The following is a 144179-nucleotide window of genomic DNA, read 5'->3' on the forward strand; positions in this document are numbered from 1 at the left end:
CCAACACCTCTACAACCCTCCGGTCTTCCAGCCCCACGCTTGGGACAACCCTCCATTCCTACCTGCTCACAGGTGTGCCTGCTACATCTCAGGGGCTGCCATGCCCTCCTCTGGCTCCCACTGGGCCCCTGCGGTGTGGCAGGAGGAGCTTCTGACTACCCCACGGGTGAATTTTCCCTTTAGGTTCACTAGGCACACACTCAGCAGGCTTCTGGGGCCCATGCTAAACTTTGCTTCTTTATTTGGTATTTTTTGAGCCGGATGTTTCTGGTTAGTGGTTTCATTTCTTTTTTTTTTTTTTTTTTTGTTTCCGTTAGAGTGCAGAGCGCTATAGCCCCCAACTATTACTGAGAAATAGACTTCATTTTGGAAGTTTCTCACTTCCTCCTGCCTGTTGGTACCTGGTGTTCCTCATTATGCCCCGTGAGGATGGGAACTGAGGGTTTACCGTTTTCCAGGTACGACTCTTTTAGAAGAAGACTACAGCCCAAGAAACAGAAGCCACAGTTGCTTGCGAGCCTTGGGTGCGCACTGGAGGACGCCTTGGGAGCAGGCACTGGAGGACGCCTTGGGAGCACTGGAAACATGCCATGTTCACGCCTGACCTGCTTGGTCCAGGATGAGCCTTTGCATTGGAACTGGGTGATGTTCGTCTGCCTGATGCATCTATGAGAGTTTACGGGAAAGTTCAGACTCTTGGTTCCATCTGGATCTGCTGAACCCACATCTTTGGGGCTGAGGCTCAGGGGTGTGTACTTTGAGGAAGCGCCACAGAGAAATGCCTATGTACACAACAATGTATAGCTAACACGTCACGGCGTGGGACAGAAAGGGAAAGGGTTTATTGGAGGCAGGATCTCATTTGTAAGCCTACAGGAGAGTTTCTCAAAGCGTGACGCTAGAGACACAGCACCCATGACTGAGAACATAAGAGAGAGGCCCGTTCTCAACTCTACCACCACACACACATCAAATCCTGGGAGGAGCCTAGTTACCTCTGTTAGATATGCAGGTCCAAACCAATCCCTGACATACACTGGACTTCAGCTGGTCCTGACCATCTATCTACCTGTCTGACTTGAGACTATCACATGACTCAGGGGTCCAAGGCATGGGGGATCTGCTTACTGTTGTGTCAGGGAAATGTTAGTGATCCCCGAAAACACACAAGGAGCCAATCTGATGCAACTCACAGCAGGGTCTTTATTCTATTAGAGCTAACTCAGCCCGCCCCCCAACCCACCACCATCACGCAGGATGGTTTTGGTGGTGTGGGAGTCCTGAATGTTTATCGGGCAAGGCTTTATAGTAAGCAGCAAGCAGGGAATACCTGTGCAAGCATCTAATTGGAAAGCTCCTGAGGTCTTTAACATAATTGGCTGGTGCTGGGAGTCCTATCATAAACTTAACTTCTGCTCCCCTCTGCATTGGTGGTCATTAGGCAGGGGGTGGGCTTGTAACCTGGGGTACAGGTTTGTTGGGGGAATACCAGCCTGGGAGTCTACCTAAGTTCAAACTTAGGTCAGGTTCTCTAAAATGGAGTCTGAATTTAAAAGCTGTGGCATGTCATTACCACTGAGCCACACCCTGCAGCAGGAATCTGTAAGGGCAGAATGGCTATGGAGTTATTGCACATAAGTTGATGATGACTTTGTGGTTGCTTGGTGTGGACTGTTCTGCAGGTTGTTCCCTGAACACACACATATGAGTTAGAAGGAAGATCTGGGCAGTAAGTTCTGGAGGTGAGATTGGATGGGGCTGGGCTGTTGGAAAGTCTTGTGTGTGCGTATGTGTGTATGTATTTGTTATGTGTAAAACAGAATTCAAATTCTATCCAGGACAGGTAAATGATGCTGTCAAAGGCAAGGGGGTGGAGATACGTGTCAGCCGGTAATGATGCAGAGCTACCACATGGCATCAACAGGCTAGTGTGAGGAATGAAAGAGACAAACAACAAGCACAGTGTCTGCCCTGAGACATTTTTTTTTTCCTGAGAGAGTTGAATTAATCACATGTCTCAGCCTTGGGTAAACCAGCTTCACTGTCCATGCAAGGGCTTTCTCATGAGTGAATGAAAGCACGGATATTTTTTATACCATATTCTGTTCCATACATCCCATGATTTAATATGCTGTTTTGTTTGTACATGTGCTTACAAAATGGTAACATATATATATATATATATATATATAGTAATATATGGTAATATATTTATTTTACCATTTTGTAAGCACACACACACACATGATTTATAGAGTTTGACATTTTCCGTGGTATAAACCTTTCACTAGGGCTGCTTTCCAGTGACCAGGATGATGTCATTGGATGGCTTGCTGAAGGACCTCTCACCTGCAAAGCTACTCTCGGGTCTTGGTGAAGCAGGCTCCAGCTGTCTACTTCTTAACTGAACTGCTAGACTTGACAGTCCGCGTTGAGATCTCTCACGGACATCGTATATTTTCATAGCCATTTTCACCCCATCTGTTTCCACCTTGCTTGGAATGCTGGGCCGACCCAGCTTGCTTTATAGGTGACGCTAGTGAAGTACTCAGAACAGCTGAAGGATTTTATTAGTGGTCAGTAATCAAAATGGCACAGGCATGGAAGGGTTCCTACTCTTAATAAAATCAGATTATAAAACATTTGGTGGAAATACACAAGGACCCATTCTTTAACGGTTAGATGTCATCACATCGTGGTTGAGGGGCAGCTGAGTAAGCTTTGAGCATAAACAGCCTTTGGGTGAAATTCCTGAATGCTTGATCCTTGGAGAGCCATAATTTCCATGGTCATTAAAACACAGCCTGGGACCTTCTTGGCCTCAAGGTGTGATCACAAACTCAGAGGTGGCTCTGCAGTGTGAGTCATTTCCTTCTCCTATGGGGAGGGCTTTTCTGCTCGGAGAAGTGCTCTGTGTTCCTGGGAAAGTCATAAGGGGTGGAGTAGGATCTGGAGGAGGAATATATGCGTCAGGGCTCTTGGATTGCTGGTAAAAACTGGCAGGGATCTCTGGTATGCCGAGAAATAAAAAATATCAACGTGGAAACTAGCTTTTTTTTTTTTAAATGGATTTCAGTAAAGTGTAGCTCTACCTTTCTTCCTTAAATATGAATTTATAGTCTGTCTTCTTGCTGTCGCCTATCCCTCAACCATATATGCATGTATATTTTTATGTGTGTGTGTGTGTGTGTGTGTGTGTGTGTTGGGGGTACACGTGGAGGCCAGACATCGAAGTCGGCTCTGTCTTTACTATTTTGCATGGAATTAGGAGCCCACCAATTCTGCAAGTCTAGTTGGACTGCCAGCTTCAGGAGTCTGCCTGCCTCGTCCCACAGTTAGGATTGCAGGGGCCATGCCTATAGCTCTTTATGTGTGCCTGGGAGTCTGAGCTCAGGTCCTCGAATTTGTGTAGCAAGCACTTTACTGACGGAGCCGTAACCCCAGACCCGAGTCCCTGGTTAGCTCAGCACCTCATCACACTGAACTGGAAGCCTGTGTTGAGGTCTCAGTGTTGTTAGAAGAGGTTCCTGCTCCTCTGGAGAAGGGCTGGAATGCTGGGCCAAGTGGCTTTCTATGAAGGATGCCTGCACCTCAGGAGCACAGAGGGCGACACGCCCAGAGTAACTAACAAATGGCTGGCCATTCAGGAAGGGCTGGGTTAGTAATCTTGGTACGCAAGGCTGAAAGACTGTCTGCTGAGAGGTAACGGGAGTTTAATCTGTACTAGCACCAGGGGAAGCAACGCACATGGCTATAGCTGTATAACTCTCCACAAGAAAACCGACATTTTTCCTGATCACGCTTACGCCCATTTTCTCTTTCCAGACACATGCTTGGGTGAAAACCTCCCAGTGCACTCTACTTGAGTGTGTAGGAAAGCCCTGTTTTAAGAAAACCCAGATACCAACTTGCAAATTTCAAGTTTAATGACAGTACTGATTTTAAAGATTACATAAGCAAAGACATTTGTTGACACTATGATTGGATGTTGGAAAAGATCAGTTCATACCATATGATATTTCTGGAAGTATTTCTACTGTGCAAAGAAGGTACACTGGCATTTTCAGTGATTCAGGTCAGGTGTCCAGTCCCAAGTCTGGAGAGCATCTCCTCCCATGTCTAAGGATAAACTCCCACAGGACACTAGCATTTTCCTCTCTCCTCCGAGAGCCTTTCCCTAAGTATCTCAAGCCAGGATAATCACTTGCTGGCCATGGTGAGTTGATTAGTTTACAGGAGATGGAAAAGAATGTTTCTGAGGTAGAAGGACTCTGGAGTCCCTCCTTGTCGTAAAGAAATCTTTGGCAATAAAAAAAACCCAGGCTAGATGGGGGTGGGGTTAGGGGGAGGACTGGCCTGAGAGAGTTGGAACTCATTAGTGGCAGAGCAGGGTAGGGACCAGGCCCTCTTGCCTTGCAGGCTAACGAGCATTTCCTGGCATCATGCTCTGTCCCACTGAATAATCGAAAGGGGTGGCTAGCAAGTCGTTCCCTCCCCTCCAAAAAAAGAGAGAGTTCCCAAAGAGTCATCAGTGGGTATTTAGTCTAAACTAGCATGACTTTGATGAGTTCTGCACATCTTAGTGAGGGTCCCAACCAGAAAGAAGGGAGGTTCCGTGACCTTAGCTTTAGCTTAGGTGCAGACCATGTACCCGGACAGAGGCTGCATTGACATGGCGTGCTTTAGAAAGGGCACCTTAGGAGACGTCGTAGGCCTGGTACTTAGTTATCGTTGATGCCCTTCTGTTTTTTTCCTGGGACAGGAAGTAGATGCGGTTGGCCTCTGGGTAGGTGACTTTGCTGAGAGGCAGCTTATAGATGGCAGGGTTGTTCGTTGTCAGGAGGAGGAAGGTGAGTGCCGAGAGGCAGAAGGGCCAGGTGCAGGGTGGTAATCCAAACTGGAGGGAGAGGAGAAAAGAGACATTTATGTTTCATGCGCTGTGAACGCTTGTTTAACTAGCCCTTATTTGTTACATATAGCCCAGGTTACAGGAAGAGCTGATTGATTGGTGAAGGGAAATAGTTAATTGATAGCCAACATAAATGAAATCAGGTCTTTAGTTTATCCTGTGACAGATAAACACACACCTTCCAAAATGGGGCTATTGGACCCTTCATAGTTGATCATGTCTTTTTACGTACAAGACTTGTTTTGTCTTGGGGAGCCTGGCCAGCCTATACTTCCAGTTCCAGGAACTGTGGGCGTTCCATGCCTTCTTCAATCAGCCTCCTTTGAAGGAATGCATTTGGCAGCCATTTTTTTAGCTACATGACTGTAGTTGATTGGACCAAAGAGAGGCACCTGATTCAAACAGGCTCCTGGCATGAGGCCGTAGAATGCCTCTTTCTTTAGAGAAAGTGAACTGAAGGGCACAGAGACTGTATCTGTAGGGCTCTAGATCTGCAAGGACTAGGGGACCAAGTAGTGATGGATGGCACTCAGAAACCGTGGAGCAGAAACCTTTTATGGCAACACAGGCAATGAGCAGACGTGGAGAGAAGCGGAGGAGTGGTGGGCTTGTCCTTGCAGAGGGAGGGGAAAGTTAGCTACCCATCTTCTCAAGAGTTCTCCCACCTCCACACTCATGCCTCACCACATTGACCTGCCTTGCATTCCCTGAGGCACTCTGCAACATCTAATACTTCCCCCCATCCTCCCCCCACCCCCAGATAGATGAGTGAATGGTTTGCCAAGAGCCTACAAATTCAGTTATGAGGCAGATCACATGATCCTTCCACTCTCCAACATTCTAGCACAATCAATAGAAGCCTCAGGTGGTGCCTGGGGGTAACACTCCTTATCAGGTGGTGCCATGTTCTTGTCACGTGACAGTCCAAAGAACACACTGCTAGCAGGACTTGGAACCACCAGAATAGTACCAGAATCGAGGCTATAAGGGAGATCTATGAGTGATGGACTCCACTCAACAAGTCTTCCCAAAGCTCTAATAAGAAAGATGCAATAAAGTGTTTTGGGAAGCATCCATTGAAGCCCCACTGCAGACAAATCTCAGCTCTGATTACCTTATCATAGTTTTTTTTTTTTTTTTAATCTTCCTGAGACATTTTCCCTCAACAGTGTGCTGCTACCTTCTCAGAGAGCTGTTGCTTAGCAAGTGCCAAGTACCCAGTAAATGGTCCTCCGGGCACAGTTATTATTATCAAGCAGATAGCAGCATTGTTAGGGGCCAGGACTTGCATGCTCATATGCTGGTTAGAAAGGCAAAGGATAATGGCTCGTAGGGCTTTTCTGAGGAGTCACTGAATGGTTTTATAAATGTACTTCAATGCTTTTATATTATGCTCCTCAGTGAAGTTGGAGATTTCTTCTGGGTAAGTTGATGGCCATTAAGAAATTTTCTTTCAGTGTCCTTGCCAATCATCAGCATAACAAGTCAACTCTCTTTTGTTTGGAAGAATGCCTATGTGGAATGGCACAGTCCTTAACCTCTCAGAGCTGAGAGGAGGGGGCATACAGCACTGTGCACCTCTAGCTCTGGGTACTGAAGCATCCTGCATCTCCCCTAGGGCATCATCGGAGGCAGACAGCACATGGTATGTTTATTGAATGATGGATCAGGAGAATTGTTGGTGCCAGAATTGATGGTGAAAGCCTAAGGTGGATGGATGCCTGAGAGGTCACAGTCTACCCTCTTGTCTCCATGCAGTGCTTCTGAGGGCCCCTCACCTCTATTCTAGCATCCTCTGGTGTGGGTGCTCACTCCCTCAGGGCTTCATTCCCTCATTATCTCTTCCTTCTCTTTTCTCCTCCTATTGTAAAACTCTAAGATTAGGAGACAAATATGCAGGGTCCCTGTTCTGGTGTAGCGCATGGGATAAAAAGCTGAAAGAGGACCGGTGAGTGCCAAAGTGGTTGTAATGCTGCGTGTCAAGTTGTAGTGAAGGCACACACAACGTGACAGGAAGCATCAGCAGGACTCAGTCCACTGGAAGAGATGGGATGGTATCAGGAGAGGCTAATTTGGCTCCCGGTGCTAAGCCTCACCCTCTCTTTCACTAGAGGTGAAGGATGAATCTATACAGGTGTTTTAGGAAATATCCACACTGTCTCCAGATGTTGAATCTGTGATGTGTTCTGCTTGTGTAACCAGCCTGGTAAAACTGAATATATTTAAAAAGACACTGTGCCTCCCAATATGTTGAGATAGTGAAAGAATAGACCTCAAGAAATAGAAAATTCCCCAAGAATCTCACTATAGACAAGATGCCAGGCTGGGTACGGGGGGTGGTGGGGTGGTGTCTTGTTTCCAGGAGAGAGAGTTACAACTTGCTAGACTACCATATGGGATGAGGCTAAAGCCCAGGCAATAATGGGCCAGTGTTTGGGAGGACCACACCTTGCTCAGAACTGCTTAGAAATTTATACTACTGACCCTCTTACTTCAGGACCCCCCAGAAGGTGGGCTTAAGAGAGGGCCACTGGATCTTTCCCCCCTTCTTCCCAGTGAAGCCACATTGAACACATCTCTATTCCTACTCTTTTACTATTTGGCTGTGTTAAACTCACTTCTCAAGGATGGGTGACTGCACTTGACCTCTTGGGGTATAGATAGAGATCTCGACCCCAAGGTGAATAACCCTTGTCCATGTGAAGTTCCACATCTACTTTTGTCGTAGGTGGAACAGGATAGATTGATTTCCTAGGTGAGCCCTGAACACTGTGTGCTGGGCTCCTACTTTGCACACTACCGTAAACTGGGTCCAAGGCAAAGAAGAGTTTCTGGGACTATATGTGCTCAAAATCCAGAGCTTAGGATTCTCTTTGGATGATGCCCTCACAGCTCTCTGTTCCCAGAAGTCATTGCCAACGGCCCTCTCCATGAGCCATGCTAGCTGCTACGGGATAAAGACACACACCGTCCACAAGCCAGGCAAGAGGATAATTTATGTATGTGCACAAGTTAAATAATAAAGATTTAAACTTAGTTCTATAGGACGGTAGATTATAATGGAGTTATATTTGAAAGGTTCACTCTTCAAAGTGACCCCTTGGCCACTTGGGATAGATTTGATCCGCCCAAAGTTGATGTTGAGACCCATTTCCTTCCTGGCAGAATTAAGGTGGCTAGCAGGATGTGAGCCAAAGGACAGAGGAGTTTGATGGCAGCATTTAGGAGGTGGAGGGGGACATGTGGCTTGTAGCCCATGTGACTTACCACAGACAGCATGTTGGCCAGGGCGGCACCCAGGTAGGCTGCAAACAGGGCTAGAAAAAGAGACAACCGCAAACAGCTCAGTAAAGATTCAATGGCAACCGGGCTTACTCTCCATTACCCTCTGCATTAATGCTATCCCTCACATGGTATCTCTGACCCGAACTGAGTTTCATTCCCAGTGCCTTAAAGCTTTAAAAGTGTAAAATTCCACGAAAATGCCAGCACAGCTAAGATAGCAGATGAACTTTGTTAAAGAAAAAAAAAAAATCCGGGGTGGGGGAGGGGCATAATTTAACTGTGACAGTTCTCTTGGGTCCCCCCACCATGCTTTCCAGCAAAGGAACATTTAACGGCATAAACCATAAATGAAAATTTTACAATAAAGCAAAGGCAAGCGAGTCTCAGAATTCCCTGTTGTGTTATTCCATCAGGAGCTGTTAGCATAATGAGGGTTTCCAGGGAGAAACGTCATCCTGTATGTTTCGGGGAGACCAGACCTGCCTACTGCTTTGTGTTTTAGGCTGGGCAGAAAGGGCCACGAAGAAGTTGACTCCTGGGAAGAACCAAGCACCAGGAGAAAATGGAAGGCAGTAAAATGGGCCAACATAATTGGGTTTTCCAGTCTCACAAGAGACTGTCCCAGTTGCCCCTAAGATATTAAGGAGAGCTAACCTTTATTAGAGGTACTGTATGCTCAGCCAGTGGTAACACCAGTCATATTTTTTAGTATTCCCTCTAGGCAAGCAGTGGTTTTACACACACACACACACACACACACACACACACACACTCTTTCACACATACTCACACACATCCACACACTCATACACACATCCACACACTCACAGACACACACACACACACACACACACACACACACCAGGTCCAGACAGAGTAAGTAATAAGTTCTACACGGCTGGGAGTTGAATCCCGTTGTTGCTTCAGAACTAGAGATTTGAGTTTGCAGAGCAGAAAGGTGGAGGAATAGGTTGTGTAATGCAGAGTTTGAAGCAGGGAGCAGCTTCCCATGTCTCTTCCACCTGGCCACCCCCTTCTGCTAGAGGACTTGGAGTCCCTGACACCCTTTCCTTGATAACAGAGAACCAGGAGTAAACCTTCCTAGATATCAGTTCTGCTCTCCAATCAGTCATCCATCCAATGCCATCGTGCCAACGGTCGCACGGGGGGGCACGGTTTGCATCAGACACAGATTTGAGGTGACTTCCTAGGACTGTGTGTCTGGCACTGGCAGAGTCCTGACTATCTGGTTCTTGGGGAGGGGGAGGGGAGGGCTCTAACCATGGCAGCTTCTCAATGTTATGAGGTTATAAAGATAAGAGAAGAGGGGGCATCATCTCAAGTACCACAGACACCCCGAAGTGTAGGGGAGATGTGAGATCCACAGGGCAGCTCCAGGCTTGGCCTGTGAAGAGGCTTCAGAGAGTGCCCCTTTCTGAGCCCAACCCTACGTGACTCCTCTGTCATCCCCAGAGTCTATGTAATCCCCAGGGTCTACGTAATCCCCAGGGTAGATTTACTCTTATGTTATCCTGGCTCTACTCTTATTTTATTTTTAGTCAAACTTGATCTGTTATATCAAGATCTCTGAAAGGCCTTGTGTGTGGTCATGGGGTGGAAGAACAGGGAGGATGGTGAATATGTGAAAGAAGGGATCAGAGAGCATAGCCTGTCAGGATTGTGGGGAGGGGGAATCATCCATCCTGGGTGTGTGTGTGTGGAATGGACTGTGGTGGAATGAATCTTCCAACTAGCCCATCTAACCCACCACAGGTGTATAATTGTGACAAGGGCTTTTCTTCTCTGAGCCTTTCATCTCAAGGGGGAGAAGGGACTGTGGGAAAGATTGGACACTTCATAGAGAGCACACCTTTTACAGGTCTGGCTGGAGAGTCGCCTCTTTCCTGTTAGCTTTAGTGTTCCATCTGTGAAATGGGCACAGGGAGGGTATCCACACTGAGGGTGGGAGTGGGGGAGCAAAGGAGAAACCATGCACCATGCTCGCTGCTCTGGCGCCAAGGACAAGCTGCTGTGGGTCTGGTCTGTGCTGTGCATTATGGGATATTCAACCCGATCACAGATGACATGCCAAGAACACTCCCTCCTTCCCCTAGGTGTGGCAAATAAAAATGTCATCAGACACTGCTAAATGTCCCTGGCTGAGGACCACTGAGTCTCACATGACACAGAGCTACTTAATCTCTTTGGCAAATTGGCACTGGGCACAGTGAGGAAAGTGCCTGGGACTTGTTGGTCCTTACCTGTATGACCCTGGCCTTGGGCACGTTCAAGCTGCCTCACCTCTGTCACCCTGTCCTAGCCCTGCTTGTTGGCATGTCCCTTGCCAAGCAGAATTGTAACAGACTTTGGGGGATAGAATGAGATAGTGTTGACGTTGTCCTTTATGTGAGAACTTTGTGAATGGCTGCCTTAATTTGGTTGGTATGATAATTACAATTTCTTGAGTAGCTATACTATGCCAGCCCTGTATTGATATTTTTGGTGCAGCAGAAAAAGACTCTTAAGAAGACAGAAAAACTTCAGCTTTCCCAGTCACATCTCGATTAGAATACATTTTCCCATCTCTTCGGCAGTGGTCATAAAATGAAAAGGGAAGTGTCATTGCAAACTGTTTTAAAGAAACGAATGTATGAATATATGGGTCAGAAATCTTCTCTCTATTAGAAAAATATTCTGGAACTTTTTATTGGAAACTAATATATTTTTTAGAAAAAAAAAAAACAAAAACCAAAAAATCTCAATTGGTAACATTTCAGCACCCATGGCTGTACTGAAATAGAAACTCTGTTTCAAATATTTTGGTCAGAAAGAGTTTTAGTTTGTTTCCACTCATAAGACCAGGAAAACAAAAGATGTTCAAGGTTGAGACTATATAAACCTGCCAAGTTACTACAGTCATCCTAACTTCCTGTGATGCTGAGGGCTCATCCCCAGGATGTAGGTCACTGTGCACGCTGTGTGTTGCCCAATTCTACCTGTTAGGGCTAACACTGGAGAGCTGCTTTTCCAGCCCCATGACCAGCCAGGAGAGCCGCAATCCCAGGAGACAGCCTCTGAGCAACAATGAAACAGTATCATCTAAAAATACCTGTCTCCCAGTGGCCAAACAGCTTTTGTGCAACTGAAGTAGTTGGAGCCGTAAAGGACAGCACCAACCGAACGTTTTTACAAGGAGACAATCGCCTGTTATCTTTGGGGGGATAGCAAGTAGCAGGACTCTCACAAGTGGGTTTCTTTTTTCTTTTTAAAGATTTATTTATAAGTACCCTGTAGCTGTCTTCAGACACTTCAGAAGAGGGAGTCAGATCTCATTATGGATGGTTGTGAGCCACCATGTGGTTGCTGGGATTTGAACTCAGGACCTCTGGAAGAGCAGTCCGTGCTCTTACCGGCTGAGCCATCTCTCCAACCCCCACACGTGGGTTCTTTGCAGGGAACTACACAGGTCTTCTCTGTGGCCGGAAGGGGATTCTATGAGTGGTACCTACCGCAGGCAATGGCGAGCAGGTGGGTCTGCCAGGTGATGACGTAGAACATGCCGCCAATGGCGATGCAGGCCAGGGTGCTATTGAAGCCACACAGGCCGAAGTAGATGGAGTCAAACGGTGTGGCAATGCTGAGCGCTGAGGAGAAGAAAGCATAGGTCTTACCGGGCTCATCTGCCTTCCTGAAACACACCCCGCCCTCAAGCCAGACTCAGATACCCTCACAGGCAGGTATGCATAAAAAGGAATTTCAATGTTATTCAATGACAATTCATCTAAAGGAAATAAATGCACAGGACCATAGGAATGGTAATGGCTAATGATCATGATGAGTTGAAAAGACTCTTGGATAAGGGTCTGATTTAAACAGTACAGAGAATGTCTTTTCTTTGCTGTACACCTAAAAACCCTCCACACAAAACCTTGGCTGTGAACAGAGCCTCCTCTTTCATCCTTAAATATTCTTGAGCAAACCTCTCTCAGACGTTATATTTATACTTCAGGTTAAATGTCTCACACTGCAGTCTTTCTTGAGGATGGCTTTTGCTTAGAGGAATAGAAGGACCCTAGGTCCAAAAATTCAGAATGTGGGCATGAAGGGAAGAAGGAGCTTCTAGGGAGCAGGTGCGATGCTGAGTGAGGGAACCCCGTCACAGAAGAACACACATGGTATGCACTCACTGACAAGTGGATATTAGCCCAAAAGCTTGGAATACCCAAGATACAATTCATAGACTACATGAAGCTCAAGAAGAAGGAAGACCAAAGTGTGGATGCTTTGGTCCTTCTTAGAAGGGGGGATAAAATACCCATGGAAGGAGATACAGAGACAGAGTGGAGCAGAGACTGAAGGAAGGACTGTCCAGAGACTGACCCACCTGGGGATCCATCCCATATACAGTCACCAAACCCAGACCCTATTGTGGATGCCAACAAGTGCTTGCTGACAGGAGCCTGACAAATACAGAGGCAGATGCTCCCAGCCAACCATTGGACTGAGCATGGGGTCCCCAATGGAGGAGCTAGAGAAAGGTCTGAAGGAGCTGAAGGGGTTTTAAGCTCCATAGGAGGAACAATAATATCAACCAACCAACCCCTCCCCCTAACCCCGAGGTCCTGGGGACTAAACCACCAACCAAAGTGTACACATGGAGGGACCCATGGCTCCAGCCACATATGTAGCAGAGGCTGGCCTTGTTGAATATCAATGAGAGGTGAGGCCCTTGGTCCTTTGAAGGCTCGATGCCCCAGTATAGGGGGATGCCAGGTCAGTGAAGCAGGAGTGGGTGGGTGGTGGAGGAGCACCCTCATAGAAGCAGGGGGAGGGAGGATGGGATAGGGGTTTTTCAGAGGGGAAACCAAGAAAGGGGATAACACTTGAAATGTAAATAAAGAAAATATCTAATTAATAATTATAATAAAAAATGACCTTCACTGTTTTCTTTTGAAGCCACCCCAGGCACGAACACCCCTATAGATCATTAAAATGTGCATCATTAGAAGAGATGACACAGACCTGCTAACATCCCTATGGTGGATCCAATGGCAGCATGCAAGCAAATGAGAGGCGAAGAGATGAACAGAGCGACCAGGAAGATGCCTCCAGTCCAGGGGTTGTCACACCCGTACACTTGGCCGATTCCAACCGGGATGGCTCTCAGAAGCTGTAAAACGAGTCACATGCTTGTTACCGAAACAGATGGTGCTCACCTCTGCACCGAAGCCCCACACTAACGCTTTTTGGACAGGGGTATATACACAGGGAATGACAGCGATTCAGCCATGCCTAGCTGTACCCTCTGGGGAGTCTCCTCAGTGATCACTCAATATGGTTGGGACCTCTAGACCCTCTTTCTGACATCCATCACTCGCTTTCTTGAAAGGCAAAGTACACGTTTTAATTGGAAGACTCAACACACAAGTCCTTATTATAGTCCAAGGAGTTATTTCTTTAAGAACAACTACCAAACATCAATTATTTTTCTGAATCTTTGCAGGAGGAGTCCGGGTGGTCTAAGCTTACTCGTATAGGATTATTAAAAACATTTCAGTTCTTTAAGAGTTTGAAAAAAAAAAAGAGTTTGAGATAGTTTTGATTGAGAATATAATGAGACACAGCTCACGAGTTCTAACATCTTTTCATAGCATTTTGAGTAGAGCAACTTTGCCTACAAACGTTAGTGACTGGATAAACACCATCAGTGGGAAAGTGAATCACCAACAGAGCTCCTTTTCTTGCCTCTGGCTCAGGAAAGTCCTCACATAAACACAATGGCCAAGGCTAGGGCTGACAGAAGAGTTCTCTTTTCTGAGTAATTCTCAGTGTATTCGCAGTCTGTCAACAACACCTTGGAATGCCCAGAGCACCCCGTATCCTTATTTCTGCAAGTTCCTTTAACAAGCCCAAATGGCTTTGTGGTGACTGATCGCCAATAATGACAAGCTACGGATTGGAACGGGAAAATCCTTTAATGTAATGGAAAGTAGGAACTCTTAGCGGGGAGAAACGCGTTCCTAGTTTGATAAGAAGCCTCGTGGCTATGTTTTCCCATCCACTTTAAGACTTTTAATGCTGCTGCTTATTCACCCTCTTGGCAAGCTTCCAGAGTTCAGCATTATCCATAAAATACTTTAAAAAGATAAGAATCTCTGCTGCCTATGTTTCTTAATGGGGGAAGACTTGTGCTTCAAAGCACAAGCAAGGCTCATGGAGAGACGGAATAAGCTCCAGTGACTTAAGTCAGTGGGGGGAGGCGCGGTGTGTATCGTTTAATGATTCAGTGTGATAAATGAAAGAAGATAGGCAGGGTAATAATTATCTTAAAGTGGGGCTTATGCGTCAAAAAGGCTTTCAGACAAAGGAAAGCTGGTAAGAGCTCAGGCCACATAACCAGGAGTCAGAGTTCTAGGCTTGACTTCGCCATCCACTAATTGACTGTGGAACCTTGGATGGGTCTTTTAACTTGCTTTTGGTTGTTTCCTCTGTGTGATCACAGGGAGGGACCAGAAACAGAACTGTTAGCTCAGAGGAGACTAGGAGAGTATCTCCCCGGCTACGTCTGTAGAGCGCCTTGTGCCGTGTAGTTGTGAATAATCACTGTTTGCTGATGTGTCTGCTGTGAGCACAACGTACAAACACTGTCCTTCCTTCTTTTGTGACACCTACCAAAGACACTTGGATATCTGACCAGGTGATGTTGGGTGTAGTGGTTGCAGGCTGCAGCAGCGTCGTGGGGAAGAAGAGATTGTGGTGGCCCGTGGCTGCCAGGTACAGGGTCACGGCGATGTTGAAGGGCAGTGTGAAGACTGGGAGGTCCCACTTGCTGAAGATGGTGCTCAGGGCACTGGAAAGGATGGGGCTGATGGAGAAAACACAAGAACTGCCCGTCAGATACTCCTTGCTGGGCAGCACAGCAGCAGACAAGCCTACTTTCTCTAGAGAAAAGCAGCTTGCTGGCTGCCTCTCCTTGGGTCTCTTTCTTGAGCAGGGCACAGACACTGGGGAAGGTTTACACTACACTCAACCTCAGAAGGATGGTTTTAGGAGAGCCTTGGGTTTTCTCAAAGAGTCATAGAACTCCATCCCCTGGGCAGGAGGAGTGAGGAAAGGTTTGGGAGAAGAATGGGAGGGAGCTAAAGTCATTACTATATTTCGAGTGTCTAAGTATTCTGACCTCATGGCCAGACTACCCTTCACTTTCTGGGAATGAGGGAGAAGCCTGGTACTTTGAGGTTTCTGCCTCATGGCTGGCCTTCAGTCTACCTTGAGCGGTTGTCTCGGTCTGAGCATTGGCCAAAGGGATAAACTTGCTGGAGCAGGAGGGATGAGATTTCCAGACACTGGCAGGACTCTGCACAGCTTTTGGCTTATGAGGCCAGCAGTTTCTTGCTTTGAACTCTGGTGGGGCAAGACTAGAAACCCTTTAAGATCTGGATGGTAGCTGATGAGATACTACACACAAGTGACCTGGCACGATGCCCTCAGTTCCTTAGTCACTGCCTCTAGTCCATATTTCTGACATTCAAGCCAAACAAATACTTGAAAATGGAAGTTAAAAACAATCATAGGGTTGGGTTAAGAAGGATGCTACTTGGGGTAAGAGGATGGCTCAGTGGGTAAAGTGCTTGCCATGCAAACATTAGGACCTGAGTTTGTATTCCCAGAATGTGCATACGCGCGCGCCCATACACACACACACACACACACACACACACACACACACACACACACACACACACAGGTAAACTTACCAAGTCATGGACATGACAATGACAGGAAGCAGCAGCCACCAGTAGTAATTGCCCTTGTCCGAGAACACGGCCATCAGGAGCCCCACAAGCACTCCATTGTAGCCATGGAGTCCTGCTGCAATGGCTGACCTGGGGGCACAAGGATATGCTGGTGGGGTTAGAGCCTCCCTGTGGTTTTAACTGTTTTTCAGAGTGGTAGTTTTGTAACTTGGGGCCATCTCCAATCAGGATACCCTTTTGGGGAGATAACCTGCTGTGATGGTTTATATATGCTTGGCTCCTTGGAGGTGTGGTCTTGTTGGAGTAGGTGTCTCACTGTGGGCGTGGGCTTTAAGACCCTCATCCTAGCTGCCTGCAAGACAGTATTCTGCTAGCTGCCTTCAGATGAAGATGTAGAACTCTCAGCTCCTCCTGTACCATGCTTGCCTGGATGCTGCTGTGTTCCTGTCTTGATGATAATGGACTGAACCTCTGAACCTGTAAGCCAGCCCCAATGAAACATTGTCCTTGTAAGACTTACATTGGTCATGGTGTCTGTTCACAGCAGTAAAACCCTGGCTAAGACACCTGTCTATCCTTCACTCTTCAAAGAGGAGCTAATTACTAGCACCATTGGTTTGATGAGTTTGAGGCTAGAGGGTAGGGAGGAGACAAGGATCCTTCTACGGAGGGGCCTCTTGGCCTTATACTAGAACACTGGCCCTTGGGGACTTACTTGTCCTGGCTCAGGATGAGGGCAGTCAGTGTGGACATGACAGTGCCCAAGCAACCCGAGATGGCCCACCAGGGATTCTGCACGAAGAGGCCAAGGACGATGAGGATGCCGCTGAGAGGGTTGTTTACAAACATCACCTGAGACACGCCCCGGAGCACCCAGTCAAGAAACTGGAACACTGGAGATTTATCTGAAATGATAATTGCAAACTCAGCAAATGCCCAGAGCGGGTTGGGTCTGGCCCAGGTCCCTGGTGGCAGTGGGAGTGAGGGTCCTCAGGGGATCGGTGTGAAATTTCACCTGTCAGAGAGGAGGCTAAACAAAGAGCCAGGGTGCATTTGAATGTCCAGAGCTCTGGCCAGCCATTGCTAGTCAGACGCAGCCTCTATTAGTCTCTCAGGCTGTTTCCCCATGGTGGGGATTAGGTACCTAGCATGAGTTTAATTCTGCTTCCTATGAGAGTGGCACACAATTTCCAGAAAGTTCTCTTGCTGCCCATGGGGTATGAAACCCATGAGCCAAGCAATGCGGAGATTCCCAGACAGAACCCCCTGACTGGGTAGACATAGCTCCTCTAAGCCACCCGGCACCTATTTGTCTAGAATGCTGGATTCAAAATCCCAGCGCTGGTCTGCAATCTTCAGATGGTATGCTTGGGTCAGCAGAACTTTTCTGTTGAGAACTAACTTTTCTGTCCCAACTATCCATCCTTACAGTACAGTCACAAATACTGGCGTTTATATCCCAGGACGCTCTGCTTTACTAGCACATGTAGCTTGTCTGAGATGTCCCAGAAAGAGCCTTCAGGCTGGTCTGCAGAGAATCCCGCAGTATGTTTCCAGCAGGGTGAGGGAAGCGACAGGGGGCTGAAGTCACCGAATGTACCTTTAAGTCCCTCGCCACATTCCTTCATCTCTCCTGTGATGTAGCTGAGGGCTTTGCTGACTCTCTTCCCCGCAGCGGCCATGGAGCTCTGAATCCAGGAGGTCCTGGCTGTGTTGGCTTCCACCTTTATCTCAGCGCTCTCCTCCATGGTGTCCAGGTCCTGCCAGGGGCCAGAGATAGGTAAGACTCTTTCATATTTTATGATGGTCACACCAGGTAACATCTGGAGTCTCTTGGCAGCCAGGGGTAGGGGCGGACCAAGCTGAGATTTACAGTTGAGATTTTGTTAAACTATGTAACTATCTCCTGTCTCTTTAGGTTGTTCGTTTTTACACGCCATCTTATTTACTATAGTCAACCCCAGTAGAATGAGATGCTAGCTTCGCCCTTGTTCTGTGGATAAGGACGCAGGCAGGCAGAGATTCTCGTCTGCAAGAAGGGTCAAAGTCAAATGGTAGAATGAAGATTTAGCTACCGATGTCTAGATTTTCTTAAAAAAAACTAATGTCTTACATTCTTTCTGAAAGAAATTATTTTCCCCTAGCAAAAGAAATTATTTTCCCCTAGCATGCTAAGTTTTTGAATTTTAAATAGAGGTATGAGATCAAATTACAAAGGTTTTCTTACAAAACAAAACAAAAGGCACAATCTTATTTCCTAAATGCAAATTGATGACAGATAATCCAAATGAAAAGGTATGACTTTTAACAGAGCAAACGGAGGAAAACAGACATTTCAATCCACGGAACTGCAGTTCTGAAAACAGGAACTCGAGAGATGTTTCTCTAAGTCAGAGCCTCCTTGATGGGCTGCAAGCCCCCAGCCTGCTGTGGGCTCTGGGCTGTGAGGTGCTGTCTCTGGTCTAGGATCTCCATACTCACAAAGAGCTCCACTGTGGGCTTCCGATACGGGCAGGGCAGTGGCTCTTTGGTTTGCCTCTCTTGGTGTTCGCCTTTTCCAAACACTGGAGTTGGAAGGAAAGAGAGAATCGTCACCTCAGACACCTGCCCTTTGGCACCCTGGCCTAACCAAAGTCTTTTGAGAAATTATTGCCCTGTTTACATGAAGACATACATTTTCTCTGAATAGAGGAAGGAGTTTTACTGTAGGTTTCTGTTACAGGTAGGGAAGTGGCTCTTTCCCTGAATAGAGGCCTCCAAAAGGGCCTGAACAATAAAGAAAAGAAGGGCTCTTAGCCATTAGAGTCCATGGTTTTATGCTTCTTATAGAGATCCAGCCACTCTGCCTCTCTAGTGCAGGGATTAAAGGTGAGTGCTACCATGCCCAGCTATGATGATATTTATTTTTAACCTAATGGTGGCCACACATACTTTGTGGCCTAACCAACAAATTCCTGTTCCTCTAGTCAATAAGCTCCCACCATGCTCGGGCTAGAAACGCTAATTAAACTCAGAAAATAAGGAAAAATCTTTAATAAATTTTCTTTGAATTAATTTTGAATTAATAGTTGGGCCAGGATAGATTATAGCCATGTAGTCACTTGAGATAGGTCCTGAGATGTCCTTCTGCCCTTGTAATTCTATAGAACTCAAGCAGCGTGACTCTAAACATCTGCCTTAATCATCAGGCTGCTCATCTTTAAGGATGATCCTTTGGAGTCCTCTTGGAAAAGAGCAGGCCTTAGACGCTTTGGTACTCTGGTGCCCTCCTGTGGTCAAGTCCGAGAATAGCAGGCTGGGCTCGCCTTCCTCTTTGCTATTACTCAACCCACCTTGGCATTTTCATGTGTTTAGAGTGTTTAAGCACTAGAAGGAACATACCAAAGGCATCCTGCTCCCACTTGTAAAGAATAGGGGATACAAACACTGGTGTGGTTTGGAAGTCCTTCAGTGTTTTTCAATCTGTGTGTCGAGACCCATTTTGGGGTTGAAAGACCCTTTCACAGAGGTTGCCTAAGGCCATTGGCAAAAACAAATTATGATTCATGACAGTAGCAAAATTACAGCTATGAAGTAGCAATGAAAATGGTTTTATGGTTGGGGGGGTCATCACAACATAAGGAGATGTATTAAAGAGTCGCAGAATCAGGAAGATGGAGGACGACTGACTTAGGGAAATGAATACAATCTGGAAGCTTTAGAAGGAGGGAACAGAGAGGCTGCCTCTGAACTTGAGGCTTGTACGTGTGGCCTCCCTTCTGAGCCACCCTCTGACCCTCTGCTTCTGTCTGGTGCAGGCTGCCAGGCTTTAGCCTTCCCCAGGGACTTCTCTATCCCAGACCCTTTTGCATAGGCTGCACTCCCCACCCCCCCAGCCCCTCTACCCACCCCTGACCTCTCTCAAAGACCTGCACTGCCTTCTTTACCTGCAAGTTTCCCCCATAACCGCTCTAGGCCCTTGCACTATTGGCTAACTTTGGGTATGAATGAATGAGACTGGAAAAACTGAAGCAAGATGAATAGGCACCAAGGCAGTTTCCTTGTGTGTGATCTCTCATAGTGCTCTGCACTATGAGTCAGCTGTGTGGCTGTGCCATTTCTGCTTCCACTCTGGGGGCTGTGGTGGAAGCATGCGCTGTCCTATCTGATTAGAGGCTTCTCCATCCCTCAGCTGGCTGGGACTATCTCTCCAGGATCCTTGATATTGGCTAGAATCTGACCCTGGTTTCTAAGTTCAAGTGTCTGGTATCCTCCTCTGCTAAGCCTTGGCTGGCTTCTTGGATCCCCTTCTCTCTCCACCATTCCCTTCTGCTTTGGCCCTCTGGCCACTGTCATTGTCACAGTGAGAAATTTTCATCAGCCTTCTGAACAGGTGGATTTTGATAGTTTGTTTTAGGAGGGATTCCTTCTGGCTGTCCCCCTGCCTCAGCCTCCTGAATACAGAGATTAGAGGCAGTCACACCACATGTGCCATGACCAGTGTTTTATAAACTGGTGGCAAATTTGAATCTCATGAAGAGCTCTAAAAGATCTGGCTGCTGGCCCAGGCTGTATTCCTGATAGGTTAAATTTGAATCTTTGTGAATGGGTTGCAGGTAATCCCAGAGCCAAGCCGAGACCTCTCAGTGGCTCCACAGAAGCCTGTCACTTGTTCTGGATTACTTCCCCAACAGCTGGGTGTGTCCAGATACAGGAGACCCGTGGCTTTGGCCAGTGGTCATGTGTTTAAAGGACCGCTGTGTAGTGGGTGCTGCCATTGCATAGTAGGTACCTCTGCTGTCTGCTGGGGCCTGAGTGGGGGGAGGAAGAGGATGTACGGACCTTTGCTCCTCCTCCGGATGGATGACCACTCGATGTGGAACACACTCCTACGCCTGGGGAGCACGGTCTCAGAGCTCTCTTCTGCCTTCCACTGGCCTGCTCCGTGTGACTGCTCTCCACTGCCACCTACCCAGGGCCAAGAAGAGACAAGTCAGTATGCCACCTGGTTCCCATCTGCAAGCAGCAAGCTTTGGAGCCAAGAAGAAGCAACACCCAGAAGCAGAAGAGGAGGGGGAGCGGCAGCTCCATGCTGGAGGGGTAACTGCGTTAGTCTTTGCATGAAATGCCCAGTGGCCCTGTTTTTCCCTTCACAATCCACTTCCTTCCACAAAGAAACCCAAGTTATATCTGGCTCAAGAGATGGATAAAGCAGGCTTAGACCCATTTCTCCACAGTCAAGGGGACAAGGCAGCCTCTGGGCTGACTGGCCAGTCACTGTGGTTCAGTGGTTCTGTGATTGAGTTCCAAAGCTGGCTGCATATTACACAAATGTCTGAGGCCTCCTCATCCCAGACCAGTTAAAAAGGTTAAAGAAAAAACTTGAGAATAATTCATGATATAGATTCTTTTAGAAATTCATAATTTCAGGTGGACCTGGAGTCCGAATTTCAACAGGGCCTCCTGCTTGAGTTACCTGTGTATTAAAGATTTGCAAGACCCATTATAGGAGAGGGGCCAAATGTCTGGAAGGCATTACTGGCTACAAGAGAACATTTCCTGTACCACAGCATCTTCAGTTGCCATGTTATGGGGAGAATATTCTTGCATTAGGAACAAGACTTCTCATGGTGTAGCTTAAGAACAGACAGGATTGAATCACCTGGGCTGTTTATGAAAGCACAGGTCCCTAGGCCCACCCAAGGTCTGTTGGTAGGAGGCTTTGGTAGCCTTAGGGCACACTGATTAGGCATGCTCTGTTTGGGTTCTGGGGCAGCCAGAGTGGGGTTGGTACACTGGCTGACTGTAAAAATGGAATGTCCACACTATAACATCAGTATACTTCATCCTATTTAGAATTATCTCAAAATGAAAAGGGTGAGCATTGTTACCACAAAAAGCTGGAAATCAAGGCTTATGGCGAATCCTGTAGCATCTTACAAAGTGAACTACCGGCCTTTTGGCTTCCAAACCTTTACTCTGTCTTTTCTACTTACTATGTGGTGTGTGGACCTGTTTCACGGATTCCACAAGAGAGCTTGGTAGAAACCCAGAACTTCAGGTGTCATCTCAAAACTTCTAGCTTAAAAAAAAATCTGCATTTAAACACGTTCCTCTGTTAATTCCCATGAACTTAAAACTTTGAATATACAGATTTAGACTATACCACTGCTCACGCAGAGGCAAAGTTATCAAAGCTCAGATGGGAACAGGAGCCGTGGGGCGTGTGCGAGCAAGGAAGAACATTGTGTCTATGCCCTCACATCAAAAGGGAATGTACAGCTCAGATGGAGGAGCAGCCAGTGAGCTAGTGTCCATGGCACAGCATGGCTGATCCCTAACTCTCAAGGTTGAGAAGTGCCCATTAGTTCTGCTCTACAGAGATTCCTGGTATGTTAGCTTGCCCCAGGACATCTCTGAAGACACACGGTATGAGACCAGAGGGGTACATCTTTTCACATCTTGACAAAGCAAGGTGTATCTATCCACAGTGCACATTTATCCAGCCAGAAGAGCACCCACTGCTGTCAGAGCTGCTCCTCCTTCCTCTTAGAGCAGAGCTGGTAACACAGCCCTTCCCTTGGCCAAGGTTTATATGGACCTTGGCATCATAAACTCACAACTGGATGAGAGAGTCAAGGTCATGCCATCTCTCTTGTCTAAAGGGATCAACTCACCAAGACTGCCCATGAACCACAGGGGTCATACTACGCTTCATGACTCCTAACTCACTGTCTCCCTCTCCCCACCACATTGCACTGTATTGAATAGCACAAGACTACTTGGTACAAGAAAAGGGCCTTCCCTTTAGCTTGGCCCTCCTCCTGGACATCAGAGCTCACAATAAATGCCATGAACTAGCCTGTGCTATTTTTTTGTATGCACAAAGATAAGCCAAAGGAACATTTGTCTGGAACAAGAAATATGAACAGGAATGTTTTTGTTAAGATGCTCGGGTTTTTTTTTTTTTTTTTTTTTGTGGATAAACAGCCAGAAGAACGGAGGAAGACATTGATACAGGTTTTAGGTCAAGTAGCTGAGGGATACCTGATAAGAATGGGGTCTTTCATCAGGCAGAGCCCACGATGACCTGGCTTCCTTGTATTTAGTAACAGATTCTGCACTGGCTCAGAGACAGGAGAGTGAGTGGGTCAGGTTACTGCGTGTGATAGAGTTGATTGATGGCCTGATCACAACAAAGCAAGAGTAACAAGTCCCTCTCACACAGGCTACCGAAGGACCACCCTGTGGTCCACAGCCCTTAGCTGAGGCAGCCAAGACTTGAGAGGTGCAAAGAGTTGCTACAAAGTAACAAGTACCTTTCACATAGGACCACCCTGTGGTCCACAGCTCCTGGCTGTGACAGCCAAGAGATGAGAGGTGGAAAGAGATGCTTACGACAAAGACTGAACAGGAAGCAACCAACTCCCAAAGGCTTGAAAACAGAGCAAAAGTGAGAGCCAACTACTCCTGGAGCCCAGGCAGCATTTTCAGAATCCTCTGAGCAGATGGAGGGAGCACCAAGAAGAGCACGCACGTCATTATTGTAGAAACGAGACATAACATCCGAGTAGCAGAAAAGAAGGAGCAGAAGCGCCCTCTGCAATATAGAGGCCGTTACTTCCTGCTTGGCATTTTTGCGGATCATGTACCCTCATTGACACTTTCCTTAATGGCAGGATGTAATTCTTCCAGAAAGGAATCTACAGCCCCTGGAGGGCTGCCCTTCTCAACCTGACCTGTAAATGATGACAGATTCCTCGGGTCTATCTCCTACTTCTTTGCGATACTGTAACAAAACCAGATAGCGCTTATGAAACACACTGGAAGAAATTGCAGCTGTTCACACAGCAGACATATCCGCAGGGAGGACACTTCTTTCTAATGGCACAGGGCTCTTCTGCTCCAGGCAGGAGACTTTCTTCTCCTTGGGGAACAGCCGCGGTTTTACACCTACCTACACAGACTCTTGCCTAGCTGTGCCTTAATCACATGTTCTTGACTGGTGAGCTACTTGATTTCCTCCAGCGCCTGCAGCATCTACCACACATCTGATAGATCGATGGCAGGCACTCAGAATGCTGTTAAATGAGTTAACGAGGGATGCTTATCCTATGCATTTTAATTTCTGAATGACATAAAGAAACAATGGCTATACCAGGGTTATGTAGTATTTGTGTGTGTGTGTTTGTTTATGTGTAGGTACTCATGTATATGTGCACGTGTGTGTGTGTGTGTGTGTGTGTGTGTGTGTGTGCGCGCGTGTGTGTGTGCATGCATGTGTGTGACTGTGTGCATGTGTGCCTGTGTGCCTGCACATGCATCTGTGTGTAGAGACCAGGGGTTGACATTGAATTTCTTCCTCCTTACTCTTCACCACAGTTTTTGAGACAGGGTATCTTTTTGAACCTGTAGCTTGCCAATTTGACTGGACTGACTGATCAGAGAGTCTAAGAGATTCTCGGTCCATAGCCCCTGCAATCCCCCAGTGCTGGAATTTTTGTAGTCTGCCATTATATCTGCTTCCTTTAACATGAGTGCTGAGGGTCAAGCTCAGGTCCTTCAGCTGGCACGACAAGCATTGTCCTGAGCCAGGTCATCTCCACAGCCCATAAATAACTTAAAAAATGTTGTGTCTTCTGTTGAATGTTAAATGTTTTATAAATATTGACCTAGAAGTGCAGGTTTTTATTGACTGACAAAGGTTATAGCTGGGCCGTGTGAGGTTTGGATATTACAGGGTATAGGCGATCATTTCCATAGTTATCTGGGTCACACAGTGGTTTACAGATGGTTCCATCACTGTTTGGCCTTTGCTGATCAACCTGCTAGGAATCCAGAAGTCCTACAGAAGTGGCTGAAGAACTCAATTAATAAGAAAAAGAAAAGAGGCTGCTGAAGGCGGACCTCTGACAGGATGTGATTGGACCATTAGGTGTGATGATCTAGATCAATGCTATTTGATCACGAAGCCCAGGTTGCTCGGAGATGAGACCTCACCTGCTATAACGTAACAGTGGACTGTTATTCAGTAAGTGTCTCCACCCCTGTCCTCCTGGCCACCCCTTCCTCCCCCCTAACATCACGGTGTAGTAAACAGATACTGAGCCCAGGGACTCAGACAACAACGTCCATTTGTGTAAAGGCACACTGGCATTGCCCCATCTGCCCCGCTTCAAATGTTATGTACACGTACCGGGAAGCTCTGTCCTTGGTAAACCCATGTGTCACGGCCAACAGGCCAGTAACTCCTGGGTATGCAGCCTGGGCTAAGAACTGCTGCTTCCTCCTCCACTAACCGGCTTTATTAAACATTCCAAAGCACACATGTTCATTCAAGGGTCATTTAGGACCATTCCGGGGACACGGTCCATACCCTCAAGGATAGCTACTGACTATTTCAGGTTTTAGAAGGTAAAACTTTAGTGCCACCTTCTTCCTGGTGTTGTAGAAGGAAACCAGTGTGGAGCTCTCATTATTTGTCCAGAAGCAGTCTTTCTGGGGCAGCAGTGACCTTAGAGTTCTCATGCCTCTAAAGACATCAAACGGGCGGCAGTAACAAAGATTTCGTAGACGAGCTTGGTTGGGAAGTAAAACTTTTAGCTTATCGCAATTTCTTTGAGGGATCCAAAACCCCTCTTAAAAACAAACAAACAAACAAACAAACAAACAACTCAAGCTAAATTTGATATTTTTTTTTTCAAAGAGGAAAAACTCATCTAGCGGGTCTTTTAAAAAGTCAGCTCACAATGGCTCATGCCTGTAAAATCAGCCTGGAATGGCCTTGCCTATGTCTCTCCACAAGCTGCCCTCCTCAGCTTTGAGCCCGCTTTCCTTTCTCCTGGAGGTGGATCGATGCTGCCTATTGATACCCACGATGTCTGTTGCGTGGAGCATCTGAACCCGCCAACACGAACCGCTTGTCATTCCCCCCAGCTCCCTGGCTCTCACGCTCTTATGACATGCCCAATGCATTATGGGCAGTTCTCTAGACAGAATGCCAGAATGGCTGTGTCTGTGGTACTATATCACCAACGGTGTGTGTTTGTTTATTTACTACTGGTTACGGTTTGGTTATAATTTGGATAGATGTTTTGTGTTGGGCTTTGCAGTATGATGTTTCGTTGCTAGACATAATTTTCTTTTCTTTTTAAAAAAGATTTATTTATTATTATAATTAAGTACACTGTAGCTGTCTTCAGACACACCAGCAGAGGGTGTCAGATCTCATTATAGGTGGTTATGAGCCACCATGTGGTTGCTGGGATTTGAACTCTGAACCATCGGTAGAGCAGTCAGTGCTCTTACCTGCTGAGCCATCTCGCCAGTCCCTAGACATCATTTTCTTTCTCTGTCTCTCTCTGTGTCTCTGTCTCTCTCTATCTCTCTGTGGTGGGCAGGGGAGGCTTCTGAGTGCTAAGTCAGATGATTTTTTTTTCTTTTCTTTTTAAAATTATTTCTTTGTATAGCAGATGCTTGCTACCTTTGTGTCTGTGTGCCGTGGAGGTCAGGAGAGGGCGGTAGATAACCTAGAGCTGGAGTTATGGGCAGCTGAGGACCACCTCACATGAGCTCAGGGAACCAAACTCAGGTCCTCTGGGAGAGCAGAAGCACGCTTGTTGTTGACCCATCTTAGCTTTAAACATTGTATCACACATGGTCACACGAGGTCATTTTCATGCATAGAACATGCTTTGAATGTATTTTCTTCCCCATACCCCATGACCCTTTCCCTTCCTGTCTCAACCTCCCAAAACTCATTTGGGTTTTCTACATGGCTTCATTTTTATTTTCATGTCTTCTGTACATATATTTTTGTGGATCTATAAAGTCTAGGAACAAATGAGAGAGTGTGTAATATTTGTCTTTCTGAAACTGATGTAATTTTCTTAGTATGATTATATGTCGTTGCGTCTATTCTCCTGTAAGCAACATTACTTTATGCTTCATTGTGACAAAATGTATACACATACACATATACATACACATATCTATGCATATATATGATACAATGTATAGAATATAAGTGTGTGTATATGAGAATACATATCACATTTTCTGTATTCATTCCTCTGTTGATAGATGCTTGCAGTATATCTATTTCGAGCAGTGCTGTAACAAAGGTGTACCCACATTTTTATGATATGGTGACTTATAGTCACTGGGTGAATACCCAGATATGGTAGAGCAAAGCTGTGTAAATGGGTGTTCATGTTTTCAAAGACTATTCTATATATCTCAAGGCCTTGCATGTTAGAACTGGAAAAGAAAGAAATAGAATTTTGAGACTCTCTCATCTGCCCCCCCTTCTACAATTTGGGAGCTGCAGCTTGCAGGAATGGAGCACCTTGTCTGTGGCCACACTGTTAGCAGAGCCACCAGTAGACAGTGTCTCTGTCCTGTGTTTGGCACTTGAGACTTGTCTTCTCACCCTGCATCCTGTAAGTGTTTGATTTTTGCTCTGTCAGTTCCAGTGTGCTTCAGAACGTGATGGCCCATGTTAGGTATTCTAAAGTCCATTTCTCTTATTCTAAAGTCCGTTCCTTCCATTTTCTCAAGAACACACCTTCCTAAATCTCCCTGATATTTCTGGACTGGGCAGTGGACTGAGAGACAGACTGAATCAAGAGGGTTTGTTCCATGAGAGTGCTTTATTATAGGGGGCTCCAGCTTTTTAATACATCAACCAATGGCCCATCCTTTAAGAATGTGGGGTTCTTTGTAACCGCAAGATAAGTGAGCCTCTCATTAATAGCTGGTACTTTGGGCGCGATCTCTCTTTTTCCGTTCGTACAGCTCATTAGTTAGCCAATGGACTCACCTAAATTTTGATTTCTTTTGATCCTTTTGTCTCATGCCATGAGGAAGATATTAGTAAGTATGGATGGGCTAATATCTCATTTAAACTCATGAAATCTTACGACAATCTTGTAAATGAGATTAGCGAGTCAAAGGCCAGCTATAACTTAGGCAATGCTTGACTCATTTTCCTTCAGAATGACATTGTACTGTCTTCCCATCCACTCTACTGAACTGTGTGTCAGCACTGCCAGTCTTCCCGAGTTCCATCTGCCTTTTCTCATCCCCTTCTCTATTCCAACTGTAAAACTAGATTCTAATTTTCACCTAATACTTAATAATCTGCCTAGCTCCACAGTGCCCCAGCTCCTCTGCCTTGCTTCCTAGATATTCTATAATAGAGCAAGTGTCGTTATCCAGCCTCATATTTTTTTCTTTAATGTGCCCTCTCTGCCACCGCACTAACTTGTCACTGCTTCACCCCCATGTCTAATGTCTGTCCACCCCACACTGTCTGGCTTGTACTCTACACCATCTGTGACACTCATCTTGGCTTATTTGGTCACATGAATCCATCCATTCTCTGGATCTTTATTGCATGTTCACAAGGTATTTTGATGTACAGTTCTTGGAGTTTAAGTTTTTGACAGGGTTTTTAATGTAGCTCAGGCTGGCCCTGAATTCACAGTCCTTCTGCCTTAGCCTTCTGTGCCTTGAGATCATATGCACCCATCACCCCAGTTCACAGTAGAAGAGAAGTAGTTGTCATAGTCGCAACACACGTGAAATATATATGATAAATATTTCCTAACTCAATTAAACTCCTTGGAGTGATCAATTCTTCCATAACCAAGTGACCTTTGACTCTAGGCATTGGCAGAAAGAAACTGAGGCCCAGAGAGAAGGGTCTTACCTGGGCCACACCGGGGTCAGTTATGAAGCCAGGCATTGACTGCCATCTTGTTTTGACTTTTATTCCTGGAGTATAGGCGTTTTATACTTTTCATATGAAATCAATGGGTGTGTGACTTTTAAGTCAAAGCATAAATTATTTCATCTATCAAAAAGAATAACAAAAGGTTACAAAGATAGATATCCCCATTGGAAGCAAATTTTCCTGAGTCACTGTTGTAGGCCTTTCCCTTACGGCAGTATTTCCATACTGCCTTTCCACAACCCTATTTCATACTTTCCCCGATTATCTATGACACAGATAGCTAATTGATTGTAGACGTCTACCAATAAGTTTAGATACAGCCTCAGGACCCTTAACATGACGACCCAAACATCTAATACCAATCAGCCAGACTTGGCCCTTGAGGGCAAAATTATTTTTCTTCCTACCATTATGGAAGGATGTGTGTTTTGTACACATTTGAGAGAAAGGGTATGAGGCAGAGGCCATGAGTAGATTGCTATAGCTAAGCCTTGAAGGATGTCTTTTCCCCAGGGTAGAGATTAAAAAGTCCCCCGAAAAGAGCAGAAAAAAAATCCCAAGTTCCTCCACTGTCAAATAAGATCTAGCCACCTGCAGCCAGACCCGGTGGACTTGTGATATTTTACATAAACACTTAGAACCTATCTCCTAACAATTGTTGGAGCTCCTTCATCAATGGCCAGTCTCAGGAAGGACAAATGAGATTATAAAATTTACTACCGAACAAGATAATGAGCTTCCCACCTCTTATCTACTCAGATCTGACTCAGGAGACAAATGACCCACGAGGAAAGGCCAAATCACTTCTCTTAACTGCTATTAAAGTGCCCCGCTGTCCCTTAGGGGAACGGTTCTGTCTCTTGGAGTTTGTCTGCTGTGCTCCTGTCTACACTGTGTGTTCTTTGTTAAAACTTTTCTGTCAGTTTGGTGTGGTGAACACTTTTGCCCTGGGCTTCCCTTTCCTGTGTGGATACTTTGGTGGCTCAGCCAGGAAGCTCTTCCCTCATCTCCTTAGGCTTCTCTTCACTTGGGGGTTTAAGGTGGTTGGCAGAGTGCCCCATGCATGGTACCTGGAAATCTCTGGGGCTGTTCTTCAGTGAGATCCAAAGGTTTCTGCGCTGAGACTTTACACGGCTGCCACCCATTAAGGCATGAGCTAAGAGTTCATTTTAGTCAGTCTTCAAGGGTGAAGGGTTGCTTGTCTTCCTTTTGGGATTCCCCTCACCTTCAACATGTGATATGGAGACAGTGGCAACTTGTTTGGCATGAGTTTACACGTTTGGTGAGGACACCTTCATTCCTGTCTCCTGTCACTCCTCTGTCTTGTGTCTGTCACTCACCACCACAGAGCCGGAGGGAGCAGCCATGTGTGGCCGATGATGGTGTTCACACCTGCGGTTTTCCTTCCACGCCAGACTTCCTGTTCTGAGAGGCCAGTGGGCAGCCAATGTTTCTTACTAGCTAGCTCAACCGCTGGCTCGCCGCTGCCTACAGCCACAGCTCTGCTCAATAGCTGCTTCTGATGTCTCCTCTGACCTTTCCGCCTCATTCTGGTCCCTTTCCTTTCCACCCACGGCTTTCTCTAGTAGCACCACACTCCCTTTGCACAGGGAACATAACACAGGGAATTCAGAGAGCATTTAAAGGCAAGTTCTTCCCTAAGGAGAACATCCTTCTCCATGGGGTGGCTGATGGGAACTCTGGCACCTCTGAGTACATACTTCCTTCTCCATGTCTGACTTTTCCCAGATACAACCCAAGCTAGGATCTTTTAGCCTGGATCCAAAAGACTTACTGTGACCTTTGTCAAACCTGGCAGTTATCTGCATTGTCCTGACTGCATGATGCATGCACGAATAAGGAAAGGTCCTGTGTCTTGTCTCTAGCAAGCATCTGAGCAGCTAAGGTTCATACTTGTAAACAAATCCAGTCTGGTTGGGCTCTGTTACTGTGCCTGACACAGAGTCCCACTGGTCTTATTGGGCCACTGGTGTAAGGAATGAAAGAGAAGGACTGAATGAAACCTATAATTGTTTATCTATTGAAAAAGAGGAAAAAGACGTGTGTGTGTGTGTGTGTGTGTGTGTGTGTGTGTGTGTTGAGAGAGAGAGAGAGAGAGAGACAGAGAGAGACAGAGAGAGACAGAGAGAAGGAGGGAAGGAGGGAAGGAGATATACATGTGTGTATATCGGTGGGTTTGAATGTGTATCTATGGGTGTGTGTGTGTGTGTGTGTGCCTGTGTGTGTGTATGTATGTGTGTGTGGAGAGAGAAAGAGAGAGACAGAGAGAGATGTATATGGGTGGGTTTGAATGTGTATTGTGAGTATAAGTGTGTGTGTGCCTATGTGTGTGTTGCGGGGATACACATGTGTATGTGTCCCTCTGTCACATTCCAGCTTATTCCCTTGAAACAGGGTCTCTCAGTGAACCTGGAGCTCACCTTTTTTGGGGGGGGGAGTGCAGGTTGGCTGACTAGGGAGCCCTCTTTTTGTTCCTGCCTCCAACAAGTACTGGGTTACTTGCATGCACAACCATACTGCCATTACATAGGCTCTGGGGCTCTGAACTCAGATCCTCATGCGTGCTCAGCACGTTCTCTTACGCCTGAGCCATATAGCCATCCTGGAAAGGACCACGGTTACAACTGTTAACTATGAGCTCTGGGAAATAACAGCACGGGGGCTTCTGAACACCCTGCGCTCTCTCAGTCTATAACGACTGAAACTTGTGTGAAAGCAAACCAGCCTTAATCCCGAGAGTCCAGAGGGCCGAGCTACCCTGGCCATAGCTTTATAAGCTAAGACTCTCCATGTATGAGCGTAAAGCTTCAAACGCTAGAACCAGGGCCTGTAGACTCCATCCACTAGTGATTAGACACACATGGACCTTAAGTTCTTTAATAACTGGGAGAAGACCTTAGACCAAAAGTGTCAAGGTAGAAGAAGAAGGGATAAGAGGCAGGTGCACATGATGGCAATAGGGGTGACAGCCACCACCCTGCCCATCTCGGGGAATCTCAGGGCGCCATCTAGTAGCAACATGACCTAGGCTCAGGTCAAAAGACTCTCTCCTGTTCTTGTTGTGGCTAGCTGGGGCATTTCATCGGACAGCGGCTAAAGCCACCAAGACACAAGTCTCACCCAATCCACAAAGAAGAGGCCTGTTGAATGCAAGATCCTCTCTTCCCTTAATGAGAGATCAAAGCCGAAGAAGGATAAACGCCCCTGACTCTGTTCCTTGACTACGAGGAGCCCAACCTCTCTCAACGCCTCAAAGGGGAGAATCACCCTCCCTTTGAGGAATATTCAGCTCTGAGGCTGTACAAGCTCCTGTCTCCTCTAGGTCTGTGGATGGTCCTTGAATCACCCTCTACGTGGCAGGGAGAAAAAAAATCACATTCCTCTCTGATACTGAGGCTCTGTCTCCCTCAATCCCCCTAATGGAAAAGCTGTAATAATCATCATCAGACTACACATTTGAGGGCTCACTTTTCATCCCTGACCATCTTCTCCAGTTTGACTTTCCAGTCCTCCAACCAGCTTGTTTTTTTTTAAAATCTCCTTTAACCTGTCTGGTAAACAAATATCTTCCACCCAGTATTTATGATCCTCCCTGGTCGCCCCATTCCTTCCCCAGATAGATCTATCATCCACACCTTTGAGGCTCTCCTAAGTTTCTGGGATTGTAGACACAGCCTTTCTACCTGTCCCTGCCCCATGATGGTCCAGAATCATTGGGAGCCTTAAAGGCCATCCCTGCAGTTTCTACTGGAGACCTCTACACCACCCAACAAATTCCTCTTAAAATATATAATACTTTTGTTCCTGCCTAGTGTTTGATGTTGCTCCCACTAACGTTCAATCTTGCCACAGAGTTCTTAAAGACCCCAACCGTTTTTAGGGTCAGAAATCAGAAGGAATATTAAGACAGATTTTCCCTGCTCATACTGTGATACCCACAGCCATGCAGCCATCTACAAAGAAAGAGACATCCTCATTGCTGATAAGACACAGTTAAACTTGCCCCTGAAGTTTTGGGCCTTGCCAAGATCTGCCCCCAAACTCAGATGACTATTATGTATGTATACTATATTATTGCAAGGTCCACCATGAAGACAACATTGACACTTCTCTGGGTAAATTTGAGCTTATTAACAAGCCAAACAGGAGGATCAGCTTCTGCTCAAGCCTGCCTTGGGTCTCAGGATTCTTTCTCCCATTTCAGTATGTCCCCTCAGTAGACTCAACAAACCTTACACTAGGGCTTGATAGCCACTCTAGAGGAATGATAATAGATCCCAGAAAACAAGCTCTGTCTCCCTCAATCCCCCTAATGGAAAATCCTTAACAATCATCATCAAACTACACATTTGAGGGCTAAAGCTCTCCAAACTCTAATGTGGCCTCCTCTCACAGACAGACATTCTTCATGTCGTCTATTTCCGAAGTCTGTCCAACTTGTCAGGGAAATCCCAGAGGAGCCATGAGGCTCCATCTCCTCTTACTGCCTGTCCAGTGTAGGAGGACTATGCTGGGAGACTGGCAAACAGACTTCACTGACATCCTTCCTCCTGCTGGGGACTGAGATATCTACTAGCTCCGGTACACACTTTAACTGAGTGGCTGAAGCACTCCTCACAAAGGTAGAAAGGGCCCCCAAGCTGACCAGCCATCATGGAACGCAGTGAGTTACTCTGCGTTCACTTGGTCCTTGCGGTCTGACCTGACCTTCATTTCCAGTATCACACAGGGAATGAGTGAAGCTCTCAAAATTAAGTATTATTTATGCAGCCTCTTACCCTCCATCTTCTGGGAAGGTTAAAGGGCTACTCTATCATTTATGGCAGGTTCTTCCTCTTGCTCTCAACAGCTCTCATAATAGATCCAGAGGGCCACGACCTCCATCATTGTGTTAACATCACCAAAGACAGACAAGCTGTCTCCAAGACTGGGTCAAGTATTGCCGCACACATATTTTCAGGATCACCTTGTCTCATTAACATAAGACTGGGTCCATCTTCTAACCCTTCTGCAAGATAAAAAGGCCATTTGTATCTGACTGAACCTGACCCTATCGGGTCCTCCTAATGTCTTCAATTGTAACCAAGTTACAAGGCTTGTGGTTGTGGATTCATCCACCTAGCATCAAGGTTGTTCTACCACTCCAAATTCAAGCAACCTACTTCCGTGAGCCACCTGGAGATGGCTCCCTTTCTACCAGGCTCCAGGTGAGACCTACCTTCAGATACCTCTAGAATCTAACTTATTAACTGACCTAGCTCGTGACTTGAATTGTAACTCCTATTACCTCAACATCACTGGGCCCTATACTGGACACAGGGCTCCCAGTGTTCAGAATCACTCTTAAACTTCCCATCTGTCTTCCTCAAATCACTCTAGTCACCTGTAAGCACCAAAGGCTTTGCTATTCTTTTATTTCTGTCCACATCCCCTTTCCTATTGTCTTAATTCTGCTCTTTATCATAGGCCTCCCTTTACTTCACATCCTGGTATAATGGATACCTTCCAGATTATAGGACATTAAGATCTAGATGACTTTGTCTGTGGGATAGCTGTTTACACTGATTCCCACTTGACCTTCAAGTGATGTCCCAGCCTGACCTGCACGTTTGGCTCAAACCTTTGTGTCTTCTGCTCCTACCATTCTGTGGCAGAACAGCAATGCCAACCAAGGCTCCCTGCTGCTCTCTCTCAGCTCCTAGGTAGTTCCAGAAGAAGAGACCTCCATGCCCTTCATCAATAATTTGACCTTGTTGATCTGCCAGGGCAGATCTAGAAACAAAAAAGCAAAAAAATAAGGGTGCCCCAAATAAACCCAAGATGTCTTTACTCTCACAACCGGATTCCAACCGCTTTGAGCTTGACACAGTGGATTGTAAGGTCATACAAAAACAATGACAGCCTAATTCTCACTGACCTCTGGTACCTCACCCCAAATGGACAATCCCTGGGAGGACGAATGGAGGTGTAAAATTTACTATCTACCATGACAGAGTTACCCACTTCCTGTCTACTTAAATATGATCCAACACAAATGGCCCACGGGGCACATCTTAGTCACTTTCTTACCTGATATTAAAGTACTCTGTTCTCGCTCACAGAGGCAATTCTCGTTCTCTGAGAATTTATCCACTATGTTTTAAAACTTTTAGGATTTTATAGTAAAACTTTTATGTTGGATCTGGGAAGCTGGCCCAGTGGATAAAGCACTTACGGCACGAGCACGAAGATTAAGATTTGGATCCATAGACCCACAGAAAAGCCAGGCAGGTGTGGGAGCCCTGTACTTCCAGCACCTGTGGGGGGCAGAGATAGGGGACCAGGGCAAGCTGGCTAGCAGACTGACCAAAACTGATGATGCTGGGGTTTAGTGAGGGACCCAGCTGCAACAAATATAGAATGATGGTCACCCAATGTCAACTTTAGCTCTCCACACACATGCATACACGTGTATATGTCTGCATGTGAGCACCCCCCCCCCGACATGTTTATCTCAGTTCTTGTATGATAAGTACTTTTAACCCTATGCTTTGGTTTGGGGGCAGATCATATATTTTGTAAGGCTGTCCATGGTCTAATCAGATAAATTCTATATGCTGGAATAATGCCCCTTATGGTCTCTGTCATCCAGAAATACCCCTTTCTGCAGCTATATAGAATAAGCATATCCTATTGAAATTGATATATATGAGGGCACCAAGGAAATAGATTGCTGAGGAACTGGGATGTATAGACACACCTGGAGCAGGATGAACCAGTTCTGTTGGCATTGTCTACAGAAGGGAACAGGACACACGGAGATAGGTCAAGCCTGGGGCAGATAATGACATCCTGGAAGGAGGTATTGACTCTATCTCATTAGACAGAAGTTTGAACCCAGAGGTTCATTTCAACACAGTGCTCCCCTGAAGACTCTTGGATACCAGAGCTCTAAGGCTTGAAGATGCGTAGGAAGGATGACAGACCACACAAGGCTCACACAGTCAGGAGAGGTGGGAAAGGGGCTCTGGGGCTGATTTGTTACCCCGGTTCTATCACACAGTGAGCAAGACAGGCCAGCTCAGGTGGTCAATGTGTGCACCTAAACTTCAGCCCCTGCTCATTTATCACGGGGGTAAGTCTCTGGACTAGCTGAGGGTTCTTCATCTATAAGACAAGAGATTTGAACTATAAATATTTAAGAGCCTTTCCAGCTTTAAGCTTCCAGGATCTAGTTTTTTTGTTTTTGTTTTTTGTTTTTGTTTTGTTAGTATTCTTAGTAGGTTTCTCCATCCCATGACTGCCTTCCCCAGATAGAGTTCAATGGAAGACAGAAGAGTTTTCTTTGGAAAGGCCAGATGGTCCTGTAGGTTGGCATCTCCCTGGTTCCCTTCTGCCCCCAGTGACTCTTACCTGGGCTTCTCTTGATTCTCAGATAGGACTGGAGAAATCTAGATCATCAGACTTGAGAAGAAACTTCTTGCCAATGTCTGTGGTCCTCAGCTCCAGGCGCTTTGAAGTCTCCTATGCTCGTATCTCCTCACTGCCCTGCATCTTCCAGCCCTTCCTCTTGACAACTTTCTGTGAATCCACTACGTTTTACCCCTAAACCCATGCCTGCCAAAGGTCTGCCAGTGGAGGAAGAAGAAAGACAAACATCTCTCGGCAGTCAGCCCTCCGGCACACTGACCTTGTTGACTTAAGGTGCTTCCTAAGCCCCTCAGGGGAGATGTATTCTAGCTGTCATGGTCTCTTTACCAGCTGAATCAGGTAACTTCCCTGACCCGGCAGCCCTGCAACTGTCTAGCTGCTTCCTTGTTGTCTCTCAGGTGTTACCCACGTCTCATTAGAATTCTAGCTCCAGTATTTGTCTTTAAGAGATGACCTAAGCATTGTCTCCTTGGGGGACCAATTTGCCTTCCAACCTCAGTAAGTGCACCTGATCTCCCAGCAGTGTCTCAGTGGAAAGTCTGGCACAGCCTAATACTAAATGTGGGATTTCTGTGGAAAACTTCAGACCTTTTCCCCTAACTCTTGTTGACCAGGGTCTCCTGGTAGCTCACCAGGTTCCTCTCAGATTAAGAAGGGTATATGACCTAACCGGTGTGGTCAAAATACACCCTGAGGTCTATATATTAGGGAGGCTGGCCCTCGCAAGTCCCATGATGCCACGGGTCTGGTGGGCTGACTTGTGGGGGAGGGGGCTAACAAAACATGCTTTGCTTGACTTCAAGAGTAAACTGGGTCATCAACCTTACACACACATACTGCTCCCAGCATACACGTAGGGGTGGAGGTGGCATCCTTCCCAGGACCACAATGATACCTCACACCAAGGACATTAGCTCCACCTGAGTAGACAAACTTTCCTGCTGACGTCAAAGGTTCCCTTCCTACACCAGGTGTTTGGGACTCCCAAAGAAGGACCTTGATCAAGGAGGATGAAATGCAAACAAGAGGGGTGGGTGGCACTCAGGGGCTCCCACATTCCAGGGACAGGCTGAGAGCTGGTTGAGAGAAGACTAATTCCACACTTAGGCCCTTCCAGGGTCCATGACAGACTGCTCCTCGTACCCAAGTCTCCCGCTTTTGTTTCCCCTGGCTGTCTAGGCTCTCAGCTCTGTCTCAGATACCCTTCGCCCTCTCGCTCTGACTCCTCTAGGACTCTTGAGCTTTTCATGATGAGCTCGGTCCTGCTTCTCAAGCATCCATCCTGGTTCGCTCAGACATAGCATGGAGATGCTGCATATGAGCAAGAATATGCCACCGAGCCAGAAAGAGAAGAGTCACCCGTGAAGTCACCATAAAGAAGTCATCCAGGAATGTCACACTGGGCTCATGAGCTAACTAGAACTATGGTGTAATAGGCACCTCTTGGCCACACGCTATACACATGGTTTATCTGGGAAGAGGCAGCCAGCTGCCTTAGAAAGCAGGACACGGTGGAGTCTTGTGCCTATCAGGTCCCAGCACATGCTGGAGCACACTTCCAAGGGCACCTGGAGGCCTACAGTCTCTTTAGACCTTGAGGGCTTAATCAGAAGTCACGTCAAAAGGAAGCTTCCTTCAGCTCTGCATTTTCATATTTGAAGAAGGAGCATGGTGAATTTAACACGAGGGCCTACGCAGTCACCAGATTCTTTGGGGCAAGGGGCCATACTATTTGTTGAGTAAATTTAAGTTCAAGTCACTTGTGCTCCAAAGTGTGTCTGTCTCCTTGGCTTCCTTTTGTTCCTGAAGCTCTCGTCCCCTCCTAACTGTAAGAACAGGCGGGAGGCTCAGAGTTATCATTCATAGATGGTTGCTTCAAGGGGACTCCCTCCCACCTTATCTTTTAAGGTACCAGAATTTCTAGATCCACTCCAGACAGAACGGGTCCCTATGGATTCCTCTATCTTCTTGGAATGGCTAGAGGCAGGCAAAACACAAGATGCCCCTGGCCTCGCTCCCCCTTGAAAATGTGGGTTCTTTTAAAGGAGTTTTCAAACTGCCACTCCCACTTGGTTTTAGACGAGCATGTCTCAAGTCCCTCACACCTTTTGAGATCTGAGGGAGCAAAGGCTCTGCATCACACAGGACGTACACTGGCATATGGTGGGATACTGGGTGGATAGAGTCACAAATGCAGACTGAGAAGACCAAATAGTGGCTGCATCTTAGAAGGGCTGAAGAGAGGAAGAATAGGTGTTCAGAGGGAATAGGTGTGGGGAGGGGCAGGCTGGGGGAGAGACCACATGAGTGACACTCTCAAGTAACCAGGACAAGAATCTTGCTGAGCTGACTAGATGACTGGTTAAACTCTGTAAAAATCTGCAAAGCATAGAACATGTTGTTCTGATGTTCTGCCACACTAGCGGGATGCTGCAGTGGTCACCTGGTCTAACCCTCTGCCCAGTAAACAAAGTGCCCCAACATGTCTCCAGTTGCTTCAGCATTGCCCGAGTGGGAAACTGAGTCTAAGCAGCTCCCATTGCTTGGACAACTGTTACAAAGACATGGTTCACAGACTCATCCCACTGTCACCTATGCTGTGCTTCCAAGCCATCCACTGCAGATAGCTAAGGCTCCATCCATTTTTCTTCACAAGGCATATAACCACCATTTCTAGCAGGATAAGGATCCTTCAGTCCATTTACCCAGCTTGGCCGCATCTCGGCCCCTTTCCATCACAGACAGGTTCTGAGTATGCTGCATGAGTTTCTCAGTACTCTCCTCCTCTTAGAATCTAACCTATTCTCATAAATGACACCTACCACCTAAGCATGGCGAGTGACCGACCATGCTTACTTCATTACCAACCTAGGGCTGTTTATATTTTAACAGGTTCCAATCCTTAAATTCAAGGGATGGCTGGAAACTTTTGGGTAGTAGCTACGGGAAACTATGGGGACAGGAGGAGGAGAAGAGGCATAGAAATTTTCCTGGAGTCCTTAAAAATCATACCTGAGACAAATCCTGAACAGAAGACCAACCCAACCAGGCAACTGCCTCAATAAGAAAACTGGTGCTGTGAGCTAAACTGCACAGGCTGTCTGGCCAGGCAAATCACCGTAAAATAAATTCCTTGAAGGCAGGGCTGGGTCTGATGCTTTCCTGGTTTATTGTCAAGCCCTGGGTTGAGTAACATATTAATAGTTCCACATAAAGGAATCTTCTGGGTGAATGAACAAATACGGTCAGCGTACAGGCAGAATTCTCGGGCTCTGCGTACTGGCAGATTCTACGTGGTCGCCAACACGAGAGCCCAGATGGGAAGGGATGGGTGAAGTTGGGGGTTACATAGCTTTCAAAGGCAAGAGGAGACAAGCACGAAGGGTTATGCGCAGCCCTACCCCAAAGGTTTTATAGAACCCAAATTACAATTTCTGAACCCCCAAATCCAATGCATCTGCTGAGTTGCAGGAAATAACCCATTAAATACCTCAATGCAACAAAGATCAACGGTGAAAACCGGGAAAGGAAAGGCAAGTAGCTTGGAACAAAGGTAACGGAGGCCTGAGGTGGGTGGAGAGAGGCTCCAGGGTCAGAGGAGGAAAGAGGGGAGAAGGATGCAGGTCACACCAATGTCAGAGCAAAATCTCTGAGGAAAGACTTGGATTTATGTGTTGGAAGGCAGGCCAATGAGAACGGGCACTAGGCTCAACTTTAGAAACAATGTGGATATCTACAGAGGAAGGTTGCTTATAAAAGAAAAAAGAATCATGTTTCTCATTTGAAATAGAGCTAGGGAATGAAGAGACAGCATCTATGGCCACGTGGGCACCCCCTGACCAGAGAAGATGCCATTCATGGGTTGGGGACAAGACTCTGTGGCCATGCAAAGAGTTGGAAAACATCACCAGCAGTCTTACTCAAAGCAGATCCTTGGGGAAGAGTTCTAAAGGAGCCACACAGAGATAAGCATGGAGCTCGAAAGACGGGACGAAAAGAGGAGCAAAGGGTGGCCAGAGGTCAGTGCTCGGTGCTAACCTCAGATGGACAGATGTGGTGACAGGGCATGGCATGAGGTGGGGCTGAGTATGGATTCTTGCAGAAGGAAGAGATATGTTAGTAAGGATAATAAACAGCTCCAAACCTAGGCTAAGGAAGCACCCAGAGTTTAGAAGTGCACGTTGCGGAGGGGTTGCGGAGGGGAAGCAGGGATGGCTATAAAGGCTTTAGTGTCTCAGTGGAAGAGATGGAGTATGCTATGATTAGCTACTAGGCACTTGTTTTTCCATAACAGAGAAATGGGTTGTTATACCGAGTGCTGGGAAAAGCCATTTAGCTGCTCCTGGAAGGGGGAGCTCAAAGGTTCTAGATTCTTTATTAGAATCTCCAGGGTTCCAGTTTCTCACACTTCTGCTTTCCATCACTGCTAAAGCCCTCTTCTGTGGGAATCTCCTTGTGCCCACCACATCCTAGCTCTAAACCAGGGTGCATTTCCTTCTTACTACATATCCTCATGTGTCTCTACTCCAGGTCTGCCTAGGAGCCACTCAGCCTGGTCCCTGCTACAGCATCCTTTATCTAGATGTGTCACTTATCATCTCTTAACCCCTTTCTCAAAAGACTAAGGAACAGTTTTGTTTCACAACAACAACAGGTAAATCAGACTCCTCACTTCCAATTCCAGCTAGGGCACACCAGCTTCCTTTAATGCTACAATGCGCAGTTATAAAGATCTGGGCAGAGGGGACGAATCAGCCTCAGGATTAGGGAGGACCAGGTGGGTTTGATTTGATACAAGTGCAAGGAAAGTGTGTGCTTGGGTGGATTGGCCCAGAGTGGAGGCCACACGGATGCAGGCAAGGAGAGCATTTCTGCTTGGTGCTGAGCTAGTCACCATTGGGGGACTTCTCCTCTTCAGTGTGTCTCACTGTCAGGAAGTAGATGCGGTTGGCCTCCGGGTAGGTGACTTTGCTGAGTGGGAGCTTGTAGATGCCAGGGTTGTTGCTTGTGAGGAGGAGGAAGGTGAGGGTGGAGAGACAGAAGGCCCAGGTGCCTGAGGGCACGCCAACCTGAAAATTGAAACCAGAAATGGAAGGATGTTGCTAGGCTCCTGTCTTGGACTAGAAACCTGGGGAGAAGGATATGATAGAGATTGAGAATGGAGAGCCCTGCCTTCTCCCAGGTGAAGGTATTAGTAGGCCTAGATTCAGAGTTAGAAGAAATCAAGGTGTTGCTCTCTTTGGGTACACTCAGAATCTTTTAATGCTAGGCCTGAATGGTTTTTATACCCAGACCTAGAGGGCCATCTGTCTATCCCTGTTCTCCACGGCTGTCTTTCAACCCATGTGCACATGCACATACCCACACACCCTAGAATTCCATGCTCAAAATTCTTCTTTGGATAAGTCATGGATAAATCTTGACATGCACATTGGGTAAAGGACAGGATTGTATTACCCTTCCACCCTTCCTCAGTCTTCTATAAGACCTCAGGTGCCTGGAAGCTCTGCTAGCGGAGGAAGACCTTAGGTTAGTGTTCAAACAGTCTGGACTTACCACTGCCATTGTATTGGAGAGGGCCGCTCCCATGTATGCACAGAACAGGGCTGTGGAGGAACAAGACCAGTAGAGTCAGCATCCCAGAGCTTGCCTTCTTCAGCTACTGTCCTAGCAAAACAGGCGTCCCAACCCAGAGCTGGCTTTTTGACAGCCTTAGCATTGGACGCCAGCCTTAACCTGATGTGGTCCCTTCCTTTTCAGGTATCCTCCCACCACCATGCACTCGCTGAAGGCAGAGGATAAAGGTTACACATCCTTTTATCCACTTGCATACTCATCACAGATTCTCATTGGGTCAGGAGTCTTCACTTTGAGAGTGGGGTATCCTCATCTTATCCCCACCAGTTTTGATAATGAATTAGTTCAGACATAGAAAGTCAAGCCAGAGGGGCTTAGTTGTCATTTTCTTAAAAAACTTACCACAGACAAGTGCCAGCAGGTGTGTCTGCCAGGTGAGTGCGTAGAACATGCCGCCAATGGCAACACAGGAGAGGACACAGTTGTAGCTCCAAAGGCCCAGGTAGATCGTCTCAAAGGGAGTGGCCACAGTCAATGCTACAAGAGAAGGTGTGGTGTTTCTGGGTGATTTTGGACCACAGAAGAAAGGCCTTCCCATGGCTGCTGCCAGGCCTCAAGGTGGCCTCTGTCCCCTCATTCACCATATCCCTCCAGCTCTGCTTATCAGAGGGGCCTCTGTAAATATCACAAGATCACAGGAAACCAGATGGTGAGAAAGTCCTGGGTTTACATAGTGGTATGTACGTGTGTGAGCGCGTGAGTGTGTGTGCGTGTGTGTGTGTGTGTGTGTGTATGTGTGCACACGTGTGATGATGTCTGGGTTAAGGAGCAGCCTAGGAAGGGAGGTCTGTTCCCTCCTCCTTCACAAGCAGCTGTGCTGTCAACCGTTACAATTCTGTTTCAGAGGCTTGGCAAAAAAATATACCCAAACATATAGACTAGACTGTCAGAGCCTCAGGGGCAGGTGTAAACAGTAGGTAAATATGGGTGAAGAATCAGCGCCCTTGCATTATTGTTGGGAGGTTTTGATAAATTCAAAATTATTTCCAGTTACTTTTTCTTTTTTTGGAAAGTTCTGTTTCTAAAAGTCTTTGCAAAACATTAAGATTAATTCAAATATAGTCTTGTACCGCCAGGGTCCCCTACCCTATTTTCTGACTCTATTATGGGAAAGAGCATATCCATATATAAATGTGTGTACATATATACACATATGTGTGGGGATATGGAATTACACTTGGGAAATGCCAAACCAATTTTAGGAAACCTTCCCTTTTAGCTTGTTTAACACTTCTAAGTGCTGGACCACGTGTACTCAGCTTGGGCCATCGCTGCTTCGGCCCAAGCTCCCTCCACTGCTGGGCTCCATGGTAAGGACCCTTGCTTTCCTCCACATGTCCTCTTACTTCAATCTGCTTTCTTTGGAGGAGGCTCAAGGAAGGGGAAATTTTTTTTCTCCCCCTGACGATGTTTGAAACTAGTGAAGATGAATCTGAAATGGTTTCCATATACCGAGGAGAAATGGGATGAGAAAAATGTTGCTAAAGATTTCTGCTTCCCCCTGCCTCCCACCCTGCCCCAAGCTGGGATTCTGTCTCACCTGCTAGCAGCCCCACGATTGACCCTATGGCTGCGTGTAAGCAGATGAGTGGGGAGGAGATAAACAGAGCCACCAGGATCACGCCACCTGTCCAGGGATTGTCACAGCCGTAGACCTGGCCGACCCCAACAGGGATGGTTTGTAACAGCTGCAAAGTCAACAGAATGGAGGTCACTAGGCAGATAACACAAAATCCAGGCAGCAGGGTCAACACCAGGCCAGTGGGTAATGAAGGGGAACAGGAGGATGACTATGCCCTCCACCGTGAGAGAGAAGAGGGGGAGGCACAGGCTGGAACAAATAGTTCCTCACTCCACCACCTACCAGGTATCCAGCATTTATCATGCAGTCAGGTGCAGCCCCTAACACAGCACTGGGCTCGAGTGCTTCTGGGGAACACATGGCTTTTACTTTGAGAGGAGAAACTTTGAGAAGGCCAGAATGTACCTCCTTTCTAGATTCCCACTGGAGTATAAGGTACTAAGATATTTCCTAAAGACTTTCCAAAACCCTAGAAATATTCTAGGAATACTGTAAATATTTTAGGCTGTTTTCTTGGATGATTTGATGGGTGACAGTGTAGAGTTACTGGAAGAGACTCCTAGTCTAAAAGTCTTTGCTACCCTTTCTCTCTTTGCACCCAGATACTGTTGACTTGCCCTCATTGAGGGAGCTTGGCCTAGCTCAGGACCTTCTACCTTTAAAATTCTATAATCCAAATTGGGCAACAGAAATTGGACTTGTGTCTCTTTTTCTTCTTCTTGGGGAGGGGGATTTGAGATCACAATCAGGACATGGACCTGCAGAAACTGGGAAGTGAATGTGATCAGGGTGCATGATGGGAAATTCCCAAATAATCAGTACATATATTATATTGGAAAAAATTTGTATATTCCTAAGGTGCTGGAGAGATGGCTCAACAGTTAAGAGCATTTGTTGGTCTTACAGAGGATCTGGGTTTGGTTTCCAATATCTAGAGGGTCACTCACTGCCATTTGTAACTCTGGTTCCATGGGAACCAATACTCTCTTCTGAATCCCACAGGCACTAGACACACACATGGTGCATATACATCTAAGAACACATCTAACAAATCTAAACAATTAAAGTAATTCTGTAGTTATAGTGACAGCTAGAACTGTATGGAAACCTAGTAGAGTAGAAGCTTTCTAAAGTATATACATATATGAACTTGGTCTAAATGAAATTGTCAAATAATGGGGGAGAGAGAATCCCAATTGGCCATTTCTTGTCATCAAATGAAGCTTCCAGTATTGGGACTAGGATACATCTAGTTGAACTGTTGGTCAAAAGGGTCCATGGGGATCCCCAAACAACCCAAAGTCAAACTTGGCTGCTGCCAAGACCGCAGGTTCCTCTCTACAAGCTGACAGCAAGATCCCGTTGCAGAAGACAGCACCCACACAACCCACTGTATATGCCAGTTGAGCTGGTGCCTACATAGAGCTTTCATCCTTACATTCCAGTATCTTTGGTACAGAAAGGTACTCTGCACACGACCCAAAGAGAAACATAGACACCTATCCATCCATAAACCCTTTGATCAACAATGCTGTCCTGCCTGCAAGATCTGCTAGTGCCATGGTGGCACACACTTGTGGGACTAAACAACCAATATCTGGTTTGACTTGAAACCTACACCATGAGCTGGAACCTATACCCAACACTGTGTGACCAAGAGCCTGAGATTTGATGGTCCAGGAACTTAGGGTAAAACCAAATACTACTAAAAAAAAAACCCAAAAAACAAACAACAAAACCCCCCAAAAACGTAGCAGTCCATGACTCCTAATGACATTCTGCTATACTCAGAGATCAGTGTCTTGCTCAGCCATCATCAGAGAAGCTTCCTCTGGCAGCAAAGGGGAACAAATAGCGATCCAGACAATGTGTAGGGAGTGAGAGACCTTGCAACTCTAAACCCTAAATGGAATGTCTCCATCAAATCCCTCTCCTCATGGTTCAGGAAACCCTACAGAAGAGGGGGCAGAAAGAGTGTAAGAGCCAGAGGGGATGGAGGACACCAGGAGAACAAGGCCCCTGAATCAACTGATGAAAGCCCATATGAACTCACAGAGCCGGAGGCCCCACACACAGGGCTTGCATGGATCGGTACCAGGTCCTCTGTGCAGACTATGGCCTCCACTTTAGTGTTCTCATGGAACTCCTGAGTGTGTGAACGAGTGGGTCTCTGATTTTTGTGCCTTCTCTTGAGCTCTTTTCCTTCTGTCCCATTCTGATGTATTAGTTTTCGTTTTATCTGATAAGTTATTTATTATTCTCCCCTAGAAGGCTGTTTGCTTTCTAATGAGAGGCAGAAAGGGAGTAGATCCGGATGGGAGGGGTCACGGGAAGGAACTGGGAGGAGTAGATGGAGGGGAAACCATATTCAGGATACACTATGTGAGAAAAAAATTATTTAAAAAAAGAAAAAAGAAAACAAACAAAAATAAATAAAAATTCACAACTTAGAAAAATAATTCTGTAGTTCTTTTCTGTATTAGCAGATCATGTGACTCTAAGAGATGACAGAGCCCTTTGTGGGTGAGCATAAACATGTGTTTAATAACTATATACAGATTGATTAGTGATTCTCAGACTTTCTGTTTACTGGAACCTCTGGGGAAATTTCAACAACAAATCTAGCCTGGCTTCTCCACAGGGAATCCGAAGACAACAGTGTGCTTCCCTGGATGCACGTGAGTATCACCTGTGGCAGTTTGACATCTGTTGTCTGTGCCCTTAACTACTCGCCGCCCAACCCTACCTGCCCTTGGGTGTTGGGGGCACTGGGAGCAGGTGAGAAACGCCATACCAAGCTCTCTGAACACTGCTGCAAGCTCCTTTAATACCCTCCATTCGTGCCCCATTGGTCCCAAGAAATCATCTCCTCTAAACAGCAGTTCCTCATTGGCTGACATTGTCTGCACCTACAATCCTTGGTCTCTCAGGCAGTCCTCAATTAGGTCCTCCTATAGAAATGCTTTTGAGGCTGCATAGCCCCGCCCCCTGCTGTTTCTGCTACAGATGTCTATTGGATTCATAGATCACCCTCTTTGTCCTTTTGAGAACTTTATGGTTATCGATAGAATTCGATTTTAGGATATTTTAGGGAGACTTTAATAACGAACTTTGCTACAAGCTTACGGAAGGAATAGTAGCAGTGGGGCCTGGGTCTGGTCTTATTTTTAAGGACCCAGAAGATGTGGGCTGGAAGTCTCAGCAGGTGTCCAATGACGTGGGGATGTCTGAGGAATGTGGAATTCGGAGTCCAACTTCCACCTCTCCATCTGGGAACACAAGTTGTAAGTCCAAGCAATCAAGAATGAGAGGAATTTGGGGACAGCGTCCTTGGATAGAGCCTGTGTTTAGAATGAAGTGCCTCCACCTGCAGGGATCCATATCTTAGCCTGTGAACTGTGCACTGCTGATGCTCCACGCTGCCCTGCCAGGCTACTGCAGACACCTGAGGTAAAGGGCAGTCAGGTGGACAGTGGAAATTTACAGAGCACCTGCCTCCCTTTCGTAATTCCCAGGTACTCACAGGCTGCTTACACAAAGAAGTGGCCCATCTACCCGGCTATTTCAGGGTAGAGGTGAAAGGGAATTGGTTCTTCCAGACTCAGATTAGGATGGAGTCGGGAGAGAGAATTTGCTGGTTGTCAAGAGTAGTGGAGTTCTGGACAGCTGAGAGGGTGAGCTTGTGCCTCAAGTTACCCAGATTCGTGTCCAACCATTTTTTGTGCACAGACGGGCATCTTTTCTCTGTGACCCACATCACACCAGTCACTACAGCCCTGAGGTATCTGCCCTTGCACATAAGCCGAGATTAATCTTAGATTGTGCCTGTGGGTGACAGTGGACAGGGCCTCTGTCCTTTTTGCCTGTCACATGGCTGACCTTTGACGATGAAGTTTAGCTTTGCTTCCTGTGCCTTTTTGCTATTGGTTTGCCCCTGGAGCCAGGCCTTCCTGTAAAGGCAGGGTTTTGAGTTTTCCAACCTCTTGGGTTTAGGTCTCAACCGTACTTAGCTCTAGAAACTTAAAAAGAGAAAACTTTCCATATTAAGGCAAGAAGAGTCACTTTCTTTCTGGAAAAGTCTTCATGAAGAATGGAGTGCCACCAAGGAAGGCTTGACAGTCAGTCAAGTGTTTATAAACTCAAAATCCCTCGCATTATTTGGCCCAGCGTTTGACACACAGGAAGTGGGAAGAAGTACTTCTTTTTGGATAGGCTCAGGGTTAGAGTGTGGTTGTCCCTGGAAGACCCTGTAGTACGGGAGCCAAGTACCAGCGGAGAGCCACGCTGAGGCTCTGGTATACACAGCAGCTGTAGCTGGGCAGTGGGGACCCAGAAGTCAAACCTGTTTATATCTGAGGACTCGGGTTGTTTTCAGACACTGAAAAGATCATGACAGAGTCAAACCCTAGGTACTCCAGGAAGTAGAGCTAGGATCGTGGGGTAAATGTAGGGGAGGTGGATTGCCAAGGACCATGTAGAGCATGGCTGTGATTAAGGGACCTGGTGATAGTGGACTCTCTTGAAAAGTAGTAAATTTCAGCATACAGTGACTTCATCAAGCTGAGGCACACACCCTGCCTGGGAGAACGAGATGGTGGTTCACAGAATTTTGCAACACTTGCTTGGGTATTAAGCTAGATACTAGCTACATGTGGTCCTTGGAGGAGTGTTTCTGTGCCGTAGTTTCCTCATTTGTAAAGTGGGAGAAATGGCAGTACCCATGAGGTGAAATGAGTTAATATAATAAGGTGTAGGATGGTGTGGTACATAATCAGCTTGCATTTATACAACACTGAAGTATTATACATGATGCTAAAGTGCTAGTTCGTAGCTATTTCTACATTTGTTAACAAGGCTGGGATTTTATAATTCTATATACTTTCAGAATCTTATAGATTTTTATTATACCTCTTAATACTTAATGTCTAGAGATCAAGAGAGTAAATAAACACGCACATTTGTAAGCAGGTTCTAAGGAGAATTCCTCAATTCTGGCTTTATTGGCATCTCAATTATATAATTCTTTGCTAGGGGAAGGGAGTTGTTCTATGCGTTGTAGGACATTTAACAGTATCCCTGGATTCTACTCACTAAACACTAGCACTTTATTTTATTAATATCTCCATGCACACATGTGTGTGCCTGTGTGTGTGCGCGTGCATGTGTGCATGTGTGCATGGTGGGTATGGGTGTGGGCACCCGGGGGCCACGGCACGTGTGGAGGTCAGAGGAAGGCCTTGGGAGTTGGTTAGTTCCACCCAGTGTGCTTTCTGAGGGTTGACCTCAGGTGAATTCAGATTTTCAGATATGCATGGCAAACACTTTTACCTGTTAAGCCACCTCCCTCCCTAGTCCAGTACTTATTCTTAAGCCCTCTCTTCCTTTTTACCCCCTTCCTCCTGTCCTTTCTATCTTTCTTCCTCTGTTTTTAGGCATGTGTCCCCTGCTGGCCTCAAAGTTAGTAATGAGGATTACCTGGTCATATTGTTCCCATCTTTGTGTGTCAGATTAACAGTCATATGCCCCTACACTTGGTGTCTGTGGTGTGGTGATGTAGGACTTCATCTAGTCTAGACATGCACTCGACCAACTGAGTCTTAGCCTTACCACTGGTCATGCTTGACAATAAAACATATTTCCAGACACCAACTCAAGTTTCCAAGGAGTAAAACTACACCCTGCTTGAGAACTACTGATAGAGAGTATATCAGAAAAAGAAATCTATCCCATCTTCTCTAGATAATACCCAATTCAATACTACTTTAAAGTATCGATCAGTCTCTTACTGACTTATCAAATGGTCCATCTCATCTACTCTTTCTATTCAATGGCAGCTACCCTGAATTGCCAACTTCACACTCATTGTTCAGTGTGGGTGGTCTCTGCTCTCATGCAGAACGTGGGTTTCATGATTGGCTTCTTTCAGGTATATTGTTAGTATCTGGAAGTTTCATGAATATGATAGCTATCTAGTAGAGATTTGTTGAATATATGGATGTGGCTTCAAGCCTTTCTAGTCTGTGTGGAGGCCATCATTTGGCCTCTTTCCCTCCCCCTCTTTCTTTTACACTAAGACAGGTTCTTATTATGCAGTCCTGGCGATCCCTATGTAGACCAGGCTGGCCTTGAGCTTATAGAGTTCCACCTGCATATACCTCCTATGAATGCCATCATTAAACACGTACACTGCAATGACCAGCCTCATCTGATTTCTGTTGAAGGATAGAATCTACAAGATGGTAAGTTAAAGGGTCCAGAGTTGAGTCCAGGGTTCTGTACTCATTGCCATTGGGTAACTTACCAAAGGCATTTCAATCTCTGTCCAGGTGATATTGGGAGCTGAAGACGCAGGCTTGACGAGCGTTGTGGGGAAGAAAAGGTTGTAGTGGCCCGTAGCTGCCAGGTACAGTGTTAAGGCGATGTTGAAGGGCAGTGTGAAGACGGGCAGGTCCCACTTGGCGAAGATGGTACTCAAGGCACTAGAAATAATGGGGCTGTACCAAGAAGACACAAAGGATTAATCACAGTGAGTATCCTCAAGCTTTATCTCTGGCCATAGGAATGTCTACCATCCCTGATCTTCTTGCTTCCCTTGGGATTCTAGTGGTTCACTGATCTAGGATTGAGAAACTATCAGTTTGAGAAAGCCAATTAAAAACACAATAATTTTAATGGAATACCTTGTGAAATAGTTTAAATAGTTTTTTTCTCCATTTAGCGGAGAAAACCAAACAGAAAAACGATCCTTATAAAATGTCATTATTGACTTTGGCTCATTCAGATGTATGGCAGCTGTGGCCTGGGGCTGGGACAACATCTGTAGGGTCTGACTTTCTAGACAGATGATACTATCACGTGTACGCAATGAACAAGGTTGGCCTTTCTGGACCCATTCTGGGGACAGCCAGATAAAACAAAACGTTCAGTTGTTTACACACTCTGCCTCCTTGGTTTCTGGTCCATTCCTGGGAAAGAGCATGGATTTTAGACACAAATGGAGCTGAATGCAAATCTAGGCTCTTATAACTTAGAGGCTAAGTGAACAGTGTTCACAAATACATTTCTCCCAGCTACATCTTCTACCGGAAGAGACCAGCCACTCTAGATACCCCATACATCTCTCACCCCATCCTTCTCAAGGGCTTTACTCTTACAATAATCTTTGTAGCATACATCTCTTTTTCTTCCAGGTCATCCTTGCCAGGCCATGAGGCACTTAGTCGTGTCTACGTTCAAATACTTTCTCTGTTTCCCTTGGCACACATGCCTTTCCCGTGTCTGCTGTTTCACAGTGGCCCTCCTCGGAACGGCCGGTGATCTGTTATCCCGGCCGTGCTGCTCCCATTGTTCCTGAATCCCATCCAGTCAGGTATGTGTTCTCAATTATAGCATAGAAATGGCTCTTGTCAAGTTCACCAAGTGACAGCTCACTTGGCTAGTCCACAGTCACTCCCTTCCTCTTAAATGAAAATTGGAATCTGGCACTGTGTGCAAATACTCTCTGTGTGGGCTACCATGACATGGAACTTTCTTGACATGGATTACTCTCTGTGTACTCTGTCTCAAGTTCCTCACCATGGCGTTATCCTTTTTTTTCTGCCAGACATCTAGTTATTGGGAGATTCCTTGGTTCTGACTTGGATCCTATCCCTCTTCAGCCTTCTGCTCTGGGTGATATTCTTTAGTCCCCCTAGATAAAACATCTTCTATATGTTTCTGCCTTTCAGATTTGACTCCACCATTCTTCTAGATCTCTATGCCCAGCTGCTGTCTCAACACCTGTGCATTGACATCTAACATGCACTGTGTAGACAGGGGTTTTGTTTGCTTCGGGTTCCCTGTTTTGCTCATAGACTGCTACATAGCCCACACTTAGGTGAATTTCAGTGGTGTATTGAATACCCCTTCCTTTCTTATCACCAGCTTCTCAGAAAGTCTTGCTGCCTTTGTCTCCCTTAAACAAACCCCAAACTCAGATTCTTCTGGAGACATTCATGGATCTTACCCTAGTCCAAGAGCTCCTGTCTCTGTGGATCTTTTTTAATGAAGCTTAGAATCCTGCACCCACTCTTGCTCCATCTAAACCCGCTCTACACTTTGTAGGCAGTGACGCTTACTTGGTTTTGAGTTTACATCATTGTTCGAACCCAAACCTTGCAACTGTTTTCCACTTTTACCATAGATGTAATAAAACCCAAAATATTTATAGAGTACCTATGGTGCTAGGACCCCATCTACTCTCACTTCCTGCTCCATCTTTGTCAATCTCAGGGTTTCAGCCTCTGGTCCTGCCTCTATTTCTTGGATTCATTCTGTCCTCCATTTAGAGTCTTCTATATTCCTTCACCCTGGCTGTTAGATGTCACATGACTTCCTGTCCTTTATGTAACAACTCAAATTCTTCATCTGCCATGGGTTTCTCCCTGACCATCCATGTTTGGAGCCACTCTCACATTTCCTAAAGCATTAAACACATCTTGAAAGAACTTTTACTTACTAGTTTATAAGTTTACCTCCTATAAACTACTTAATAAAGACCCCACTCCCCATAAACCCAAGAGAACAGCAGTTTCTCCTTAGTCACACTTATCAACAGTCCCTGTGCTCAGTGAGTAGGCTCAGGTAAACAGCAGTATAATCCCCAGCCTAAACAGACTGAGTTTTAAGGGCTCTGTGGATGGATCAATGCGTGCACCAGAGTAGAGGCTGTGCAGAATTCCACCCAGAGCAGGACCCAGTGTTTTCTGCCTTTTAATTTGAGAAACAGGGTTGGAGTTATTGAATTCTAATCTCCCATCCAGTGCCATATGGTGGAGAGACTGTGTGGAGGGATTGAATCTATGTAGTTATAAAACAGTGCATGCAAATGAGGGTAAACTCCGCTTCTCCCTGGGGGGCCTGTGAGGAGCATTAAGGAAACCCCCCACAGAAATGACCATTTTATTTATTTATTTTTTGTCCCGATGCATCAAGGAAGATAGAAACCCCCCAAGAAGAAGAGTAAATTGCTCCGAATGCCTAATGCAGTAATTTATTTGCAGGCACTACGAAAGCTCAATGAAACAGTGCTTAAGCTAAATTGAACTAACTGGTTTTAGGAACTCCAGACTTTGAAACCTAAGAAAGACATTTACTTCTTGGAGATGTTAAGAATAAATCACTATGTCTGATTTATTGCTGAGAACAGGAATAAATCACCATGTCTGAGAGGAGTTGAGAGCACGGTGGTAGAGATGTGTGATGTGAAATGTTGGGGGGACATAGGTTCATAAAATAGCAGGCATACTGTTGGGCATTTGGACACTTTACTGACCTGCTTTAAGTTCAAACAAATTTAAGATCATATGTGTGAATGGCTAAGTGCACTCTGTATTCAACGGATGTTTGTTCCTAACTCTCTTACCTCTTGAGGAAGCTCTCAATTGAAAGCTCTAGTTCAAAGACTGTGCTTTGCATACAAAGCTCCTGATCCAAGAAAGCTTTGTGATTCTATTGTGTGCATTTTCAGGCTAGAAGGCTTAGTTAGGTCAGACAGTGGTAATTCCCACGTAGCCCGGAGTTTAATAATGCAGATTCTAGAATCAGCAAGCTGGCCTCAAAAACTCTGAATGTATGACCTGGAATGTGCCTTCTCTATGCCTTAGTCTTTTATTCTGTAAACTGGGAATACATATAATCACATCTCACTTAGGACTGTGCCTGGTACTTACAAACTATTCAATAAATGTCAGCCTTTATTACTTATGAAGGAAAACTATCAACTCAATAAGACATGTGGGTTGGTTTTTTTTCCTGCTTCAACAGATCTCTGGTAATCCATATCTTCCCTTGCTCCCACTGTATTGCTTGTAAAGTCATGAACTTATGGATTTTCATGGTGCCTTGCTAGACAAACTCATCTGTGCATGTCTCCTCCCAACCCAAGGAACATCTCTGTGAGCAGAAACAGGGCAGTCCCTTACCAGGCCATGGATGTGAAGGTCACAGGAAACAGAAGCCACCAGTAGTAGTCTAACTTCTCCGAGAAGACAGCCATCAGCAGTCCCACCAGCATCCCGTTGTAGCCATGGAGTCCGGAGGCGATGGCTGACCTGGGTTGGGGTTATTTTGCATTAGCCTTTGATAATTGAACATGTTGAACTCTTTCCTCTCTAGAATCTGTATAATTTAGATGATTCCTTTAATAATAGATGAAAAGTGAGACACCCCCCCTCCTCCCCGGCACCCAGGTAAGATGGCAGACTAGAAACCACCTGTATGTGGTCCAGCAAAAGAAAAGTGTCAGGGTGAGTAGATAAGAAAATATAACCCAAGAGAAAGAGAGGAAACGCTTCAGAAATGAAAAGGTATCATGATAGCTGGGGTCAAGTGGTGGGTGGGTCTTTCTGACAGTAACCTCTCAGGCAGGAGAGGCCCAGCAGTAGAGAGGTGAATATTTCCTGCCTCGGGGGCCTGTGCCAGGTGCCATCTTGAGAGGAAACCCATTGTTTACAACAGATTGACCTAGGGGTCTATAGACAGAAACGATCATAAGTCAGAGAGCCAGAACGGAGTCTGTCCTAGCACAGCCCCACGAGACAGTTGAGTAGTGGGAGGAGGTTGACACAAGTCAACAGGATAGACTCTCGGAAGGTACCTTCAACCACACTGTCTGGGAGCATTCTTAGTTGACTGAGAGTCACTCTGTGAGTCTCATGTTGGTAGGTGCCACCTGTCCGCTGTGTGGCTTACTGCCACAGAGCAGCATCCATTACATTCTGCGGTCTCATCTCTTTAGTGAAATGACTACTGCTTAGTGGGTTTTAAAAGTAAAATGATGGATTTGTTTCTATAGATACTAAGGCTGCCGTTACTTCTAACCTTCAAGATACATGGAGACATCCTCCAGCTAGAACATTATGGTTCTACCCCAGTGGTTATGAACTAGAGACTCTCAGAAGGTATGAAGGGCTTGTATAAACCACAGACTACAGACCTAATTTTGCCTATCAGGTACAGAAACAAGGGAAACTTATAAAATAAGGACAGATCCGGCAGACATTAAATAGCATTTGTAGCACATAGGCTCAGCACCAGTATAAATCACAAGGAAGGAACGAGCATGGAAACTCAGGTGGCTCTTCTACCCCCTGCATATATACAGCAGTCTCTAATTTTCAAGAACATAGAAAAAAAAAGTCACCCTGACTCCTCATTTTTAATTTCATTTTCCTTTTTTACTCCTCAGTGTCACTCTACCCTTTACTATACTTTTCATAGAAGTTTTACTTTATCATCTCTAAAAAGTATTATTATTTTAATTTCTAAAGAAACACACCTTATCATATAGCAGCTAGAGGATACTTAGTAGCCTATGGTGCTATGGAGATTCTTAGGTCACAAATTAAGCTGTAAGAAGTATAAGAGTTGAAATAATTTCTTTCATTTTATCAGATCTCAGTAGAATAAAATAATCAACAGAAAGATGCCACAGAAATTACTCACTCGGGGGTGGGGGTGGGGTTTGTAGAGAGAACTCAGTGGTTAAGAGCGCATAGTCTTCTTCTATGGGACCCAAGTTTGAGTTCCAGGACCCACATTGGGTGGCTCACAACTACCTGTAACTCCAGCTCTGTGAGCTCCAGCGAATCAGGTTTTGTGTACTCGCTCATGAAAACACACACACACACTTCATTTTATTAAATAAAATTACTATAAATAAAATAAGTATAAAATTATTATTAAAATAAAATAAGTCTTTTAAAAAGAAGTTTCACAAATACTGGAGACTGAAGTATAATTTCTTGAATGAACAGTGACTCACTGAAGAAACTAGAGAAGAATTAAAAAAACAAACACCCTAGAGTCAAGTGAGAATGAAGGAGGAATTTCTTAGACCTCATGCAGTGCCGAGTGCTGAGGCGGTTTTAAGAAGAAACTCTATGCCTATGATGCTTGCATTAAACTCTATGGCCATGGGTGCTTACAATAAACTCTATGGCTATGGGTACTCACATTAAACTGTATGGTCATGATGCTTACATTAAACTCTATGGCCATGATGCTTACATTAAGAAGCCAGAGAGCTCCTGAGTAAGAAGCCCAACGATGCAGCTCCAGGCTTTGGAACAGCAAGAGCTGGTCAAACCTCCGACCAGAAGATGTCGAGAAGTATTAAAGGTCAGCGCAGAGACTGGTGAAATGGGAATTGAGAACTAAACCATGGACTCAACCCAAGAGCTTGTCCTTGGGAACCCCCAGCCAACCCAACCCAGAGAGGGAGAAGGAAGACACTGTAATATCAGCAGAGATAAAGCTGCTACAGGTGTCAATGCAATCCAGAGAGCGGCTAGGGAATATTAAAGACTTCTATTCAAAACAAAGGTCTGGATAAATTGGAAGGAGTGGATGCATTCCTATACACACAACTCAATAAAAACAGACCAGTGACGAGGGTTGAGATTGGGACAGTAATCAAGAGTCACCTGACCTTAACCCTAACCCTAACCCTAACCCTAACCCTAACCCTAACCCTAACCCTAACCCTAACCCTAACCCTAACCCTAACCCTAGGTTTGGACTTTCTGATTAAGTCTTTACTTAGGAATTAGCATAAACAACGGGATTCCTGTGTGTGACTTTATTTGCATTTGGTGTGCTTTTTTCTTTGGTTCTTCTTCTTCTTTGGTTGTTTGCTTATTCCAATTTATTTGTCTTCCTTCCTTCCTTCCTTCCTCTCCCTCTCCCTCTCCCTCTCCCTCTCCCTCTCCCTCTCCCTCTCCCTCTCCCTCTCCCTCTCCCTCTCCCTCTCCCTCTCCCTCTCCCTCTCCCTCTCCCTCTCCCTCTCCCTCTCCCTCTCCCTCTCTCTCTCTCTCTGTATTGTTTTGCATTGTATTGCATTGCATTGCCCTGTACTGTATTGTATGTATTATTCCTTAGATGCCTGTGGATCTGGATAGGAGGGCAGGAGGGGAGGAACTGGGAGGAGTAGGAGAAGGAGAAACTATAATCAGGATACATTGTATGAAAAAAAAACCATTTTCAATAGATTTAGGAAAAACATTGACAAATGGGCCTCCTGATCGTAAAAGCTCCTGTATAGCTCCGGTATAGTTCCCATATAGCTCCCGTATAGCTCCTGTATAGCTGCTGTATAGCTCCCATATAGCTGCTGTATAGCTCCTGTATAGCTGCTGTATAACTTCTGTATGGCTTCTGTAACAAACAGCCCAGTGAAGAGGAAGCCCGAAGAGTGGAAGAAATTCATTTCCAGCTCTATATCTGATAGAGGATTAATATCTAGACCTAAACCAAAAAAGTCAAGAAAACATTCCAATAAAAAGGGCTTGATGCATTTGCCATGCCTGGGTTACTAGAGCCTTCAGAGAGGTCTTAGGAAACATTATACATACATACATGTGTGTGTATGTCTGTATGTATGTATAAATATATGCATGTACATCTCATATACACATATCATCCTTAATACAAAAATCATACTTTTAACAGTTTTACATTCAAAATATTTTGAAGAAATCATGAATTTTATGCTACCAATTATATAAAAATATCATATAAAGGTATGTATTTAGAATGTGGTTTGTTAGGAAACCTTTATTAAAAATATATATGTATATATATATATAATAAATTTTATAGCTTAATAAAATCTTATGACTATAAAAGAAAGGCGCGCGTGCATGCGTGTGTGTGTGTGTGTGTGTGTGTGTGTGTGTGTCTGTGGTATTTAAATCTAAATAGAGAGTTCTCCAAAAAAGAAATACCAAAGGCTAAGAAATATTTTCTAAAAAGTGTTTGTTCGATATTTTTATCCAGCAGGGAATTGCAATTAAAATGGCTTTGAGATTTCATCTTACTCCACAGGGAGAACTGCTAAGATTAAGAAAACAAATGACAATAAATGGGGGAAGGGAAACCATGCTCACACTTGGTCGGTGCCACAACGGCATAGACACTATGAAAATCAGGATGGAGTTTCCTTAAACAGCTGGATATAGATCTCCCATTTGACCCAGCTCTGCCACTTATGGAAATACGCGCAAAGACTCTGCGCCCTACTCTAGACATACTCGCTCATCCATGCGCGACGCTGCTCTTCTCACAATTGCTAGGAAGTAGTGTCAGCCTGGACGGCCACCGAGCGGTCAGTGGATGAAATGAAAATGCGGCGCATTTACAGAATGGAATATTATTCAGCTGTTAAATAATAAAACTATGAAATTTGCAAGTCAATGGGTGGAATTGGAAAAAGTTATACTGAGCAAGGTAACCGACTCAGAACGATTTGCCACTGAATTATCTATCCAATAAAATGAGCTAATTAACACCTATCTATGCTCCTCAAAATGTTTCATAAAGTGGCAAAGAAAAGAACATTACTAAACTCATTTTATGAAGCCAGAATTGCCCTTATACCAAAACTATATAATGCAACTGCAACAACAACAACAACAACAACAACAACAACACTGACCAATACCCCTGGTGAACATGCATATAAAAACTGCCAATAAAGTACTTGCAAACTGAGTCCAAGACACATTGAAAAGAGCACACACTATGGCTGGTTTGGCTTCATTGCAGCTATGCAAGGATAGTTCAACGTGTGAAAGTAAGTACAGGTAATAAAGAAAGTTAAGGTTAGAAACCACATTATAATTTTCATGGCTACAGGAAAGGACTTTGTTGAAAATCCAACACCTCTTCATGATAAATGCTTTGTAGAGTCTAGGAATATAAAACAACCCCCAGCATAGTAAGCACTGCTTACATCAAAGCTATGACCACATCATACAACACGGGGGAAACGGGAAGCGTGCCTTAAGGATGAGAAATGAGTGGACGTTGTCTGCGTGCTCCAATTTAATTCAATATAGTTCTCTAAGTCTTAGCTAGAGCAATAATATAAGAAAAGCAATAGAAAGCATACAAACAGGAAAGGAAGAAGTACATTTTCTCAGTTAGAAGATGACACAATCCTACACTTAAGACATCGCTCTACAGACTATACCAGGAAACTCCTGGGGCTGATAAATACTTTCAGCCAAGCTAAAGGATCCGAACCCAACACACAAACCTTTTCTACACACCAATGTCAAATTAATGAAGAAAGAAATTGCGGGCTAATCTCATTCACAATAAACTAAAAACTACCTAGTAGGAAAACTAACCAAGGAGGTGATGAATTCTGTAGCAAAAACTTTGAAACAGTGGATTAAGACATTGAAGAGGGAAACAGAAGCTGGAAAAATTCCCCCATATTTATGCATTGGCAGAATTAACACTGTGAAATGACTAAATTACTGAAGGAAACCTACAGATTTGGAGCAAATTCCCATTAAAATTCTAATGACACTCTCCATTGACACACAGAAAAGAAAACCCCTCTAGACGAAATCACAAAAGGCAGAGACCGGCCCAAAGCAGAAAGGCAAAGCAAAAAGGGCAGTGCCGGAGGCATCACAGGACACGATGCTGGAGGAACCACAGGACATCTTCACACTGCAGAGGCACGGCATGAAGCAGCACAAAATGAGCACACAGATTAGTGGAGCAAAGGACTCAGGAACAAACCTTCATGGTTACAAAGGTGCTTAAAATGTTCATTTGGAAAAAAGCTACCTTCTTTAATAAATGGGGTGTGATAAGTAGGCCCAACCAAAATAGATCCACATGTCTTACCCCAAATAAAAACCAACTCCAAGTGCATCATATACCTTAGCAATGAGACCTGCAACTTTGAAATGACTGGAGGAAAACATAGGTAAAATACCTTAAAATATAGGCTCGTATTCTCTGAGAAGGACCCCAATGGCACAGGAACAGCCCTAATAAATGACAGATCAGATAGGATTTCATAAAATTCAAACCTTCTTTTTCATGGCAAAGGAAACCATCACAGGAGTGAAGAGGCAGCCTTCAAAGGGGAAAATGATCTTTCCCAACCATACATCAGACAGATGGATGATGATAGCTGGGATGTATATGTAACAAAAATTTAAATGCTCTGAACCTTGTAGTCTGGGGTGCTCCTAAGAAGACCCTAACCACAAATAAAGTGAATGATTTTGCTCCAAGATCAGCAAGAAGGATGAGCAGTGGTGGGGGAGGGGAGATAACCCAGAGACATTCTGTTGGCAATGTCATTACCTAGTACTCATTGAGCGGCCTTTCCGGCTTTATTTGGATTATTTACAAAATCTTTTCATTTGTTCTCTCTCTCTTTTTTTTCCACTTCAGTCTGCAGACTGCCCCTCACTCTCTTCTGTTGCCCACCTCCTGTCCTGTGTGTGAGCACACACACAGCATGGCACACACGTGGAAGCCAGAGGACAAGTCTTGGGAGTTGCTTACTCTGTCCGCTATGGGTCCTTGGGATCTCAGGTCATCAGACTTGCACGGCAAGTCCTCTGACCCACTGAGCCACGTCATGTCCCCTTCTACTTTCATGTCTGTGTGTCTGTGTGGTATGGACACACACCAAGCCTTTGCTCACTGTGGATAGTGATGGAGCTTTTAGAAGGACAGACACATGCTTATGTGGAGGATCCAAAACCTTGAACCTATAAGGAAGAACTGGACATCCACATGATTCCAAGGAAGCTTGGGTCGTTCTTAGATGGTATGATGGAATATCTTTGAAATAAACTTTCTGCCCTGAAAGACTCATTGTCCATGGAGAGAAGAGTAAGAAATAATAATAAAAAAAGTCAAAGGGTAATCCAGTATAATTTGGTTATGTTCTGCAGTTGTTCAGATGGTAGGTACTAAACATTCTGGAGACTACATAAGGAGGGCATCCTGGAGGAGAAAGCTTTGGAGGAACAGTGGGATTAGACAGAGATATGGGGTATTAGGAGCTGGAGATGCAAAATGGGGACAAGTGTGACGCTTAGCAAGGAGGGTGGCATTAAATAAGGCTTTAGAGGTCAAGTTGAGAGGTTGGGTTTTTGGTTGATGTTTCTTTGTTTGATTCTTAATCATAGTGTTTTGGGGGATGAGGTAGGCCTAGTGTGTGTCTCCTCTGGTGGAAGCAGTATTCTATGAAGTGACTCGTTGAACAGCTTGGTAAGTTTGCTAATACATTATGGTTGAGGGGGAAATGTGGGACTAGGTTTGAGACTTGAGCTCATCTGCTATAAGCCATAGATCTCTACAGGGAAGAGTGGTGGTGTTAGATTGAGCACGCTTGTGTGAGTTTGCATAGTGAGGAAAGCATTGGGCTCAATGACCTCAAGGTCAGTTTCAGTAAATATTGCTAAAGCAGTTTCTTAGGGTTTCTATTGCTGTGATGAAACACCACTACCAAAGAGCAACTTGGATAGGAAAGGGTTTATTCATCTTACACTTCCACATCACAGTTTATCATGAAAGGAAGTCAGGATGGGAACCCAAACAGGACAGGAACCTGGAGGCAGGAGTTGATGCAGAGGCCATGGAAGGGTGCTGCTTACTGGCTTGCTCCACATGCTCAGCCTGCTTCATCATAGAATCCCAAACCCACTAGGCCAGAGATGGCAACACACACAATCAACTGGGCCTTCCCCATCAATCACTACTTAAGAAAATGCCGTATAGACCCGCCTACAATCTGATCTTATGGAGGCATTTTCTCCACAAGGTTCCCTCCTCTCAGACTTTAGCTTGTGTCAAGTTGACATGAAACTAGTCAGTATAAGCAGTAAGGCAGGAGTTCTATGCCAGCCACCCTTACAGTGGCAGGTACATGGGAGAGAGGACAACAGCCTGTTTGTTGAAGCAGGTACCGAATCTTGCTAGGAGTATATTCTCAACTAGCTCACCAGACCTGGACACTCAATAGTACAACTTCTAGTGGCATCCCTGCTTGCTAAGATTGGAGTGGTCCTCCAAGGCCACTTGGAGGTGTGTGTACAGCCTCTCAGAGACAAGCTGACTGATGCATTTGCCTCAGTGAACGATGGAATGTTAGCTGGGCCTAGAGGAAACAGTGCTGTTGTGATGGACACAGGCACATTGGGGGTTTCCTCTGTGAAAGGCATTCATTTCTTGGTCTGCATGTGCCTCGTTAAACTGAACACACCAATGATTCCCATTGTTTGTAAACCCTACTTGGCAGAAAAGAAACCATAAGCATTCAAATAGTAGAGATATATATATAAATGTAATAAAAACAAGCGTATACATTAAGTACTCAATAAAAATCAGCTGCTACAAACTTTCCCTTTCACCAGATCCATAGAATGAAGATATTTAGAGGGGGGAGGGGTAGGGGTGGGAAAACCGAACCGTTCTTCTTCAAGTCACACCCAGGTGGCTCCGAATATCAGGAAAGTTCAGGAATGTTGGAACAGCATACGACAAAGCCTAAAGAGAGTCAGCTTCTACAAAATGCTGTTTGTCAGTGCTACGTGATCTCCCACCCGTCATTCCTGCTTCTGTGCTTCCTTCTGATTGCTTCTGTTTCCTCAAATTCTTGTTGCCCCTCCCACATGAGAAGGAGCTAGGCCAGCTGTCAAGGGAGAAAAGCCATCAACGCTCCTACCTACCTGTAAAGCCACAAACCAATGACCAACCAGGCAGGATGTGTTGCAGTAGTGGTGCAGTCATCCTGGGGTTAACCAAAGCCCCCTAAGGCCCCACTCAATAGGAGGGAGTTCATGCCTGATGCTCAACCAGTTTTTTTTTTGAGAAAACTCCATGTTGATTTCCAGTTTGCCTCTCCAGTAGCAGTGAGTAAAGGTTCAAATATATGACCTCATCTTCTATATCTATCTATCTCTTTCTATCTCTATGTATCTATCTATGTATCTATGTATGTTTGTACATACGTATCTATCTATCTATCTATCTATCTATCTATCTATCTATCTATCTATTATCTATCTATCTATCTATCTATCTATCTATCTATCTATCTATCTATTATCTATCCAGCTATCTATCTATTATCTATCTATCTATCTATCTATCTATCTATCTATCTATCTATCATCTGTCTATCTATCTATCTATCTATCTATCTATCTATCTATCTATCTATCTATTATCTATCTATCCATCTATCTATTATCTATTTATCTATCATCTATCATGTATGTATGTATGTATGTATTTATTTATTTTCAACATTATTCAAGTTAGACTGTCCTGAGAAGAAGGAACCATACTTGAGAAAATGCCTCATGAGATGGGGCTGTAGGCAGGCCCGTAGAGCTTACTCACTGGAGGCATTCTCCAACCCTGGTCCTGGATGATATAAGAAATCAGGCTGATCATGAGAGCAAGCCAGGCATCATTTTCCTCTGTGGCTTCTGCTTTAGCACTTGCCTCCAGGTTCCTGCCCTGACCTCCCCAGATGATAGACTGTAAGTAACCCCCGCACCTCCCTATGTTGCTTTTGGTCACACTGTTTAACCGCAGTGATAGACAGAGCATTTAGGTGGCTGCTAGGATAAGGTTGGCTGAGCACTAAATGAAACACCTCACCTGTCTGCCCCATCATACAAGAGGCCCACAGAGAGTACTTACCTGTCCTGGCTTAAGGCCAGGGCAGCCAGGGTTGAAACCACTGTCCCCAGTGTCCCAGCAATCGTCCACCAGGGGTTCTGGATTAGAAGCCCTATGAAGATGATGAGCCCACTAACGGGGTTGTTGACAAACATCACCTGAGCTGCTCCCCGAAGGACCCAGTCTATGAACTGTAGGACCAGGGGCTTATCTGCAAGACATAGAGAGAGCCATCAGCATGGTACAGCTTGTGTATTAGGCTGCTAGTTGGCATAGTAACTGAGGTGCACAGGGATGCACTCAGCCTGGCCTGGGATGGGAGTGTGAAAGGGTTGGGAGTAGGTGTTGGCACCCAGCCCAAGGCTCTGAGTGGCCTAGCAATTGGTCTACAGTGGGTGGTAGCTTTTGCCATACAGACTGAGGGACCATGCTGAGACTAATTTAAAGCAGTTCCAGCCATTGGCTTGGTTGGCAAGGAGCATTCCATGGGAAATTTATTGGTCCAAGGGAAGAGGCGGGGAGGGAGGTAAACTCTCGCTTTGTGCAGTGCCGTGTGACTCGGTTGAGGGCTGGTATCTGAGCAGCAAAGAAAGTAGCTTCGAGAAAGGATGTTGGGAAAGAAATTGTTAGAGCCCAGCTGTGAAAATCATTATTGAATTGGGGCCCAGAAGAAGCCAGGTGTAGGAGAGAGGGCATGTGTTCTGCCTCCTCTGGTTTGGTTTCCAGGACAACCATGCTAGTGTGTGTGTGGGGGGGCAAGTAGGGACTGATGGGGAGAGTGTGGTGTTTGCTAAAGCATTCAAGTTCAGAAAGAGGTTGAAAGGAAAGAACCCTGGAGCTTGGAGAGGGTGATGCTGATCTTTTCTTGGCCCATAATAGGCATAATAAATGGCCGTGGGACAAATGCAGGAACAGCCACGCGTCTTATTTGGGAAATGGCTGGTATGTTACTAATTTGTTTGCCGTCTATCGATTCCACACAGGGATGAATGATTGGCAAAGGACTAGAAATTAATGAAATGTATTAATTATAAAAGGGAATGACAGGCTAATTGGGTACATGACCACCTGGGGTCAGCTCAGCTTCCCTTTACCGTGTCAACCCTCGCCCCGAGGGGAGAGGAAACAGCCACATTGTCCAAGCTGGAGGAAAGGTTGCCTCTGGCTTGTCCCTTGCTCCTCTCTAGACACTCACCTTTCAGCCAGTTCTTGCATTCCTTCATGTCACCAGTGAGATAGCTCACGGCTTGGAAGAGGCTGAAGCCTCCCCGGCCCGCAGAAGCCCGGCGGGGCACCTCACTTTCTCTCCTTTTATTCCTTTCATTGGGTTTTTCAATCTTCACTATGTGGCTGTCTTCATCCGATGAGCGGAGATCCTTCATGGAAAAGACAGAAAAAAAAATACTAAATTGTATATCTTTTCACCTATTGTTCTTTCTTTGGGACAGGGTCTCCTTTGTAGCCCAGGCTGTTCTTGAACTCTGTATGGTGCAGGTAAGCTGCCCTGTGCTTGCCATCTGCCCTACTCTGTCTTCCATCTGCTGGGATTATACGTACTTGTTATCAGACTTGGCTTCAAATGATATGTCTTCTTGATAGGGACATTTGGGGACAGAGGGCATTGGTCAGGATCTTTGACAGAAATATGGGATCATGAGATCAAAGATGAGACTCCTGTTTGTACCCTATTGTAAACCTGCCCTTCCCAGGACTACTAAAGGTTCTACACAATAGGTTTTCTTCATGATTTGTTACATGGATTCCTTTGGCAGTTTGATTGTATCTATAGATTTCTTTCCATAATAAATATTTGGAAATGTATAAAACAAAGTAAGTAAGTAACAAAGAAAATTATATTGAAATGCAGTGATTATGGTATTGAAACAGCAATTGTTGTCCCTAGGTAAGCATGCATCTAATGGCAATAAGATATAAATAAGTGATGGGCGGTTTTGTGGGACCTCCTCATTCCAACTCAGGACGGTTCTGTAAAGCTCTCTCAGATCCCTAGCCCACCACAAGATCAACCGTGGCTTCCTGGGGCTGTTGAATAGCTCACTCTCTTATTTTGCTGAGTCCTGCTGCCCCTCCTCATCTTTGAGCTGTGCTCCCAGCCAAGCTCAGCCCAGCCAAGTTCTTACTTCCAAATCTTCATGAAAGTCCAAGCCCTGGGCGAGTTGGTTCATGACAGCTTGGATGGAAATCTCAGCTACTACTAACATGGCTGACTCGCTAAATGTATTATTCATAATTGAAGTAAATGTTAGAGTCTGCTGGAAGTTAGCAGACACAGTGATGGATTATTTCCCTCATCCCACTTCATCTGCTCCTCAATTTCATATGTGGACCTCTTGGTCAAGACTTCTTTCTCTAAAGCTGTGCTTTTCAGTATGGTAGCTCAAAAGATAGGCAGCTCTGAACATTTGAAAAGTGGCTGTTTTTTTAAAATAAACTAGAAAAAGATGGAAAATTTCCAAACTTGATAAAGGACATCTACTAAAGACCTATGTTTATTACATGTAACAGTGAAGGGTTAGAAATCTCCCTCTCTAAGATCAAACACAAAACACAGATGTCTGCTCCTGCCATGGCTACTCAACATTGTGTTCTAGCTCAGGCAAATAGGCAAGGCAAGGAAACAGAAGTAATACAATGTAAAGAAAACGGTTAAGCACAGATCGCGTCTCTATTTGCAGATGGCATGCCCTTTTGTATAGAAAATTCTTAAGGCATCTGCAAAGTTTTTTTTTTTTTACTAGAGGTATAAATAAGTTTAGAAAAGTTATAAAAGATCAAATCAAATTTATTTTTATTCCCTGGCATTAAAAAAAACCTAAAATTAAAATTAAGAAAACAATTTTATTCATGATAGCATCAAAAAGTAGAACATATTTGTGGATAAATTTGATAAAAGATGTGTAAATGTTGCTCACGGAAAACAACAAAACATCACTGAGATACAAGTAAAGGCCAAAATACATGGAACGATATCCTAGGTTCATGGGTTGGAAAACGTAGTCTTATTACAATGACAATATTTCCCAAATTTACCTACAGAGCTAATATAATTCCTTTGTCAAAACCCAAGTCATCTTTTCTTTTTTTTTCTGTAGAAATGGAAAATTTGATCTTAAAATACATATAAAGATGTTTCAGCACTTAAAAGGTCTTTCACCACCTTGGCCTCTGCCTCCCCACTTAGAAAGCATCCTAGTGGGGTCAGAGCTCACCTTTTCTTCCGGCATTTCCAGCAGGGGAAGGGCTGGGTGTGTATCCTGGGAGCTTGAAGGCCAGGTAGGGCTGCTTAGCTCTGACTCATACAATTTATATCTGCTGGAAAGAGGCTCTGGCAAGAGAGGGCTGCTGTTGCTGTCAGACATCTCCTTCAGGGGGTGGTGGTCACTCATCTGTCATGTGACTGGTAAGAGAGAATGGGAAAGAACAGGTGAATTAGGGTGTGCACGAGGGACTTGGTTCAAGTTAGACACACGAGGAGGCATGGCACCTGACCTGGAAGGACAAGTAGTGGCATAAATGGTTCTCATGTCACCCAGGCTGGCCTTGAATTTGGCCAAGCATGGCCTTGGACTCTCAGTCTTCCTATTTCTATGCTTTGAGTTCTAAGGTGACAGGGGCATGATCCAGTGTTTTGAGGATGCTAGTGAAATTCTCTGCCAGATGAGATATATCCCCAGACCCCGGTGGGACTTCATATGCCTATAGGCTGTGCTACCAGAGGATCTTGAGGCTAATCCTCCATCCACAACAGTGTTACCTTTAAAGTATCCCCATTCTTCCATGCCAAGAGTAAAGTCCTTTTACGTTGTAAAAATTCTCCTGACCACCTAGGCAGTCTCTTTTCCTTTTAATCATTTATATATTTTTCTCTACCATTCATGTTGTCCATTGTGCTATCTCAGTGTGGTAGTCAGTTGGAAACTTATTTTTACCATGGTAAACGCAAACAGAATCCAGCACCGGTTTCGGGGGGGGGGTCTCTAAAAGAAACTCATTTTCTGTGTTGCTAGGTTGCTAGGGAAATCATGTTGTTTCACTTGGTGTCTAATTCCTACTCTTTTTCCTGTATCCCCTGGGACTGTTCTTTTCTCTTTCCTTTTGTCCTTCCTCAGAGTGGCACAGAGGTCCAAATCCCTGACATGTTCTACTGGAAACTGTGTACAACCAGGATGAGTGTCCTTCCCCTTCCATGTGGGCCTCCTTTCCCCATCAGGGCTAAGGCCAGGGCTTGTGCTGTCTGTCACCTGCTCCAGGAATGTGATTTGCTGGAGGCTCTCAGTTTCTTGTTTCATTCTGATGCCTCTGGTAACACTATGCCCCTCTCTCCTATCCAATTATTCTAGCAATTCATCTTTGGCATCCTCTGCCTTATGTCCATCTTTATTGACTTTCCTGTCTTCTAAGAGTGGCTTTGAACCTACACACAGTCACCTCCAGTATGGTTTAGCCTTTCCCTCATTGCTCTATGTTTCCCCATCTGAGTTCTAGGAGCCTTCCTTAAGACATAAACTGCAGATCCCTAACATGCGTGCTAGCTGCCATTCCTTATGCCCACTATTATAGGTGCTACTCAAGGACTGCACAGGCTTCTATTGGAGGGAATGATGACCTGCCTGTGCCTGCATCAGCACAACTTCCTGTACTTGCATCAGCACCACTTCCCTGGTCATTTCCTTTACTGATCCCACTGAGAGGAATTCTTACCCTCTGCTGTTGCTTCCAGACCACCTCTCCTGGTGGCTACTTGCGTGCACAGTAGCCATCTTCCTTGTGGCTCACACTGACCATTCCCTTTTCTCTAGCTGCTCACTGCTCTTACAGACTTCCTGGTCCCTGCCTCACTAAAGGTGCTCCAACCAGCCATTTTCCTCCCAACACAAATTCAATGCCCACCGTTCCCTCTCTGGCTTCCAATCTCCAGGGTTTCTTTTTCATTTCATCTTTGCAGTCACCAGCTGCCACAGTCAAGGCATGGGTATGAAATCATTCCTGTATGAACTCTCAAAAGTCAGATCTCTCTTCCGGTGCCTACCTCTTATACTTTCAACTCAACCCAAGGGCTCCTCATGACCCAGCTCTTTGACTCCCTTGAGACCTCTGACCCACTGACTCTACAGCCAGCTGTCATTCCTGTCCTTTGTGACCAAGTTAGATATCACGGCTTGTCATTTACTTCTTTGATCCCCTTCTTCCTCCCTCCCTGTTTTATACTTGTATAGTGAAACCCCGGCATTTGCAAAACCTAGTCCCCTTCAAAGGTGCCTTCATCAAAAGGATTCTCGTGTTAGCCCATCCCATCCCACAGGAAAACCTAGGGTCAGACTTATTGCTGCCTTCTCTGTTACCCTGCAGACATAGTAATTCTGTCCTTAAAAGTGTTCTCATGTTCACAGTCATTGTCAGCTTGCTGTCATCGTCTCCTGCCTCTTCTCTGGTCATTACCACCTGGACATACCTGCTTGTCTCTTGATTCTCCAAGCCGTTCTCTGAGGGGAAGCTTCATAAGAATGTTTCAGTCCACCAAAGACAGTCCTATTCTTAACGCCTGTGATAAAGCCAGTAATGGTGATGTATGTACCCTTGCAAGCCCAGCACATGGGAGGCTGAGGCAGGAGGAGCCTTGTGGCTTTGAGCTTGGGTTATATTACCAGGACCAGGCCAGCCAGAGACTGTCTAAAATAACAAAACCTAACCAACCGATCTTATTAACCTCTTCCCTCAAAAAAGCCTCATATAACTTCAGATCAAAACTGACGTCTTTAACACACAAGTTTTGGAAGGTATGCCTGTCCTTTACTGTTTAGTTGGTGGGGCTTGTTTCAACCTTGTCAGAGAAGCCTTCTCAGACCCACCTTGGAGTGTGGCCACTCTCTTCAGCTATGGGAGACTCCTGAGACCCATAAAGATTTGTAAAGTTTTATGTAAAAACAAATGCTGGTGGGGCCCAGTATTTTTCCTTATAGCTGTTATGGGGACTTTGTATAAATCTCCCAGAGCTCAAGATTCTTAAGGACGGTGATTGGTTCTCCTTATTTCAGTGTCTCTTGCTCTTGGCACAGTTCTCAGCACGTAGTAAGTTTTCAATAATTAATGCTAAGTGAAAAGAGGAAAGGAATGAAGGGCTAGAGGGAAGGAAAGAAGAAGGGGAAGAAGAGAGGGATTTTAAGCAAAATTCCACATGACAGCAAAAGTGAGTGCAGTTTCCCAGAAAGCTTCATGAATCCTGGTGGTTCTTGGAAGTCTCTGAATGACTTAAGAAGAGGGTGGCTACCCCCCACACCCCCAGCTCTGCATTTGCATCAGGCAGAGGCCTGACCATGACTGTTCATGTACCTGTTCATGCTCTCAAGATCAGCTCATTAAACTAGAGCTGAGTTTTATGTGGCTCTACAAACATAACATTCAGCCTGTGTAGACAGTACTGTCTGCCTGGAATGGAGTCCTCTCCCTGATCTGACTCCACAGGTGGGTTTCCACCCAGAAGATGATACACTGCTATGGAGAGAGAGGCACACTGGTTTAGGAAGAAAGCAAAAGTTGAGGAGAAAGCACAAGGACAAAGATTATCTGTCCCCAAGTGTTCTTTCCCCCTCTAGTGGCTCAAAGGTGATACAGCATCCTTGGGCCCTTAGTAAAAGTGAAAATTTCAAGGGAAACAATAGCAAGGCAGACAGATGTTCAGATATAAGAGCCATCCCTGCATCTGGACAGACACATATGAAATCTACAAATGCCCTTGCTGAGAATAATAATAGTAAGGTTTTTTTTAAAGCCTTACACTTTATTGACTTTAAGACACTATCAACTATAAGATATGTATTGATTATTTTTCATACCATCAATAAAAGAAGAAAATGCTGCCAATAAAAAAAAATGATAGAAGCCGGGCGTGGTGGCGCACGCCTTTAATCCCAGCACTTGGGAGGCAGAGGCAGGCGGATTTCTGAGTTCGAGGCCAGCCTGGTCTACAAAGTGAGTGCCAGGACAGCCAGGGCTACACAGAGAAACCCTGTCTCGAAAAACCAAAAAAAAAAAAAAAAAAAAAAAAAAAATGATGATATGCATCTCGATTGATGCTTACATAAGGGAAGTACTCTCCAAAAGGTGCTTTCTTCTCTGCCCAAGTTTCTGCTGTGTGCAGACAATGCTCTCCCAGAAAGTCAAGCCACAGAGCACCAGATAACAGTATGTTTGCATGAGACTGCAGTGCTATCTGTATTTGCCAGAGAACCCTCCCCTCTAACTGTGGTATCTATACAAAGCAGAGGCTCACAGCACTGAAGTTTGCTGCGAGGTCAAGAGGAGATCAGGCTCCCAACTTGAGCTCCCCTGTCCCTCTCTCATTGCTTCGTTGGAACCTAGCTGAGGTCTGCAGAGCTGGTTCTGAGCCCCGGGCTTTGTTCCAGGCCCTCAACCCAGCTCTCAATTTCATAAGAGCACATGGCCTCTGCAGGAACGACATGCTTGCATCCCCCCTAGGGAACACGGCGTTCCTCTGCCATGGGAATGTTTATCCTGTTAAAACACGGGGAATTTTGGCTTGAGGGCAGGGGTGTGATGTGTGGCAAACAATAGCCTTGTAAAGAGAAGGTTCGATGCTTGGACCATGCCCTAGCCACTTACACTGTGAGGGCCTCCGTATTACCTCTTTAAAGGGCAACCTAGGATTCCTAGGATAATAAAAGTGCTGACTTAGTTCCTGGCACACAGTAGGCAGTCTGTGTTTTTAATTTTCCTTCAAGCATTCTCAAATTGAATCATTTTCTCTCTTCTTCCATCCTTTCTTCCCTCCCTCTTTTCTTTTACACTTTTAACATACAAAATAATTAGGTTCATTATGACAGTTTCATAATGTGTATCATGATATTTTGCTTGTATTTTCCACACTCCAATATTCTCCTCTACCTCAGCTCCCTTCCAAATAGTTCACCTTCTGCCTTCCTACTTTACACACACACACAAACATAAACACACACACACACACACACACACACACACACACACACAAAGGAAAATGTGATATTTTGTCTTTCTTCCTCCCCCCTCATAGTTCCCCTTCCTACTTTCACGGATATATTTAAATCTAGATTCTGCATCTGTGAGAAAACACGTGATATTTGTGTTTTTGGGTTTCAATGAGTCTTTCAAAAGTTTCCGTAAAGAGTCGCCATTTGGTAGAGCTGACTGTGAATCTCTGCCCCAGCCACGTCCTGACCGAGGGCTTCAGAGTCTGTTCCCAGCCCTGCTTTCAGCCAGTCCATTAAACTGGCTTCCAAGAACACATAATGATCTGTTTGGCATGTTCTCTCTCTCCTTGGCTGGCCCATACCTTCTCTTCTCCCTCAGAAGTACTGACAGAGAGGCTATTTGGATCAGGCCCACGTGCTCTATAATGCCAGGCTTCCCAAACAGACTGGCTTCTCCATTCTCTTTGCAAGAGCCCTTTTTATTGGGTACCTACTGTGATTCATAGCCTTGAGTTGAAAGGTCTCAGGCCTGTCTAAGAAGAGCTGAGTTTGAACGGTGGGAAAGGGGCAATGGGAAATAGGCACTGGGTGGGGGAGTATGAGGGTACAGGGCAAGACTCAGCTTGTCCTTCCCCAGCTAAAGGCACAGTGGTTCAGTGTCCATGTTAGGTCTTGGATTCATGGGTAAGTAAGAGAATCACACTCCAGATCAAATCATATTCCAGAAAAAAAAATCTCTCAATTGTGCCAGGAAATTCCCGGTGGCACATGGGGAGGGTGTCCCCATTAAAGATGAAGAGAGATCCTGGTTCTTTTTCCGGCATTTAGAGAGTGAGATCCCTTCTCTATCGCTCTGAGTGTGAAGTCTTATCTTGGCTTTTTTTCTTTAAAAGATGGCTCTTTCCGCACAGAACTGCAAAAACATACCCCGTGGCCAAAGGGGACAGGCTAGTTTCCATCCAGACTATTCCTGCTGACCTGGGTGAGACTGGGCTTGGCCTTGGAGGGTTAGTGTACAGTCAGTGCTCTCTCCCCATCATGGTCTCTTAGGTTTAAGTGTAGTTGTGGGCTGAGTCTCAGATGCTCCATTTACACTGTTCTGGGGTTGCCCAAGCTTTGAAGGAGGAAGAGCGATTGAGTGGCTTATTCAAAATATGTGTTGAATGGGTCCGTTTGGGGATCCATGCAGGGAAGATTGCCATACAATTTTACAGCCTTAGGATCCAGGGTCAGGGGTGCCTGCTGCCCCTTTCATCTTGAGCACTTCTTCTACTGGCTAAGATTCCACAGGTCCCAGGAGGCTGCTTGATTTTAATTCGAATAGCCCAATTAGTGGAAACCCTTGGATCTCCGAGGCTAACACAGTTCCCCCCATCCCTATACCCCTGCAATACCTTCATCCTTTCTGTCTCAAGTTCTGTCTACCATGCTAACACATAAAACATTTCTACTCAGAGAGAAATTAAGGGCTGATTGATCCTAAGCCTTCCTTTCTCAGGGACAGCCCTCTTGGTTTGCTTTTGGCTCCCTAGACGAGGCCCCAGACCCTGCCAATCTGGTTGGTCACCAGGCAGGTAGATCACCAGGCAGGTAGAGCCAGTGAACAGTTTAATAACTGGGCCAGGGAGAGCTCGACCTCTATCAGCTTGGTTCTGTGTTTATTAGGGATGCTCTGAGCTTTTCTGGGCAGCTCCAGCCCTCCAAGGCTAATCTGGACTGAAAGATTAACTCACTAGCCAGAGATTCAGGCTGGGAGGGACAGGGTCAGATGCAGCATAGCCTTTCTGGGCCGGCTGCCCACTGTCTGGACTTAGAGACAGGGGTGGTCTATGGCCTATCTTTTGGTTTTGCCTGCAGGCCCTGAGCTGGGGTGCTGTAGGTGGCAGGGGAACTTTGGTTGTGACCCCAGGGGAAAGCCATCAAACCCTGCTTGATGCTTCTCTAGGGATACTAATGAGATTGGAAGGTCATCTGCAGGGGGTAGTTGTACCCTTCTCAGCTGACACTTTTAAAGTGGGGTAACCCCTAGAGGTTTTTCTGTGTATTACACCCATGCCTCACTCTACCCCATCAGAGGCAGTTACTAAACCATCAGGTTTTTCCCATGTGTGCCTGCCTGTATTAGCGTATGTTCTCCTTTGGGCCGTGCCATGCCATCCCAGGACCAGCTCAGCTCTACTTTGATGTGAAAGACTTCCCTTTACCACCGGACCTCTACCCTGTGTTCATTACCTCCAACTTCCCTCTCTGACTTCTCATAGGAACTTCCAAATCTCCTCCCGTCTGGGCTCTGCTTAGGGGATATTTGAAAGAATTTCCCTCCCTCCCTCTCTCTTTTCCTTTTCTTTTCTCTCCTTCCCTCGATCCAGTACTCTCAGCTGTGCCCAGATGGCTTTGGGTAGTTAATGTTACTGACTTTAGAAGTTGTATAGAGCCAGACTAGTTGTCACTTGGGAAAGGTCCCCATTTCTTCTCTGCCTCTGTTTGGTCATTTCATCCATGAGTCATAGACAAAACAGTGCCCGTCCCATGGGGCTTTCTCTCTGCCATTGCTGTTTGCATGTCATCTCTTATAGACAGATATGAAGCCACTGAGCACAGTTTCCTTTCGGCACAACGTTGTCTACATAATAAGTATACTGAACGAATGAATGAATGAATGAAATAACCACTAGAGATTGAAAATTGTGACTGTCCAAATCCTGGCCTGTTTTTGGATCCTCACGGGCATCAGATTTTACATCTTCCACAGCAGTTATCTCAAGTCATCTTTACTACAGCTTCCTCACATGGCAGGGGTGGTGGCGGCCGGAGAGAGACAGTGTAGAGAAATGAGAGTGCTTGCTTGAAGTCATATAGGAAGTTGTCCCAGGACTTGAACTGACCTCATGCTCAAACCCAGGCTCTCTCTACAATGACATCATCAATTCCTTTGCTGTGGATCCTGGACCCTTCCCTGAGGATGTTTCTCATACAGTGACTATGGGCAGATGGGTTTTTGATGCTTTCTGAAGCCCAGCTGTGTGTAGTTAAAGTGTGTGACCTTGGATTCCATGTAAGAGCATCTGTCTCCTTCTCATTACATCGAGAAGCTTGCTTTGTGCATGCGCAAAACCCTTTCCTCAGGCAGGGACTCAGTTTTCCTCTACTTGACCCAAGGACTTTGTTCGTTCATTCTGAAGGACTTGCCAGGTGTTTTCCTTCCTATTGAAACACCCCATGGAGGGTCGAGGGTCGGGCCCAAGGGACTTAAGGAAGTCATCAAAAGGTCTTACAGGAACTTGCAGGATGTTGGAGGGCCACTCCCCAGCAGGATAAAGAGTAGCAAGCAATCACTGGGGAGGTGATTCTGAGTGGCTGGGCTGCTGAAAGCAGAGGTGTCTCAGACTGTTGAGCTGCCTGGGTTCTCCAGAGTGCAGCTTTTGTGAGCAGCGTGTGGGAGTGGGCTTCTCAGTGATGAAGTCACTCGGGAGTCATCTCTGCTTGTAAGTCCTCCCTCACACTCTTGCTGGTAACACCAATTAACAAGGAAAACATTGGCTCACTGCCCTGAAGTTCGTCAAAATCATTACTTGGTGTGTCATGGATTTCTTTTTTGCTCTGGGATGAGTAGACTGTGGTGCGCGTGTGTGTGTGTGTGTGTGTGTGTGTGTGTGTGTGTGTGTGTGAGTGTGTATGTGAGTGTGCGTGAGTGTGCGTGTGTGTGTGTGTGTGTGTGTGTTTTGCATCTTCCCTTGGAAAAGTCTGTCACAAAACAGTACCACCTTTACTTTTACTTTAAAACCAACCAACCAGCCAAAAGAAACCAAAAACACAAACACAAAAAACCAAACACCCCAAACCATTGATCCTTTCTTCTGCATAGATGTTTGTATTTTAAAAGCAATGCCTGTGTAGCATGAGAAGAGCGAGCTGACCCTGGGTAGGTGGTGCTTCAGGAAATGCTCATCAGGTCCCTCTCATTCAGAGAACACCCAAGACTTGAATGCTGGAGGTTTTCTTGCAGGAAGCACGCTGGTGCTTATAATGACATTCGTCATGTTTGGTAAGCTAAGGGAAGCAGCCAATGGTTTGGTGTTAAATCTCAGGTTTCCCTTAAGTGCCAGCAGGAGCCCCAGGGCTTGATTAACTTAGCCCAGCATCCAGTGGTTGTGCCTCCTTCTTGCCTTTGTATAGTGTGTCTCATCATGATATGACACCAGCAGGAGTCCACCTAGGTGGTGGATTTCCCCACAAAACCTACAGTTCTTCAAAATTGGCTTCAGGTGGCATTTTCAATGATGATCTTGAATCATCCACTTAGCCTGCCTTGGTGGCAAGCACAGTAGGTGACTAGTAGGAGAGCCTGTGGCTCTGATAACGATCTGAAGGTACCCAGAAGTCCACGGGAGAGAAAATTAGACCTCCAGGGAAAGACACCAACAGTGTGTAGCCTCACCTGGCTAGACTGCAATACAAGGGAGCCATAGAATTATGGAACTTAACAGTCTGCTGTTCCCAAATGTCTTTTCCTGGCCAATCAAAGAGAACGGAAGTTCACCGGCTAGATGTGACTGCTCCTTACTTCAAGCACTCAGAGAAGAAATCCTCAATATTGATCAACGTGACATCTTCAACAAAAGACTATGATCAGGTCCTCTGCTCCAGAGATCCTGACTTCCCACATAGGGCACTGGGGTGGAGTGGGGTTTAAGAGCACTACAGATAATGCTAATGCGCAATCATGTCTGAAGAGTTTGACTAATGTCTTTCTTTCTTCTGGCTGCAAATATTTTTTGTGCCTGCTTACCCCAGGTGGATATCAGCTTCACCGGGGAGGGTAGAAAGGTAGGCCCTCAGCCCTGCCTCAGGAACAAGGTCTATGTGAAGGGGTCAGGTGATTCCGCTCCTGCTCACATGTGTTGAGGTGTAACCTGGGATAGCTGCCACTGAGGCAGAGAGAATCCCAAGCGACAGGAAATGGGATGAAGGGAAAGGCATGGAAGCAATCGTCATAGATTCCAGAATTTATGTTTAGTGGTCAAGTCATTCAGAAAATAAGCAAAACCAGATTTCATTTAGCAACGACAAAACCCAAAACACAACAAAAACATGGCTCCTGACTGTAAAGACTATTTACATTCCCCATCTCCAGATCAAACAAGGTGGCGACACCCCAGCGTTTTGAGGATGCCTCATGGCCCATGGAAGTTAAATTGTGCTTCCCTCACAGCCTTCTCAGGGTCACATCAACAGCAGGCTCCCGAGGATGCTAGCTGTCTGCAGGTGGTATGCAATCTCAGAAATAAAGTGTGTAGCTTATGGAAATGGGACTCCCTCAGTAATTCACATATTCCATTATGGGCCTCCCTTTGCTCTGCAAACCAGATGCAATCAGGGAGAGGAGGCATATGGTTTCTTGATATTCTTAGCCCCAAGGAAGACAGATGTACAGTCCTCTGGACCGAGGTTGAGGGGAATCAAAACCGGTGACTGTCTTAGTGATGTTTCTAGTGTAGAGATAAAACATCGACCTAAAGCAACTTGGTGAAGAAGAAAGGGATTATTTGGCTTACAAGTTACAGTCCATTATGAAGGAAGTCAGGGCAGGAACTCAAGGCTGGAACCTGGAGGGAGGAACTGAGGCGGAGACCATGGAGGAGTGAGGCTTACTGATTTGCTCATATGACGTGCTCAGCCGGTTTGTTTTCTCATTACAACCCAGGACTCCATGCTCAGGGTGTACCATCTATAGTGGGTTGGGCTCTCCTCCCATATAAATCATTAATCAAAGAAAATGTCCTGCTCAAGGCTTTGCCTACAGACCAATCATAGGAAGGTGGTTTTTTTTTCAATCAAAGTGCTTTCTTCTAAGATGACTCCAGTTTGTGTCAAGTTGATAGACATTTAGCCAGTGCAGTGATTTTTATGAAGCATTGTTATAAACTTCAGAGGAGTGCTGAAAACTTGGATGGAGAAACATTAGTTAAGATCATTAGTAGAGAGAGAGAGAGAGAGAGAGAGAGAGAGAGAGAGAGAGAGAGAGAGAGAGAGAGAGAGAGAGAAAGCCTACCTGGAGAGGAATGGGCCATCATGGCCACAGAGAGAAGTATAGTTAGAATTGACACGAAGGAGCGATGGGAGGCTCACAGAAAGAGTCAATAAGGAAGGAGAACAAAGAGACAAGAATTTAAAAAAAGACAGGAGAGAAAAGACAGTGGAGAGGTGCTTCTGAGAATTGGATGTGTTGCTGGAGGGCATCCTGGGAAGGAAGGGAGCTGGATTAAGAAGGATTGCATAGGAGCATGGAGGACTGTCGCCAGGCCTTGCTTACTGCTCTAAGGGGCAGCAGCCTTCAAGATGACACTTCAAGCTGACTTGAAGCAGTCGCCTCTTCTCTTCTGACTCTTTATCTACCAAATGTGTTGACCAGAGCAACAGTCAGTCTTTGCTCCCACTGCCCTGTGGCTCCTGGGAAAACCAGCTCAATGCCAAAATAGACACACCCAGACCAGCTTACCGAAAGGGGAAATCAAAGACTAGGAATGGCACTGAGGACCAAAGAGTTTCAGTTTTATCTAGTTCCTCCTTCTTTACACCTCAACCAGATTTCCAAAGTGGGCTTCCTTCAGCTTTTTGAAGAAGCTGGTTAGAGTTGGGTTGTAGTAGTTATAAATTAAGGGTTGTTTCCATTCTGCAGGTCTCTAAAGGTCTTTACCAATGTGTTTGTCATCTAGCCTCTCAGACAAGACTGATAAATTGTCAAGATTTAAAGTATCAATGGCTATGAAAAGGTGGAGGTAATCTAGACATCATTGAAAATAAATCGAGTGCTAAAAATATTTGAACACAACGTTTTTCTAAAAGCAGGGTGAACTCTGATGAGCAAACCCACTGGGAAAGTCATTAGCAGTGGAATAAAAAGAGCATGGAACCAGGAGTACAGCCAAAGTCAGCTCCTTCGCTTACTAGGGGAGGAGGGCTCAGGTCCCCCTTGGTTTGCAAAGCAGGGATGGTGAAAACTGCCTCATAAGGAAGTATGTGGAAGACCAAGTGTCTACCACCCTCATCTCATCTTTTCCTGGGATTGTTCACCAGCTCTAAAGACTCCAACTACAGAGATTTAATGAGAGGATTTGCTAGAATAAATATTTAGGAAGGCTAATCTTTTTAAAGCACCGATTTCTCCATAATAAATCCTGAGTTGGATACTAGTCAGTCAAAAGTGTTTGCTGAACACCTATTAAATGAGCCAATCAGAAGGAATTAGAAAATGAGCAAGAAGAATCACCTTTGCTGCAATGTTTCCCACAGGTAGACGGAGGAGGGTAGGAGATGAAGGTAGACAGGCATTTTAAGAGATAATCACCAGTATCTATTTGCCCCAACCCAGGGAGGCTAAATATTCTGCAATGTGTAACCTACATCTGTGAAACAAAAGATTGTCACCCTCACAATTCTGAATGAACATGTCATCACTCTTCGTGTTGTAGAAATAAGACACAGGGCAGGAATGATGGAAAGCAGGAAGGGTGTATTTCGCTCACACTTTCCAAGGTTTCAGTGCATCGTGATAGGAAAGGGGAAGTTGACCTCACAGCATGGAAGGCAGAACAGAGTGAGAAGGGCAAGGGAACCTGCGGCTCCTAAGGACGAGTCTCTTGCAATTTACGTCTTCCAACCAGACCCCACTTCCCACAGCTCCATAACCTCCCGATAGACTCTCAGAGTTTGAACCCATCAGTGGGTAATGCCGTTCTTTAGGTTAGAGTCCTCAAGATCTGGTGGTCCATAGACACACCAGAGGTGTGCTTCATTCCTCTCCTAGATGCTTCTGAGTACAATCAACCTGGCAAGATCAGCCATCACCATGCGAAACTGTAAAAAGTATGGACGGGTGAAAAACAGAAGATGTAGTCCGTCAAAAGGTGTTTAATATCCTTACCCTAAGATTAACTTTTAAGAGATCATTTGACTGGATATTAAAGGATATTGTGTCCTATTTATCTATCTCTTTCAGTCCTGATGGGCACCCAGGGTGTTTCCTCTTATGGGTTGACTCTACTGCCAGTTTGGTAATGTTCTTAATTCCTTCACAATCAAGGCTGAGGTGGTTGGCTCTGAACTAAGGAGAGTGGAAATTCCACCGGGAGTTTGGAGGGGAGAACCCAATGATCAATCACTTTCCTCTAAGAGTGCTCCACCTCCAGACAGGAATAAGGATGGGGAATCTCAGAAATGGCAGAGTCCTGCAATCCAATAGGATGGAAACCCACCATCTTTGAGTTTAGACAGACCAGCTGCATACAAAGTATTGCATGCACCATGGATGGCTCATCTATGACATCTCTGCTGACACTTGAGGGTTTAAGACATAGACATTCTAGGAGATATAAACTGAAAGGTGACGGCGAAACCCACCAAGGAGTGACTTTCTCATTCTCCTGTTCCACCTCAGAGGACACAAAGAGAATGAAACTCATTGCTGTCTTATGTATTCAGAATTGGCCACCATGAACACTGGGGAGTTGGTTTTTTTTTTTTTCAGACATCTCTCTGTTCATAGTCCAAGGAGCATGAGAAGTAGACAGATAGGGATAGTTTTCTAGAGAGAGGACCATGTCATACTGTTTTAAAGTAATTTTATTTTGAGACAGTGTTGCCCACCTGCCCTTGAATTTTCTGTACTGGTAGCTAGATACATAGGCATGACATAAAATGTATTTGATGGAAAGTTCCTGTGGTAGAAAGACTCGGGCTTATTCAGCCCTCTTTTTAGGATATATTGTAATACTCTGGGATTGGATCTCTAAAGTTCATTAGATAGCTTGTAAGAAGAAAGTCAGGTTTTGTCAATATAGGTGTGTAATGATTTACTTTAGTGTGTGTGTGTGCACGTGTGTGTATGTGTATGTATGTATGTGTGTGTTTGTGTGACCTAAGAGGTCAGATGAGATCACTGACTCACAGGCATCGGTGCCCACTGATGAGTGTGTGGGGCATGAAATTCCGGGTCCTCTCTGAAGCAAGCACTTTCAGGGCTCAATGTCTCTCCATCCCTGACTCTAGACCCTTAGGCAAAGCTTAGAGAGTGGCAGCAAAGGCTTCTTCCGCGTCTGTCTCCTTTCTTGTGACATTGAAGTCATGGACACATGACATTTCCCTGCATCTCACACACAGTCACTGGCTCTGTGGGGTTGAGAGGAAGAGATTCTGATTTTCCCCTTCTCTAATACATGGGCTGGAACTTAAGTCAAGGAAATCATTGATGGCTTCCCAAAACCCATTTCAAATTTGCTAAGCCCTTAAATACCCAGAATCCATTTCTGCTTATAATACCTACAGTGGCTTCTGGTTTTCTATGTTGAATCCCTACTGAGAGGCTCCAAGAAAGGAACTGGAAGGTGCTTTGTGAAATGAATGGGAGGAAGGGATAATTAGAAAGGTGGGGGTGGGACAACACTTTTTAGGATATGGGAATATAGATTTCAAACATCCCAGACGGACAGATGAGAGTTTCCAAGTGGGAATGACAGAGGAGCCTTTCTCCACACTTGGCGTTTCCTCATATCCAACTGAACAGGCTATGGTTTCTATTAAGACCCAGTCTTGCAATAATAATAAAAACCCAACTGGAATCTCCATTTGTTGTCACTGGGAAGCAAGTTATCTCAATGCTGAGAAGGTGGACTGTCATGGAGCCCCCAGATGGATCCTGCAAAGATCGATGAATCTGGAAAGGCCGTGCCATTTCCTTTCTGAAGCTGTCCTTCATCACCCTGCTGGAGACCACAAGCTGCTGTCCTCGGCACTTCTTGATCACCTACCTCCTTGGGGGATGGCAAACCAGAGGGACCAGGTGTTCTTTGACACAGAAAACCAGAAGAAAAATCACTGCCTGTGGAGTGAGGAGACATGGGATCTATATTTAGCGCTGCTGCCTATTAGCTATTAGCTGGATGACCTTGGGAAAGGTTAATTAATGAACAACTGTACTAATCTTGTGGATCTGCCTGCTTCTCTCCAGTCTAAACGCTGCAACCTTAACACAGACAATGGTCATTTCAGCTGTTGAAACTTCTGCTCTCTGTATGTTCTCCATCATCCACTCTTAGGACATCTGGAGGAATTTTGAGAAAATACATGTCAGTTCATCTAATTTTTCTTTTCAGACCCTTGAATGCGTCCCCAGAGCCCCAGGATGTCAAACCTCCTGAGCAGAGTATGCATTCTGGTTGGCCTCAGTGGTCCTCCCTGCTTTTCTCACAGAAGAGTTATAAACCCAGAGTCAGAGAGTTCATTCCAAGAGGTATATAAGTCGGACTGATGGGGTGTGGGTAGAAACTAGCAGCTTATTCAGCATTATTTTTTAATCTCAAGATTAAGAAATAGATCAAGTCTTACTAGCATTTCATATAAGGTGTCCTGGCTTGGAGCATCTCTGAGATAGCCATCTGTCACATGTGGTTCTGACAAGATGAGTAGTGTAAAGTTAAGAGGATGGTTTGAGCTTATGCTTTCTCTGGAGCTGGACCAGACTGCCTGGATCAATACTTTCTGTTGGTTAATAGCCTTATATTTGTATGATGACCGTTCTGGGGAAGGGTGGGAATATCGTGGAACAGAAGGATTTCCCTAAAGTGGGTAATCCGCAACGTTTTAAGAAGACAAATGTAAGCCCCCCAAAACCGAAAGACATTTGTGGGGTTGTGTATGCAGTTTTGATAATGAGCTCATCACGAGGCAGCTTATGAAGTAAAGCTAGAGTGAAAATTATGGATCTAATACTGTTTTTCTGGTAGAATTACAGAGCAAAGGGTTTGTAGACCACAGACTTAAGTAGAGCCATTGGTCTTGGACCTAGGACTTTTCTCAACATGGCTCCTTTGGTGTAAGACAAAGATATGGGCTCCTTGGTTATTGATGTACCAGGTGCATTTCTATAGATTGCTTCCATGCAGTACCTTTTCTGTGGACGCTAAGGAGACAGACTTAATGATTTAGAGTATTTTGGCTGAAAAATGATTTGGAATATTTAATCTGTATATTGTCAGATATTTACTTAGCACAATAAAAATAGTTAAATGTCATGTGCCATACAAAAGTATGTTGTGGAGAGGGCAGGTTATGGTGACCTGCAGTATAAAGATGGCAAATTTTCTTCTGATGTTAGGACCGGTTGGATCACACATTAGTCTCAGCATGCAGAACCCAGCAAGAAATACCCCTCTGCACAAGTCCCTGTTGAAGTAATCTGTTTTTCCTAGACACCAGAACTCAGTCAATAAACCATAGGGACTGACAGAGTGTCATAGTGTAGGCAACAGAAGAAAATTGGAAAAGTGAATTGTAGGTGGCCAGTGACTGATAATAAATAACCGGCTTATTCCTGTTTTAGAACTGTCTGGGGCCAGTAGAGAAATCTAACCAGTGGTACTGTACAAGAGTGGGCCACTTAATCCCACATAAATAGAGTGACTATTTTCTGCTTCTCTAAGCGATATGGCTTTTCAAATGCCAATCAAAATCACATCTGCCTGTTACTAATCCTCTCCAGATAGTTGTCTGATATATGAAGTTATACCACCAGTGTTTCACTGCCTTGGACTGACAGAACTCTTTCTGGTGTCTATTCTCTTTTGAATTAAAACATTTTAGCTACTCTATCTATCTATCTATCTATCCATCTATCTATCTATATCTATTTATGTTCTATCTATTCATTTATCATCTATCTAACATCTATCCATTTATCATCTATTTAACATCTGTCTATCATCTATCATCTATCTCTTCATCTATCTATCTATCTATCTATCTATCTATCTATCTATCTATCTATCTATCTATTATCTCTCTGTGTTTGAGTGTGAGTATATGCCCTAGCACCTGTCCACAGCCCTCATGTGCGGGTCAGAGGACAGCTTTCTGGAGTCGCTTTTCTGACCATGTGGGTCCCAGGGACTGAACTCAGGTGGTCAGCCTTGGTGTAGTCATTTTCCCCTGCTGAGCTATCTCACTGGTCCTCGATCCCCTTTAAAAGAGGATGATCCTTTAAAGAACACATCAAGCTCATGATAGTTTAATGTAACCACCTAGGACATGATACCCTGGCAATGCTCTGGGCCAGTGTTAGGATCCCGGGAACATGAATTCCCTAAAATGTTCTTCCATGTGCAAAACAGCTATGATTGGAGGCTACCTGTTGTGCATCTCACAAGATTCGAGTTTCTACTGTTATTAAGGATGATTAAGCAGTGGGCATGCTGACAATTATTTTCATTGTAGGCAGGGCCTCATTATGTAGGCCAGATTGGCTTTGAACTCATGATCCCCGCCTCATCCACCCCAGCCTTTGTTTTCTGAGGGTTGAGGTCGGAGAGTGCAGCAGCATCCGGTCTGACCTCACTTCCCTGCAAGCACTTAAAACTGCTCAGTGCTGCCCCTCCTGGCCACTGCCTCTCAGTGCCGCCTCTCCCGCTGATTGTTTCACTGGATTCAGCACAGAAAGGAATCAAAGCTGTTTGACAAAATGTACTTTTCAGATAGAATTTATCAGTCACTTGCTAACTAAATTGAAGAGTTATTTTTATCTTGATTTCGTGTTTTGTTTTCGGGTGGGGGCGGATAACAAGTTATCTACCTCGGAAGACAGGTGTCTAATGGACTTGGCTGGCGGTGCTGATGGGGGTTTGATACCACACCAATTGACTAAGCTGATGGGAATTTGAATGAGTTCAGTCAAAATGCTCAAGGCTCTCAGCAGGGAGTGTCAACAAAGTTTTGCTCTGGAAAGTAAAGGGAGAGCTTCACGGTGAGGAAAAAGTCTTGCTGCAGTGAGGCAGACAGGGACAGGAATGCATTGCAAAGGGAGAGAGAGCTCTTTGGAAAACCTGAGTGAATTTCTTCTATCTTCTGATCATGTACCTCATGGTTCCTTGTTTCAAGTGTCTCAGGGAGAGGGGATTGGCAGATGTGGGGTGAATGTAGGGTTAATGAGGGCGACCGTAGTTTTCACCACTGACTCTACACTAGCCTCATGGTCAGGGTAAGGCAGGGGCTGGCCCATGGATGAGCCCATATGGTAGACAAAGGAGTCTTCAGTTCTCTAGAGTCTTTGCTTCTGACACCTCGCCCTGCCTCTAGTTCTCTTTCCTCTTTCTCCACCTTCTTGATGACATATAGCACCCGCATAATGCTCCACGCCCAGGGCTCACTCTGCTCACCCTTCCCACTTGAAGATCACATTTTTGTTAAAGACTGGCACCAGCCAACCCTCTGTGCTCTTGGCTCTGTGTCGAGCACTGTCTACAGTGTCCCATTTAGCATTTGTGACCTCCGAGTGTCACAAGGCCTTTGATATTTCATGCAATAAGTTTGCTTGACTCACACTTAGAGCTGAAGCTCTGGTGGTCTTTTTGATCCTTTTGACTTGGAGTGGTGAACTGGAATACCCTGAGCAGGCCCTGGGTTCGAAGGAGAAGGAGAAGGAGAAGGAAGAAGAGGAGGAGGAGGAGGAGGAAAAAGAAGAGGAGGGGAGGAAGGGGAGGAGGAAGAGGAGGAGGGAGAGGAGGAAGAGGAGGAGAGGAAGGGGAGGAGGAGGAGGAAGAGGAGGAGGAGACACCTGGATATTTCGAAGAGCTGTATATACCTTTAGGTCATGAGAGCTAAAATAATGGTTGGCATCAAAGGCTCTGACTGCTCAGTTCTTTTGATCAGTCCTGTCAAAGCTTCTTGCATAAAGCTAGTGAAACTGTTCCTTATCCTGCTCAAGGAAGTATTAATCACAGGAAAACCTTACAGATTCAGGGTCACCCCCATTCTGTTGTCCACGGTTAGATAGACCTCACCTCAGGGCCCACTGATGGGCCAATCTGGTCCATTGGTTTGAGAAAAGACCCTGGTTAGGCAGGCTATTCCCAAGTGGCACTTGTATAGCAAGTCTGTTTTGGGAATACAGGGGTTACCTTCTAGGTCACTTATGGAGAACGCTAAGTTGTTAGACAGACAGAGGGAAAAATACCCGTCAGAATCAGGACAATGATGTTGAAGTGGATAACACACAGACATGGAAAATACAGTTCCCAGGCATTGGAGTGGCAACTGGTCCAATCCCTTGCTCTCCTACTGTGTTGCTGACAGGTCACTTGCTTTCCTACTGTATGCTGACAGGTCTTGCTCTTCTACTGTGTGCTGACAGGGAAGCACAGCGTATACACTGTCCTTTTTAGACAACCAGGGCCAGGTCCCCGGCCAGCTTCTTAGAGATTGGTGGGGAGAGACCCGGAAAGATGTCTGATAGGTCTGAGTCCTGGGCAGAGATTTTCAGCTAGACATCAGATGCTTCGCTATAAATGCTCCTTCTAGATCCTGTGAGCTATTTACCCACAGTTCCTCCGTGTGGCAGGTAGAGCTAAAGTTCAGAGGTGTTAAGTGACTTGCCAAAGGTGACCAGCAGTGGCTGGATCAGCGTGATGGTACAGGCTGTCAGGATACGGTCTGGCTTTGGCACAGGGACTTTCAGTATGTCACCCTGAGAGAAGGCTCTGGCGACTCACAGTTGACTGATAATAAGACACTTTCCTCCTATGTCAACCTCATAATCCTGGGCAGATTGCAGAGCCCTGTTTGCCACGTGAAACTGATAAGACAATCGATCTGAGGTCAGCTTTTTCCAGTACGCAGCCAGTGTGACTGCACATGGCCTTATGTGCAAGTCACCACCAACTGAAAACTAGTCCGAATTTCCAATTATTCAGAAAATCTTGAATTTATTATGTAGAACACGAGTCACTGAACCCTCGGTCCTCAGGATCCAGACCAGTGTCTAGTTCTTGTTTCCCATCCAGATGGCCTCTCTCCCTCCATGCAAAAGTGAAAGAGATAAGATAGGACACATGTAACGTGTGGCATCTTAGCCCAGTGTTTGCTCCCTGTGCATCCTCGGGTCTTGTTGTGTATTGTATACCACGAGATAGAAGTGGAAGGCACAGCTTATATCTTCTGTTACCAGATGACTATGGAACATCCATATGGGGTGTCTCGGTTAGGGTTTTATCGCTGTGAACAGACACCATGACCAAGGCAACTTTTATAAGGGCAACATTTAATTGAGGCTGGCTTACAGGTTTAATTCATTATCATTATCATGCGCATGGCAGCATCCAGACAGGTATGGTACAAGCTGAGCTGAGCGTTCCACATCTTTATCTAAAGGCTGCTAGCAGAATACTGGCTTCCAGGCAGCTAGGACTAGGGTGTTAAAATCCAGCCCACAATGGCATACCTACTCCATCAAGGCCACACCTCTAAATAGTGCCACTTCGTAGGTCAAGCATATACATGGTGACAGCAGCAACTCACATCCTGGTAGCCTGGTAGACAGTGGCCTCTTTGCAAATGCACTACTATAGAGTGGAGCCCTGGGAGCCTGTGAGGGGATGGGAAGTGTATCTGTGCTCCAGACATGCAACATTAAGTAGTAAGTAAGATGACTATGACAGGGAGTGAGCAAAGGGAGAAGGGTTGGAAGAGAGACAGACAGACAGACAGACACAGAGAAAGAAAATTATATGCGGGAGAAATATATGTAAAAATTTACATTTTAGCATCTTTAATTACATCTAGTTCTCCTTGAGTTTTCAACAGGTGCCTCACACTTCCACTTCTTGTTGCTCCTCACAAATGCCATGCCTATCCGTGTGTCTACCTCATGAAACGCCTTGGGGATTCGATGAGAAAGTCCTTTGGAATCTCCACACAGGATGTGAGTTGCTGCTCGAGCCAGAGCTGCTTGCCTGTTTCCCTCACTGTACCAAGGGAGGGCTATCCCGCGGTCTACGGAAACACATCCCTTAGTTCATCAAACTGAGGATTATCTGCCATGTTCCTCAGCCGTGCCCAGTTTCTTTCTGCTTCTAGAGGAAAAAAAGCACCGCTACGATGTTCAGAGAAGCTGGGTGAGGCCTGTGTTAGACATGTGACCGAACCCAAAGGTCCCACAGCCGTATCCACTGTGCTGTCTGCTTCATTGCCAGCACGCTTATGAATTCAAGAGCAAGCTTCTGAAATGAACCCTCAACTGGGAGAGGCAGTAATAGCGCCGGTTATTAGTAATTCTTCCTGGATGGGTTAGGGCGTGAGCAATAGAATTAAATGAATTTCCTTTGAAAGATCCGTGGTGCCAAGTAAGAGATATAAATGCTACATTATGTGTTGAAAGTACCTCCAGGGTTTCATTTATAGACTTGTTTATATTTATATATTTATTCGAATGTTTATGACTCTCTGTCATTTTCACGTTGGTATCTCCCCCCGCTCATTATGGCTTTATGGCTGCTGGTTGGAAGCCAGTGGCTGTGCACACCATCCCGTGATTTGATGAGGGGAGAGGATCCAAGAGAGGAAAAAAAGTTTAATTCGATAACTGGGGAAAAGCCTCCCCTTGGAGGGGAAGTTGAAAAATGAAGCCAGGCGGTGGGGGGGGGGGTCTATGTGTTTTAGGGGGATCCTAGAGAGTGCCTGCTAAGAGCGGGGGATGTCAACTCTTGTTGCTCTGTAGAGGGTTGAGACTCAGTGGCTTGGGGTGGAGGTTGTGTAGAGGTCTCAGAACAAATGACTGGAAAGTCAGGACAACATCCCAGGCCTCTGTGCATATAGCCATATGGCTAATCCAGACCCATCCCCTTTCTTTTACTTATATAGGCCCTACTGAGCCCTCAGATGTAGCTAGTGCTCTATCTGGAACCCACAGCACTTCTAGGGGCCCATGAAAATGTTTTACTTTCTTTTTAAAACCAGAAGAAAAATGCACAGAATCTAAATCATTTTATATTTGTCTTGATATCAAGGAAGTCATAAAATACAATTTTTAAATTTTTTTTATGGAGTAAGAGACCAACAAAAGCAAAATGTCTGGGATCCCTCACAAGACATATGTAGGCCTGATGACATAAGCTACCTAAGAGAGTAGTGTGTGTGTGTGTTGTGTGTGTGTGTGTGTGTGTGTGGTAGGGGGTATGGGTGGCCCCTACAGATGGCATTAAGGGTTAGAGTCTCTGAGTTAAGTTAGCATGGGTCAAAAGTCTTTCTCACCAACTCTAAAGAGACCATTTCAAATAGGAAATCAGGGCCTATGGTGCAGCCCATTCAGATGGGTGAGTAAGGAGATATAGATAATCTATATTGGCAAATACATACTCAGTGTAGAGGCTCTGCTGGCCTTGTTCACTTTATTTTTCTTATGATCCTTCCCCCTTTAAGATACAAAATCTTATGCTGGAGAGATGGCTAAGCCATTAAAGGCTAGGCTCACAACCAAAAATATAAGATAAAAAGTCTCACTGGCCTCAAACTCAAATCTTCTTCTCACCCGTCTTCCGAGTGCTGGATTATAGGCATGTGCTGTGGTACCGAGCCCCGATGCACTTCCGAGTGCTGGATTATAGGCATGTGCTGTGGTACCCAGCCCCGATGCACTTCCGAGTGCTGGATTATAGGCGTGTGCTGTGGTACCCAGCCCCGATGCACTTCCGAGTGCTAGATTATAGGCGTGTGCTGTGGTACCCAGCCCCGATGCACTTCCGAGTGCTGGATTATAGGCGTGTGCTGTGGTACCCAGCCCCGATGCACTTTTGATCACAAGACTTGTGAACGATGCTCTGGGTCTCAGTAGCAGACCACAGGGAGTAAGTGAACATGAGGTATATGTGTGTGGGTGACCCATCCACAGAGAGTTCCAGGTAGTCATGGTGTAGGCCACATATCTGACCAGGGTATCTGGATTGGCTTGCATCCAGACTCGCTGGTCTCAGGAAGAGACCCTCCCCTTCTTGGCTGCTTGAGCTTCTTTCTACCATCACTTGCCACACCCAAATGCAACAGCATCTTCTACCATCCTGATCTCCAATGATGTCATCATCTTTCTTATCACCTTTGAGGACGAGTTGCTTCAGACACTGTCCCTTTCTCCCAGATGAAGGAGTGGTCTTTCAACCAGTTCTTTTCATTCTCCGGGAGCCTGCCTTCCCTCTGATGTCCACACAGCAAGGAATCTGGTCCTTTGGATATGTAGCTCAAATCTGTCCCTAGCTTAAAATCCCTCCAGGGATTTCCTATCTACTTAGCTAACAGCATGGTGTAGATTGGAAACTTGAGTTACCAGATTTTATTGCCTGTGTCTTGCTAGTTCTCTGATTGTATACCTCCTGTCTCTTTCTCTGAGATGATCCCTTTATAACTATTGTTTCCTCTGCTTAGAATAGCACCCCCATGGTTAGTTCCGTGGCCTCTCCTTAGAAAGGCTGTCGCTTGCCCTCCTCTACCACATTACATCCCTATCTTTTCCTCCCCAATTCCCAAATCTTTCTACCATTTACTCCTTTAGTGTGTTCACTACTGCCTGACACCCTATCACATGTTACTGGCAAGAAGAAGGCACTGTGTCTCACTCATCATTAGGGGCCTACATCAAGTGCCATGATCAAATAATATTTGCTGAACAAACAGGCAAGACCGTGACTGCCATCCATTAAAATCATCTGAACACTTGTCCTGAACTTCTGGGCCTTTTGCTAGCTCTGTCCCTTGGAGCTCTGTACACATGGCCCTGAAACAACCCAATGTCTGACCTCCCCATCTCATGATCTTGCTGCGTTTGGAAAGCATTCATTTCTAAGGCACACCTGGGTCAGACCCTCCGCTGCTGACACTTGCAGAGGCTCCCATGGCTTCAGGGTGACTCACACACTTTATCCTCCTCAGGGTATCAACTGCTGCCCTGGCCTGCCTCCTATCTTAGCCAGCCTGAACCTTCTTTGCTCCCACAGGCATAACTTGTATATCATAAATTACCACGACACGATTACTGCTGAAACCACTCCTTGAATTGACAGGCAAAGGAAAGGGAAAGACAAAAGCATTCTCTTCAATACATTTCAAACTGCACTATGTGAGGAAGAAGCAAGGGGGAGTTAGAAGAGCTGGGAAGGAAAGGGATGATGGGATAAATTCTCCACAAACGTTCTGTCCTCCATCTCTTCTGGAATCCATGGAACTCCTGCAATCCCGATGGATACAAGGAGGGGACTGGTATGAAGGGCTAAGGAGTGGTGCTCATCTGTTGGAAGGCTGTGCACAGCAGGCATGTTGTCCCCCACAGAGGCTGGGCAGGGGGTCCTGAGCCTGTTCTCAGTGGGAGGAAGGGGTAGGAGTGAAGTTCAGAGTAATATTCAACCTTGGTGCTGAGTTCTGAGCCTGTATGGCCAGTTTCTAAAACCCTAAAAGCACAAGGCAGTTGTGATTTGGGCACTTGGCAAAGGGGTATATGTGGGCTCAGGAAGAACGTGGCTGCAGGCTGCTCTGAAGAGCATAATGGTTTATTTGGAAGTGGGTGGGCAGCCCGTGGAGCGGCCTTGGCGCAGACGTCACTCATCGGATGGGTAGCTTGGCCTTGTGAATTTGGAGGTGAAAAGCCAAAGTGGAGGCTTTGCCTACTGGTCAGCTGAAAAGTGCTAATTAATGGTAAGGTGACATGCTTTCAACTTTTCCTAGAGAGTTATTTGAGGTTTGTATAGGGTCGGCATACAGAGAACACTAGGGCCATTCTATAGGGGACACTGAGAATCCATGGGAGGATTAGCAATGTCCCGGTTCCTTGACTGGTGCTAGCTGGGTGATAATAAAACTTCTGGTGTCAACTTTATGTGTAATATTGGTGGGATGTAGTTCCCCCCAGGACCCTGTTGTGTGATCAACTACTAACTCTCATGTTTCGGTGGGGAAGTATCTCGCTTGTGTAAGGTCCATGATTAGCTAGCTTGAAGAACGGGAAATTACTCATGGTGATGTAAGCCAGACCTGACTGGATCATTGGACAGTGAGGACAGCACTGAAGTCTTCCCGAGAAGAGAAAAATCTGCTTGTGGACAGCAACCCAGCCTGTGCCCAGATGTGCAGCTACCCTCCCTGGTGAGCTGCTAGTGGACTCCAGACTTGCCTAGCCAGCCCCCCACTGCACAAGCCCAGTTCTTCCAGGACACCTCCTAATACAGAGCTTTTCTACTGGTTCTGTGCTTTGGGTTGAACCTTGATTACATAGCAACTGGGACAGGATCCCTGACTGACCAGTTCTTCTGGGTTCATCTAGTCCCATCATTTCTTGTTACTCTTGTTTGGGGAAGCTTGTGGAAGATGAAGCAGCAGGAGGAGTCTGTTTGGGGATGGAGAGGTTTCTGTGTGCTGGAGTAATATGCAAACCTGCGCATTTGATGGGGATTCACTCTTACTTCACAGAGGAACCAGAACCAAACAACCCATATCCAGCTCTCACTTTATAAGCTGTCCATCTCATTCTCTTGTTCAACTCCTGGACAATTCCTTTTGGGGTCAATAACTCCTTGGAAATTCTCATTCTGGCTGTTGTCCCTTCCCTTTAAGTTCTGACCTCTCTCTGCTCCCTATCAAGGGTTCAAAGTAGACCTTCAGTGTGTTCAATGAAGATCCTGCTCATGCCTCCATTAACCCAGATCCAGCTCAGGAGTCCTGGGGGCAAGACAAATGCTGTTCTACGTGGCCGAGCCAAGTTTCACTGCTTCTAATAGTATTCCAAATTTATGGAGAGCACTTGGCAAGACAGACATGTCCACATGGCTCCCCCACATTAATTAGTTTAGCCTTATGCTATAATGGCAAGATGACTGGGCTGCAGTTCAATGGAGGGTCAGGGTGGGTCTTATGTACAGAGAGTGATGGTCCCTACGGGCAGGTATCTCCCTCTAGTCTATCATAGGTACTGTTCTTCTTTTGGATGGCCTCTATACCTTTCAGCAGGAAAGGCTCTAAGAAGCCTGAGTACTGTGCATTCCAAGATTCATTTCTGCGTTGTTTCTTCCTAATGGATTCATGGATTCTGTATGTACGTGCGCTAACACCTTAACAGATAAGCCGGGAGCAGCTGACATGGTCAGCTGTTACTGTATAAGGATGTGCAAGGCTTCAGCGTGTGTGGACAGAAGGGAGGTTGGGAGGGCAGTATAATGGTTAACCTTCATTGTCAACCTGAATGGATTTGGAATCAGAAGTCTGGGTGCATTGGTGAATGCATTTACAGGGAGTTGAGTTACAGAGAGAAGACCATCCCGAATGTGGGTGCATCCTTCCAGGCCCTGGAGTCCTGGATTGAATAGATAGCTACAGAAGTGCATCAGCTTACCCTATGTGCAGCTTTGTGATGTTCCCAGATGTGAGGAGTCCTAGCTGCTCTCAATGCCGTGAACTCTGCTGTGCTTTCCTTGCCAGGATAGATGGGATTTTGTTAAACCACAAGCCCAAAGAAACCCTTCTCTTCTTAAATTGCTTTTGATCATAGCAAAAGCCCTGGTGGAGGGTACTTGGGTTCTCTTTCTTGGGTAATAACTAATTAATTCATTCAGCCTCTGAGTGTTTCAGTTTAGTTAATGGTTAAATGGAAAGCTAGTTTATTGTAGCGGTAAAAGTGTAGAGTTTGAAGCTAGACTGTAGAACTTTCTATGCTTCAACTTAAAAAAGAAAGAGAGGGGAAAAAAGAGAGATTTATGAGACCAAAAAGGGTGTTATACAACTGTAATTTAGCACTTGGGAGCTTGAGGGAGGAGGATTTTGAGTTTCAGGCAGTTTGGGATATATAGCAACCCTGATTTTCTATTATCTATCTATCTATCTATCTATCTATCTATCTATCTATCTATCTATCTATCTATCTTTCCATCCATCCATCCATCTATCTATCATCTATCTATCTATCTATCTATCTATCTATCTATCTATCTATCTATCTATCATCTATCTATCTATCTATCTATCTATCTATCTATCATCTATCTATCTATCTATCTATCATCTATCTATCTATCTATCTATATCATCTATCTATCTATCTATCTATCTATCTTCTATCTATCTATCTATCTATCTATCTATCTATCTATCTATCTCTATCATCTCTCTCTCTATCCATCATCTATCTATCATCTATCTATCTATCTATCTATCTATCTATCTATCTATCTATCTATCTATCATCTATCATCTATCATCTATCTATCTCTATCTATCATCTATCTATCTATCTATCATCTATCTATCTATCTATCTATCTATCTATCTATCTCTCTGTCTATATCTGTATCTAGTGGAGGACACACACACACACACACACACACACACACACACACACACATTTTTTTTGGTCATATGATAGCACAGATTCCAAGGGTCCATTTGGATGTCAGCAGGGTGGAGAGCAAATCTAGTCACTGAAACTCTAAGGAATAGTTTGTGTAGTTACCCACTTGCTCAGTGACCACTCGTATGAGGAATACCACTCACAGAAGTGCACAGAAGACCACAGACGTTGAGCATCCATAGCTCACATATGGGATGCCGAGGCCCCAGTCCAACTGTGCTGGACTTGAACTATCTCTGAGCTAAGCTAGCTCTCATTAGAGCAGAGTGTCTTGCATTCCTCTGACAGATCTGCAGGACAGAGCTGGGCAGGGTGGAGTGCAGCCTCTTGCTTACAGTTGCTTGTTTCCTTTAGCTTTCAGAGCTGGTAGGACTATACTGTGGTATGTTTTGGCTAGGAAGCAAAACCCAGGGGCTTGGAGTTTCACCTTTAAGCCTTAGATCTCTGCCCGCATGCAGAGAAACCAACCCAGCTATATCTTCTCCCTAAGTGCAGTCCTGTAAGGGGATAACCTAAACTGGGTGGAAGCTGTGCTTTTTTATGGCACTTAGCCTCCAACTGGAATAGACCCTGTCTCCATGTACTATCCTGATGCGACACAGGTGTCAACAACATCGGAGTCTTTAGACATTCAGACAATTGGTTATATTTTATTTATTGTGGAGGTCTTTAGGTACTCATAACTCAGGGTAGGAAAAAGGGAGTGAAGATGAAAAATCATCTAAAAATCTTGTTTTACTATCAAATAAATGGCACCAGAGAGGTTAAATGTTTGCACAAGCTGACAAGTGAGAGGATGGAAATGGCATCACCCAGCCAACGCCTGTTGGTCAGCAACTCTTCCTCCAGGATTTAAGAGAGGCCTTTGGTGCTGACTGTTCTTGGCCTCTCAAAGCTGTTTATTAATTACCATCCCTGCCAAGTATGTGTAGATATTGGACTCTTTGTTCCTGTTTCGTCTGCCTATTTTTTTTTGCTGCTGCAAAGATTATAATCAAGGAGACTCTAACATCCTCAAAGATTGTGTATACCATTTTTGTTTTTCCCAGTGCAGTTTAAAAACATAGTAGACCTAGTGGTAGGTGGCAGTCAGGTTAGCCTCAACGATAACTGTGACGTGGGCTGCATAGATTTGATTCTCCCACTTGACTTCTACTCTGCAGACACCCAGGACTTGTGGTACACTGTGTAGGAAGTCACCTGGAGACACTTTGGGCCTGGCCTCTCAAGGTTGTACTATAGCCCAACAGAAGTACCAGGAGCTTGCTAGCAATGTAGAATATCAGGCTCCTCTAGAGATCAAATCTGTATTTCAGCAGGACTTCTAGGAATGCATAGGCTACTCCCACACAACTGGAGAAGCTTTGGCTTATTAGAGGCTTCGGGTATTACTGTGCCCAGGAGGGTTTATGTATCAAAAGGGAAGGAGGGAGTGTAGTACTTAATAGAAAACAAAATAAAACACCTTCAATAGGCATTAGGAATAAAGAGTTAATACTTGGGTGGCTGGTGTCTGACTTGCAGGTCTGTGCATTAAGGGTGGGGGTGAGGACCGTGGTGGGTACCCTAGGAGGTCAGACTCAAGCTCACTGACTGAGTTCAAAGATTGGCTCTGACACTTAATGTCAGCTGTGTGACCTTCAGGCAGCTTGCCTCAGTTTTCATATTTGCAAAAATGGGGCATGAGTATTACAACTTCATAGTGTTTACAGAATGAAATATTTTAATTCATGTCTGGCCTGTAGGACAGAGACAACACGTTGTAAGTACTCAGTGTCAGCCTTTATTCTGATCACACTCCATGAACGAGACCACCCCTGACAGCTGGATCATAGATGGTGTCAATGTAAGGATGTGTGGCATTCCTATTCCAGGGGACACTATATACAGGACAAGTAGGTCATGTCAGTGGGTTTTACACACACACACACACACACACACACACACACACACACACACACTCCCATGTTCTGTGGTAGTTTCCAGAAAGCAAAACCAGTTCCCGCTCTGGGAACTCTTCACACTGTTCTGTTTGAAAATCAACATGTAATAGTTTTATGATATGAATTATGGTTCAATAGGAAACGAGCCCAATTTCTTAAGGAAGGGCTGTTTTATAGCTGGTGCGGTGGGGTACATCTGGGCCGGTGAGTTCATGCAAACACTAATGTCAGCAGCCCTGAGCTGAGGCAAAGTGAAGGCCTCCATCTGGCTTACTCAGGGAAGTGGTGTGTTTTGGGGGGAAGAACCAAATTAGGATCCAGAAGTCCTGGGTTTTCAATTTGCTGGACCTTGGACAGCCTTCCCCCCTTGCCTGCCACCCCCTTGATCCCTTAGCTGTAAAACAAGGGGAAGAAAGGGCGGAGCCTACATGTCTGCCAAGGATTGCTGGAGTCTCCTGGGCTCTGAAGCCAATCGGCTCAGCAGTTGAGTTCCATGCAGCAGGATGCTTACCAACCTGGGCCAGGACTGTGGTGACAACCCTGTTCTCTAGGGAAACGTGGACCCCGATGAAGCTTGGCTAACTCAGTCTGCTCTCAGGCCCAGACCTACAAATCTGCAACCTCTTCAGAATTCCCAAGACTGAGCTTCCTTCCCAGCAGCCCCTCATCTCTGCCCACTTCCCTGGCCGGCCTCAGCACCTCCCCCTTCTTCAGCAAGTTAACCGAACTCTCCCTTCATGGACAGTTCACTGGAAATTTAGTCTGAAACGACAGTGTATCGTATTTCACGAATTTAATAGGGTTTTCATGATTTTACAAAGTGCCTCCACCAGACACTCGCAGCTGGAGGCGGCTCAGCGGGAGGCTGAAGCCCGGCATCTGGGTTTTTCAACTCTTGCCAAAATCCATTGAATTTGATCCGGAATGACTACGAATCTTTGGAATGTACAGTCCCCTTTCTCTTGCCTTATCCAAATTAAAAAAAAAAAAAAAAAAACCCAACAAAAACCAAAACAAAAAACAAACAAACAAACAAACAAAAAACAAACCAGGGATGGGGGCGGTGCGGTGGGCGAGGGTCTGGGGAACCGCCCTGTGGGAGTTCCATCTGGAAGCCCTGAACATGCATTAGAGAGGATTTCCTATAAACAAAATCACAGGCGGGGATGCTGGCCCCTCGTCAGGCTCAAAACAAAGAGCCCTTGTGTGTGTTCGCGTTTTAAAACATACACACATATTCATTCGAGTCCTCTCACACCCCCCTTCCTTTCTCTGGCCAACTTCTCCCTTCTTTTCCCCCCTCACCCATTCCCAAACTAGCCCCAAACTCCTAACAAGAACAAACTTTAATCGTTCTGTGCAGTAAATCCTCTACAAATAAATATCCAGAGCGACTTCAAACACACTTAATTGGAAGCACATGGGAAGAACTCTGCAGTCCTGGCTGAGGCTACAGAGCTGTAATTTAACGTTATGATCTGCCATAAATATGCACCATAATGAGCGCCGGTTGGGTTTCCCTTCTGTGTATCAGAAAACTGCAGGTTTGAGAGGTTGTTGTTTTTTTTTCCCCCTCTTGCCACACTCTCTTTTTTTCCCCCTTTGCTTTTGTTGTGTGTTCAATCATCAAACTTTGCATTTCACACTCTCCACCTTCCAACTCCAAATGTGAAAGGACAGCCACAAGTAAGCCAGCCTTGCTCTCCCTTTAACCTTGTTCCCACAACCCTCTCACTCCAAACCACACGTGACTCTCCTGTCTCCCCCCCTTTGCTGTAAAAGAATTATGGTTTCGGGTTATAGGGCTTTAAAAAATGTGTTTGGTCACCAGAATGGGAGAAATGAGATTAAATCTTCCTGAGCCCCCTCTAATGCTTTTATCATAGAATTATCGTTGGGATGAACATGCTGGGATAGAGAGTTGGGGTGGTAGAGTCTATCCTTTGCTTCCAAAGTCGCCTTAACTGAAGTTTTGCAGTGCCCAGCTCTCTCCTCAGAGATCTCTTCAAGTGACACTTTACAGATTTTCTGTGCTCACAAGAGAGGGGGTGCTTCATGGGCCTAACAGAAATCACATGGCTCAAGACTTGAGACCACTTCTAATTCCATGCTTCGGACAGAGATCACTTAGGACCTTATGATGTGGGATGACCTCACCAGAGAGAGGAGATGCTGTAAGCCAAGTGGGTGGGAGAAACCCATTTTTGGTTTCACAGGGAGTGAGCCCAAATGCCACAGTCTCTGTGCGTAGAATGGCTGGATTTCAGACTTGGGAGGAAACTCAGAGGCCACCCAGCCCAGCTGCTCCAAAAGTGCTGCAGTCTTCTGCAGTGTCTGTGATTGCTCACATATCTAGTCTTAGTCTATGTTCTTCCGTGGACAAGGAACCTACAGGTCCCTGCCAGCTCCAGTTCCCTTCTTCCTTTCAGAGAGTCTTTTTTTTTTTTTAATCCTAATCCAAAACATTTTTATTACTCTGACATTCTAATTAAAAATTATTAGATATTTTCTTTATTTACATTTCAAATATTATCCCCTTTCCTAGTTTCCCCTCCGAAAATCCCCTGTCCCCTCCTCCCTCCCCCTGCTCCCCAACCCACCCATTCCTGCTTTCTGGCCCTGGCATTCCCCAATACTGGGGCATAGAACCTCAGGACCAAGGGCCCCTCTTCCCATTGATGACTGACTAGGCCATTTTCTGCTATAAATGCATCCAGAGCCATGAGTCCCACTATGTGTTTTCTCCCATAAACAACCACCAAACCCAGACACTATTGCGAATGCCAACAAGAGCTTACTGACAGGAGCCTGATAAAGCTGTGTCCTGAGAGGATCTGCCAGTGCCTGACAAATACAGAAGTGGATGCTCATAGCCATCCGTTGGACAGAGCACAGGGTCCTCAATTAAGGAGCTAGAGAAAGTACCCAAGAGCTGAAGGGGTTTGCAGCCCCATAGGAGGAACAATAATATGAACTAACCAGTACCCCCAGAGCTCCATGGGACTAAACCACCAATCAGAGAGTTTAAACAACACCAGAAAGCTCATATTGCTATGGAGACAGATTCTCATTCTTGTTCCTTGCTTTTTCTGGTCCCAATGTCCTCTCAAGCAACACAGAAAAGTTCAAGTGTTTTTTTTTTTTAATTTTAATCTTAATAATGAAAACATTTCTACTATCATAATCAGCTCATCTTATCCCTCTTCAAGAATAAGAAAGAACCAACTTAGAATTTTCAATCAGCCATAACCTTTCATTCAACATAGTCAAAATGTTGGCTTTGCTTGTTTTACTATGAAATAGGGATAATAATGCCATTGGATCCTACATCGAGAATAGATGTGAGGATTGCAATGAGGTGAAGGAATTATTTCAGTAGAGTGAGGAGTGGGGACTTCGTTACACAGTTCTCATTGCAATCACCTGCCTTTCCTACCCGTGTGGCTCTGGGAATGTCCTCATTGAGAAACTGGTTCTTCACTTGGGACATCAGAGGGCTGGATTCACTTGGCTCCCAAAAATCCCTTCTGGCTCCCCAGCTTCCCAGGCACAGGCATGGATAATTGGAGTGAAGACCTAGGCATCTGAGCCTACCTCCTTTTGCTCACTGATCCACTGAGTGTGGACACAGCACTGACTGGAAGATGAGGACATGGTTCTTGTTTCTTAGGAACCTATCTTCACATCCACGAGGAAAGAAGATGGAACCAGACAGGGTTAGGTGGAATATTTTACCACCATGTGCTCCAGAGTGTCCTGAATGGGAATTCTATCCTTAGTGTTGGTACACTGGTGAGTGGCTAACTGTGTCTTGCTAGGTTGTAAGTCAGGGGCAACCACTAAGATATTGCTACTGTGAATGCATAATTAAAACACAAAATCAAAATAAATATTGTTTTCATTTATACACATTTTATTATAGGTTTCTAAATTGATAAAGAAAGGCGCTGCCTTAGGGCTTCTGGTGCTGTGATGAAACAACATGACCAAGGTAACTTGGGAGGAAAGGATTAACTTGGCTTACACTTCCCTATCACTGCTCATCATCGAAGGAAGTCAGAACAGGAACCCAAACAGGGAAGGAACGTAGAGGCAGGAGCAGATGCAGAGTCCATGGAAGGGTATTGTGTACTGGCTTGCTCCCCATGGCTTGCTTAGCCTGATTTCTTCTTGAACTGCCGACCCAGGCCTGGCACCAGGCACAATGGGCTGGGCCCTCCTCCATCAATTAATGATTAAGAAAATGCCCCACAGACTTGTTGCCTATAGCTCCATTTTATGGAGGGATTGCGCCAAGCTGATATAAAACTAGCCAGCACAGGTGCAGAATTCCATTTGCTATTTATCTACCTTATTTCTTATGACATAAGGCTCCCACTTCTGTTTCTGTCTATGCCCCAGAGCCTTATTTGGCTCACATATCACAATAGCCAAAGGTTTCTGGCAAACTTGCTTATGGGCTGAGGGATGAAAGAAAGAGACCCTGTTGTTCTAACGGAAGAGCAATGGCTCAGGAAGTGGACAAGTTTATGCCGTATTGGGCCATATTCAGGGCCAGAGGCCACCGTCTGGTCCAAGACACCGGTGCGGGTCATCTGCATCATGCAACGGTTGCCAGTCCTTTCCTACTCTTGCACCTTGGAAAACAGTTTCCATCTATCAGTCAGAAGGATCTTTTCTGACTAGTTATATAAAAGAGCAGGGGTCCTACAAGTGAAATGAGGTGTTCATTGCCTTAGTGAGAGGACAGGGTGAGGTTGCCCTTTGAGGACTGTCTGTGAGATGGGAAGACTACAGCCTTTACTCCTTTAAAGAGTCCTTAATAACAAGAATGGGGGCGACAATGGCAGTTGAAGAGGTCATAAATGATCCAGGAGTAGGTGGACTCAAGATGGCTCTGATATATCTTACCCTCGTATCTGCAGAGGGCATGCTCTGATAGGCAACTGTCCAGCAGGGCTCCCCCAACCCCCAAGCTACTGCTCTAACAAGCATCAGCGGGAAATATTAGATATGGATCTATTTGGAACTGAGCATCTTCAGTTAACAAGAAACTGCATAGTTGGGCAGACACAGTGACAGCTGATTTCGAAGACACAGGGGCCTACTAGGTGGCTACATAGCTGTCTTAATGATTGGCTCCTTGATTCAGAGCATAGAGGCAGGAAGCAGGTGTCTTAGGTAGGAAAGCAGGCTCTAGGAAGGAGAGCTGCCCACAAGGCTTGTGGCCTAGAGCCTTCTGCAGGTGCTAGGGAAGGGGGCGTTCATTAGTCATCAGAGGCATACTGGGGAGATTATTATGGGATAGTTACTGATTTAAAATATGTTCTTTGATTCTTTGGCATATCTCTGTCAACATATGCAATCCAGGTACCTCCTGTTGGTTGGCTTTAGTGACTTGCTAGTTACCAACAGTAACAAAGTAATACGGAGGGACTTAGAAGCTAGCTCATAAATCACAAGAGAGCTTCTCCCAGCTCTCCTAGCTTTGAGAAACTCACGGGGCTCAATATGCCATGTGTATCAGCCATGTGTTTTATTTTCTGTCTTTTGATGTTTTGACCTCTGAGGCCATGGCGATCTTGGGCTAGCTAACTCCTAGAAGTGATAAATGCTTGTGCTGGTGAGTGTGCCTTTCATGTGGGCCAAGCAACCAACCATAGGCGTATCCTCCTGACCATCTTCTTTATGAAGTTCTCACACCCATGGCTACTCTATCCACCTGCCCATGGTAGCCCAGGACTGTGTTAGGTACTAGCTAACTTGAGCTAGCGCCCATGTGCCAGAGCCAAATGTAATTACTCAAACAAGCCAATCTCTAGTCTGCATACCTTTCTAGATAGGTATAAAGAAGACTCACATACCAAACACTCCCTTCCTCAGGTCTGGTGCCATGACTACCTTATCTGGCTTCACACATTTTGGTGTACCACCTCTACTTGGCACGTGGGAGCATAACACATTTTAGCAGTGGCAGTTGTCTTCTGGTTCACTGGGGATCACTGGCGAGTCATCTCTGAATAATGGAACCGGTATTTTAAAACAGCAAGTGTGGAGTCGGCTGTGTGTGCTGCAGGGGACACAGAATGAGCAGAGAGAGAAGGAGGGGGGTAGGGGGACAGTGAAGGAATACCATTGAATAGTATTGAACAGAGTCAGCCTTTCAGCCCAGCTGCCAGATCTATCAGGAGGGTCTCAGGCAGATCCCCACTGTCACTCACTCCAGCCTTCTCAAGCAAGAACTGCCAGTCAACCCTTGGAACCACCAGAGACAATCGAAATAAAGAACTCTTGTGTTTAACACGAAGATTGGAGAGTTTGTCAGGCAGCCATAAATATCTAAAACAGGAGAGACCATCAGTGTTAAAATTCTGCTGATTCAGTTCCCACTCCTCTGATGCCAAATCACTGTTAGTTCTTAAAACTGAAGCCCCCCCCCCTAGTTCTAACAAGATGTTGTAGCCTGCCTCAGTACTCCACTCAGTGCTAGTAATAGCTCTCTTGTGCCGCTTGGTACAGTGCCTAAAAGAAAACATCTAAAACTATTTGGAAATATTTCTAAGGGCACCATGATGGGTTTCAGAGCTCTGCATGGCCAATCAGAAGAAAAAAAAAGTGAGGGAGAAAAAAAAGAAAGAAAACAAGACAAATCCGGCTTTCAAAGAAAATTGAGGATCTGGAGAGCCTTCGACTCTTTTGATTTATATTTAAACATTTCTTGAGATTGAAGTCTTGATTAGCCTAGTTCTCTCAAGTTCTGCCTCAGCCTTGATTTATGGGGAGGCCAGGCCGGCGCAGAATGAAAGCAAAATGAGGTGTTCTTTAAAATTACCTTGGCTCTCTTGAAGGAGGGCACAAGTGCTCACATGGAGATTAAAAAGGAAGCGATGAGATGAGCTTCCGAGGAGGAGGCTCTCCATCTGTGGCAAGTGGTGAGGGAGTCAGTGAAGGATGGATGCAATCTTTGTAGGTATCCCCCTGCTCCCGCCCCATGCAGGATGCTGTGTTTGGCTGGGCTCCCCTGGCCTGAGCTCTCCATCAAAGGGGCTATCTGAAAAACCAGACTGGCATTCTTATTTAATGATCTGGGGCTAGAAGGGAGGGACTTCCAGTGTGTGGCAAGAACAGAAGGGCTTTAGAGTCTGGCTGCCCTTGGTTTTGGTAGTAGCATCCTGATTCTTGTGGCTTAGTGGCTGAATCATCTTCTATCCAGGTAGAGGTAAGTTCCCGATCCAGACTCTTCACTTTAAGTCTATTCTTGCCCTGCTTTCCCAACTCCTCAAACTCAGGAAGGCTAAGAAGATGGGTTCATTTGGAGACCCCCATCCTCGTCTTCATTTTTTTTTTAAAACCTTGCCAGGAGTACCCAGAGATAAGTGATTCCCTAAGCAGATGGTTCTAGAACCACTTCCGTGGTCTGCGGACTCCCTACTTTGTCTATACGTCTTGGGAAGATTTTGTTCATATTCCAAGATTCAGGTGGTTGTCAAGTGATGGCTGTTTACAGGAGATGTGGAGGAACAAGGACACATGGGGTCTATAGTTACATGTATGTGTGTATGTCAGTTAAAATGTAAGCTCAAGCCAAGTTTTGTGTGTGTGTGTGTGTGTGTGTGTGTGTGAGACAGAGACAGAGACACACACACACAGACAGAGACAAAGTCACAGAGAGACAGAGATCCAGGTAGAAATCTGAGGATGTTGAGAAATAGAAATAAAAACTTGAATTTACTTATCAATGAAGAAGGATGAAGCAAATTATATTTGAAAGTTGTCATCTTGATTTGAAACTGCTTATGGTGTCCTGGTCTGCAAATGTTAGGGAAGGGTCTACATAAGGGGTGTTGGCCTCTAGGTAAAAGCCTGCAGGGAGATCTGCCTTTCTCTCTTCCTGTCCTTTGAGGGTAAGATGGTATTTATGCTACAGCATTGCTTCCAATCTTAACTTTCTTCCATGACATCCTATGTTTAAGAGCTGGACTGTGGTTACTCTATGGCAAAATCCTTGAAGACACGTGAAACATTCTGGGCTCAATTTAAGCTCTTAATCCACTGTGATGCATTTTCTTGGTTGACAACTTGACTATATCTGCAACTAAAACCCCAAATGCAGGCAGATCCGAGGCAGCTCCCCCCCCTTAATTTGAAGTAGAAAGATCCAATTCTATTCTAATCTGGGTCATTTAGTTATGAGGTCACAGGTCTTCAATCCAGATCTTGAGGTGGAAGACAGACCTTTAATCCAGGTTACACCTTTTGCTGGAAGCCTATACAAGGATGTGGAAGAAGGAAAGGTTTGCACTTTGGCTCCTTGCCCCCACCTTGCTAGCAAGTCCATTCCTTCCCTGGGATTCAAACCGACCTCCTTCGGAATCCAGCATACAATGAAGATTAGTTGAGACGCCCAACCTTGTGGACTGAGCAACTACTGGATTCTTGGACTTTCTGGTTCAGTCAGTCATTGTTGGATTAACTGTACTGTAGCCTGTAAATCATTGTAATAACCCCCCTTCCACTACTACCCCGTCCTCCATGAGGTTACGGTGTAATTATGTAAGCCTCTTGAGCACAACTCCATGTTACTCTACATTGTGTTCCCTTATGGCAAACTCCCCACCCACTGCAAGCCTGTATATACATGCACATATGCACCCACATAAACACATGTATACATGTGTGCATGTTTGTGACTAAGTTTCTTCATCATGATTCACTCTTGACACTTTGAGTACCATTTTCTCTCCTAAATATCCATTCCAATCACTCCCATCTGAAATCTATTGGTTCTTCATTCATTCATTAACCTATCCAGTGTCTAGGAACTGACCCACTGGCATATACTTAGCTCTGGGTAGAGACAGGAAGACATTTTTTTCCTTACTTCAGCTCATTCTGTTCTTTATTTTCCAATTTGGATTTGATAAAACCACTATCCTTAGATTCCAACAAAACCTCAACACTGTTTTCCAAATTTTCCCAGTTGTAAATTTTGCCTCTAAAAGGTATATATTTCTCACAAGCAGGTGCTCTGTGGGGCTGCCTCTTCTTCCTATTCATCAGCCATCAGAGAGTTTAATGATATAAAGCTGATACGCAGCAAATACCTACTGACTCAATGATAGGCAGATTGATGGAGGGACAGATTGATTTGTTGTTAGCCTCACATCCACAAAAAAGACATTTCAGAGAACATTGGTCTGGTTTTTAGTCCTTTTCTGCCACTCTTTAACATCCCATTGGATTATTGCTAATCTGTTATGCATGTATCATGCCTAGGCTTATATAAATGTCTTGAACATAATGATACTCTAGTCTGAATTCTTACTCAGAGGGATTTCTATTTTACAAGATTTTATTAGTAATTTATAACAAATTACTCCTCTAGACAATATTTGTTGAAATGAATAGGTTCAGCTACTTCTTGTTTCTTATTACTTCCATATGACATTTGGTTTGTTTTTCTACCATTTCTTAGAGTAGGCCTAGCATTCTGGTTCTCATTGCTTTCTCTAGGAAACAGCTTGTGTTAGAGTAGTGGTCCTCAAAGAAATGGTCCCCAGAGCATCAATATCAGCAACCCCTGGAAACTGCTTAGAGATGTAATTATTATAACTCAGTTCAGAGCCATTTGAACAAGTCCTGCAGGTGATTCAGATGCACCCTTAGATCTAAGAACCCTTCTGTCAGTCAAAATAACATTGGACTCTCAGTGTAGATCAGTGATTCTCAATTCATGGGTCACGACCCATTTTGGGGGTCAAAAGATTTTTTCACTAAGGCCACCTAAGACCATTGGAAAACACAGATATTTACATTATGGTTCATAACAGTAGCAAAATTACAGCTCTGAAGTAGCAACGAAATCATTTTATGATTAGGGGGGATCACCACAACACGAGGAACCATACTGAAGGGTTGCAGCAGTAGGAGGACCGAGTAGCACTGTTGTACATTCTGAGTTTTGCTGTTGGTGTGGGACTCTAGTGGAGTCTTAGTTCCTCGTACACATTCTACAGTGGTGTCTTTAGGGACAGTGATTTTGCTTTTAGAGTTTTACTTTTTTAACTTGTGAAAATCACACTAATATTCGCAACATTATTCTAAAGATCTGGTAATTCATTGTTTGCCCACCCTTACAGAATTTTCTTTTAACCAAACAGAAACCAAAGAAGCCTGAGTTTTCATGATTTTACATTAAGATGTACAATTAAAACATCTTGATTTCTACCACATACAGGTGTTGGAAGGCATTTTGCCCACAATATAGAACTGAAATGATTGAATATATGGTACATACAACAGACAGCGTAAAGGACTTCCAAGAGCTGTAATGGTCACACATAGGAGGTAACTTACCAAAGACGGGTCTTGAACTGGAACTTAAAGATAGGCTATGGAGAGATGAATGATTGGCCCAGGTGGTTTGGGGGTCATTTCTAGTAGATGAACTCAGAGCTTACATATTCAGACTAAAAATGAGGGTGCAGAGTGGGAACAGTAAGCAGTTTAAATATTAGGCGTGGGCGTGCACGCTGAGCAGCTTGATGGTAAGCAAAGGGATCTGAAAGTTCTAAGAGAGAACGCTGGGACTAAGATCACTGGTTGTATTTCAGATATCTTCAGCACCAGGGGCATAGTTACTTTGGTGTCTGGAAGTATCTCACTTCCAGCTTTCAGGAAGAAGACACACGAGATCTGAGCCCTTGTAAATCTGTCTTGAGAATGGCTTGGCCTGCTCAGTGTGGCCATTCTAAATGTACAGGTGTTAACTAATGCCTAATAGCTTTAAAGGTTAGTGCAAACACAATGTTTCAGATGCCCTGGAGTGATGGAAGCAAGCCTACCATGGTCTTTGTTCTTTATTGTAGGCATATATGTTAGGCTCCCTAGAAGCTGAACAAAGAAACACCCAACAATCCACATCTGGTTTCTATCCCACAGAGTTTGATTTAATTAGTTCAGGGGTGCATACATGGTTAATTGCAAAGGTGCCCCTAAATCAGATGATTTTGATGTGCAACCAGGTCCAGAAGTTATAACTGTGGATATAAGATGAGCTTCAGGCACCTGAACACATACTGTTGACTCAGGAAGCAATTCTGTGATGTCACACAGCAGTTGCCCCTGACTTTAGTGGCTCTTCAGCTAACAGAACAGATTGACATGGTTTGGATAGGTGGAGAAACCTGGAAGACATAGCTAATCTCGATGGGAACATTAGAAATGTATAGACCCAGAGAAGAAACCATACTATAAGCATCCCAGTAGAGGAAGTGCAAAGACTCGGGGGGCAGTGTCTGAAGACCTGATGCCCAGCAAGGAATCAAGAACTGCAAATTAGGACCAGAGATCCAAAAACATTGTCTGATTTCTTAGAATTTCATAGCTGTCACATGTTTATTTTTTATACTCTCTTCTGCAGCCCCAAAGCAGCTACCAGTAAATCCTTGGATTTACAAAAGGACAGCAGGCTTCTTGCCAGGGCCTGAAGGAAAACTGGAGGGCTTTTTGTGGCACGGTTTCTGGAGGGAAGAACTCCAAACACAGCCTGGGTGGGGTCAGCCTTCCAGAGGAAAGAGCAGAGCAGATGGAACAAAGCCAGCTGGATGGAGTCCTTGTATCTCCAATTGTGTTTAAAAATGGAACCAACAAAATGCTCAGCACACAGAATTTATCAAATAAGGGCTTGTTAATATTGACATGTGTTCTGTCTGGTTTCCATTCCTGGGGGTTATATATCTATCATTGAACGTGTTATTTATTCATCTCTAGCTTATTTTATCCTGGTAAAGGGGGATGTATAAATCTTCAGGAAGTGTCTTGGTGGTATAGAAGAGTTATACATCTAAAAGTAAGTAACATATAAAGGCAGAGCTATCAGAATTACACCAGACTTCTCACCAGAGACTATGAGAGCTAGAAGATCCTAGGCAGATGTCATACAGACCCTAAGAGAACATAAATGCCAGCCCAGACTAAACTCTCAATTACCATAGACAGAGAAAACAATGTATTCCACGACAAAACCAAATTTACACAGTATCTTTCCACAAATTCAGCCCTACAAAGAGTAATAGATGGAAAACACCAACACAAGGAGGGAAACTATACCCTAGAAAAAGTAAGAAAGTAATCTTTCAACAAATCCCAAAGCAGATAACCACACAGACATAATTCCACCTCTAACAACAAAAATAACAGGGAGTAACAATCACTTTTCCTATTAAGAGGGTTGTTCTCTTAACATCAGTGGACTCAATTCCCCAATAAAAAGAAATAGACTAACAGACTGGATATGTAAACAGGATCCAGCATTTTGCTGCATGCAGGAAACACACCTCAGTGACAAAGACAGACACTACCTCAGAGTAAAAGGTTGAAATACAATTTTCCAAGCAAATGGTCCCAAGAAACAAGCTGAAATAGTCATTCTAATATTAAATAAAATCGAATTTCAACCAAAAGTCATCAGAAAGGATAAGAAAGAACACTTTATACTGGTCAAAGAAGAAATCTACCAAGATGAACTCTCAATTCTGAACATCTATGCTCCAAATGCAAGGACATCCATATTCATAAAGGAAACTTTATTAATGCTCAAAGCACACATTGCACCCCACACATTAATAGTGGGAGACTTTAACACCCCACTCTCAGCAATGGACAGAGCATGGAAACAGAAACTAAACAGAGACACAGTGGAACTAAAAGAAGTTATGAACCAAATGGATCTAACAGAAATTTATAGAACATTTCATCCTAAAGCAAAAGAATATGCTTTCTTTTCAGCACCTCATGGTACCTTCTCCAAAATTGACCATATAGTTGGCCACAAAACAGGCCTCAACAGATACAAGATTATTGAATTAATCCCATGAACCCTATCAGATCATCACGGACTAAGGCTAGTCTTCAATTCCAACAAAAACAATGGAAAATACATATACACATGGAAACTGAACAACCCTCTACTCAGTGATAATTTGGTCAAGGAAGAAATAAAGAAAGAAATTAAAGACTTTTTAGAATTTAAGGAAAATGAAGACACATCCTATCAAAACTTATGGGACACAATGAAAGCAATGCTAAGAGGAAAACTCATAGTTCTAAGTGCCTCCAAAATGAAATTGGAGAGCTTACGTCAGCAGCCTGACAGCACACCTGAAAGCTCTAGAATAAAAAGAACCAAATACATCCAAGAGGAGTACACAGCAGAAAATAATCAAACTCGGCTGAAATCAACCAAATAGAAACAACAACAACAACAACAAAAAACTATACAAAGAATCAACAAAACCAGGAGCTTTGAGAAAGTCAACAAGATAGATAAACCCTTCGCCAGACTAATCAGAGGGCACAGAATCAGTATCCAAATTAATAAATTCAGAAAAGCAAAGAGAGACACGACAACGGAAACTGTGGCAATCCAAAAAATCATCACATCCTACTACAAAAGTTTATACTCAACTAAATTGGAAAATCTGGATGAAATGGACAATTTTCTAGACACATACCAAAAACAGGATCAGATAAACCATCTAAACAGTCCCATAACCCCTAAAGAAATAGAAGCAGTCATTAATAGACTCAAAAAAAAAAAAAAAGCCCAGGACCAGATGGGTTTAGTGGAGAATTCTATCAGACCTTTAAAGATGACCTAATACCAATACTCTTCAAAATATTCCACAAAATAGAAACAGAAGGTTACTACTCAATTACACTTTTACCTAAACCACACAAAGACCAAAAAAAGAAAAAGAACTTCAGACCAATCTCCCTTATGAACATTGATGCAAAAATACTCAATAAAGTCCTTGCCAACCGAATCCAAGAACACATCAAAATGATCATTCACCACGGTCAAGTAGGCTTCATCCCAGGGATGCAGGGATGTTTCAATATATGGATATCCATCAATGTAATCCACTACATAAACAAACTCAACGAAAAAAAAAAAACACATGACCATTTCATCAGATGCTGAAAAAGCATTTGACAAAATTCAGCATCCCTTCATGTTAAAAGTCTTGGAAAAATCAGGAATTCAAGGCCCATTCCTAAACTTAGTAAAAGCAAACCAGTAGCCATCATCAAACTAAATGGAAAGAAACTTGAAGCAATCCCTCTTAAGTCAGGGACTAGATAAGGCTGCATGATATGATTGTACACTTGAGTGACCCCAAAAATTCCACCAGAGAACTCCTAAAGCTGATAAACAACTTCAGCAAAGTGGCTGGATATAAAATTAACTCAAACAAATCAGTAGCCTTCCTCTACTCACAGGGTAAACAGGCTGAGAAAGAAATTAGGGAAATTACACCCTTCACAATAGTCACAAATAATATTACATACCTTGGCATGACTCTAACCAAGCAAGTGAAAGACCTGTATGACAAGAACTTCAAGTTTCTGAAGAAAGAAATCGAAGAAGATCTTAGAAGTTGGAAAGATCTCCCACGCTCATGGATTGGCAGGAATAATATAGTAAAAATGGCAATCTTGCTGAAAGCAATCTACAGATTTAATGCAATCCCCATCAAAATTCCCAATCAATTCTTCATAGAGTTAGAAAGAGCAATTTGCCAATTCATTTGGAATAACAAAAAACCGAGGATAGTGAAAACTATTCTCAACAATAAAAGAACTTTTGGGAGAAAGCATCATCCCTGACTTCAAGCTGTATTACAGAGCAATCGTGATAAAAACTGCATGGTATTGGTACAGTGACAGGCAGGTAGATCAATGGCGTAGAATTGAAGATCTAGAAATGAATCCCCACACATATGGTCATTTGATCTTTGACAAAGGAGCTAAAACCATCCAGTGGAAAAAAGACAACATTTTCAACAAATGGTGCTGGTTCGTTCAATTGGTGGTCAGCATGTAGAAAAAAATGCAAGTCGACCCATTCTTATTTCCTTGTACAAAGCTCAAGTCCAAGTGGATTGAGGACCTCTACATAAAACCAGATACACTGAAACTTACAGAGGAGAAAGTGTTCAGGAAGAGCCTCAAACACATGGGCACAGGGGAAAAATTCCTGAAAAGAACACCAATAACTTATGCTCTAAGATCAAGAAGCGACAAATTGGACCTCATAAAATTGCAAAGCCTTTGTAAGGCAAAGGACGATGTCAATAGGATAAAAAGGCAACCAACAGATTGGGGAAAAAAATCTTTACTAATCCTAAATCTGATAGAGGGCTACTATCTAATATATACAAGAACTCAAGAAGTTAGACTCTCGAGAACCAAATAACCCTATTAAAATGGTCCAATAACATGTTCAATTCAATCCAATTCTGTGGCTGCTTGAGGATTTTAACATGCTCTGTACATGCAAAGAATGCTATGTTCTTAGAGTTTATACTTCCTGGTCATACAGGTACAGTGAGAGTTAGCCTTAGAAACATCCAGGATATTATCAAAGGACCTTCTTTTGTGTCTGTGAAGGTGTTTCCAGAGAGGAATAAGTAATAGGAGGAGGTCCATTCTGAATGTGGGTAACACCGTTCTGTATGCTAGTGATGCCCAGGATGCAATAGAAGAACATTAGCGTAGACATTCCTTCCTATGAGGTGAAGAAGCTCTGCCACTGTACACTTGGATCACCATAAAGCTCTGTAAAGTTTGTGAGGCCAACCTAGCAATGACTCTGAACCTATAAGGCCAAGGAACGTCTCCCTCCCTTAGGTTACCCGTCAGGTGTTTGCTCAGAGCACTAATAACCAACACACGTACTGCATGCCTCATACAGCGGCTCGCTGCCTGTGAACTATATTTCTTTCAAATGCTTTTAGTGCCGCGTCACTCTCTGGCACTAGTATTTCAGCTCACGTAGCTACGAATGGACTTAGCGTGCTTTAAAATCTACTGCTTGAGTCAAACGACAAACTCGGAGTGCAGGAAGAGTTTTAGTTTAAAGTGAGAGTCTGAGGGATCTGCAGCCCGGGTCTTTGAGAGCAGGTAATATGTCATGGAATTTTAGAAACCAAAATAGTTAAGTGGCAGGCTGAAGGCCACAGAGCTCTTAAAGACGGGGTTCAGATGAGAGCAGAGGGCCACCTTCTTTCTCTGCTCCCTTTCTGCTAAGGCCAGCCTCGCACCAGCTCACAGCATCCCCCTCAGCAGCTGGTCCTCCACAGTGGCACACACTTGCTAAAGGCCAAATACATTTCTTTTCCTGTTTATCAGGAATAAATTGATATAGTTCCAATGCTTTCTTCATTTTTGGCAGCTCAATAGTTTAGCACAGAAAAAGAATAATGACAAAGAGTCAAAGAATCTCGCCATTTGAAGGCCCTTTCTGATGGAGTAGAGGCTCACAGATGGCAAACTGAAGACTGAAGAGGATAATGACTCGTTATGGTAACAGCACTGGTAAAGGCTCCAAGGATGGCTGACTGTCCATCCAAGGACTGTCTTTCATTGTCACTTGGAGCCATATTGGTGTGTGTCTCTACTCTTGGCTGTTAAGCCATTTAATAAGTCAGATACTTTTTCTAGAAAGGCATGCATATTCCACAGTAAATCAGGCCCATTGTCACTGGTTCTCGCCCAGTTCTCCATATGTAGGCAGTCAGGATACGCTTCCCCCTTGAAATCTCTATTTCATACAATAATGATTTCCCAGATACATTACTCTGAGATGTAATCCACAGCCAGGGATGAGATAGGAAGTCTGAAGTAAATTCACATCAGGTTGCTTTTTTTAATAGCAGCAGATCCCTAAATCTTGAATTTTATTTTCTAAGGAGGAAGTTCCTAAAGCTGTGAGAACCATAGAATCAGTATATTAATGAATCAGTCAGAGCAGAGTGGAGGGGTCGGTTCAAGGTTAAGAGAGGAGTTTTATTTCAAATGGGGGAACAATAGGGAATGGAGGGTTCGGGGAGAATGTGGCACCATGCTTTCTTAGAGTCGAACAAAAAGAAAGCCATAAGAGGACTATGGAAGCTGAGTGCTGAGATACAGTGATGGAGAGGGGACTCAACTGTCTGAAGCGGTGTGATGGGGAGGGGACTCAACTGTCTGAAGCGGTGTGATGGGGAGGGGACTCAACTGTCTGAAGCGGTGTGATGGGGAGGGGACTCAACTGTCTGAAGCGGTGTGATGGGGAGGGGACTCAACTGTCTGAAGCGGTGTGATGGGGAGGGGACTCTACTGTCTGAAGCGGTGTGATGGGGAGGGGACTCTACTGTCTGAAGCAGTGTGATGGGGAGGGGACTCAACTGTCTGATCCCTTCCTAACTAGCACAATGTCCTAAATGCAATTCAGGTTGTTACCAGCACTCAATGTTCAGGGAGAAAAGAGAAAGGTGGCGCTTCCTCCCACAGTTCCCTGGGAGTATTAACAATCCATGCTACTTATGCCAGGCACCTCTGCTGTTATCATATCAGGCGTTTGCCACCAATGGCTCAGCATCTGGAATGTGACTACCCACAGCATCTACCTGCCTCAGAGCTCTGCCTCTGTCACAGAGGTTAGATGCTGCTGTGGATTCTAATGTCCAAGTCTTGGTTCTTGCTCGCCCAGAATGTCTGCTGGGGTTTATATTATTATTCGGGGATTCCAGCGGATAAGGGGCTAAAGAGAAACTTTAGTGCTTTCAGGATCTGTCTCGGCAATTGGATGTTTCAGCTTAGGTGTGGGGTAATAGTGTGTGTTCATGCTCACATTAGGTGTGAGGTAATAGTGTGTGCTTATGCTCACACAGGTAAATGTATGTGTGCAACATACAGGAACGCATCCTACTTCATTTTACAAGGCAAGGTCTCCTATGGCTTGGGGCTCATCAAACAGGTTGAACTGTTTGTGTGTCCAGTGAGTCCCAGGGGTCTGCTTGCCTCCTCTTTCCCAGAGCTTGGATTGTAAGCAAGTAGTACCATATCTGGCCTTTTATTTGGGTTCAGGGGTTGAACTCGGGTCTTCCTGTAAGCAAAGGGCCATCTCCTCAGCTGAACATGATGTTTTCCTGTTCAATTCAATGGCTGGGAATACTGTTGAGATGCCATTTATCCTAAGTGGAAATGCTCCATTCTGGGACCTATGACTCCTATGCTTTTCTAGCCATACAGACATATTTCCTCAAGACTGGACCACACTGGACTCCTGCTTCTCTGGTAGGGGCCATACTGGGCAGACAGAACCCTGGCCACAAGGTAGTGGCACACTCTCAGTGTCATTACAGCCACTATCAGCACTGTCCCCAGACCATAGGACCTGACACTTGTTAGATAGACCAATTGAATCATGGGAATGGCTGTGGATATGAAGAACCACTTTGTAGGGTACAGGAACAGCTCACATGGTGCTGATGTTGCTTCGTCGAATGTTCAAGGACCTCATCTGATTCTCAGGATTGGATGGGGGCACTTCCACTATTGGCCTCAGGGTAGCTCAACATCTGGTCAACTGGATTGTAGGGAGCCTGGTAGAATCCCGAGAAGATGATACCAAGCCAGATGAAACCTATACTATCTCCTCTGAGCCAGGGCCCCAGGCCTGTGAGCAGCTAGGTTGCCCCTTTCTCTTGATAGATCTGTTTCTTCCTCCATGAAACTGTGCTGGCTTGTTAAGTAAGTTTTAAAGCCTAACAGAAACATCAACAACGCCTACCCCTGAGAGACTCTGAGCCCTAACATTCTCCAGTGAAGAAGTCAGCAAAAGTGAGGCAGTGAGTGAGGGTCAGGCAGGCAGTTTACCCAATGCAGGGGTCCAATGACTGGGGGTAGCTGGCCCCCACATGCTCCTCAGGGTGCTGTCATCCTTGGACTTACACCGGCTTCTTCAGACACAGAACAAAAATAACCCCAGGCTTCTGAACTTGAGGGTCACTCTGACTCCTTCCTAAATTTTTAGGCATCCCCAGATATTAAATAAAACAGAGCCATATCCTTGTATCCAGGCACAACAACTGGAAATCAACAGACAGATTTGAGCTGTCTAGCAGCCTTGTCCTCTAGCAGCCAGGGTCCCTTTAAGATGCAAGAATCTGGGAGGTAGAGAGGTCAAAGGCAGGGCAGTGGAAGTTTCCACACTCTGTGTCTGGGCCAGTGTCTGTCTATCTCCACTCAGAAGGTTGGGCCCTGTTCCCACAGGCTAGAGGTTTATGGGTACAGCCTGGAAGGGGGTTTCAGCTTTAGTTTTCTGAAGAGCAAGCGGGTCTCTCTTTGGCTGTAAAGAATTAGAAAGATGATTCAGCGCTGGTGCCCTCACTGTGGGGATGTTTTGCTGGTCCTTTGTCTCGTGTAAGTTGCACATGCGCACTCACAGGTATGCAGCACATGCATTCACATGTGCAGCCATAAAATGAGACAGCCTGATGGAGGGTCATGCTTGCAGATCTCAGCCTTGCTCCAGTGAATCAACACACATACACACACACACACACACACACACACACACACACAGCCTTGTCTTCCATCCCTCACCAGAGCACTTCACAAACCTCAGCAAAGCTGGCAGTGCCCTGCAGTTATCTGTTAGTGCCCATAAAGCCCCCCACCCCCAAATCTTCCTCTAACACACCGAGGTACTGAGAGGCAAGAGCTGGAAATGCAGGAGGTCTATGTGGAGATTAAATACCAATCAGAGATCAGTAACCGGCTGGCTGAAGTCTTAAGTGCTGGAGGAGGGACAGGGACAAGGAAGCAAGATGGCTGGCAGAAGCAGGCTTGGGGGATGGGCACAGCAGTGACAATGAAAAGAGTATGCATGTGTGTGTCAGTTTGCGAGCACATGTATGTCGGGGCAACCGCAGGGAGAGGGCAGTTATTCATGTTCAACTTGGAGGGTCTTTAAATGAGTCTCTATTTGGGGTGTCTGGCTAGGGTTCTGAGCACACTGGGGAATCAGCCCATTTCCTCTGTGGAAGGTAGCATACCATTTTGATTTAGAACTATCTGAATCTGTGGCCCTAACTCTGATATCCCCAGCTATGTCAAACCCTATAACTCCAGAAAGCTTTAGTGTGCTTGCCAATGGAATAGGCCTGATCTGAAGAGTGACATTTTAGAGTTGGCACTGCTGAGCGTCCAGGACAGGACATATATTTTGACTATCCCCCCCCCTTTTTTAAAATTAAAATCTGGACAGTTATTGTACATATGTCCTTACCCAAGCAAGCATAAATCATCTAGAGTTCTTATTTCTGCAACAGACAAGACTCAAACAACCCCCAATTTCCACCAGCAAGCACGATTCAGATGGCCACGAAGCAAAGTACGCAGTTTTCTTTCCTCCTCTCCCTACCTGATTCTCTAGCACTTTGTGACTTTTTAATGGGGACAGCGCTGGAGCTAAGGGGTTGGGATACAAGGCTCAGGAAAGGATCATAGCTGGCTGAGCCAAGCAACCTTTCTGAAGGAGTAGAGAGGCTATTCCTCAGGTTCTTTGGCTCTGTGTGGGGACAAATGGTCAGGGTATGCTGATACAGCTCTGGAGGGCAACCAGAAGTCGTCTGTATGTGGGAACAGAGGCATATGGTGTGTGGAGCATGCTGTCCGAGTGTGTAGAACAGCGGTTCCTAACCTTTCTGATGCTGCCACCCGTTAATACAGCTCCGTAGACTGTGCTGATCCCCAGCCAGCCATAAAATTATTTTGTTGCTACTTCATAACTGTAATTTTGCTACTGGTATGAATCAGGATGTAAATATCTGACATGCAGGACATCTGATATGCAACCCCTGTGGATGTCGTGACCCACAGGTTGAGAACCTCTGGCCCAGGGAGCCATTTGAGCTCTGCCCCTGAGCAAATGGGGCACAGGCGAACTTCCTTACCTTTCTGGGCTTCAGCATCCTGCCTGTCTGTCAGGCTGATGACCACTGTTACACTAGGGCATTTCTACTGCAGATGTCATATTCATCCCTTAATTCTCTTCCCCATACATGCACAAGTGCACACAACATATATGTATGTACACTTGTACAGGGTACATATATGTATATATAATATGCCACACACTTACATGAATGAATCCTGTACATACACACACACACACACTCTTCCTCAGCAGTCTGAATCATATACATTGCAGCTCTGCCTTCTGCTTTCCTAGTCCTTCTTGTATAGCTCTAATCACTCTCTTATCTGGCCTTCAACATCAAGACCCACTTCCGTTCCCTTGTCAAGTCCCGGTTGCTTACAGTTCTGAGATACTTTTGCCTCTAAATACAGCCAGTTCCCAGATAGCCTGTGTTCAAAAGTCTTACCTCCTGATCATCACATGTGTGTAGAAGTGAATTAGCATGGTATGTGTACACAGTCCCCAAGCTTCTATGTATTTGATGAGGCTTTTCAGCCATAGTCTATGTCTAAGCCATTGTTCCTATCGATTCTGATTTTGCTGCTTCCCTTCATGTTGGCTAGCACTGAGAGGGCATTTTAGAAACTATTAAACAGCGGCTGACTTTGGGGGGGTCTATTTCATTTGACAGCTGTCACCAGTTGTCAAATTTCAGTGTTCAAGAACACCCCTGAAGCTCATTGTGTTGACATCCTATGTATTGAGTCGCAGGGGAGTGACATGACAAGGAGGCCCGAGTATGTGTCTGTCCTACAGCTCCCCTCATCAGAAGCTCATGGGTGATGGAAGAGAAACAAGCCACTTGGTGGGAAATCCTTCCCATCATCAGGTACCGAAAGCCACAAGCGGGTGGTTGTCATCATTGCTCCATCAAAATCCAAGTTGTCTCTTGTCAAGAATATATTCGATCATGCAAAGTAACATAATTACAATGTGCTGTTCATCTTGTTTCTTTTTTTTTCTCCTTTTTTGATGGGAATTACTGACATAGAATTTATCAGAGTCCCAGTGTTTAAACGTCTTGCTGATTTGACAGGAAATACCGACATTGACAGAGATACCATAAAACTCATTATACTGCCACCAAGGCGGGGACATCAATGACAATCTGGCTAGGAAGTTTCATAAATTCAAAGAGCATTTTAGATTTGTTGCTATAAAAGAAAAGTTAAAATGCCCTGAATTCTCATAGCTCACATATGAAAGAGACTTGACAGAGGTTTTTTTTTTTTTTTTTGCAAAGTTAATAGCAGTCCTGAAAACTCACACGGCGTTCCCAATAAAGAATTGTGAGGCTGAAAGAGAGTGCTTTTTTTTTTTTCAAACCCTGAATAATAAAGTACCAAATCTGATCAACTTGTTAGACGAGAGACTGAATTATCTCCATATCCTCTGTTTAAAAATAATATTGAAAAGATTACAGCCGTTTAAAGAGATGATCAAAGTGCTTGCTGACAAAAACCTCGGGAAGAAAAGTATTACAGATGTGTGCCAATTATTCCAAAGTTTGTGGTGCCTGAGGAATTTGTCAGCTTTTCAAATGTGCAGTTTGTTGTGACTTTCCTCTTTCTCATTAAAATTTCACTTTCTGACATAATTTAGTATTTGCAATTTCGAATTATTTTTCTTCAAGGAAGTTTGCTGCCACACGAGAGAGCTTCAGGCCCTACAAATTTGGGTCTTATACTTGTTCAGCCTCTGCTAAGAAGGAGCTACTTAGTGGCCTGTGGGTATCAGCAGGGACTTGGGACACGAGGACAGGGTCTGGGATGCTTTCACTAGGCACCGCCCACTAGGAGCTGGTCGTTTTGCTTCTGGGAGACGTCACAGATCTTTGGCGGCCCACCTGCCTTTTAGTCTATTGGGGGGGGGGGGAACTTTTGTCGCACTACCTGAGAGGGCCCACGCCTTCCCGCCAACCATCTTTTCAGGGCCTGGCAGGTCCCTGCCAGCCCCCTTACATTTCCTTTTAATAAAATTTAATGTTTTCATTTTCAAAGACCTCGAAAATCCAAACACTTTTTTAAAAGCCCGGAGGAACTATAAAAATTAATAGCACAGGGATAATTTCTTTTTCAGTGGCGACTCAATTAAATCTGCCAAAGTCAGACTGTGATTTAAATGTGTCGCTTGCAGAGAGACCCGGGCAGAGTCGGCACAGGGAACCAAACAATAATATTTACCAATTACCCTCTTGGATGTTTCCCTCTCGGCCCTTTTCCCTCAGGGAGGATTTTTTTCCCTCCCTCCCTCCTCTGTGGGGCCAAGGCTCAGCATCTCTAATTGTTTTCTCCTTGAATGGTCTCATTGCTATCAACAAGTGGCTGAACTTTGCTTCCCAGGGCAATGGAAAAATACCACCCGGGTGGGCTGCCTGAGGCCGCATGGACACTGTTCTGCTCCGAGGGCTGAGTTTAACTTTGAAAACTGGAGCAGAGATCCAAGTTCATCCCAGCCAGACGCTCCTGGAGACCAGATCTCTCAGATTCTATGCGTAGTCCTGCCCCAGGGCTCTTGTTCCTGCTCTTCTGTCCACCAGAATGCCCTTTGTCCACCAGAATGTCCTCGTTGCCAGTCACTGAAGGCTGAGCTCTTAACTCTTGTATTGTCTCTGAAGCTCTTAGGAAGCTTTTCCAGTAAAACTTATGCTCGTGTGGATTTCTTCGGTAACTAGCTTCAACTATCCCACGCTAAGCCGCCTCATCTTCTCTTAATTCCAGATAGGCTATCTGGGCACTGCCTCGGAGATCTCTTTAACATACCGCTCTGCGATAGGCTCATTCCACCCAGACTATAAGCAGCTCACAGGCAAGGACGCCCCTGCGAATACCCTTCACATTACTCCACGTATTAAGTTTGGTGCTCTGCATCCAATGGAAGCCTACATTCGAGGCGTCTTAAAGGCTTTCAAGGTTTCTCTGAACTGGGGGCAGAACCGTGTGCCTTGAAAAACACGCAAAGGAATTCTAGCAATAAAAACACGGGGAGTTCGGGAGCGCAGAGTCCGCCAAGGGGGATGGATTAAGAACACGGAGAACGCGGGGATTTGGCTCAGAGCACGTCCAATACCGGAAGTGGAGTCATAAATACGATCAAGAGAGGAGGGCTGTGGGCGTGGGGCCCAGAGAGCTGAAGGGGAGAAGATAGCCTTCGTCATCATCTCTGAGGGGTTAAAGCAGGTTCCAGGATGGACTGTTTACCATTCTTTTTTTTTTTTTTTTTTTTTTTTTTTTGGTTTTTCGAGACAGGGTTTCTCTTTATAGCTCTGGCTGTCCTGGAGCTCACTTTGTAGACCAGGCTGGCCTCGAACTCAGAAATCCGCCTGCCTCTGCCTCCCATGTGCTGGGATTAAAGGCGTGCGCCACCACGCCCGGCTTACCATTCTTTCAAAACTCATGACCCCCTGCACTTAGCATTTTTTGTTCCCACTTTTCATCCCTTTATGGGCACTCTAGACAAGCGCTTATAGAATGTGTGGGGGTGTTTATTCCAGAGACAGAGACGTCCAGAGTCAGCATACTAATTTTCAGTCTATCCTAGGCCAGAAGGTTGTGCAATGAGAATGGACCTAAGGTTGGGGACTTTAGGCACAACCAGGCCAAATACCTCAGGTTTATGGGTAGAAGGTAGACGCAGAATGGAAAAGGGGGTCTTAGGCGGGTAATGTTAGGAGCTTTCATGTGTGGTAGCAGCAGTTAGCTGCTGAGATTTTGGCTCGAGCAATGGCACGGAGTCTCCCTAAGAGCCGGATTTTGTAAGTGTCCATCAAGCACCAAGGGTTCACTAAATATATACGATGTCTGTCACTGGCACAACTGATGCTGCATCCATGCAGGCCACTTTAGATGAATGAGCTAGCAGGTGAAGAGATGAAGGAATGAGTTCCCACGGTGTGTGTGTGGGGGGGGGGGGGGGCAGAGGAGTTTATATATGGGTCCAGGGGCACAGGGGTAAGGTAGTCAGGCAGAGATGGGATCTAGAATATAAGACATTGGCTTCATACTCAGGAGGTCTTTGCCCCAGGACCATAATGTAGTAGAACTTTTATCATCTCAAGGGTAGACATCACACACCCTCTTTCCCAGAGGAGATCTCTTGGGGTGAAACCCATTACTTGTAAGCTAGTGGACATCTTTTGGATTCTGCCCTAATGAGTGCAGACCAAACCTGAGTCTACACCGAAGAGGACCCGGGAGGCAAAGCAGTCCCTATGTTGTTAGTAATCTAGTGTCTGCTGGCTTAGCCAGATGCCAGACAGAAAGCACAAACTGCATGCTTAGAAAGTGACAAGATGATTAAAATGGGGATCCAGGAAGACTCATGCATGTCTGAGATGGAAGTTCTTTGTGAAAGAGAGAGAGAGAGCAAGGACCGCGTACTTCCACACCACAGGGAACTCTCTACTGGAGGCACCTCACATCCCTGTGCCCTGGGACGGGAAGTATGAGCATTTTATTTGGACACTGGAGTTTTCCACAAAGTCCACAGGCCTTTCTGGTGTTTTCTTTCTCTTTGGCTGTCTTGCACAAACAGATTTGCATTTGCCAACCTATCTTAAAACATCTTGTTCCTCTCTTGCTGCCCAAGTCAATCCTATCATTAGGGCCCCAATGAAATCTCTTCTCACTGGACTAAAAGGTTTAACTTCAACCATGTCTTTTGTTCTTCAGGCTGCAATTCCTGACATCTCTAAGTGTGCCATGCCCCACCCTTTAACCGCTCCTCAAGTGTTCCTTGCCTTACACTGTAACTGTCTAATTGTCTCATCCCTTTATTTTCATACTGTGAGCTCCCCCTCCAGAGAACTAATTTCATTTATCCTGCAATTCCTCCTGTCTTCCAGTTCAAACATTTGTTGACTGGTTGGGAAGAGAGTCCTTAGAGATTCAGTGACACATATCCCTTGGTGTTTCGTGTCCAGTGGACACTTGTGGGATTAGAACTTTTCATGCTCTCCAGTACAGGCATTAACAGATAATCAATGCTAGCTTCAGTGTTCATCTCCAAATCGCCACCCCCCTCCCCCAGTGAAACTAGCCTCATTTCTATTCCCTTTCTTCCATGGGGATGATGCTTTTAAGGGTTCTTCGACACTTCACCTTTTCTGCTCCATGCCACTTCGATTCCTGCGACACAAATTCACATTCCATAGTAATGTTCCTATGATGTTCTTGTCACCAGAGCCATTTTTTCCTCATTTTCTGCTCTTTCTGCACTGTGCCCACTACTTAAACTCCCAGGGTTCCAATGGGGCAGTGTTAGGATTTGAACCTGAAATGTCTCCCATGGGTTTATATTTGCCCCGCACCGTTTTGGAAAAGTTTGGAAACTTTGGCAAGCATCAACTAGCTAGTGGAAATACATCCCTATGAGAGGAACTTTAGGGTTGATACCTACTTCTTATCTTATTCCTGTCTTACTCTCTGTCTCACCATCTGCTGTGATATGAACAGCTTTTATCCCACATCTCCACCACCAGCATTTGATCTGCTCCCACATCTTCCTGGCTATGATGGGATGACCCTCCAGAAACCACGAACAAAAGCAAACCCTTGATTCCTTACGCTGTCAGGGATTCTGTCATAGATCCACAGTAAGTGGTTATCATAGGCAAGATACATCAGCATCACAGAAGGAAACCATAAGTGATGATGGGTGTCCGAGAGAGTGCTTCATTTCTAGCCTGGGCTCAGGGGTATATAGACAAGGTAGCATTTGATCTGAAACTTGGAGGACAAGTAGGATTTGAGGTGGAAAGAAGAAAGGGGAAGATGTCAAACTGACAAGAATGTTGGAGAAAAGTAATTGGCCAAGTGGCTAGAAGGAAGAGAATACAGAGGTCAAGGGAGGATGGAAAGAGGAGGAGCCAGGAGCTACCATGACTTGGGAGGTTACCTGGAAGACAACGTGGAAGGCTCACAGTAAGTCAGAAGTTTTTACATTACGGAACAATTCTGAGTGTCCGTGAGTGCCTACCCTGTGGCTACCCTGAAACTATCAGGTAGGCTCATACCTCTATCATTCAGGGAAATGTCAAAATCTTCAGGCAGAGTGAAAATGGATCAGGAGTTAGAGGGAGACAAGTCCAAACACTTGCCAATCCAGGAGGGACCTCTCTCAAGTGCTTATCTGCTTAAGAGTTTTGAATAGACCTTAGGTAAAAGTAATTAATAGCAAAAAATTACTGCCATGATCTGTGCAAGAATAAGGAAAGAGTGATTGTTAGACAGAATGAATCACCATCAGAGAAGAGGCTCTGCTAGGAGCAGGGCTTCTTAAAGACCTCAATCTCAAAACCTCAGGGTTCTGGCATGTCTGGAGGTCTGGAAGGAAAAAACTTCTCATAGCTCTAACCTGACACAGAGAAGCCAGGAACAGTGATTCTGAAAGAGGTGAGGTTGGGAGACATTTTGGTGAGGGGTTAGGGGAATGTGAACCTAACCTGGTTGTTTAAGGCTATTTTCCAATGTATTAATTTATATTTGAAACTTTAAGAGACTATAGCTACAAACTTTGGGCCTGCCATATGACAGGATTCCCAAGGACACAAATGTGAGACACATCACTGGGGCTCTGCACCTGTTAAGTATCTTTTCAGAGGCCTTGGAAACCAAAGACCATCCAGGTCAGAGGCTCCAAGGAACTGACTGCAGGGACTAACAGGGCAAGGAAGTAAATTACGGAAGAGATGGTGGGCAGGAATGATGGAATGGCAGCAGTAGGCAGTCAAGCATGCAGTAAGCTGTCAGCAAGTGAGACTCAGCCCCGCTGCCTAGTATAATTTGGAGACTTCTATGAGGTCAAGTGGAGAACCAGTGTGTTGTGGCACAGTCAGATATTCATGGTGACCACAGTTAAGTGTACATTTCAAAGTAGCTAATAGAGAGGACTTCAAATTTTCCCAACACAAAGAAACCAGAAATGTCAGAGAGAAGGGACACATTGGTCACCTTGACCTCTCATTCATTGCACATGGTGAATTTAGGTTCACACATCACATACTATGCTCATAAGTATGCATAATTACTGTGTCAATTAAAAGTAAAAAATATTAAGATAAATAATAGCCAAGAATGTAGGCTACAGTTTCTCAATCCTTGAAAATGGTTTACCACTGCTTTGTGCTGGCATCGTCCATTCTGACCCAAGCTCTTGCATGTGTGAGGCTTGGTGTTATGATGTCTTATGGAAGAAACCTGGATAACCCATGTTTGAGACATATCACTTTGAGTTTATCTAGAACACACGGCAATGGCATCCTAAAGATACCTTGTACATATAAAGTTTTTATATTTACTATTGACCCTAGCAAGGTAAGAATGATGTGTACTCAGGAGCAGAAAAATCCCAACGTGCCCTTCTGTGGGTTCTCTGTGTTAAAAACAACTGCACACATCGGTTGGGGAATGGATTCTCAACTAGTGTTTGAATTTAGTTATGCACGCATTGCATGCAAGGTCATTGGTAGCACCTAGAAACTGTACTATAGAATCCAAGCATCCGGGAATCCCATTAACAGGCACAATTCTTCACATGAACCTCACAACTCAAGCATCCTTATCTTCATTTCACAGAGAAGGAAAACTTTGCTTACTTGCCTGCAGAAATATTAATTGTTCCTGATCACTTTGCTGGTAATTGCTCAAGGTCAAACTTCAACTGAAGTCTGGCTGAAGGCTTTAGCTTCTGCTGTCTGCTGCAAGTATCTTAACGGAGCAAGAAGGATCGTCTGCCAGGGACACTAATGGGAGAATTTCTGCCTCAGATGTAGGGGTCAATTTCTATCGTCTGGTCTACAAAATGTGTCATAATATGGTGTATTTGAATGCTGTATTCTCTCAAGTCTGTATCATGAAATATCCACCTTCCAAGTAATGACTTTGGGACAGTGGTTCTCAATCTTCCTAACGCTACGACCCTTTAATACAGTTCCTCATGTTGCGGTGACCCCCAACCATAAGATTATTTTTGTGGCTACTTCAAAACTGTAATTTTGCTACTGTTATGAATCAAAATGTAAATACTTGATATGCAGGATATCTGACATGTGACTCCCAAGAAAAGGTCCTTCGACTCCAAAGGGGTTGTGACCCACAGACAGGAAAACCACTGCTGCAGGAGATGGGACTTGGGGAAATGATTAATTAGTCATGGGAGGATGAGAATGGGGGTGTGTTTTTCCAATAGGGATTCTACACCAGGATACAAAGGAAACAGGAGCGAAACAGGGCAATGTACATCCCTGGGCCCATCCTAGATCCCTACCATCTCCTACCCTGGTCTCAGATGGTTAGCTTCTGGGACTGACAAAATACATTTATTTTGTTTATAAGCCAGTTAGTTATGGTAAATTTTTGTAGCAGTCTGAATGGACTAAGCCTTCAAACTCCTAGTAATGCATAGGGGGTAGCTTTGTGCAGGCAGAGTCAGGCACAAGGGCAAAGGGGGTGACCATGGTCTATAACCTGGTATCATTGTTTCCTCTGTAATTTGTCTTGGATGTCCCTTTACAGAACCTAGCTTCTGGGGACCCAGGTGACCGATCTGAAATAATGACATGGCAAATGGAATAGGCTAGAGACACAGGTCTCAAACCCACTGTCAGTGTTTCATAGCTTGCCCTTCCTTCCTTCCTTCCTTCCTTCCTTCCTTCCTTCCTTCCTTCCTTCCTTCCTTCCTTCCTTCCTTCCTTCCTCCCTCCCTCCCTCCCTCCCTCCCTCCCTTCCTTTTTCTTTTTTCCTCTCTCTCTCTCTCTCTCTCTCTCTCTCTCTCTCTCTCTCTCTCTCTCTCTCTCTCTCTTTCTTTCAGAGAGAGTATCTGTCTATTATGTAGACCTAAATGTCCTAGAACTCACTAGACCAGGCTGGCCTCGAACTCACAGAGATCCACCTGCCTCTGCCTCCTGAGAACTGGAATTACAGGTGTATATCATCAGACACACCCTCGAAGCTCTTCTCAACGCATGATAAAATAAATCCTCTTCCTTCCGCTGTGGATCCAGATATGCCTGGAATTCTGGTGAGTTGAGGATCAAAAGCCCTTTTAGACTTGTTTGGTTTATGCTGCATGCATTCTTTTCAGCTCCTTTATCCATAGCTTGCATTAGGGTGTGTGTGTGTGGGGGGGGGTGTTAAAGACTGACTGTGAGCATTCCCAAATATGACAATGTTAGCTTTCAAGCTATGAATACCCCTATCTCCCTTTCCACTGGGATCTTAATGTTTCCTTAGGAGGAAACATTCCTACCTGCTGTACTTGCACTTACAATTGAGTCTTTCTGGCCTTATGCAGTCCTCATAGCTGAGAAGTCAAAGATGGGCGTTAATTCATTAATTAGGTCATGGTCACAAATGACTCATTCAGCTAATTCAGTTTGGGTCTAGTTAACAATTATTTATTGTGCATGCTCTATGTGCCCAATATCCTAAAAGCTATATGCACTTCTGCATTTTCAAATCCATCTAAGGGGAAGGTGTCCTCTAGCCAAGGGATTGACTATTGACTTGGAGAATTTCTATTGGAATATATTCTGTTAGTATGGGAACTGCCAGGTTTCACAAATATTTCACATGATGGACAAATGTCGGCTAAACTCAATGTGTAAAAGACGAGCTCTGTGTGACACTCAGGTTTCAAGGTGGCACACGTGAAGGGTTTAGAGACATTCCCCTACAGTAATAGAGACTCTGCAGCCTGCTCTTTTCAACACCCACTTGTCCCTGGATTCTCGGTCTTATACCCCACCTGCTGTTCTCTCTACAGTCTTTTCATCCCCACCACACTGGGCAGAAGGGTACCCCTTTACTTCCCCCTTAACTTCTCCCCTCCCAGTCATCCCTAGCACAAAGTCCTATTCTTCATTAATGCTGTTTTAAAGCCAGCACGGAGCTGTTTTCCAGATGTGGCCATGCGCAGACAGTAATTGTGCTCTGTGATCCCTTCCAGCTGCTCCTATTGCTTGCCAACAAATCTCCCAACCCCCACCTGGCGGCCCCAGGAGTCCATGTTTGGGGGCTGCAAATTAGGACAAGCGTTGTAAAATGATCATGTGCTACACACAGCCTTCCCCTCAAGAATTATGGACTTTATAACTGAGCTAATTGGCATTAGGTCTTGCCCGAAAGGTCAGCAGAGTGGCAGGGAAGCAGGATCTTTAGAAATTGATTGGCTGTCTCCCACTTCTTCCCCCAACTCCCCTTCCCCTTTTGAAATATGGCCTACCTGCCCTGCAGAGTTGCTGACTCTTGTAAATTACTGCCGTGGCTGTACGGGACTATGACACATTGTTTTACATTGCATGGAAGGCAGCGTGGATGCTGAAGGAGTGCATAATTACACCCTGCAAATGCTTCTACCTCACCACAAGCTGCAGCCCTTGTGCCCCTCTGTGATGTGGGGCACTGTAACTTTCCTTACCTCCAAACCATTCATGATTTATCTAAGGGTAGCATACCGCCTTCGGCTTTTTATATATCTTCTCCTCACGCTTGCTGGTTTATTTTGAATCATCTTGTGGTACATATACTCTGCCAGTCTATTGTTTCTCACATGGGAATGCTAGCATGGTTGTTTTTCACATTCCACAAATTCTTATTGAGCATATTATAGTTGGGATGCAAGGCTGACTTTAGGAGGGAAGGAAAGTCATGTTGTGGAATAAGAAATGTGTTTCATCTGCAGACTGTGTGGCTCCCTTCCTGCCTGGGGTGAATTGACATCTATAGCTTTAAATGTCTGCCTTTCTTCACCTTGTGCTTTCTACTTGGGATTACACATGGAAAGTCTTTGTTGAAACATAGATGGTCACTGGGTGGGAAAGCTCTTTAAACTGGTGTGTATTAGCACTCCCATTTTTCCTAGTTCATGAGAAGCTAATGAAAGTTGACCTCAGACACGCATACTCTGGCACGCTTTTTTTTTGCTTACGATTTCAGACTGATCTTGGCTCTCTTGACTTCCACTTAGGCATTGATTCTGGCTGATGATCTGTGCTTGGTTGTCATTTACACCCACTGGTATTGAAGCTCATAAGCTCCCTGGACCCATCCTAACAGAGAGGCTGAAGAAACAAGGTTTGGTCTGGTTGAAGGAATGGGAAGACAGAGGGAGGCAAGTCTCAGTGCATACTTTGGGGGAACAATGTGATTACTGGGTCTGAAAAAAAAAATCACAATTTCTGTGCACAACTCTTTCAAATGCACAGACACTTTGGAGTCCAGAGGCTGAGGATTCGTTTAGTGCTTGCTCTGTCCATCAGCCATACCACTAAGACTGTGTTGCTATGATGGGAGAAATTTACAACATTAGTAAGTGTAAGTGTTGTATAATGAAGAGAACTCGTTGCATGGGGTGATTTGGGAGCTCCTGGTCTACTGTGCCACTTTGGGTTTGGCTACCATCATCTCTCATCTTGGTTGTGGCAGTAGCATAAGGACAACTGTTCCTTCTGTCTCTCCCTGGAACTGTAGCCTCTGGTCCTTATAAATGTCAGACACCTTTAAGTCTCTGTAAGGCTGATATCACATCTCTCTTCTACTTAAAGTTAAGGGCTATCCATGGTCACCTGTTCTGGTCTTATTTTTTATTCTTCTTCTTGCTTAGCATATTCTGTCTCTTTAGCCTCCAGACCCTTTGCTGTGTTTTGACAATATTGAGAGTGTTCGGCATCTTAGCACCTCTCTCCTACTTGCTGCTGTCTACCCAAGGTGTTCAGACACTGTTTTCACCCTCCCAGGTTGCTGCTCTCCAGCTGTCACTCCATCTTCCCTTGTATGATGCAGCTTCTTTCTCTTCCTCATTTTGCCCATAGCACAGGACACCATCTCACCTAACAATTACTTATGTTATCTGTAACTTCCCATCAGAATATCAGGTCCTTGGGGGCAGGAACTTTGGGCTACTCACTGTTGCAGCCACAGAGTAGTTCTGTGACATTTATGAGCACACAATGAATGACTGAAATAGGGAAAGCCACCAGGCCATGGAGGTCAGGGTGGGAGCCATGGTGAAGGGTCTGTGAACATTCAGTCACCCATGTTTCTTTTTCTCCTCCTGCCTGATGAAGTTGCCTGGAGAATGTGCCCGGGCCTTACTCTCCTGTGTTCCTTGTTTCTTTCCCCTCTGTAGAAGAAGAATACGAGGATGAGGCTATGTGTGGATGTGACCTTTGTACGGGTAACACGCAGATCTAGTGACGGATGATTCTGCCTCTCTAGGCTTTATTTCTAAGCCTACAGAATGAGGAGGTTTGATCTAAGCAATGCTATTCTGAAAAGGATCTGAGATAGAAATTAAACTCCTGAAAGACTACTGTGCAGTAATTCTTACAGCAACGTCAGAAGTCCCTGAGAGAATACCAAATTAGTGACCATTATAGACTAAGTCTGAAGCATCCCCCCACACCCTCCTTTTGAGCATCTGGTTCCTAGTGTTTAGCTGTATGAAGAAGGTTGTGCATTATTTAGCAAATGGGTTCTGATTGGTAGAAGTATGTAACTAGGAGCCTTTGGACATTATACCTTGGTCCCAGCCTATGTTTTTTTTTTTTTTTTCCTGGCTGACCATGATGTGAACAGCTGTTGTATGTTCTCAGCGCCACTGGAAGAACTACTCCTGCTGTCATGTCATCTCTACCATGATAGACTGTACTCTCTGGATTTGTGAGCTGAAACAAACGCTTCTTCCTTAACTTGCTTCTGTGAGGTTTCTTGTCACAGTAACGAAAAGTGGTTCTTTCCCTCACTTTCCAACGCCCCTTATTGGGCAGAGGCTACACCAGGTCCTGTTCCCCTATAGAGCTTGCATGGAAGTCCCAGCCTATACATCTCTGAAGTCCTGTGTCAGGTAGCATCTGTGTTTCCAATTCTGCATTGGCCTGAGGAGGCCTTGGGATTCACAACACACATGGCCTTTTCTCCTCCCACTGCGTTCTTCTTTTTGCTCCTGGCTCTTAGTACCCTTCTTAGCTGCCACACAGCAGAAGAAGGCACTAACTCCTATTGATGGCTGATCCTAACCATGAGGGAAATCATGGAGTATAAGCAGGGGGGCACAAGCATATGCAGAAATGGGGAGGGGCTGAAATGGATTGGGGCAGAGTGGATTACACAAGGGCATCCTGAGGGTGCTGGTCCCACCTGGACAGAGGGGAGTCCTACAAGGGAAGAGCAGGGTGGAAGTGGATGGGCAGGGCATGACCACTGCTACAGAAGAGTAGCTGTGCAGCTTTAACTCTCACCTCAGGACTCCAGCTCTCGTCCTCCTAGAGCAGCATCACTAGCCACTCGGGACATATTTTGAGGCAATAAAGCAAGAACACTCTTCTTTATTTGCTGGAATGGGGAGCTGAGTCTCACAGTTCAGCCCATGTGTCAGATTCTAACCCAGTTCCCAGCACTGGCTCCTGTCAGGGTTAGTTCTGACACTGCAGTCTCTTGAACCCACATGGAGAGTCTCTGGTTTGTTTGTTCCTGAATACCATTGCTCTATGTAAGCCCAGAACCATGGCCTCCCCACTTGCCATCCTCACGTAGGGAGGTCAGCATCCCCTAATGGTTCATTTCTAGAATTCAGATGAACTCATGTTATGATGTATTCCCAGTTGTGAATTGCTCCCTCTCTAGATCTTGTGCACATGGTATACTGCCTATGCACAGCCATGGTTTCCAGGGAACCATGGTACATGTCGATGGGTGACTGGGTCCATTTTGATTGCAACCAAGGAGCCACGGCAGAGAACATCTGTCTTTGCTTAGATAATGTTGGGGGCCTCCTGTCTATCTTTTGACCTTCTAGATCTGGATCCAGAGACCAAATAGCCTATAGTGCCTGCCAACGGCTTCTGGTTTAGATATTTCCCCCAGGACTTGATTTTCTAGAGGTTCAGACATAGCCTTATCTGTTTGAGACCCACCCTGTCTGGTCCTTGACTCTGGACCTCTGCCGAGCCTGTTTCTTTCTTTCTAATAGGGGCAACTGGCTGGGCTGACTCCCACACTGCCATAGTCAGTTCAGTCTTATAACCCCTACAGCTAAGTTTGGCAAAGATTAGCGTTCAAGAAGATGGCGCTTAAAAGACAAAGTGAGTTTCTACAGTCCTCCCTTAACTCTGGGGTATAATATAGATGACATTGGGAAGCTAAATATGGCAACAGCTGTAGTTACTTAACATCTACCAGTGTCAACTTTCAAAGTTAATGTCTTACCTTCCTGTTGATCAATATTTCCTTCCATGGGCACAATGGAGAACTGAGCACTGCCCTGTTTTAGTTATATTCCGCTCTGTTTAATGTTTACCTTACAGCACCCATACTGTACAGCCCTCACACTGTTCATCTCATTTCATTTCTGTGCCAATGTATAGGAAGAAACCTCAGGAATGCTTTTCTTAGGTTGGGCTGAAACCAAGGGCCAGTCCCACTACAGCTTGGGCCAGAAGGAAGCTCTGGATGACACGGCTCCAGTCTTGCCCCAATAGTTTTTAATTGGCAGGTACAAATTTTGACTACCTTAGTCAGGTTCTTCTTGGTTACTCCAAACTTAAAGCCCCCATCTGGTGCCCATGTGTCCCTTGAACATTGTGTTGCAGTTTTTCCATGAGAGAGTTGTCCCTGATACTGGGAGTTATTATTTTTTTCCATGTGTAGCTGAAGCAGTCATCTGCCAGCATATTGCCCAGTTCCCCATTGTGTTTAAAATCTCTCTGGATTTTTCGTTTCTTTTTGTTGTTGTTGTTGTTGTTATTTTTTGTCTTGTTTTGTTTTAATTCTCCATATTAAAAAAGAATCAGTATCTCAGGGCAAATGGAGGTCTCATTTCTTCATGGCTGTTTGACTATGATAGGATTTATAACGATGGACTTAAGACTCTGTGTTGCTGTTTTTGAGTCATATTAATTATTGGCTCTAGGCTAATGGTTGCTCCTCATTTCAGGAATGACTGTTTTTATAGCTGCAAATATAATCGAGTCTCTGCTCTCGGCTCCCTCTCCTCCCACGAAGCCTTCCTGATTCTTCTGACTTTCCCTTCTTTGTCATCTCCGTAGAAGAGCAGCTTGTGCTGTGCTAATGTATCTCTCAGCGAGATAGAGACTGGCTTTCTCTTATTCTAGAACCCAGATCAGAGCGTAGCGTCCAGTGGTCCTGCAATGTTCTCTGATCCCTTTCTTCTTTGAAGATTCTTCACTAAGTAGCTAAGATTTACATCATGCCTGGGCCCTATGACACAATGAACTCATTGGGATTCAATACAGTCAGTGTGCTCCTTCCGTGTTGCTAAGTGTCTCCACGAGCACTGGACAATGGGGGCAGAATCCTCAACCTCATTGCCTATATAATGTATAGCCAGAGAAATTCTCAAAAAATGACTGTAAGATGGTCATGGCGATTGAACACACAACCATACCAGGAAGTGCTAGGCATGCTGGGAGATGCTAGGCATGCAGGGATATGTTACCACCCTGGCACTCAACAAGCTCATGGCAGAAGAAAAGAATGAGTGAAATACAAGAATTTTAATGATTTCAAGGGAACAGTTAATTAAATATGGAACTTTAATCAATATTAGATTAAAAAAAAAAACCATGGGCATTTAAACCTCTGGCTTTATAAAGAGGAGTCACCCGAATTTGGAAGCTGGAAGAACTTGGTGTTCTCAGGGAACAGACATAGTGGCTCTGTGTAACTTTTTTTTAAAGATTTATTTATTTATTTATTTATTTATTTATTTATTTATTTATTTATTTATTATGTGAGTACACTGTAGCTGTACAAAGGGTTGTAAGCCTTCATGTGGTTGTTGGGGATTGAAATTTTGGTCATCCCCGCTTGCTCAGTCCCTGCCTGCTCCGGCCCAAAGATTTATTTATTATTATAAATAAGTACACTGTAGCTGACTTCAGACACACTAGAAGAGGGTGTCAGATCCCATGACAGGTGGTTGTGAGCCACCATGTGGTTGCTGGAATTTGAACTCAGGACCTTTGGAAGAGCAATCAGTGTTCTTACCCGCTGAGCCATCTCACCAGCTTTATATTTTTCAAATCTTACTTTTAATGATGGTTCTTAAACACTTCAACTTCCCTTTTAACCTACCACCCACCAGAGGTAGTGGGAAAGAAAGAATACAGAGAAGTGGACCTGTTTAGAAATGGTTCTTTCTGCAGTTCAGTTTACAGGAGTCAGGAGCGACAGATCCATCCACTTGCAAACACTTCATGGATATACCAGCAGTTCAGTTTGTTAGAGCTGGGATAGTAAACAGATCAGCAACAATGGCACTACCTAGCAGAGACAGCCAGGCCTCAGCCTCAGTATAAATCAGCAGAAAGGATAAGGGCCAACAGGAATGCCAGGAAAAGTTCTTGGCTATGCCTCTCTCAGCAAAGGGATGATCAGCAAAGATATGAGACCAACCACCATTGCACAGCTAGCCTTATAAGCAAGCCAAGCTCAGCCTCCATCACTACCCATTAAGTTTTATTTATATCCAGCCAAACATCACAAGTCCTCCATGGGTCTTGCCTCAGCATGTGTCTGTCTCAGCTGACATCACTCTGCCAATCAGCCTGAGTCTGTGGAAGTGGCAAGAAGCTCAGCACACCAACAGAAGTTTTTGGTGTGTTTCTCTCTATCTCCCAACAAATGCAGCTGAACTACACAATGTAAGGGGGACCAATGCTTACATGTCATTAGCAAAGAACCCTTCATCACATGTCCTTTCACATGCTTGCTTTAGCAGAAACATCCTTTCTCCTGTGTCTGCTTCAGCTAAGCGTTCTTTTTCAAGTCTGCCTTAGCCTTTCACCTGTGTCTGCCTCAGGAAAACACTCTTTCCTGTGTTTGCTCCAGCAAAACACCATCCTACACAACGGACTTTCCAAAGAACCCTTAAGTTTCCACTTCAGCTCTGTGTGGCCAAGGTATAGGAAGAGTGGGAAGTGCTTGTCCTGGAAAGGCAGGACACTGGAACAGGGATCTCTGAACAATGAAGCCTCAGATGTCCATCTCAGGGATCTCTAGCTACCACTCAGATTGCAATGGCTGACTTGTCTGAACCTTTCCCTACTTGTGAGGCTTATCCATTTGTCTCTATGCATGTGAAGTAGGACTTCTTTGAACTAACCTTAAGTCTTATCCATTTTCATCTTTCTACAGAGTTTGGTGTAACTCATATCCCTTGGGTGGCCTTATTGTCTTAGCTAAGTAATGTGTACCAAACTCATTGTTTTAGATGCTGCTTAAAACTTAATAATGGACATGTAAGAAAAGAGTAAAATTCCAAAAAGATATCAAAACCTTTGGGAAATCAGGAAATAAATCCATCTCTAACACTGTGACTTTGGAGGTTGGATTCCTCTGGGTCTTGTCCCCTGAAACATAGAGACAGTGACACTAGACCCACCCACTTCACTGACTCATTAGGAAGCTCAACTACAACGATAGCTATTAAAGAGCCTTGGAGCATCAGCACAGGAGACAGCAGCTCCTTCCTCCCTTAAAAACTCCTTCATCAACATCAACCTGGGGTGGGGGAGTCCCTTCGTCTCCCATAGCAACTTGCTTCACCTTCCCAGTGGTGGTTTTGTCTTCTCATGAGGTGAGAATGCTCATTAGGCATAACAAACTACCCACACTCTATTGGGTCATAGACAGAAAGCTGTGAGGTGGAGTGCTCTACGCCCTTTTCTTCTTAAGTTCACAAGCCCCTCTAAAGCAAGTTGTCTCCTGCCTGGGGAAGGCAAAACCTGGGTCTAATAGGGGTGGGTCTTAGATTTTGGGGACAACTGCTCCTTCCTTCTTCCAAATATGCTTTTTCACAGTTTGGCCAGTTCTGGCCTCACCATGCTTGTAGCTCATCTGGCTATCAGTTGTTACAAGATTTGTGATCCTAGCTCCTCATAGCCTTTCTTTGGGGCCATTAGAATTTATTGGTTTTCAGTCTCCCTTGGGGTGGAGTATCAGCAGACCGGAAGCCAAACTCTTACTTTATTCCACTCTAGAGAATGGTAAAAAGAGTCTTTGTGGTCACAGTTCTGGCCTTCAGATCATTTTATTTTTACCTAAGCAGCAATGTGCATCTCAAATCCTGGGGTGAAACAAAGGAAATCCGCAGAACAGGAAGGAGGAAGGTCTAGATTTAAACTATGAGCAACACTGGGGTTGATCACAAGTGCCAGTCTCTGGGGCCTTTCCATCTTCATACAGATGCACAAAACTGTCACAGCACTTGCTGCAAGTGTCCCAGCCCATCATTCATACTGTCCCCACACTGCGGTGCCACGCCTGGGTCCCACATAGCAAGAGTTTAAAAGCTCACTGAATGAGAGACCAGAGGTTTGCTGTCTAGTTCTTTAATGAAGAATCATCTTTAGTGTGGCCTGTCCCTTAGGGTCTTCTTCCTGGGTCAGATCAGTACAGACTGCATTTCCATTTCTTAATAGAAACTCCTCATAGTAATAAATAATGGAGTTCTTAGCTTGAGTAGGCTTTATTTAAGTTTTTATCCTGACCCTTGGAGACCATCTAGGGATAATCTGGTGATACTGAACTCACTGGGTTTCTAATTCTGTCTACTGAGCTTTAAATCGAGGGTGATAATGTCTCTAAGATGATAAAACGAGAGAGGCGCTCCATGGAAGTGCTCTTAAGATACCAATAGAACAGCTTGCGAAGTTCAGGCCTTCATAGGGCTCCTGGGCACTGCTTGGTCTGGCTTGGCCTATTCGGGGGTGGCTTTCTTCTGTAAATCACTGTTCCATTGGCTTAGCTGACCTAGAAGTCAGGGCAGACGGCAACAGGAGGGGGCCAGGGCACCTCAGGAACAGAGTGGAGGCTTTAAATGTCCTCGAGAAAATCCTCTCAGAATGAACATGTTGAAAGTACGGTTTTGCTTCTCTGATGTACAGAGTAAGGGACACTTAAACACAACAGTGGCTCTCAGGCCAAAATCAATATTATATTTTCCCTTTTGCTTAGTGTAAGTAGTTCCATTCCTGGGTTTATAAGTATTGGTTGATTATATGCTAACTACTCCTTTGTCTGCTTAACCTCCCAACCTCCCCTGAGTTTTCTGCTGCATACCATGTTTGGCACACTCAGTTGAACCCCACTTCCTCCATGCTCTGGCAAACTAACCTTGAACACCTCTGGGCAGGCTGTGTTGAGTTACCCTGGCACTGTGTTTCCCCCTGCCTATCTTTCTGGAGCTGCAGCCCTTGGTGGTAAACATTTGCTCCTGACCATTTGACCTGGGCTCTGTTGGGACTTCGGAGGGCACTTACCACAGTTCTCGGCTGTGCCCTCTGAGAATTCCAAGCCCAGAGAGATCGGAAAGTTATTACCCAGCTGAGAAACATACCTTTGCAATAGCCCCGCAGGCTATTTCCAGAAAGCAAGCTGAAAACCTGAGTTAGGCTTTTTGATTGTTGATGCCTAGGGAATTCAAAAGTAAAAAAAAGAAAGAAAGAAAGAAAAAAAAAAGGCCAAACTTTTTTTTCATCTCACAAACCCCTAGGATGGATCCTTTTTGTAATGTCTGCCAAAGAAGTTAGCCTACTGCCAGAAAGAGGTCTCTGCCTTCTAACAATATGAATATATTCATCACCCAAGTACTAACTTTTTCTAAGACCCTGCTTTATGCATCAGGAATATATCAATAAGGGGCTGGCTATTCATGACTCCTGCTCACGTGGAGACTGTGGCTCATGTAATCTTAGTTATAGGCAGAAATAGTGCCGTGATTCACCCACTGTCAACTGTCCCTCTGCTCCAGGCTAATTCTCCCTCTCTCTGAAATCTGGGTCATCTCATTCATACTGCCTGGTTGTCCAATGACCCTCAAATCACAAGAGGCTTGACTCTCAAGTCATCAATTCATTCAGAACTGCAACCACAGCTACTTAATTATAATTTGGCCAACTTTAAAGGTTCAAATTAATCTAAACTGCTTCACTAGAAACACTCCGGATTAGAATCTATTGGAAAGGCTGTCTTCCTTTAGCTCCTTATTAGACAAAGGTTGGTCCTTGTATTTAAGCTAAGAAGCTTTTAACCTAGGCTGATGGGTATACGCCATTCTCTTGGAGGTTGGGGAATGGGCCACTGTAGGTACCTGGTTCCACGAGAGCCATCTTGAGGATGGTTGAGTATCTATGAGTAAATCTGGGTGAATAATTGCCTAAAGGGATGAATATGGTAGTGAGGGTTGATAGGGTCTTAGGATAGGGTTCAACAGACATTGGCCATGGTAGGGGATATGGATCTACCCAGGTGTACACACACACACACACACACACACACACACACACACACACACACATGGAGCAAAATCATGGCAGTTGGAGAACACTGGCACAAAACTAAAAGGCTCCTGTTGATGAGAGGGACAAAAGGCCCTGAATCCAGCATGGCCTGGACCTAGAGATGCTTAGATGCCCCTTTGTGGTACCTTGTTGGGAAGAGGGCACACTCTGCTTCAGGCATCCTGAATTTATATTCCACCTAACTCAGAGAGCCGAGGCAAGACTTTTTCAGTCCCTACCTTCCCAACACCTCTTACCCCAAGGTTATTTCATGCTAAATGAACCAAACTCCATTAAATCCCCAAGTCTTTGCTTCTTAGGGGCAAGGAGAGGATCTGTGGAGTTTCTGTCTCTGTATCAGACATCACAAACCAGGATGCCTTGCCTTAGCTCTTGGGTAGGGCAGTTGTGTTTGCTTTTAGACTTGCTAACTCCCCAAAGAGACATTGGCTGTTCCCAGTGGGGTGTGCTTAAGTGATGTATGAGCACAGCAGAGACTTTGGGTACTGGAGGATAGGGAGATGTGACCGATTAGAAAGGGGGGGGGGAATCTAGTCATAGAACAGAGTGGGAAGGGGTGTAGGGATGAGAATGAGGTGGGTCAGGGACTATGGGGTTGTCTGAATGGGGAGCTTAGAGATGCAGGTGACTATGTCAGCCTGCAGTCCTCATTCTGTAATATAGTCTGGAGAAGCCACCACCATGTGGATGTGCCAACTAACCTGCCCTCTCAGTCACCTCATCAGGCATGAAGTGCCAGGATTAACAAAAGAAAAGAAAAGGAAAAGAAAGGAAAGATCTCATTATATGGCTGGAAATCCTCACAGTAGATATAAAATTTTATGAGTTGCCTATGGCTCAGCACCCCGTATTTTTGACATCCCCTGTTTCACATACACTATTTTAAACATATGAGACACAGGCATTACTGATTAAAAAAAATTTTTTTTTCACCCTTTTCATTTTTCCCTCCTTTCTGTCATGGCTTAGTGGGTAGCTCTGAAGTTTTTAATACTGAAGGGCCCATTTCATGTTATTTATTGCCTTGCTTGTGTGAACGCCGAGGCCTATAAATCGTCAACGCAAGCTTTCTAATCCCAGCAACAGCAAGGTTTCGTCACATGTAATTAAAAGATCCCAAAGCCATTGGAATGTAATGGATTTGGAAATGACACCATAGGGGCATGGGGAACAGGCCCACGAAGAGGGGACCATATTTCAAAGGCTTCCTTGCAAGGTCTGGGATCGATGGGGTTGTCTGGCAGGGCTCCAGCAGGGCTAGCCAATGGTGGGGATGCAGGCTCAGTCTGGATTTGTTCTCATCTTCAGCTCTGAGACCTCACCTTTGTAATTCCCACTGACACAGAGGTGCGCTGAGTGTGTGAACCTATTCATTCCTGCAGCCTGGTCTGGCAAGGCTCAAGCTCTGATGTTCCCATGCAGCTGACATCCTGGAAAGAGGATTTCTGGAAGCAAGAGGATAACAGTCTTATAGGCAGAAACAGCCTGAGACAGTACATAAGTCTGGATGGTTACCTTCCGCACAGATAAAGTAGGAGTCCTTTTCTTGTGCATCCAGTTCCCTGAAACTGGTTCTGGTTCTTATAGTCCCCAGAGTTGCTTGTCAGTGACTCAAGTTCTGCAGTCAAATGAAAGTTTCCTACCTTTTACACAAAGACCCTCCCTCCTAGTTCCCTGGGTTCCACCTCTATTCAGTTATGGGAGCAAAGTGGTGCTTTGGTGGGTTTTTGTCTGTTTTGCCTACTTATTACCTCCAGGGGTTCCTCACAAGCAAGGACTAGGCACATGTCTTTTCTGGCCCTGGTGGCTTTCCACCAGCTGGATGCCTATGAGATAGGTAATTAGCAACTACAAACGTAAGAAAAGAGGAGAGAGAAAATAAAAAGGGGAAAGGGAAAGAAAATAAGATTAGAAGGAAAGAAATTGGGGACAAAGATCTTTTGTGACCTGTTATTGTCACTTGGCTTTAAAAACAGGGGTAACGTGATTCTAATATGATAGCTTCCATTTCTCAGTGTTCAGAGCCCATATCTCTCAGAGGGTACTAGGGTGGATGTGTGTGTGTGTGTGTGTGTGTGCGTGTGCGCGTGCGCGTGCGCGTGTGCGTGTGTGTGTGTGTGTGTGTGTGTGTGTGTGTGTGTGATTAACAGTCTTTGGGGGGAATCAATAGCCTATCAGTTAAGATTAGTTTATTAAAAAGAGTATGATTTAAACATTTAGTGGTTGTAGATTCTTCTTCAATGACCATGGCCAGCAATGAGTAGTTAGTTAGGTTTCCAGCACCCGTCATAGCCTTCCTCTTGTTGAACAGCTCATTAGTCCAATTAGGGAGCTGTTGGTTACCACTAAGGTATATATGCCACTATTGCACCCTTAGTGATCATGTTCATGCTAGCTATTGATTTGGTTCATAGGTGCCATAGGGTAAGGTAGCTGGATAGGATTATTGGCTGCCTTCCTCCTTTGGAAGGATGCATGACAGACTCTGGTACTATGAAAGCTTTCAAGCCAGTTCAAACTCAGAGGCCTTGGGTCCTATTTCTTTTTTTTTTTATTATTACGTATTTTCCTCAATTACATTTCCAATGCTATCCCAAAAGTCCCCCATACCCTCCCCCCACGGGTCCTATTTCTGAAGTGCATGAACGATGTCTTCAGCAATAGTAATATCAGAAGCTACACCCATGAAGTCTCACCGATACGACTCCCCAAATATGAGCTGAACATGCGCAATGCCAATAACCATGCTGGGCTGGATGTAGAGAAGCCCATGCCTCCTCAACCCTACATAGAGATGTACAAGCAACCCAGGAAAGCTGGGAGTGGGAGAGGTGGCCTCTCTCAGGAAAAGTAAACTAACTGGTTGTCAAGATCCAATGGTAAGCCTTGAAAACATATATACAGGTAGCATTATGCAAACTGAACAGATTATATTTAGGAATATACATGGACATTTATGTACTTATATGTTTGCAAAAGGGCTGTGAATTTGATGGAGAGTTGGAAGGGGTATAGTGGAGGTCTTAGAAGGAGGTAAGGGAAGGAAGGAATGTTGTGATCAAATTATAATCTTAAAAAATATGGCTTATGCCTTGTGTTTCCTCTCATGAGGAAACAGGCTACCATTTGTGAGGAAGCCCATGGGCACATGTCAAGGTTCACATGTCAAGAAACGGAAGCTTTTGGTTTTAGCTAGCCAGGAACTCAGACATGCCAACAGCCAGGTAATGAACTTACGAGTGGGTTATCAGACCTAAGTGTACATTGAAATGACGTAAACCATCTTGACCAGCAGCTTTTATAGTCACATGAAAGATCTTGAGCCAGAGACACCCAACAAAGCCACCCTAACATTTCTGAGTTCCAGAAACTGAAACAGAACAAATGAATATTATTTTAGCTTTCTATGACCCGAAGTAATAAAAACAGCCATGGACAACTAACAAAAACCTATAAACAATAAGTTTTAACCTTTGTTCTTATTTTACATGTATGAGTGTTTTGCCTACATGCATATCTGTGCACCACATGAGATCAGTACCCATGGAAGACAGAAGAGGACACTGGATCCCCTGGGATGGAGTCACCTCGGGTTGTGAGTTGCCATATGGGTACAGGGAATTGAGTATTGGTTCTCAGAACAGCAGCGCTCATGACCACTGAGCCATCTCTCCAGTGCCCCACCTGCATTTTCATTATATCAAAGCTTCATTCTGGCCCCTTCAGCTGAACTCCATAATTTCCTACCCGGACGCCTCCTTCCTATTGTCTAAACCTCGTCTACTCATTCTCCCAATGCGCTTCCTCGATTATTACCTTGGTGGTGGTCACTGCTCTCTAGATTCTTGCTTAGCCTTTTGTTAATTTCCTGCTTCCTTCCTTGGCCAACACAGCACAGTCTCTTCTCTCCCTGGCAGTGATTTCCAGTCACACGTAAGTCACAGTATGATGTTCCTTTAAACTAAACTTACCAATGGCTCATCTTGTCCACAGAATGAAAGTTCTTCCATGACCTGTAAGCCTTTCCCGTGCTCTTCCTCTATCTCTACTTCTTCTGCCTTTCCCTCCCTTTTTGATTTGTCTCTTTTCCCCTGTCATGTACACTGTTGCTGTAGGGCTTCATTATGTCTCTTCTCCCTCCCACGGTTCCCCTTTCCCATTCTGTGTCATTTAATTCCTCGTCTTAAAGTTCATGTTGAGGTGTTACCACCTCTGTGAGATCAGCATCAGCAGTCTTTTTAATATCTGTAGACTGGGACTGGAGAGATGGCTCCGTGGGAAAGAGCACCTGTTGCCCTTGCAGAGGACCTGGGCTCAGTTCCCAGCACCTATGTCGTAGATTACAGCCATCATCTGTTCCTCTAGTTCCTGGGTACCTGACACCTTCTGTCGCCTCCATGGTCACCAGACACACGGATGGTGCATATACACGTATTGAGGCAAAACACTGAACCGGCTGAGCTCATGACTTGGCTCTCCTTCCTCACTCTTTACACAGGAATAAACGTTCTAAAGTCTCAAGTGACTCACACTTCAGTTCTGCTCATGGGCGCTGCAGGGAAGCAGCTCTGTGAGAGCAGAAAGGTCGTGCGGTCGGTGTTGTCTCTTGCTCATCGCTGCTTCTCCAGCACCTAGAGCAGAAAACCTGGAAGCAGGTGGCTGGAACATAATGGCGTTCAGTAGGATTTATGGGAGAAAGGGAGGGAAGAAGGAAAGCGGGGAGGAGGATGCTTAGACAGGGGAGAGGCAGGATCTCCTATCGAATGCCTGCACTTGGCTGAATTGCAGCCTAGCAGGACAGCTCCTCTCTGAGCTAGTCTATATGCTCCTTGAAGGTATGTGTGTCTGCTTGGCCATCAGCCCCCAGTGGTAGGCCCTGCTGAGACCCAGGAAACATCTCAGTTTCTTACACTTAACATCAAGCAACATTAGGTAGTTTTCACTCGTCTGGATTTTTGATGATAGCCACCTACTGCTTCTTTTAATCTGTCGCAGGTGAAGTCTCATTATCTCCTAGAATCTGACTTATTGAGAAGCAGGACTGTGGTGGGTCTAGTGTGATAAATGGTAAATGGGAGTAGATACTACTCCTGGAGGAGAGTAGACAGTCAATCCCATGTGTCTGGTGTCCTCTAAGAGGACAGAACCACACACGAAGATCACGTGATGATGGATGCCAAGACTAAAGTCTTAAGTCAAGAACATCAAGGATTGGTCACCGTCGTTAAAGGAGGTTTGGACCAACATCGGGAAGATTAATTTTTCTATTAATTCTGCCATAGTCATGATTTGGGAATTTAATTTCCATGTTGTAAAAGAATAAATATCTGCTCTAAGGCACCAGGGTTGCGGTCCATTGCTATTTAGTCCTAGGAAAGTAACACACCTTCATGATATACCTTCAAAATGTAATTCCATGCTTCATTCTTAAGACCAGAGCCACCTTTTAGGATCTGCAGGCTACACGACGATCATTAGCAGATCTTTGATGTTTTGGAGAGTGTTTCTTCTCTCATATCTAATAAAGTAAGTTGCACTTCCTCCAAGACGCCCTCGCAGGAAGCTTGAGAAGAGAAGACTCGATGTGGTTAGCATCTCTCTGCTTAAACTCTAGGACACCTGAGGAATTAACAAGTATTTTGGTGGCCTAGGGAGAGGCTGACTGTTTATCCTAGCCACATGTTCATGACTCCCTGACTCATAGCTATGCTGTCTTTCTGATTAGATGTCAGAGAGGACAAGAAACAGATCTGAATCTTTCTTTGTCTATTGTTACAACTCAGAGAAAAGATGTTCACGCTAGTGAACAAGATAGTCAGGACTGTTTCATAAGTAGGCGTCTGGTTTTACTATTTTACAAATGAAGAAACTGAGGCCCAGGCTGAAACAGTGACTCTGAAAGATTGAAGGCAAACAAACGCCTTCATGTTCCCCCTACTGGGCATTTCTGACACTATTAGCTGCTCTTCTCCCTGCTGAGAACCCTCCCTAGCTATGGACGGCTGGATACATTCATTTTGGTTTGTGATTTCCGAGGGTACAGTCTCTCACGATAGGGGAGGCATGGCTGCTGGGGTGGGATGGTGGGATCTTGCTTATTACATCTCTGTGGAGCAGGAACCAGAAAGACATCAGGTGGAACTAGGGCAGTGATGTAACCCATAAGTCTCTGCCCCAGTGACCTATTTTCTCCAGCCTGGCCCCACCTCCTGATGGTTCCACATCTCCCCAAATAGCACCAGCAGCTGGGGAGCAAGTGCTCAAATACATAGGCTGGTAGGAGGCACTTTATATCCAAACTATAATGCTGACAGTGGGGCTTTCTATTTAAGTCAAACAAAAACCTATCCAGAGCCCCTTGCAAGGTCATTCTGATCAGGACTCACAGTAGGCTCACATCAGAGTCCTGACATTTCTTTTGTTGTACAACCTTTGGAAATTACTTAATCTTGCTCTATTTGGATTCTTCATCGAAAATTATGATGGAAAGAGATATTCCTTAGGAGGCCTATTTTGGGAGAATACTACACAAATAGTACCAAGGTATGGTAGTCCTAGTAATTTAATCATCAGGACAGTGTTATACTCTTGAATGAATTATAAACTGTCACTAAAAGGCTGCATTCAAATCCCACAATTTGTTTTTATAAGAAAGTCAGGAGAAAATAATCTTTCAGAAATATTACACACAGAAAATTTAAAATGATAATTATTGATGAAATTGCATTTGAACACAAGAGCTTTGATTTATATTTTGGTAGATTTCTCAGTGTGATCCTCACTCTTGATTTAAATCCATAGTTTCTGGCAAGTGCCTGGTACCCAGCAGATGCTCAATGAATACTTGATTAATGAGTGAACAGGAGGGTGGTTTGAAGGATTGTGATGTTTGATTCCCAAAGAATTCACTTATGTATAGTATCACACTTTCTCATGAATCACTGAGTAAAATCTTTAAGAACATCACTAAGGAGGCAGGCTGGGCTCCCATCTTAGAGAATGGTGATGGATCAATTTCAATGTCTTATAGTAAACAGTCATGAGAACTATCTTCGGGGCCTGCTTTGAATCCTGAAATTTCTTTGGGATCCTGAGCAGGTTTCATGTCTATTGGGAGAAATTGGGGAAAAAAAAAAGCAGAGAAGTTCATTCTAGGCACCTCTTTACTTGAAACCATCTGGGACAAGATGAGCCCCCTACAAAGACCTTCAGAGAGGGAATGCCATGTGGGAATGCCATGCTGAAAAGAGCAAGTGAGGAAGGAGGCCATGTCACTCTACTCTCCAGCACTTTGGACTTTTAGAGTAAGTCACAACTCCTCTTCTTAGTGGACAACTGGCTTTAGTCCCTTAAGTCTTAGGTTTCAATGTGACAAGGATGAAGGCTGGGAGAGGGAGCAGGAGAGAAATAAGGTGAGGACTGGCACTTGGGCTAGTGTTAGGGAAGCTAGTCATGTTTATTGGTGATCTAATATGTGCCTGGCAAATAAAGAGGTCTTTCCAAGGAGGAAACCAAATAAATATAAAAGCTATCATTTCTTTAGACCATCCAAATGACCAGACTAGATTTGTAGACGCCTGGATTGTATATCTTGGACTCCTTACAATCTCTGTGCCTCCTCAGAGAGAATTGTATAGTCTAATTGCATGGCAGTATACAGCCAACCAAGAAAGTGGACCAGAGGGAGACATATGATTTACTTTCTTGTTCTTGAAGACAGGGTCATGCTATTTAGTGTAGGCTGCGCACAAATTATGACTCTCCTATCTCAGCCTCCTAACTATTCTGTGTTGATTTTTCTAGTTTAGGTTTTGTGTTAGCTACAATTGCCACCTTGCAAACAAGGATTTAGTATCTCTCATTTTCTTATGTTAGAAGTCTGAGCAAGGGCTCTTAGATGGAAGTTCCTTAGATGGGGAAGCCTAGCTACACTTAGTAGTATTCGACCAGGCTGGATGGTACAAAAAGGTTTTGCTCACGGTGTCTAGATATTATTCTGAATAGCCTCTTTCTCCACATGCTATCTTAAAATTTTGAAGTCTAGCCTATGCTTCTTTTATTTTCAGCATAGTAGCTGCATTATCCAGAAAGAAGAAAAGTGGAAAACTCTAGAT

At 45.0% G+C, this 144179-nt stretch overlaps 1 protein-coding gene across 2 annotated transcripts; it reads right to left on the reverse strand.

The window, feature by feature from the left end:
* Positions 1-3914: 3914 nt before the first annotated feature.
* Positions 3915-66222, reverse strand: Slc14a2 (solute carrier family 14 member 2). Of its 2 annotated transcripts, XM_021150469.2 has the most exons (19): positions 66035-66222; positions 64000-64180; positions 62826-63015; positions 53279-53407; positions 49618-49810; positions 43275-43422; positions 42077-42211; positions 41654-41703; positions 40992-41166; positions 20773-20898; positions 18433-18515; positions 17552-17711; positions 16667-16856; positions 15952-16080; positions 14867-15059; positions 13217-13364; positions 11704-11838; positions 8177-8226; positions 3915-4897 (listed from the first exon to the last, which is right to left on the reverse strand). In XM_021150469.2, the coding sequence occupies exons 1-19, from the start codon at positions 66209-66211 to the stop codon at positions 4697-4699; spliced, it is 2793 nt and encodes a 930-aa protein (XP_021006128.1). In that variant the 5' UTR covers positions 66212-66222; the 3' UTR covers positions 3915-4696. The 2 variants fall into 2 exon arrangements, with proteins under 2 accessions (XP_021006128.1, XP_021006129.1); XM_021150470.2 differs by lacking the exons at positions 40992-41166; positions 41654-41703; positions 42077-42211; ... (4 more) ...; positions 64000-64180; positions 66035-66222 and adding an exon at positions 36080-36735.
* Between the last annotated feature and the right edge of the window lie 77957 nt (positions 66223-144179).

Source organism: Mus caroli, unplaced genomic scaffold (genome assembly GCF_978045245.1).
Source record: "Mus caroli unplaced genomic scaffold, Mus_caroli_1 scaffold_19, whole genome shotgun sequence".
Taxonomy (NCBI): domain Eukaryota; kingdom Metazoa; phylum Chordata; class Mammalia; order Rodentia; family Muridae; genus Mus; species Mus caroli.

What these genes read in the sequence shown, in the direction of transcription:
- Slc14a2 (XM_021150469.2), bottom strand. Translation starts at nt 66,211, where the DNA reads ATGAGTGACCACCACCCCCTGAAGGAGATGTCTGACAGCAACAGCAGC. An exon ending in AGCCCACAGTGGAGCTCTTT is followed by an intron (nt 17,712 to 18,432) that starts GTGAGTATGGAG and finishes GGCCCCTGGCAG; the next exon opens with GACCTGGACACCATGGAGGA. An exon ending in TGGCCAACATGCTGTCTGTG is followed by an intron (nt 4,898 to 8,176) that starts GTAAGTCACATG and finishes CTCTCCCTCCAG; the next exon opens with TTTGGATTACCACCCTGCAC.